Consider the following 144,179-nt stretch of genomic DNA (forward strand, 5'->3'; position numbering starts at 1 on the left):
TATACTGAGTGAAATAAGTCAGAGGGAAAGAGACACGGAATAATCTCACTCATCTATGGGTTTTAAGAAAAATTAAGGACATTATTGTAATAATGGACAGAGATATTAGAGATGAGGGCACAAGGACCAGCTCAAAATATAAAGCTCACCACAAAGAATAGTGAGTTCAGTTAGGGAAATAACTACACTAAAAACAATCATGACTATCTTAATGAGTGAGAGAAGTAAAATGCCTGTCTCATATATAGGCAGGAGTTGGGAAGGTAGGAGGGGGTCTTTGCTGGTGAAAATGTTGCACTGGTGAAGCAGGTGTTCTGTTTATGACTGAAACCCAACTATAATCATGTTTGTAATCATGGTGATTAAATAAAGATTTTATTTTAAAAAAGAAAGATCATTGTTATGCCAGTCAAGCAGCAGAAAGTTGCCCGCCCTGCTGAAGCCACACTTGCTGCATCTATCACTCAAAATCACCATTTTTTACCACCTTTCTATGATTCCATTTGAGTACACCAATCTAACTAAATTTTAAGTACACTGGTCTTTGGGCTGACTAATATCAGTAGGACTTTTTTGTTTCTGTTTTGTTTTGTTTTGGGGTCACACCCGGTGACACTCAAGGGTTACTCTTGATGCTGGGGTCAGAAATAGCTCCTGGCTTGGGAGACCATCTGGGACATGGGACACCTGGAGATCAAACCGTGGTCTGTCCTAGGTTAGCGCATGCAAGGCAAATGCCCTACCATTTGCACCACTGCTCCGGCCCCTGATATCAGTAGGATTTTTTGGAGCGAGTGCAGGCATCCCTCCTTCTCATTTTCCTTCTTCAGGGCAGCCTGGTAGTTGAAGACATGATCCTAAAAGTCACGGTTTCACTAATTATTTGTTTGGTGCTGTCATCCCTATAGGAACACACCAATGTAACAGAATGGACAGCTCACAAGAGCTTACTAAACCTTCTGCCATTGTATTGATGACTTCATTAGATAAACAATAATTGTCACTAATGTTATTACTACTGTACTTTTTTTCTTTCTTTTTCCTTTTTTATCTTCCCTTTTTTCAATAACTTTGTTTTCACTTAACTGGAAACAAATGTATTATGGTCAATTATGTCACCTATGTGACACATTTTCTTTAAATAAAGTAAAAATATATTATAAGTGCCAAACACAATGGTGCTGAAGGGTCCATTCCTGGTAGCATTCAAGGAGCCACTGGGTGTCTGGAATCAAACTTGCAACTCACATATGCAAAGCATGCACTCCAGCCCTGTGAGTTGTCTTCTAGTTCCTACAGAAACAATCTTAAACTGGATTTTCTGACATTTATGAACACATCCACTGACATAATCTAATATTCTTATAACAAAGTCCTCTTAGGGGATGGAATGGGCCACACCCAATAGAGTGGGGATGGAATGGGCCACACCCAATAGAGTTGAAGTATTGCTCCTGGGTCTGAACTCAGGGATCACTCGCGGCAGTTTCCACATACCTGTGTGAGGTGTCAGGTAATGCCAGTGGGGGTCCCTGAGTGACTTTGTGAAGTGGGACAAAAAAGGCGGCTGCACCAAGACAGGAATCTGCTGCTTTCTCTCTCTTCATCTCTGCCACCTGGTGAAGTGGCTGGGCCTTTTGTTGGCAAGGAAAGCTAACTCAGTCCTAGACCTAACCAAGTCTGCCAGATCCATTACCTTCCCTCAAGAAAATAATTTCAGGAGCAGTGAAGTAAAAACAGGCTTTATTTAGAAATTTTGAGGAAGTGTAAGAGAGTAAGAAAGAGAAAGCAGTTCATGAGAGGAAGGTTTCTCCAAAGGTGAAGAGAATCCGATATGTGCCCCAGAGTTAAAGTAAGAAAGCATGGAAGTCCACATCTCAAGAAGGATGATGAGCATCATGGGCTCAGGCATCATGTACCCAGGCAATACGTGTGGGCAGCACCAACATATGGGCCCAGGGCGTACATGTGAGCATCCCCTTTTTTCCAAGTTGATTTTTATAAGGTTTCTTCCAACCTGCCTCCATGTGGAGCTTTAAAACTAGTTAAGTTTTGGTTGTTAAAGTGGTTTCCAGGGAAAAACATTGGGGTCTTCCTTGATATTCCTTTCCTGGCCTGTGTTCCCTTTTCAGGACTTTTCAGGACTGTGTTATTGTTGGAGCTTCCCTCAATATTGGATTTGGTCTTCCCTGGGCCTGCTGTGGTGCCAGATAAGACTATTAATGACAAAAACTAACTCCTCAAAACCCTGCCTCTTGGTTTTATTACATCTCAAGGATTCATTTCCCGTTGAGGGCTTCCCTTCCTGTCTACTTCATGGGGATTAAACCCAGGTTAGCCACATGCAAGGCCTTACTATGTACTATCTCTCTAGTAAAAATTCATCATCTTAAATGTTTTCAATTTAGGGGCCGGCGAGGTGGCGCTAGAGGTAAGGTGTCTGCCTTGCAAGCGCTAGCCAAGGAAAGGACCGCGGTTCTATCCCCCGGCATCCCATATGGTACCCCCAAGCCAGGGGCGATTTCTGAGCGCTTAGCCAGGAGTAACCCCTGAGCATCAAACGGGTGTGGCCCGAAAAACGAAAAAAAAAATGTTTTCAATTTAAACGAAGATTCTTAATTTCATCTATTGACTTAGATGGAATGAAGTCAATATGCTAAGTATGACTTAGCACCAAATAAACTGCAAATAAAATATAAAAGTTGTTTAAGAAAACAATATGTTCATGAGAGAAATAATGGAAAATGAAACCTTTCATTTTCTCTGTAGATTGCAGCAGGTCATTATTTGATGTTGTGAAATAAAACATAACATTTCTGAAGTGAGAACATTTATCCCATACAACACATTTACACATCAAGTCAACAGAACTGCATGATAGTTTTCTTCTAGTGTGTTGCCTCATACTAATTTGCAAGATATTGATACAGATTATAAATAGGGGACTTTAATGCTTATATTTATCCAGGTTTTGTGATTAAAAAACATATGGAAGGTCAGAGAAATGGCTAAAAGGACTGAAAGTAGGAGCCCTAGGTTGAATCTCTGCAAAGCATTGTCCCCCTAACACTGCCAAAACTTGTGTGGTCACACACACACACACACACACACACACACATGTAGTAGGTAGGACAATTGGTGCAGGGTGACTTTACAACATTTTCAATATTCAGGAGATCAAACCTTAATATTCACTTTTCCAGTACTGAATTAAGTAAGCAAGAGTTTACATAGTGTGCTATGTTATATATACATATAGAAATGAATAGCGAAGGACTAAGGAGAAAGCTCAATAGACTGAAGTACATGATTTTCATGAAAGAAGCCTGAGTTCAATCCTTGGCAACTCATGGTCCCTGAGCATTGCCAGAAGTAGCCTCTAAGTGCTTCCAAGTATGATCCAAAACAAAACAAAATGAGAGAAGTATAATGCCTGTCACGAATACAGGCAGGGGTGGGGGATAAGGGGGGGCATTGGTGGTGGGAATGTTGCACTGTAGAAGGGGGGATATTCTACTTATGACTGAAACCCAACTACAAACTTGCTTGTAATGATGGTGCTTAAATAAAGATTTGTATATTTTTAAAAAAAACCATAAAAAATTATTTCATGAATTCTCAAATATAAACATTCATTTATTCCTCCTCTTCTTCCTTCTCCTTATGTTATCTCTCTCAGTCTTGGTCTCCATATTCAGAGTAACTTACCATCCATAATTTCTGTTCATAATTATTAAGCATATTCACAAAATTTTACTGTAAACTATTCATTTAAGTTACATTTTTGTTTTGCCTTGCCTTAAAACTGGAGACAAATGTTATTAGATTGTATTTATCCTGTGATTTGAATCTTGTGATAGTTACACATGATGCTTTCTATAATTTTAGCTAGTGGTCTTCAACTACCAGTTCATAGTGGGACTGTGTAGAAAACTACTGGTCTACTACATGGGTCCCAACTGCCAGTCTGTGGGACAATATATAGGGCAGGTGGTGTTCTATAGATATAAAAAGTTTGAAAATGCTATTATAGATCATTTGTTTTCACTTTACATCATATTTTATTTAGTGATATCCCCTAACATTTTATCTATTTTATTCATTGATCATTCAGGTTGTCCCTCAGTTTTTTCTCTTCCAAAAAATGTCCCTTTATGTGTTCTGTACATGTGACATCTTGAGTGAGTGTTACTCTGTGGTGAATTTAGGAGTGGGATTACTGAGCTTCTATTAACTTTACTATCACTGGTTTCTAGCACATTAGTACCAAAGATGATTTTTTATTTTGAACCCTGATTTACAAAGTTGTTTTCCAGACATGCGTGTCTATTTTTCTATATCCTTACCAACACTTTTATTTTTATAAATACAGGAAAATTTTTGAGCTACAAATACTCAGAAGTAAAATGTCAGTTTTGCATTGAACGCAGGTGTTTTTAAATTAGTTATAAATGTACAGCTACAGTTCTGAGTTCCCTTGAGCTTAATAGACATCAATTTATTAGGTTCTGAAAACTTGAAAATTATGATTTTTTCAAATTTCCAAAATATTATTTTTCGGGTAAGCCATTTTAGTTATGCTTTAAAAGTTACATTTTACTCAATTACTAATATTCTATTGTTCTTGCTTTATTTCCCATAGCTTACCATGTAAAAGAGCATTCACTATGAAATTAAGAGGGAAACTTTTCTTTTTTTTTCTTTTTTTTTTTTTGGTTTTTGGGCCACACCTTGTGGTGCTCAGGGGTTACTTCTGGCTGTCTGCTCAGAAATAGCTCCTGGCAGTCACGGGGGACCATATGGGACACCGGGATTCGAACCAACCACCTTTGGTCCTGGATCGGCTGCTTGCAAGGCAAACGCCGCTGTGCTATCTCTCCGGGCCCGGAGGGAAACTTTTCAATACATCGTTTTCATGCTTCAAATATTTCTGATCCTCTATATGTACTATTATATTTTAATTAGTTCTCAAGTTTGCTTGGATTTGTTTTTTTTGGGGGGGATTTTAGGGGGTTACTTTAATAATAATCAAGTTAGTCTTACAAAAATTTAAATGAACTCATCATTGCAACAGGATCTGTGGTTTTGTTTTGTTTTGGGTTAAAGGAAATGTCATTTAGCTTTAGGCATATGTCTTCATAAAATTACCCTACACAGTTGGGACATTTAGTGAAAATTCCCTGATCCTATCTCCATATAATTAAATATGCTAATTCTAATTCATACATGTCATGATAAAGTGATCAACAAACATTACATAGGCTCTCACTAAGTATAAGAGAAAACTTAAAACTTGACTATTCATAAATCTTAAGTTTATATTTTATTACTACATTAAATCCTTATACTACCCAACATCAATTCCTATTGTCAGATTAAGCACCTCTAACTGTTCAGCACCTTTCTCTTCTCCTTTGCTTACCATCAAATTTTTCAGAAGTTGAAAGTTGTTCTTATTATTTATTGTAATTTTACTGTTATTTATAATTATTAATTATAAATCAATATAATTTATATAATATTGTGCTTTATTGTTACCAGTTGTTTTGTTTTATACCAGTTAGTTTGATTTGGTTTTATGGAACACATATGAATGAAGCTATCTACATATTGTCTTTCAATTTCTTACATTGTTCACTAAATATAATAATCTCAAATTCCATCAGGGCCGGAGCCATGGTGCAGCAGTAGGGCAATTGCCTTGCATGTAGCTGATCCAGGAAGGACCGCGGTTCAATCCCCTGGTGTCCCATAGGGTCCCCAAGCCAGGAGCGATTTCTGAGCACATATCCAAGAGTAACCCCTGAGCGTCACAGGGTGTGGGCCAAAAGGCAAAAGCCAAAAGAAAAACTCAAAGTCCATGCATTTTTATCCCAAAAAGCATGATTTCAACTTTACTCTTGGCAGCATTGCATTCTATTAAGTAATTTAAACTATAGATTCTTTATCAATTAACTATTGACGAGTAAAAGTATAGAATTTGTGTTTGGCTATTGTTAATCATGTAGTCATACCATGAACATGGAGGGCCCGTATGTTTCTTTTTTAATGAATGCTTTTATAACTTTTGGCTAAACCTAGGAGACTTGAAAGTGCTTGTAACCCCCTTTTCAGAGCCTCATACCCAGCTATAGGCTCCACCTGATAAACAATGTTCCTGCATATGACCCCACATCAGATTCTCATGTTCTTGCTTGTGACACCTCATTTTAGAGCTTTGTGTACCGGCTTGTGTGTCACTACATCAGAGTCCAGTTGCCATGCTTGTTTGACCCAACCTCAGAGTACCTTGTACCTATTTGCTGGGTCTTGTGAAATTTTTCTTTTATCTTTAAGGACCCTCCATAACATTTTTCCATAAAGGTTATACTAATTTACATTTTCATGAACATTGGACCAGTTTCTCTTTCTCCACATTCTTACAAAACTTGTTATTGACCTTTTTATGGGAATGGTACCATGAGGTACTCAAAAGAATCTTGAGGATTCTGCCAGATGCACTGGTCAGGAGGGCTATCAGTTTAATATGTGGGTTTAAGGCTGTGGTGTTGCTTAGGCCCTGTGGCACTGAAGACCAGTGGTCTGGTATCTCCTGGGACACATCCAGTGATGCTTGGATGGCCATGTAGTACATGCCTTAATTGCTGCACTATTGCCCCAGCCCTCAAAGTAAATTTAAAATCAAAACGTATATTTGATCCTGTCATGGGAAGCTCAATAACCTATCTAAAACAATCTCAGCTTTTTACAAAATGCAAGAGTAAATTAAACAAATTTGATAAGTATATGCCTTTCTGTTCCTAAGACTTTAAAAGGCTCCTTGTTGGGTCATGGAAGAAATCATTAAGTCTGGCAAACCCAAAAGCAAGTACTGCTTCAGAAAATAATTGCAAATCTCTAGATGTTTTTCAGAATTCTGAGAGCACCATTGTACACAAGTGATTTTTTGATGTGTGGAAATATCACCTCATAAAATGGCTGTATAGCCCCTAAAACGTTCACTTAATGCTATCTGAAAGATTTGAATGAAGAAATTATAAGCAAAAAATTTTATAATTATGATTAGATCTCTCTGTCTCTCTAGCTATCTTTGTTGTTCTTTCTTTACCTCTCTTTCTTCAAAAATAAGGAAAAGATGAAAGCAAACATTTAACTCAAAATACTATGTGCTTTCACTCCGGCATGGTTTGATTTCAGGACCGAGACTATTGTGTGGTGCTTATCTTATTGCTGTAGTGCCCACTGGATATTTTATTTGATATTTCTTTCTGTATTGTTGCAGTGTTTCAATTACCTATTTCCTGTCCTCTCTCAAACTGAGGTTGAAAGCCTCTAGAAGGACTCTGTCCATTTTCAGCTTATTTGAGTTTTTACCCCATTCTAATGCTTTTCTTTCCTTCAAACAAAACCACATAACTGGAACTATCTAGCTCTGCCTCTCAAATAGAGGAGGAAACAAGGGAAGGTACCAGAGCCAAACAGATATATGATCACTAATAGTAAGTTAGACACAGAGGGGACCACTTACTCTAGCAGCCTGGGGGATGAGGGTGGGGGATATGGGTGGCAGGAAGGGAACAGGGTTGGAGGGAGGACAAATTTGGTGATGGTAATTCCCCTGATTCAATGATAATATAAGCCAATATGGTCAAAATAAAAATTAATATAATATAAATATAATATAAAAATTCAATGATTCAATGATAATATAAGCCAATATGGTCAAAATAAAAATTAATATAATATAAATATAATATAAAAATATAATGATAAGCCAATATGGTCAAAATAAAAATTAAAAAAAATACTATGTGCTTTCAAAGTACCACTAATCAAAGAGAGCAAAAGAGTCTTTAGTGCTTAATTTATATTTATTAAGTTTTTCAAAATGAATGGATTTAAAGTCGGATTTTAATGTGAAATTAAAGCAAATATATTTGTGTTGTAAATACATCTACAAAGTAATTAAATTTTGAAGATGTAAAGGGAAATTGCTGCTGTTTTATAGTAACACACATTTATAGTCCAATAAAATTAATAAAATGCAGTACATATACAAATACGTGTACAAATATAGCATTCATTATACAATGATTAAAACAGTAAAAGATTCTTACTACGTTTTTGGATCTATAGAATTCAGTATTTCTAAATGATTAAAATATCTAGTCTATATCCAGGAAATGAAAATACATTGTGAAAAGTGGCATCATTATTCCAAAATTTCAATTGCTAATTTTCTCTTCTTACCACAGCAGAATTGTACAGAATTATATTTCAATTTAACATTGTTGTTATTGGTGAAGAAGCATTACATGAAATATCAAATAGGTAGACATTTCAATGGGAAAGTTGGAAAAAACCAAGCCATCATAAATTCCAGCAATTGGACATTGTAAGATTTATCTAGTAAATCACAGGTACCTTTCAGTAACAAATGACTTGTCACACAAATTTTGAAATCAAATGATACCACTAGTATAATGTGATATACAACACTAATTAAAAGACATTGTTTATGTATTATATAGTTATTGGTTTACTCTAAGACCAATTACCAAAAACAACATGCACTGAATTTACCAACTTGAAATTTCACAACTCAGAGGTCAAAAGCAGCAACTTCAAACCATAGTCTTCAGCGGTCCATGATATAAAATACTACAATCATAAACTCAACAATACATGCAACAACTGACCCTGGGTTATAAAATAAGTGATCTGATCACACGGTTTAGAAAAATCATAGGAAGAACTATCACATAACACAAGAGAGCCTGTACTTGGCTATATTTTTCTAGAAAAGGCAAAAGCAAATACAGACAGTGGAAAGTGGAACTTTGTTACAAGAACCCCTTTTGTGTGAATAAGTGCCAATTTCCAACTGTTACACGTGCATCTCAATTTCAATCAAAAATCTGAAAACTCAGTGCATCATAAGTATAGGATTTTTAACTTTGGGTCTTTTGGGAACCATAAAACAGCTCTTACAAATCCAAATACCAGTCAAAGTGCAAAAATTGTCCTTCAGAACATATCCTTTGGTAGATTATAGTCACAAATAGCATGGAGTTAATACAAATAAACTAACATTTATAAAAAGAAGCTTAAAAGCTCTGATTATCTCATATCACTCTTTGGATTTGTGTTTTTCTTCATTGCATCAGTTATCCAAAATATACCTGGAACTGTTCTACAATGTTCCCTGAAAACCATGACTTAGAAACCACTAACACTTCCTTCACCTGGGACCAATGGAAAGTCTGATGACTTCTTGCAAAAATGGGACAGTCTGGACAAATTAGAGCTCCTCTGGCCAAAAGAGATTTTTTGAATGCCATGGGCAGCATAGGATCAGTCTGACTCCAATGAAACATGTATACTCATAACAGTTTAAAGAAATATTCATCCATACAAACTCATCAACACATCCAAATGATTCTTAATTTTAAGTCTATTTATTCTCCTTTTATTCCACTGAAATTGCTTTTCTTGTTTCTCAGAGCGGCATCTAGAAAATAATGAAAAAAAATGACATTAAAACTCAAGTGACTTTTTAAAACACCCTACTGTTCTCAGATACTACTCCCATATGCGTGTTTGGGGGCCAATTTTTGGAAGTGGTTAGGGAACAAGCAGTGTGCTTTGAGAGAAAACCTGGAACTCCCTAATAAAATAAATAATAATAAAATAACAAATATTTAAAATTAATAAAAAGCATTTCCTCCACTCCTTAAAATTTCTTCATAAATAGCTTTTAACATAAAAACAATGTGTAGAGTCAGAGCTATAGTAAAGAATTTATACCTTGCCTTGCAGAGTCCTACCTCAGTTTAATCCCCAACACTGAGGTAGGTCTCCATGGTCCTCCAAGTCTCACCAGGGGTGATACATGAGCACAGTGCCAGAAGTAAGCTTTGAGCACAACTTAGTGTGCCTCCCCAGAATCTAAAATATATTGCCATTCTGTTCTGAAGAGGTATATAAATCGAGCAGTGACAAATTATGGGTATATTATCTACACAGTTATAAGTTAGCAATCTTGGGAAGAGAGGACAAGCTGAGTCCCTGCCCTACCAAAGTCACACCTGCTACAACCATCACCCACAATCACTGCTTTGCCTATTTCCCTACTCCTCTAAGGCTTTCTGTAAGACACCAATCACATCAAGGCCCCAGTTATCCGGTATTTGGACTGATATCTTGAGGACTTTATTTGGAACGAAATTGGGCACCCTCCCCTCACTTTCTCAGCTGGCAGCCAAAAAGTTGCCCTACAAAAATCCACAGAATAATTATTGGAATTCCTGGATTGCGTGGTCACATTCACAGCCACATGAAAACTACAGGTTTTGTATAACATGGCAATCCCCATAGGAACACACCCGTTTAGATGCCAATGTGGATCTAATGCCACATAACGTTCAGAAACAAATGAACAGAATGGCCAACTAGTAACAAAAGCTTACTTGATCTTTTGACAATGACTTAATGACTTAATTGCAAGATACAATCATTTCCACAAATTTGCTTTTTGCTGTACGTTTTTTCCTTTCTCTTCCTTTTATCCCTTTTTCCCTTTTTTTTTGTGGTTTTTGGGTCACACCCGGCAGTGCTCAGGGGTTACTCCTGGCTCCGTGCTCAGAAATTGCTCCTGGCAGGCACGGGGGACCACATGGGACGCCGGGATTTGAACCGATGACCTCCTGCATGAAAGGCAAACGCCTTATCTCCATGCTATCTCTCCGGCCCTTTTTTCCTTTATTTTTAATGGCTTTACTCCCACTTACCTGGAAACAAATGCATTATGATCAACTATGTCAACTATGTGACAGATGCTCTTTAAATAAAGTAAATTAAATTAAAACTATGTATTGTATTGCTATGACTTTTAACACTAAATGTGAGAGTTTAAAAGGTCTATCCTTTATAAATTTCAGGGTGATATCTTTCAATTGCTTTTTAATATTTAAGTCATTATTCTACTACATATTTATTAAAGGCATCTAATTTAAAACTGACATGACTTCACTGGAAGACAAATAAAATGAACAATTTAGGCCTCTTACAACAGATTTCCTAAATATGATATGAAGTATGTTGGGTCCATATAGAAAATGGTATATTTGAACACTCCCAATGGTGATGCAAAAATCATATTTGAAATGTGTACTGCTGATTAAAAATAAAATTACCAGAAATAAATAATATTATTTTCCCAAAATAAAGTGTCTGTAAGATAAAAAAATGTAAAGCCCATTAACTGCCTAAATCAGTGGTTGCTTTGCAATGCACTTTTCAAAGGATAATAATATGCCCTAGATCTGCTGTGATTAGTTATAGTAATGGAACCATTTCAAATTAAAACTAATCAAATATGTAATTGTACATGTCCTGCATTACAGTTAGCTAAAATTTAATGTAATTAAATTTGTCTTGAATTAAGTACATCTGGCTGTCTATTTAAAATAATGACAACAGAAGCTATGGAAAATCTAGCATGTATCTCCCTAATGCTGAATACAAATGTCAGTATTTATAGACTCTATATCAATGCAAATGGTGCTTTTACTGATGAGGCCTGGAGGCTTCTGCACAAGAAAGGCCATTATTTTATAATATATACATAGAATTGTTAGTTCATTTCTTTATTGAATTTTTTCATTGATTCGTAGAAATTATTTAAAAGTTCTGTGGAAAGATTCTTTGGAGTCAAAGACTGAGTTGCATGCCAAGCATGCTCAAGGCCTAGGATTTGATACTTGACACTATGGCTTCCCATACACTATTGGGTGCAGTCATAGGAGTCGCTAAATCCACAATAAAAGCCCCTCAAAAATAATGTACAGGGGGTCGGAGTGATGGTGCAGCGGTAGGGCGTTTGCTTTGTTCGTGGCTGACCCAGGACAGACCATGGTTTGAATCCTCCCTGGCATTCCATATGGTACTCCAAGCAGGTGCAATTTCTGAGTTCATATCCAGGAGTAACCCCTGAGCATCACCCGGTGTGGCCCAAAATTATATATATATAATATATAATTATATATAAAGGGGGCAGAGCTGTGGTGCAGCGGTAGGGCATTTGGGACTTGCTGCGGTTCGATCCCCGGAATCCCATAAGGTCCCCGGAGCCAGGAGCGATTTCTGAGCACAGAGCCAGGAGTCAACCCTGAGTGTCACAGGATGTGGCTCAAAAAGCAAAAAAAAAAAAAAAGTAATGTATAAAATTTGTCTTAAGCAGCTGGTTGAACATACATTTTAATTGATGCATGTCATGCTCTCATTAAACATTTAAATTAACTAATGTCGGCAGAAAGCTGACGAGATTCATTTTTTAATTTACTCCTCAACATAGAAGCTGAAGTCATTTAATTTGACAGAAAATGTTTTTATTACAACTACTTGATTTTTGAAAGTGTTTGAAATGTTACTATCGTCGATTTATATTTTATTCCAAAGACATACAATTTTAAAGTTGTAAAGTGTCAAATGCACATGTCCTACATTTCTTTGATCTGTCTGATACTTTTCTAATTTTTAGTGAGTTTCTTCCCTGTATGAACAATAAACTTTTAACTATTTAAAGTCATGAAAATACTCCCCTGAGTTTGAGTTTAGAATATTTATTATTCCAAATTTTATTAGGTCTATAATGAAAAAATTATAATTTTATGTATGAAGAAATATGAAGGGGTTAATATCTATTTGTTTTTGGTTTGGAGGCCAAACACAGTGATGTTCGTGGATTACTCCTGTATTTATGTTCAGGGATCACTCTTGGTGGACTAGGAGGATATGGGGTGCCAGGTATCAAATCAGGTTGACCTGCTGTCCTATCCCTTCAGCCCATCAGTTCATTTCTTATTTTACATTACTATCCAGTTAGGCCAGAAGTATTTGTTAAAACCATTTCTTTCCTCATCAGTTACCTTGACATCTTGAATGAACACTATTAATTATGTGTATTGATTATGTATATGTGTACCTATTTCTATTTTATTTCTTTTTTTCTGTTTTTGGGCCACACTCATCTGTGCTCAGGACTTACTTCAACCTCTGAACTCAGGGATCATTTCTGGTGGTGCTGAGGGTGGAGGGTGGTGAGGGTGCTGAGAGTGCTGAAGTGGTGCTATGGGATGTCAGGAATTAAACCCAGGTCAGTGACTTCAAGGCAAACACCCTAATACTGTACTATGGCTCCAGCCCCTGTTTAGTTCTATTTCTGATTGCTCTAGTTTTCATTCTCTGAGATGGGCTTGGGTCACACCTGACAGTGTTCAGAGATTTTTTTTTGCTCTATGCTCAGGAATCACTCCTGGTGGGACTCAGAAGCTCATATATGATTCCTCGGATCAAAATAGGGTTGGCCGTTTGCAAAACAAGTGCTTTAACTACTGTACTATCCTCCTGACCCCTGATAGCTCGAATTATATACATCTATGTCAAAGTCACATTGGATTCAATACTAGAGATTTAAAGTAGACATTAAAACAGGCATGCATATCCTCCAAATACAGAAATCTTTGGTTGTTATCTATTGTTCATTTTTATGGAGATGGCCACATTTCCTGTTGGCTGTCTAAATGATTTTAGGTATTAAACCTAGAGCTTCACACCCACAATTTTATGTGCGCTACCATATGAGCCACATCACCAACTCTATACTAGACTCTTTGTTTTTCCATTTATATTTTATTACTGCTTAAGGGGGAAATATAGAATGATATAAATGTTATTTTATTTTAAAAAACTTATTATAGTTTATGTTTACAATAATGGTCACATTTTGGTATTGATGTACAAAGTATTGCACACAGATGTCCCTGAAGTATTCAGGACTCCCCATCCCTATGTTACTTCCAGTCTAACATTCATTACCTCAACATCCTTCTAGTATTTACAATTTTCCCCTCAACCTCTTTCTCACAATATGCCACTCAGAGGGTCTGTATTCCAGTATATAAGGCTCATTATTGATATTGCCCATACACTTGATTTCTCTATATAACACTGTTGAGTAAGACAATGCCATATTTGTCCTACCTCTGCCTTATTTTACTCAATATTATACCCTTAATATTCATGCAAGTTGCCATGAATTGCATGTACTTTTTTTGTAAGGTATTCTTTTGGGTTTATAGCACAATCTCTTTACCCATTCATCTGTTGTATATTTTGGTTTTTTTAACACCATCTGCATTTTAATACAAGTGTCTTAATTTTTACTCCAAAAGGACATGATGAGATTATATTTTTATAATTTGATAATAGTATTCGCTCAATTTGTGAAAATGAAATTCTTAACATTGTGATTTCTAATCCTTTAGCATGGTACATGTGTCACTTTCTTAGGACATCTTAAATGTTTGTTGCTAATGTATCTAATTATAGTGTATTTTGTATTATGACTTTGTATTCTATGGTCTCAACAATTCTCTATGATTAAAAACAGGATCATCATCCTGTGTGTAGATACCTAAGAGTTTTATGTGCATACTTACATATGCTAAGCATGATAATGTTTTCTTTTGATTTTCTCAACTCCTTTTTGTGCATGGTGCCTGATACATAACTTAGGGCTATGCACATGAGGTTTACCATTGAATTATTACACAGTTGGCCCTGTCAAATTTTTTTAGAGAAGGATTTGCATGATTTTTTATTTAATTATTTTTAAAATTATTTATTTAAACATCATAGTTACAAGTTTGTTCATAATAGAGGTGCTTTTTTCACAGATAACAACGTTTTTCATGATTGATTTTTAGTCATGAAATGTACAATACCCTTCACCATTTTCTCAAATTTTTAAAGCTATTTTCTCTTCAGTTACAGAACTGGCAAAGACTTTCAGTATAATAGTGAATAGGTGAGATTTAATATGCTTGACATGATCTCAATCTTATTTATTACTTTGCCATCAATGATGACATTTGAAGTAGTGTCTTTCTGTTGACTTGTTTATAGTGCTGAGGACCAAACCCTGGCTCTCATAGATATGAGGCATGTAGTCTATCATTGAACCATATTCTAGAAACTAATCAAATATTATTGAACTGTCTTATAACTTTAATGGTGACCCATATTTAGAGTATTTAATCAAGGATTGATTAAATTTGTGAGGTTCCTAGGAGACCCAATATTTTGTTGCATCCTAACACCCTAAAATTTTCATTCAGGTTACAAATAAAATTTAGGATTCCAATAAATGAGTTCTGGTCTATTAGATTCCTTCAAACACAGTGAATGGGCTTGGAGATGTGCTCAGTCATAGAGCATCCACATTGCAGACAGAAAGCCAAAAACTTAATCCCTGACAAATGCTTGAGTGTGATCCCTGTGACACTCTCCCATTTAATGATTACCAAAAAAGTTGTGATTACATCAGTTTTGAGGAGTAGTAGAGCTATATAACCAAACCACAGAGTCAACAACACTGAAAATATGAGATTCAAAGTACAAACACAAAATTTCAAATGTGCCTGTTGAGTGGGCACACTGGTGATGAGTGTGGTCTCATATTATTATTTATAGCATTGTTATAGTACCACTGAGATATCATTATTTGTATTATTGTTGGCCAAAGAAAAATAAACTTTTAAAATATAAAACAATAAAAAAGATATGCCTGTCAAGGTGGCAGGCTGGTTAAGGGAGTTGGAAAAATTCAGGAAATACTGATGAAGGGAAGTTGGCACTGGTGATGAGATTGGTGCCAGAATATTATAACTTTGTAAACCATGGTTCTTAAAAAATTAACTAAAATAATAATCTGTATTTTTAAAAAAAGTATGTGATGTGATCTCTGGTGCACCACTAATGTGTGTAAGAACCACAATTAAAGTGTGTGACCATGCCACCTCCAGTATGGCAAAAAAACACTAACAAGGAAAGGGGGAAACAAAATAAAATAAAAATACAATGTTCCATCCCCTGAAGCCAGATAAAAGTCAAACACAGTCCATCTGGTGGTCCAGGTCTAAAGATTAGATGCTCAGGCCTGGCAGTATTAGGAATAGGAAGGGCCATGGAAGAAACTCAGGGACTTGTACATGACAGGCAGCTGCTCACTTCAGGCACATTCTCAGCACATTCTCAGCACTGGCTGCCTTTTCATAAAGAGCTCTGTTTCCCTGAGGATTATGGAATTTACAAGGTATATATATATATATATATATATATATATATATATATATATATATATATATATACTCATACATTGTGACCTAAGGGTTAGTTTAACAGTAGGTGAGTACCTATTGCTTCATTAAATTTTTATATATAAAGCTTAGGTAATGACATAGGGTACATGGGTATTAGGTGTAAGGAACTAATACTAAAGAACTAACTTACCTTTATAAAATGTGCTGGTAAAACACTCTAGAATAGTAAGGTTGGCACCTTAAATGTGTAGTATCAATAATTTATTCTGCTTTCTATTACAAAACACAACAGTATCTTTCAAATCTATTAACTTGGTTTTAAAAAGTTTAAGGTGTTTAAAATTAGGGGTGGATATAGTGTTAAAATTAAGCATTTTCCTAGTACATACCACCCTGGTTTGGTCCCTGACATGGCATAGGATACCCTCTAAGCCAGGGGTCTCAAACTCGTGGCCTGTGGGCTGCAAACGGCCCTCCGTACAACATGTTGTGGCCCTGCCCTAGAGGAATTTTGTTTTGTTTTGTTTTAGTTGTTTGGGTCACACACCCCAATGTTCAAGGCTTACTACTGACTTTGCACTCAAGGACCACCCCGACTTTGCCTCCTGTGGCCCCCAGGTAAATTGAGTTTGAGTCTAAGCTATGCCAGGATGATCCCTGAGCAAAGAGCCAGGAGGAATCCCTAAGCACAGAGAAGTGTGGTCCTCATTCCCCTGAAAATACAGGGGCAGATATCTCAAAGGGATGCAAAGCATGCAAGGCTTAGAATTCCACCAGCTTCTACACCCCTACCCAAGGACCTCAGGCCCTGGAGATATCAATGGAGTACCACTGAGCCAGAGCAGCATCACATTGCCAACCCTAGCAATGGCTAACCCAGGGCCTCCCTGAACATCATTTGTGAGATTCATTCATAAAGATATCTTTATTTCGGGTCAGGATACAGCTCAGTGGTAGAATATATGCTTCATGTGTTCATCTCCAACACCAAAAAGATTGTTCATAAATTGAAAACTACTAACAAGTAAAATCCTGACTACTATAAATATTCTTGAAGCTATTTCTTGGTGCAGAAAAGTTTCTACTCAAAACCAATTGCATATTTTATCCCCCCCACCAATTGCATATTTGGTGGAACTAAGAACTCTAATCCTTAAGTCTGTTCCTGTTATACCTGGAAATTTGCCATTCTGAATACTATAACACATATTAAAATCTGCAAACTGTTCCGTGGGATCAGCTATTCTTTTATTCTGTTTAGATTCTTCACCAACCTAAATGATAAGCATATTAGTCATCAACACTGGTAATATATGAAAGTTAAAATATATTTATTCTCCTGTACCTCAAAATCTTACAATGCTACTACATGTATTCAAAGACCTCTATGATATTGTGCTTAAATCACTTGAGTAACACTACAAGGGACTTAGGCTATTGCAAAAACTGTTATTATTTTAGCTATCCATCACTAATTTCCACCCTTATATATACACTCTTTACCTTTAGGTCAGAGTACACAGTTTTTTTTTTAAAAAAAAAAACATTACCAGTGTGAAGATAGAAGTATTTCATAAAAAATACCTTCCTTCCCTAATTATGAAAACTTTCTTAGTTTTAGTTTTTATTTATTTAAATTCAGTGTTTACAAGGTTATTTATAATACAATATGGATATTCCTCAAAAAAATGAAACTAGAAATTGAGCTTCCATCTGACCCAGCAATACTACTTTTAAGAATAAACCTCAAGAACCAAAAAATGCAATGTAGAAAAGCCCTCTAAATTCCTATGTTCCTCACAGTGCTACTCACAATATCTAGAATCTGGAAACAACCCAAGGGTGAATTTACTATGGTATATCTACACATTGTACTCTGCAGCTGTAAGCAAAACTGAAATAATGAAATTTACTTATACATAGATGGATATGGACGGTATTATGCTGAGCAAAATTATGGAAGCTTTATTCAATCTTTCTCCATACACTATCATCTTCCTGCTTGCAATTCTCTATAATTCAAGTGTTTATTTGGCAGAACCATGTTTGCAGGGCCGGAATGATAGCACAGTGAGTGGAGCATTTGCCTTGCATACAGCCAATCCTTTTCATTCACCAGCATCCCATATGGTCTTCCAAGCCTGCCAGGAGCGATTTCTCAACACAGAGCCAGGAGTAAACCCTGAACGCCACCAGTTTGCTTCCCCACTCAAAAAAAAAAAAAAAAAGAACCATCTTTGCAATCAGTGCTGTATGAAGTGAGATGCATAGGGATCAAATGAGAAGACAAAAAAAAGCTGGAATGTTTATTTTTAGGCCCTTCTTTGTTATTCTTGATTTATATAATCAGTGATTTAATGTGAATGCAAGAGGATGCATTGTGGCTTGAGTTCTGTGGCACTAGGGACTAAACATGTCACCCAAGTCATGCTCAGGATCCTCCAGACAGATCATGCTTGTGATGCTCAGAAGACATTGGAAAGCTCCTTCCATCACTGTACCATCTATCTGGACTGTAAATGTTCTGCTATGTTGCAAAGTAACCAATCATGGGCCCTGGTATGAGATGAATTAATGAATGACTCATGATCAAATGTCATCTGATCACATCCACTACAATGGTGCACGTATCTGCTGAAATGTCTGGATCAAGGTGAACTAGAAAAAGGAACATGCAGTATCAGAGCATTTCATTCTTTTAAAGCCGAGTTCGCTCACCAAAAGTTAATATTCTTTTCAGTGAACTACAAAGGCATGGCAAAGTCAATGAAAATGGAAAATGAAGCATCATTAAGAGACATGTTGCTTCTACTTCTCAAGACTATGCTGCAAATGAAACAGAGCACCTAATTAGAAATCCAAGGGCCCCAGGCAGTGGTCATCACAAGCACTGAGAATGAACACATCTACCAGTGATCCCAAAATCTTCATGGAAAAGCTAGTTCTAACTAACCAGGAGGTCTTCCAAGCCTCTCTTGCTGCAATCTACTAGGGTTTTATATTTGCCTGAAGACTGCAGGATGTTTTGAAAAATTTCATTGCAAACTTGATTACAAACCCACTTGCATAATTGCATGCTCTGAAACACTTGAAACTCACTCTTTCGGGTTCAATGGTAAATATGGGAGCTGCAGGCACTTTACATGGGAAAAAACATGGAGCAGTTTGTGATGGAAAATACAATGCAGAACATGTGTTTATTTAACTGAAGAATTCACTTCCTTTTTATTTGAAAGAACAGAATTACAGCATGAATGACAAAGAAAATTATAGTGCACAACTATTTTATGTTACGAGTTGTCAGTACAAATCCAAACCGAAAAAAGAAGCATTAAAGTAAATTGTTAACACAGATATTTGTAACATGCTCTCATGAAAAATTTATTTGCGTGCTGTATACAAAAGGCAATGGCCCTGAACAAAATTTACTAATGTTCCCAAAAGAATTTATAGAGACTTTTTATAACTTTGCACTGGTAAAAATAATGGGCACAAAAATTCTGGGTCCACCAAGAAAACATATAAATCATAATGTGTTTTACATAGTCTTAATAATTTCTTAGATTTAACTTGACTTATTAATAAACTAGACTATCCAAGGCACACGGGTTACATTTGCTACAAAATAGAGAAGATAAAGTTATTTTCAAGTCCCAAAGTATTTTGAGAATCACAATGTCATATTGATATAATTTCATACATTTCACAGCACAATCTTCTATACATTAACTATATGGTTTTCTTGCAGTTTGCTGCAACTTGGTGGAAACTGGAAGGTAATATGTTAAATACATGTTTGTAAAAAGGAGAATAGCAAATACTAAATGATCTCACCCATAAAATAGAAATAAATAAAATAAGGGGATAGATAATGATCAATGAAAAATCATCTCTGAGGTTCTGCCTACTGAACTGAGTCAGCTCAGGGAATCAGGACCAGAAGAAACCAGAAGATACCTAGGGATAGTGATGATCAAAGTGATGGCATTTTGGTGGATGTGGTGCAGTGACATTTTACATCTAGAATATTAATATTAACAATCATGGTGTCTCAACAACACAATCATTAGGATCATTCCTCAGAAAGCTATGAATTGAGCTTCCATATTATCCAACCATTTCACTTCTTGGAATATAATCCAAGGCCTCCAAAACAGAATGCACAATAGTCACCTGCATTCCTTCTTTCATGGTGACATTCACAACAGCAAACATCTAAAATGAATGAATAAAGAAACGACAGTACACCTACACTATGGAATATTTCTAGGCTGTTAAAAAACTGAAGTCATGCAATTTGCGACTACATGTATGGATCTAGAGAGTATCATGTTCAGAGAACTTCGTCAGAGGAAGAGAGACAGAGAAGATTGATTTATTTCATATGTGGGATATAAAGAAACATAGTTGTGGAATAAAAAATGCTCAGTGGTAATAGAAATGAAGAGCATGAGAAGTGGTTTTCAGTAAGAAGCTTGCCACTGGGAGGTGAATGCAGGGGCCACTACAATAATGGTGGAGGGAAGTGATCACTCTGGAGGATGACAGGGTGCTGGAAAGTGGAAAAGTGATTGGCATGATACCCTAACAGCAAACCACAGTGCTTAAAAAGGGAAAATGGAAGGAAAAAATGCCTGCCATAACTTTGTAATTTACAGTGATTCTATTAAAAATTAAAGTATTGAAATATAAATATTTACTTTTTGAATTAGAATAACAATGCTTTTTAAAGTGGTAGAAAGCAAATTAAAATATGATGCCAATTATATGTATAGCCAAAGAAGTTATTCCTAAAATAAATTCTTCCTCAACTGGGCTGAATATATGAGAAGATGTATTGCTAGAAAATGGACTGAGGAGAAGGCAGGAGAAAGCTGGAACACATAGTAACTTAATCAGAAGTGGAAAGGCATTGCCAACGTAGGTCTTAAAAAAGGGACAATTTTCCTTCCCTTGATACTGAATTGATAAAGAGAAGATTAAAAAAAGTTAATTTTAGCACTGGTGAAGGATTATATATATATATATTAAAAATCAAAAAAAAATAAAAGAACAGATAAGGTCTCCCAATTCTTACCACAGGCTGTGTTCTTTACACTGACTGTATAGAAAGAGGAGGTACAGTAAATGCACCCCATATACACCTCAACACCTCAACACAAGCCCTTTGACTGGTCTGTATTGTGAATTGGGGGACAAAAAAAGAAAAATATATAAAAAAGTTAATTCCCTTATCCCAGGGAATTATTGGACTAGAAATGAGAACTACTCTGTATTCTACATTGCCATCCCCAATGATTAAAGCATTCAACAGAGTTGCATATTTCTTTACTTTCTGACACCTAAATTACACAGAGACTCTGAAATCTTTACTATTTCTTAACCAGGCCTTTACAGAAAGCCTCGTTGGTGACTATTTTAACCTCAACCAACTTCCCTTGACTTTTGACTCACATCTGAACAACTTTTTGTGTGTGTGTGGTTTTTGGGTCACCCCGGCATGCTCAGGGTTTACTCCTGGCTCCAGGCTCAGAAATTGCTCCTGGCAGGCACGGAGGACCATATGGGATGCTGGGATTTGAACCGATGACCTCCTGCATGAAAGGCAAACGCCTTACCTCCATGCTATCTCTCCAGCCCCTGAACAACTTTTTATCCCCTCTTGTCCTCCAAATTAACAAAGAAAATGAAAATTCTTTTTATTATTGGTGTAAATCAGAGTGTCTTAAAATTTGAAAAGCAGAGAGTATTCAAAGTTCCCAAGATACTTGAAAAAAATCTACAGAGCCAAATTTCTACTAAGACAACTGACATGGCCAGAGAGATCTATAGTGGTTGGGGTGCATGCCTTACTATATTGCCTGATCCCAGTTCAGTCCCTGGTTCCACATGGCTGCTAGGCATTGCTGAGTGCTGTTCTGGAGACTTCTGTGTAGCACCTCATTCCTGCCCTTACATTGGCTAAGAATCACTAAGACTGTCAATCTGGGTCCCCTGAGCACTTCTGGGAGAACCCCACAAAAAATATTAATTTCTCTTTTTATTCACATTCTCTTACAAGTGGCACTGACTCTAGATTGAAAGAAGAAACAAATAAGAATCCAACTGTCTTCTTAGAAAACTGAAAAACTATTTTTTGAAAACCATTTTTAATGTCATGCTTCTCATCATAATCTTGGTTTTGAAGTCCTTGAATTTGATTTAGTTTGTCAGTGAGTTTCTGAGATACTAGGTAAGTTAGTTTTTGAGCCACACCCAAAGATGACCAGAAGGTGCTCTTAGCTCCATGTTCAGGGATCACTCCTAGCAGTGCTCAGAGAACCATGAAATGCTGCACAGAAAATATATGCTCCGGCCTGTTGAGCTATCTCTCCACCCTGAAAAAATGTAAAATTTAATAGAAATGTTATTTATATAAATTACAATTGATATATATTTGGGGGGCACACTCGGTGACGCTCAGGAGTTACTCCTGGTGATGTGCTCAGAAATCGCTCCTGGCTTAGGGAACCATATGGGACGCCGGGGATCGAACCAAGGTCCGTCCTGGGTCAGCCACGTGCAAGGCAAATGCCCTCCTACTGTGCTATCACTCAGGCCCCTACAATTGGTATGTTAATATTTCAAAAACAAACTTTATATTTCTTGTGTTATAATTTATAAACCCTGTATTATAATTTATAATGTACTAAGTAACATAAGAGACCTCTTTGGGGGATTTCTCAATAATTTGGGGGGGCACACTTGGCAGAGCTCAGGGATTACTCCTTGCTCTGAGTTCAGAAATCACTTCTGGCAGTCTCAAAGGACCATATGGCATGCCAGGGATCAAACCTGGGTCAGCCACATGCAAGACAAATGCCCTACCTGTTGTGTTATCACTCCAAACTCTCTCAATAATTTTTAACAATGCAAAATATTCTTGGACTAAAATGCCTAAGCACTGCCAATCTAAGTAATTAACTCTGTATAAATCACTTAACAGCTCTGAACTTGTTCTCTCAACAATAGTTGGCATAATAAAGCCTACCCTTGCATTAATACTATGAGTATTAAATGTGAAAGTTTTGTACTTATAAGCTGTCATACAAATATGTAGGATCATTGTATTATTAGAGAGAGAATATTCGGTAACTTTAAACTTTTTTTAATACTGAGGTAAGTAACTCTATATACATAATATAATATGAGGAAAAGAGATAGTCAATGATCTCTCCTATAGCTCCCGTCCCATCAACATTAGAACTTCATTAGGAAGCAGTCTACTATGTCCCACTTTCTAAACCAGACGACTTCATAATTTTAAGATTTATACTGAACAGCCAAAATTATTCTCTAAGAAGTCACTAGGGTCCTAACAATATCACAAATGATTCCTTGTATTAAAACATTTTTGGAGGGCCTGAGCAATAGTGCAGAGGTAAAGCTTTTGCCCTGCATGCGACTGACCCAGGACGGACCTGGGTTCATTCCCTAGTGTCCCATATGGTCCCCCATATCAGGAGAGATTTCTGAGAACACAGACAGGAGTAACCCCTGAGCATCAGCGGGTGTAGCCCCAAAACAAAAAAAAGTAAAAACATTTTTGGAAACAATGCCTGTTTTTATTACAAAATTGTTTTCATTATAATGGCAATCATTTTTTCATTGACCTGTCAGAAACACAGCTGTGGTGAGGCAAATCCCATGTTTGTCTTTAATGCATGCTATTTTGGTTCTGTGGCTGTTTTATTGAAAAAAAATAGATAGAAAGGAGCTTGGTAATTGTTGAAGTCTTTTTCTTTATAAAAAGAAGAGAAAAATTAAAGTTACCAAAGTGTCAAGATCTAATGGAAAGAAGGTATCTTAAAGGAGACTATGAAGAAATGGTAGTGATCACATCTTATTAGAATAAAGGAGTTGTTTTCATAAACTTGTCAGTGTCAAATCTATGTATGATGGCTATCATATATATTTATGGATGTCTCACAAGCAGTGTTTAGGGGCCTGGAGGCTATTCAAAGTGATGCTTGGCCAATGGGGCTAGAAGGTTCAGTGACTTTCAAGTCAGGGACACTGTTGAGATCAAGGAGTGCTGGGGTTGACAAAGCTGCTGTGGTACAATTAACATAGTTGAAAGCTCAAGAGGCCATGCAGAAGACTGAACTTGGGTCATTGTCCATTCAACGGATGTACTCCTAACCTCTAAGCTCTCTCTGGCCCTAGAAATCTTTTTTGTTGCTGTTATTTTGATCAACAATCATCAGTACCCTGTTAATTACTCCTTGCCTGGTGCTACCAGATATCTGCTGTCAGGGCTCAGAGAACAAAATGTGCTACCATGGATTTAACCCACATCAGCTATGAACAAGAAAATAATCCTGACTGCTATACCTCTCCAGCTCCATCCTAGAAAACATATTTTTATACTATGGCTACAATGGCACTTGATTTATGGCATTATTTTTAGCAAATTTATTAGTTACATGATTTTAGAGTTTATTAGAATTATTTCCCAGGGCCCGGAGAGATAGCACAGCGGTGTTTGCCTTGCAAGCAGTCAATCCAGGACCAAAGGTGGTTGGTTCGAATCCCGTTGTCCCATATGGTCCCCCATGCCTGCCAGGAGCTATTTCTGAGCAGACAGCCAGGAGTAACCCCTGAGCATCACTGGGTGTGGCCCAAAAACCAAAAAAAAAAAAGAATTATTTCCCAGAATAATCCATATAGGCTATTCTAGAAGACTTTAGAACTTAGAAAAATGTAAGTTTCAAAGAAGTCAAATTAAAAAAAAATTTCGAGTAGATACATATCAGGATAATTTTTTGGATCCTAGTTGTTTTCAATGGAGTTGTAGAACTCCATCCAAACTTTCTATACTTAAAAAGTAGTTTGGAGCTAACTGTGAAGATTGAAAAATGCTTTCTTTTATCCTAAAGGAACCTACTTTATTTTTATTGTATGTCTCTGCTCTAAAATACTGAATTTCTAATTTTATTAAACTTCATTTAATTGTAATAGGGTTTGTGCTTTAAAAGCCAGTGAAATATATTCCACAGATGTTGTGAAATCATTTTTAAAGTGTAACATTCCTTTACCATATTTCTAATCTGAGAGACCACAGCTTAAAAAATTAGTTCTCCCTTGTTTATACTACTATGGGATTTTGGGGGGTTCATTTCACACCTCTATATATGTTTAATCATCACCACTCCCACCACCAAAATTCTAGGCCATCTCACCAAACCCCCCAAAAGACCCCTTTACACATTTTTTCCCCTTTGCCTCTTATGAGTTGAAGAGTTAATTTAGTTATTTCTTGCCAGTCATCAGCTTTACTTTTCATGTTCCACATGAGTGAAAACATCTGTCATTATCTCCCTTCCTGACTAATTTCACTTTGCATAATTACCTCAAACTTAATACATTAACCTGATATTTGACCCACTTTTGTCTCTAGTTTCCTCACATACCTCAATTGAAAACCCATTAATGAAGTTCTAGTCAAAATAAAATTGGTAAATACATAGAGACCTGGAGTGACTAATTGTATCATCAACTTCATTAGTAGTTCTAAGTGTAGTTCCCACAAGTTCTCCTTAAAGGAAGATGTGCTTATTGAATGTTCTTTACAGAGATGTATTTTAAACCTTCTAGCTGTGGAATATCCTGATGGATTTAAGGATAGGGAACAAAGACTAATCCTATCTGCCTCATCCATTTATTAGTACCAACTACCAGCAGTGGTTTTAGTGATTTATTTAAATATGTTATCACTAACCAGTGGGGACTTGTCTTCATTGTTGCCATCATCAGATGGGTAGACACAGTGGCTGGGCGATTCCTCAGCCCCTTCCGGAATTTGTGGACGTAGTGAAATTGCAGTCAAGACTATAAGAAAATCATGGAGGGTGGCAGTTACATAACTGAATGCTGAATAATTAATTACAAGGGGAGAAGAGAAACTAGTAATCTAGGCTTAACATTCAACCGATTAAGATTTTTCTATAATAAAAACTTAGTTATATCATATTTCTTTAAAATACAAGTATTTTAGAAAGGACCTGCAATGTCACATACTTTTCTGTTCAAAGATGTTTCCAAGTTGGTTTTGTGAGATTTCTTTAAAGTATGTGTTAAAGAACATTCTAGAGACATATTCCTCCTTACAGAAAATTATGTCTTCCAGAAATTCTTCCTAGGGTTTTTTATTGGTTCTACCCCAATAGCATTTACAACAAGCTGATGTCTTAGCTCTATTCTTATGCAAGACCAGGTGTTATATGTCATGCCTCATAAGAGCCTTGCACATAAGAGGTGCTTATTTCTTCCATAAAATACTGAATTCTCAGAAATTATGCTTGTTGATGTAGGGAGAAAATAAACAAGATCTCATCTTGACCACCTTCTACTATTCCTGGAACCTTGGGAAAGTCACTTCACTTCCTCTAATTGGTTTTTTTCATCTGTCAAAGGCAGGGCTACTTGGTTGTCTCATGACAGCTCTGGGTGCAGGTACCTAGATATCCCATGGAAGTGAACCTCCCATTAAAGGGTTTACTAAAAATATATCCTATCTGGTATCACCTGTCTCTCTTTAGTTAAAAAACATTTTTTAAATTAAAAGACACATGACATTTAAGTAGTGGGACCTTTGGTTGGTCTATCTCCATGAAAGTCTAAGATGCAGATGAGGGAAACGTTTGAGGAATCCTGACAGGTATTTCTCCAACATCTACATTTCCCCATCCTAACACATCCATTTAATTTTAATTGCTTTTGAATTTTCTTCTTCTAACCTGTGACTTTCATAAGGGTGGTCACTGATGCATCTCAGTTAAGTTGTACAATCACTGAGCTTTAAACCATTAGGCTGGGTTATTTATATTTGTTAAAACCTTGTTTGAAATAAATTGAACTGACACAATTTGTGTAATAAAAAAACTGATGGTCAAGTGATATCATTATATCACGACGTCTCCACCCCTCATTCATTAAACCTGTAGTGAATGTGGTGTGCAATCCTTAAAGCTAACATATATGTTTTTCACCACATCACATGGAGAAAACCTTCGGAAACCTAAATATACCTCAGAAGAAATCACATGGAGAATTTCTTAAACAACAGTCAATTGGGTCTCACTCTGAGTTTCTGATTTGGAAGGCCTGAAATGAAGCCAGAGAATTTTTCTTCCTCTTATGTTCCTGGGTGAAGCTAACTTAATTGTTCCAGGGACCACACTTTGACCACCCCTGTTCTGCAGCATTCCTCCTAAAACCTTGCATGTTAAACACAAGTGCCCATAAAAATTTTTGCCTTTATTCTTCACTAGACAAACGTAAGAGTTGTGCAGATTTTTCCAATTTAACAACAGGAGGACAAATTGGCCCCATTTCCAGTCCTAGACTTACATGACCATCCAACATACCTTTACTTGCTTGTGCTTTAAGTGAGGCAATGGCCTCACCGACCTCTGCCAGAGTGCTGCTGTGCACTGATTTGATTTCCTCGGAGCCTCCCATCGCTCCAAGTTGATTTCTGAAATAGCAAATATATCAAAGTGAGCTTTTGTAGAGTCTACAAAGAAACCACAGTGTAAAATAGTCCTTCTTTGACTGATAGCATGGACTCGAAACCAGCTTTGACACACCATGGGATCAGAACTATTTAAGTCAAAAAGCTTAAATCCTAAGCTCCACGCTAGCATGGTCTCTATACATTTTATTTAATTTTTATTTAACCACCACAAATTATAGTTACAAAATATTGGTGATTCAATTTCAGATGTGTAGTATCCAACACCAATCCATTCTCCAGTGCCCACTACCCTCCACTAATGATCTGTCTCCTTCCTACCCCAAAGCTATTTCTGTGGTAGACACACTTCCTCTCAGTGATTATACTAGTGTTCCCTTCCTTAACTTATCGTCCCCACATCTGTATGGTTATTACATGCAGACAAAATAACTTTTCTGGGGCTGGTGCTGGTAGAACCTTTTCCTTGCACATGACTAAGCCAGATTTGCTCACTGGCACCCCAATAGGTCTCTGGAGCCTGCAGGAGGGATGCCCTAAGTGCAGAGCTAGAAGTACAGCCCTTAGAACTGGTGAGTATATCATTCAAAAAATCCTAGTCCCCTGTTGACTCTAGACAAGCATGTTTGTTAAAATCTCTAGTGCATATTGTATATTTGAGGTTTGCAAATGATATGTCTTCAGTGTTCTCAGCATTTCACAAATGCTAACAACTAGTGAAGGTGCAGGTAGCTTATAATTTGCTTGAGTGTGGTGAACAATTCACATATGTTGTGGTTGGAGAGAGGGCTTCAAGGGCTATAGTTTATGCTTTCCATGCTGGAAGCTCATATTGAATCCCTAATACTTTATGGTCCCAAAAGTCCCCAGAGCACTATATCAGATGTAGACCCTATCACCAATATGCATGACTTTAGAAACAGAACAAAATTCTGATGTTCTCAAACTTCGAACCTTCTGATAAGTTGTCTCTACATGACAATAAAACATAAATTTTATCAGTGTCAGTAGCTACTACCAAGTCAGAAACCAGAAAATGACCTCCATACTCTATGACAAAAGACTGAGTATTCTGAACTCTGAGTAACAGATTTCCTGTAACTTTGCATTGTTTTTGTCAAGCTCCAGAAGTACCAACGTAATTTATCCTTGATTCCTGCTATCCTGAAAAAATAAGGTACAGCAGTGAATGGGGATTTTAGTAAGTCAACCATCATACTGTTGCCTGGAATTATCTGTACCAAGGTTTTGAGATCAGTGTGGGAACTTTTTCTGCATCTACACTAGTGTTCTTTGGAAACTCTGCCTTTTAGGATTCTTAGAGGCATAATCCAATGACCACATCTTCAAACTAGAGACCGTTGCTCTCATTGTGGGGTGGGAAGAGTAGGGAAATATTTATAATTGAGTTTTAAAATTAGTCTAACTCTCCTTATAAACTCTCTCTGCTGGTAAAAAAAAAATTCCTTCCTTAAAGGAAGGAAGTAAAAGAAACTGATGAAATGAACCAAGTAGAACTGATGAACTTTGATTTACATCAGGAAGGATGGAGGCATTACAATGAAGAAACATACAAAGATGATGAGCATCATTCCAGGGGTGGTGTTCAGTGTCAGACCTCTAAATAGAGCCAGTGAGTTACACACACTGCTGGCATTTTATTTTCAGTAGTGAATGATTAAAGGACTATCTGATATACCCATTACTTGCAATGGTTTGTTTTCAAATTCAACTATAGTAGTGTTTTAAAAGTTAAATGAATAAACTCAAATATGAAAGCTCAAAAATACAATAAAATTAGCATAAGCCACTGTATTATTTTTAACATCAAGGTAAATGGCATAGTTATTAAGGATGACCAAACTTCAAGCAGAAATAAGGAGAGTACTAAGAATATCATGTGCTTTGGGAATTTATTGGGTTATTACTCTTATGGCAGGTAGATTTTCATCTGAGATGTCTTAAATGCATAGCATCATGTTACCTAAAGAAAACAAAAGATTTATGGGAATTATATTTCTTCTTTTACATAAGGCCACACCTGACAAAACTCAAATGAGTAGTGCTCTGGGGTCAGCATAGCCACATCTGGTAGGGCTGGGGGAGCCATCAGGGATATATCTGATAGTGTTCAAGAGGGTCATACAGTGCCAGGGATCTTGCACCTACTAAACATTTTCTCTAACCCCCTACAGGAAAGATACTTCTTAAAGTGTAGTTTTGTGGGGACCTCACGAAGGACTCTATGACAGATAAATGCACCAGATTTGCCAGTATGATCCCTGGTGTCACTCTTACATGCTGAGGTTAGTCCCTAAATTCTGCAGTCAAATATCCCCAGCACTGCAACAGAGCACAACATCCAGGTGGGTGCCTGTATGTGTCTGTCTGTGTACATATGTGTGAGTACCACAGCTCCAAAGAAACAAGAAAGCACTGTAAGCAGGAGTGTAAATTTTGTGTATAGATATGGAAACATGACATTGACTCTATTTAGCACTATGACCAGAATGGACATGAGCTTCAACACTAAAGTCTGCTCTCAGTATGTACCCTAGACCCTTGTGCAAGCATGCCAACTCAGCATGTATGTGGCCCCTGGTTAATGCCCAAAGAAACAGCAAACAGAAGGAGGGGGATGATTACTCACTCGTCTTTTTCCTGAAAAAACAGCTGCTCCTGTTCTGTCAGTAGACAAGACAGTGGGTTTTTGACTGTGAAAGAAACACAGAGCTTATATCAGCAGCAATTTTCTTCGTTGAAGACCAATTAAAACCATGTAATCTCACTATTCACAAACTTGAATCCACCACAAGGAAGGCCCGTCTCAACCATCTTCATCAAGCATTAAATACTGGAGGTCCTAAGCAGAGCTGCCTCTGCGAAAGGACTTGGAATGAAGAGTTTGATCTATTACTTCCCCACTGCATCTCTAGCAGTGGAGTTTATTTTCTAGTGTAAAATTCGTTCTCCCCAGAGATTTAAACAATTCCACCCAAATCCTGGTCTTCTGCTAATTAGCTTAACAAATCCTCTGATTCTTTTTTTTTATAATATAATTTTTATTTTGATCATAGTGGTTTACATGTTGACAATAATATTTTAGTTAAATATTTACATAACATCAGGGAGGATTCCCATCACCAAATTGTCTTCCCTTCACCTCCGTTTTTGTCCTATCTCCCATATCCACTTCCCTCACCCCCAGGGCTGCTAGAATATGTGGTCCCCTATGTACCTATCCTACCACATAGTAGTCTTGCATCTGATTGGTCTAGGTGTCTCCCTAATTTCCCCCTCTAACTGGGAGGTAGGCCTAGCTAGTTAAGTTTGTGTGGTTTGGTCTGAAGAAGAGAAAAGTAGTAAACTGGGGTAAAAGTCTAATACTCCAAAAGTGGGCAGAGTCCTTCTAGAGGTTCTCATCATCGATTTGGGGGGCGATGGAGAAAAAAGAAAATGAAACATTCCATCACAGAGAGATCCAAATCAAGACAACAATGAGATACCACCTTACACCAGTGAGGATGGCTCACATCAAAAATACTGAGAACAATCTTTGTTGGCGGGGATGCGGTATGAAGGGACCTCTCATCCATTGCTGGTGGGAATGCCCCCTTGTCCAACACCTATGAAGAACAGTCTGGAGAGTGCTCAAAGAACTCAGAATTGAGCTCCCATTTGACCCGGCAATTGCACTCCTAGGTATATACCCCCAAGTGGGAAAAACATTCATCCCAAAATACGTGTGCACCCCACTATTTATCGCAGCACTCAGTATAATAGCCAAATCTTGGAACAAATCCTCTGATTCTTAAGAGAAGAAAGTAAATGTCACCGACATTCCGTGTAAAACTTATTATGAAATGTGACTCAATGAGCAGTCACTGTGCTTCTTATTCCAAACCATGCAAACTTTAATGTACCTGTCAAGACTTCCTGGTGCTTCAACAAAACACTTCTCAATTCTTTTAACCATGTCAGCTTCACATCTATATTCGGAGCCTACACATTAAAAAAGGAAGCAAATGTTAGAGAGAAGAGGGCATGTCTCCATGAAAAGATGTATTATAATTAGAAAAAGGTATATTATAGAACAAATCCAAGTGTTTATATAAAACATAATCCATATCCTTATCTACTGTGACTAAGGAGTATCATTTTGATTCTTAGAACTTCTTTTTTATTAATTTTTATTGTGGCCGAAGTGAATTACAAATCTTTCACAGTAATATTTAAGGTATATAGTGACAATGAATCAGGGGCATTCTCACCACCAGTGTTGTCCTCCCTCCACCTCTGTTCTCAGCATACATCCCATATCTCCCTCCTTTAACCCCCCCCCAGAATACTAGTGTAACTGGTCCCCACTTGCACAGCTTGTTGTAGATTGGATATAGATTCTGTATTCCTTTACTTTGGGTTTGATGTTCAGGTCTGATCATTTGATTCTTAGAACTTCTATTGAGCAGATAGTCATCAGTCAAAATCTTTATGAAATGTCTTTTGAATAAGAATTTCCAGAGAATAAATGTGAAATGTATTCTATTGCTTTTTTTCTTTAAAGAGGGTTATTTTAACCCTCTAATTATATCTTTTAAGATATAAATGCTTTTGAGTGAAATAAAAAACGGTCAAACCTAAATACCTAAACCGAAGTCAACAACAATGTAATCAAAAGTCTCAAAATATAACAAGGGACCTGTTACACTAGCAGTTCGAAGGGCTAAGGGTGGATATATGGGATGCGTGCTGGGAACTATGGTGGAGGGAAGTCAACACTGGTGATGAAAATGGACCTAATTCACTGTCAATATGAGCTGAAATACAATTGTAAAAGACTTGTAATTTACATTGGTCTCAATAAAAATTAATATATATATGCTTAGAATTAGAGCTTGGATACAGAGTAGGGTATTTATCTTGCACATGGCTGTTACAGGTTATATCATCAGGACCCCTCATATGGTTCTCCCAGCCCACCAGTAGTAATCCCTAATCACAGAGCCAGGAGAAATTTCTGAGAATTAACAGTTTTGACCCAATACCCCTCCAAAATATAAGTGCACGTGGCTTTATAGTGCCAATGACAAAAGGTAAACCTAAATGGACTAAAGACCTAGATATTGACCTAAATCCATAAATTGCATAGAGAAAAGCATAGGTAGAACTCTGTGACATTGAAACTAGAGACATCTTTAAGGATAAAATACTACTGACCAAGCAAGTAGAAGCAAAGATAAATTTCTGTCTCTCAAAGAAGATGTTGACCAGAATATGAAAACATCACAGACAGATCACAGATTGGGAGAAATTATTTTCCCACCATGCATCTGACAAAAATTTAATAACCAAGATATATAAAGCACTGGTAGAATTATATATATACATATATATAAGAAAAACATCCAACTCTATCAAAAAATTAGAAGAGATGAACATAAACTTCCTCAAAGAAAAAAAATACAAATGGCAAAAAATATGTGAAAAAATTATGTCCATCACTAATCAGGGAAACAAATTAAAACAGTAATGAGATAGACTGGCACACATCAAAAAATAAAACAAGCAATGTTGACAAGGATATAAGGGAAAAGGGACCCTTATTCACTGCTAGTGGGAATGTCAAGTGGCCCTGCATTTTTGAAAGACAGTTCATTAATCAAAAAACTAGGAATTGAACTTTCATATGGCCACTCCTAGGGATATACTCCTAAGAGCACAAAAAGCACAGTACAGAAAAGACATTTGCACTCCTATGTTTACTCTAGCACATTACATAATAGCAAAATATGAAAACAACCCAAATTTTCACAGAGAGATAAATGGATAAAGAAACTATGGAACATGCACACAATGCAGTACTATTCAGTTGCAAAAAATGCATGTAATTTGCTACAATGTGGATGAATCTGGAGAGGACCATGAGAGGACCATGTTGAGTGAAATCAGTGAGAGGAAAAGGAACATACTCAGAATGATTTCTCTCATATGTGGGACATAAAGAAACTTCATTGAAGAACATCAAATGCCCAGTGACAATGGAAAAAAAAGAGCAAGAGAACTGGTCTTCAGTAGGACGCTTGCCACTGATGAAAGGATAATGTAGATAATGGAACAGTAAGACAATGAGTGAGGAAAAAAGTGACTAGATCAGAGGCAGGCTGAGGGTCAGGGGGAAAATTGGGGACATTGGTGGAGAGACTGGTTCTGAAACAATGTATGACTAAAACTCAATCATAAATATCTTTTATCTTTGAAATTCACAATGGTTCAGTTAAAATTAGATGAAAATCATATAACTGATTTTATCTGCAATTTTGATAAAATTAATCAAGTAGTACTGCTCCTTGAAAAGACAATCTATTCGAAGTAATCTCAATAAATTGTGTCTGCCAGAAAGTTTCCTTATCCAGTGTTAAATCTAAATCAAACCATGAAAAATTATTTTATGAATTATAATGATCTGGTGCACAATTAAAGAAAAATACGCTCTGTTGAGTTCTTTCAGCAGATGAGAACACATTCACCTGGCACAAGTCAGAATATACTTATTTAAAATGACAGCATTATCCTGAAATGTCATATTTCTCTCCCCTTTTCTGAAATGCAATGGGACTTACTGTGTATCTGGCCAGGGTTCTAATCATTTTTTTGGAACAACAATCATATCTGAACTGTCAGATATCCCAAATCATATAACTAGGCATTATCTGAATGTGTACACAAGAGAACTCAGAATTAATATAAAAGTCCTAACACTTGCAACTTGATAGGAAAAAGGAAAGGCCTGCCAAACTCTTGGCTTTCAGCTAAAGTCATTAAGTTTCTTAGTATAAACTTTGGAAACTTAGAATCCTAGAAAGCATTACAGACATCTCAAAGTAATGATAATGTGTGGTAGTCCCCCCCCCAAAAAAAGATTTATGTTATATCACAATGGAAACTGATGAAAAACATTAATGTCATATGTATTAAGTAGACAGAAATTTCTGTCTTGTAATCAAAAATAATTTCCATTACAAAAGTCAATTGATACTGATCTGTCAGCCTCCCTAGATGAAAATTCAAAGTTTTAGCAATATATTGCAAGTATAGTCCCTAATATAATTTGAAATAACGAACCTGGACGATGTAAATTTCTTCCTTCCCACCACACCATATTTCAAATTTGCGGGTGTCGCCTTTTACATATTCAGTGATTCCAATTTCATCCAGCTGCAACAAAGAAGTTGAGATTTTTAGTAAACATTGTTTTGAAAATGATCTTATAAATACTTTGATGATGTTTTAAATTCAATGGAACTTCTCACAGAAACAGAATATATATTTAATATATATTTTATTCCAATAATAAGAAATGGTAAATAAATCATGGTTCATAACATTTATGGTTTATATTTTGAGCAACTTCATTAGCTTACACTATTCTTCTTCCTTCTTTTTCCTTTATAATTCCTGCACCAATTACCTAAGGGACAATCTCACTCTCTAGCCCATTTAGGAGTCCACCAAATGAAGTTCAATGAGGTGATATTAATAGTAGTACTAGTGAGATTCCCAAAAATCAAGGGAAATTTTGCTTTGGGGCCACATCAGCAAGCTCAGCGGTTAATCCTGACTCTGAGCTCAGAAATCACTCCTAGCAGGCTCAGGGAATGATATGCTATGCCAGGGGTCGAACCCAGGTGAGCCACATGCAAGGCAAACACTCCAGCCACCTGAAATAGTTTTTATCTTTATTGTATTTATATACCTTATCATTATAGATTAAATAAAATATAATACATATACTGGAAATTTAACAGTATAGAAAATATTAATATTCTTCATTTAATTTTTTCACTTACAAATATCTAAAGGAATAAAATTAATTTGCAATGTGTGAACTGTATATATGTTCTCAAATCACAAAATATAGAAATTTAATTGAAAATCTTTTACTATGTCTGCCCCCAAAAAAAAGCCTAGGCCCTGATGGACTCACTAATGAATTCTTTCAAACCTTTCAAAAGGAACTACTACCAATCCTGGCCAGGCTCTTTCTTGGAATTGAAAAAACAGGAACATTTCCAAACAGCTTTTATGAATCAACATCACCTTGATACCAAAACCAGACAGAGATGCTGCCAAAAAAGAAAATTATAGAACAATATCCCTGATGAACAAAAATGCAAAGATCCTCAAAAAAATCCTGGCAAATAAGACCCAATGCCTCATCAAGAAGGTCATTCAGTAAGATCCAGTAGGTTTCATTCCAGGAATGCAAGAATGGTTTAACATTCATAAATCTATCAACAAAATACACAATGTCAACGACAAGAAACATAAAAATCACATGATCATATCAACAGATGCAGAGAAAGCATTTGATAAGGTCCAACACCCATTCTTGATATTAAAAAAAACTCTCAGCAAGATGGGAATGAAAGGAACCCTTCTCACTATAGTTAAGGTCATCTACCACATGCTAATGTTAAATATTATTCTCAATGGAGGAAAAACTAAAAGCCTTCCCTCTAATTTCTTGTACAAAACAAGTCTGTCCTCTCTTACCACTCCTATTCAACATAGTCCTTAAAGTACTACAGCAATTAGGCAATCCAAATGGATTAAAGACCTTGATATCAGACCTGAAACCATAAGGTATATAGAACAACATGTAGGTAAAGCACCCCATAACATTGAGACTAAAGGCATCTTTAGGAGGAAACAGGATTCTCCAAACAAGTTAAAGAAGAGATAAACAGATGAAACTATATTAAGCTTAGAAGCTTCTGCACCTCAAGGAAAATAGTGCTCACGCTAAAAAACCCACCCCACAGATTGGGATAAACTATTCATCCAGGGCCCAGAGAGATAGCACAGCTGTGTTTGCCTTGCAAGCAGCCGATCCAGGACCAAAGGTTCGAATCCCGGTGTCCCATATGGTCCCCCGTGCCTGCCAGGAGCTATTTCTGAGCAGACAGCCAGGAGTAACTCCTGAGCACAGTTGGGTGTGGCCCAAACCCCCCACCAAAAAAAAACAACTATTCATCCAATACCCATGAGATAAGGAGCTAAGATCAAAGCTATACAAGGTGATGACAGAATTTTACAAGAAAAATACATCTAACCCCTTCAAAAACTGGGGAGAAAAATAAACAATTTCTCAAAGAAGAAATACAAATGGCCAAAAGGCACATGAAAAAAAATGCTCCACATCACTAATCATCAAGGAGATGGAAGTCAAAACAAATATTAGGTACCATCTCACACCACAGAGACTTGCACACATCAAAAAGAAAAAGAACAATCTGTACTGGTGGGGATGTGAAGAGAAAGGAACTCTCATTCACTGCTGGTGGCAGTGATATACCCTAGGAACACAAAAATACAATTCAAAAATCCCTTCCTCATATCTATATTTATTGCAGTGCTATTTACTATAGCCAGACTCTGGAAACAACCAAGATGCCCTTCAACAGATGAATGACTAAAAAACCATGGTACATATATACAATGGAATATTATGCAGCCATCAGAAGAGATGAAATCATGAAATTTACCTGTACATGGATGTACATGGAATCTATTATGCTGAGTGAAATAAGTCAGAGTGAGAAAGATAGACACAGAATAGTCTCATTCATCTATGGGTTTTAAGAAAAATAAAAGACATTAATTTAATAATGCCCAGAGACAATAGAGATGAGGGCTGGAAGGTATGAAGATATGAAGGTCATCACAAAGAGTGGTTAGTGAAGTTTAAAAAATAACTACACTGACAAATATCATAACAATGTGAATGAATGAGGAGAGAAAAAGCCTGTCTCTAATACAGGTGGGGAGGGAAGGAAATGTGGGGCATTGGTGATGGGATTGTTGCACCGGTGAAGGGGGTGTTCTTTACATGACTGAAACCCAACTACAATCATATTTGTAATCAAGGTGCTTAAATAAAAAATAAAGAAATGTACATTAAGATAAAATAAAGAATGGTGAGTACAATTAGATAAATAACTACACTGACAACTATGGTGACAATGTCAGTGAGTGAGAGGAGTAGAATGCCTGTCTCGAATACAGGCGAGAGGTAAGAAGGGAGATTGGGGGCATTGGTGAGGGGAATGTTGCACTGGTGAAGGAGGATGTTCTTTATATGACTGAAACCCAAATACAATCATGTATACAACAAGGTGCTTAAATAAAGATATTTAAAAAAAGAAACTTCTGGTTCAGAATAGTGCAAAGATCATTAGAAAGTATGCCATTGATCAGTAACAACACCTGGACAGGATGAAGTTAAGCCAATAGTCTTTGAAAGTGAGAGAAAAGCTCATTAGCTATAGAGAGAATCTGCACTGATCCTCTCCCAAAAAAAGGGAAGATTCTGAAGCCTACATAACACACTGAGTAGTAGGTCTAGCAGTCATTTATCCATGGATTCTTATAAAAAGTATAAAAGTAAGTAAATAAAGCTGAACTTCTATATTCTTCAGTAAGCAGCATTGCTTTTCTGTTAGTAATTCCATCCCTATTCTTCCATAGATGACTGACTAATCTCTTTGATTAGGGAAACTGCCAGGCATTATTGGAAAACAAAAGGAAAACAGATTGATTTCCAATCTCCCTTCAAATGCCACATATTATTTATTTGCTGTGTCTAGTAAGTCAACATCCCATCTGTCTACCTTCCATTAAAATGTGTCTTGCATGTAGCCCACCTCTGTTTCCATGGTAACCATTGAATTCTCATAGCTTTAGTAACTCCTTCAAGTCCCTCCTTATTCTGAGGCACTCTAGAAGTACTCTGTTGATGTGCTCATTATTATGACACACACACCCCCAAAAAAGAAAACTTCAGAGGAGATAGCTCAAGTGGTAGGGTACATACATAATATGTTCAAGGCCACCAATTCTTTCTCTGGCACCACAGACACCCTTGACCACTGCCAGTGAAGGTGGTCCTTATATAAAAAAATTTTAAAAAATGCATCATAAATCAGAAATGCTACCTACCATAGTCTTAACTAAAAAGTGAACCCAATAGATTTGAGTTAAATATGCCCAGGGAGAGAAGGTACTTCCCAATCACTAGGGAAAAGAGCTGGAAGCTAGTTTGCTAGCTGATGTGAATGACAAGTTCATGTACATCTTGTTAATTTTTCAATATTTTTGGTGGAGAGGGATTTGTGTCACACCCAGAGGTCCTCAAGACTTACTCCTGGTATTGTGTTCTGGGTTTATTCCTGGTGAACTTAGATGAATATATGGGGTTTGGGGTATCAAAACCAGTTCAACCATGTGCAAGGTAAGTCCCCTAGCCACTGTACTATCTCTACAGCCTCTCGATCAATGTTTATTATAGAAATGCAGCACCTTTGAAATAAGCAATAATTGGAGGTCAGTTCCAAATAGCTAATGAGCAACTGGGCACTTATAGTGGAAACTATGAGAATAAGAGTTATTCTAGGGCCCGGAGAGATAGCACAGCGGCGTTTGCCTTGCAAGCAGCTGATTCAGGATCAAAGGTGGTTGGTTCGAATCCCGGTGTCCCATATGGTCCCCCATGCCTGCCAAGAGCTATTTCTGAGCAGACAGCCAGGAGTAACCCCTGAGCACCACCAGGTGTGACCCAAAAACCAAAAAAAAAGAGCTATTCTAACACTGTAATGAGTTCAGAAATAAAGCACTGCACTTGTACTCAACACACCAGATTGGACTTAATTAAAGACTCAATGATTCAAAATCAAAAGATATTACATATGATTCTCAGAGTGCCACCAAGAGTGATCCCTGAGTACTGCTCCCATTCCAACATCAAACGAAAAAAGGAAGCAAGAAATTTTAACAACAGAAAACATAGCTGCTGACCAGGCAGGAAAATTCATAAGTAAGACTTGCTTATCTGGGATCTTTCTAACCTAACACTTCAAGTTCTTCTTGATTACTCCTTCTGAACTCAGTTCAGTTTACTCAGTTCAGTTTACTCCTCAGTTCCCTAATATACTGACAATAACAACTAGGACAAAACATGCTCCTGAAATATGACAGAGACTAATCAGGGATTCTACAATCTCAATTCTCTATTAACAAATGACTCTATGTGAACCTTTTGAACCTTCATAGATAAAATCAGTTGGGGGATGATACAACAGCATTTGCCAATTCCAGACTCATGTAACCTGAAATTTTGTCTTGTCAAAAGTCAAAATCCTTTGGGGAGTATCATTGTATGACCTTTAACTTCCTCCAATGAAATTGCTCTCATTTTAGCACTAAATATTAGGACAGAAAGATTACTGAGGCTCTGCAAGAGAGGAGAGTAATTTTAACAGACAAGACAGGTATGAAATGGGTTCAACTCTAGATAACCCTGAATACTCAGGAAAAGAAGTAAGGAATGGAAAAAGGAGATGCCAAAATTAGGTGAAGATACGTTCAATTCAAAAGTTATCCATTGGGGGGCTAGAGCCATAGTGTAGGAGGAAGGGCTTTAGCCTTGCACCCTGCCTACCAAAATTTAATCCCCAGCATCCCAGATGCCTCTCCCCAAAGCCTGTCAAGAATAATTTCTGAATTCAGAGCCAGGAGTAACCCCTCAGCTCTACCAGGTGTGGCCCAACAAAAAATGTTATCCCTTTTTGTTGTGTTTGCTTCTCTGAAAACCACACCCATTGGTGCTCAGGGATTACTCCTGGCTCTGTACTCAGTATCATTTCTGAGTGTGCCATAAAACAGCCAGTGACTGTTGTAAAATAGTCAGCATTTAAAATATGCAATGCAATAGTCTTAAACCCTGTATTATTTCTCAAACTTGACGTGTCATCCCTTTTTATATTGCTTCAAAGAAAAGAAAGAAAATCCTTTCCCTTTGTCTTTTCTCTGTGACAAAAGCTCTTTGTTGCCAATGCTATGCACTCCACCTAGTACCAGTGGTCAGGTATTGCTTCCTAAGGATGCCTGATTGACAATGGCACCCCACAATGCAAAATTTGTCTGCAGGGCGCCAGAGAGTTCCCTAGGAGACTGTCAAGGATTGGAGTAAGAGAGCAGAAATAGAAAAGGATAAAACTCTTCCCTTCCTTCTCATTGCAGAGAAATTTTACCCCAAATCTATGTAAGCATCCTATTTAAACAAAGGGATGTGTAGCCAAAGCAAAATCATCAGTAATTTCAGCTGAAATGGCAAACACATAGAGAGCAAATACTATAGCAGCACTACACAGTTTAATGGACTTACATTCAAACTGTTCTTAAAACTGTAGGAAGGTAATCGACAGGCACCGTCTCCACCGTCAACACGCTTTTTACAAAACACAATGGCTTTTTCATACAAGAAAAGGTGTCGCTGCATAGGCTTGAATCTAGCAAACTCCTTCATTTTGGTGGCCCCCTTCCGGTGTCCAGCCCAAACGCTGAATGCATTTTGTGCGATCATCTTGCCAAGGTCATTTATGTTTCCCTGAAATGGAAAATGAACACTCATTGGAACGAAGCATAGCTACATTCAGAAGGTAGCCATCATTATGGTGATGAAACTGCTTCACTTGGACCTGAAGAGTCGCATACACTGTTTAAAATTCCATTCATAAAGAACAGGAGGTGATAATGGTAAGTGCATATATGAGGAAGCAAATACTGAAGAGGCTTCACTTTGATGCAGACTGTGAATTAATAAAGGAAGAAAAACTGGCAAGCAACAACAAAACAAACGCCTCCACTTTTGTGAAACTACAGTGGTTACTGGAATAAAAGGAGAGGTTATTGAGAGTAATAGGAAAAGGGCCTCTTTGGTGGCAGATGGCACGAGAATCGAAGGGTTCAAGGAAGAAACGGTCATCAAGTCTCCCTTATAGAGGTATGAAGCCTGTACCCCTAAAACTCCATAGTATTATGAATCAATAAAAATTCTTCATCAGGCCATTTTCCACTAAAACCTGGCATGTGTCATACTGTATAAAATTACCTTTAGGAGTGGAAGATTTAAGGCTCCTTCTTATAGCAGACTGTGTTAATCCATGAAAAAGCATTGAATTTAGGATAACTCATCCCATCTCTTCCTCAATCCTGATTGGTGCATGAAATCTACCAGTCCCGTGTGTCTCCACCAGGTGAAGCTAACTCTAAAGAGTTGATTTTTTTCACCTGTTCTATATCTCTCCTAGACTAGGACAAGCAGCAATTCTGAGACAATTAATCTCCATAGAAGACCCAAATATTTCTTCTATCAAGACCTAAACTTGTTAGACTGTTGGGACAAGAGGAATATCACAAACCCATTTGACTGCTGATCTAAAGCCAATTCTCCACTTAGCATTATTAGGAATACTGCTGACATTTACTTGTCCATTAATCTACCTTTCAAAGTTGGTTCCAAGAGAGAAAGAAAGGAATGTTAAAGAGCTTATCCACTAAAAAAGGAAATAATCATTGCAATTTACTTACCTTGTAGCCATTTATTGCAATCTGATGCATAGAGTCATTGACTGACTTCAGCAGATCCAGCATTGTGTCAAGTGCCTCCTTTAACTCATTGGTTCCAAGACAGTCTTTGCTATATTTTAATAGCTCCTGGAAACAGAAATATGGAATTAAATGTAATATTGGACAGATATTAATAGCTAAAGAAGATGAAAAACCTTTGGCTAGCATGCTTTCAAAGAGGAAACCAAAGATAATCTCTTCTTTGAGTAATGTTCTTCATATGCTATTTGTCACATTATTACTATATTTAATTGCAATGTCAAATTTGAGGAAAATGGAATAATGATGAAACAGAAAACAAGGGGCATTCAATGTTTTTAGAACTGAAGAAAATAGCTATTAGGACATACTATATATTAGGTATTAACGTTATTGCACTTATTTTGATCCTCTACATAAGACATTTTGTTTTGTTCGTTATGCACATACCTAGAACATGGTAATAATTTTAAATATGCTATATTGCATTAATACCAAATAAAATTGTATTAACTCTTTCACTGTACATGATATAAGTGCCACTTGATTTTTTTATTGAGAAGACTCATGAAATACAGATTCAAACTTCTAATCAATTTTTAAAATTCTGTTTAATAGCAAAAGTTCCTCAGTAGACATTACACACAGACTAGTGTAAGTTGTAAGGGCAAATAACTAACTAAAAAGGGTTTCATAACAGAATAGATACCCAATCTACAACAAGCTGTAAAGTAGAAACCAGATACACTAGTATTCTGGGGGGTAAAGGAGGGAGATATGGGATACATGCTGGGAACAGGGGTGGAAGGAGGACAACACTGGTGGTGGGAATGCCTCTCATTCATTGTCACTATGTACCATAAATAATTCTGTGAAAGATTTGTAATGCACTTTGGTCACAATAAAAATTTTAAAAAAAGGGCTTCATAGGTTCTTAGTTTTATATGTCTCTCTTTTTTTGGCATGTGTAACACCATAGGGAAGAGTATGGCATTCATTCCCTTGCTACATCTAGTTTTTGCAAGTTTATCTAAGCATTTATCATGTATCTAAGAGAGTAACTTTTCAACCACTTTCCACACCTGAATCAGAGAAGTCAAAAAATAGAGAAAGTTTATTACAATTACCTTCAGTAGTAACTGATACTTAGTGATTCTCTGCACTGGTTTGAGCAAATAGGAATCCAGACGAAGTCTGTGTTTTAATTTCTTTTGGCATTCCTGTCATTAAAATTTAATTAACAATAAATTTAAATTGTCAAGTACCTGTGAAAATGCTAAATATTCATTGACTACACTCAATAAATTCAAAATTCTTATATCATTGTTTCGTTCGTTGGTTTCGTTTTGGGGCCACATTTGTTGATGTTCAGGGGTTACTCCTGGCCATGTGCTCAGAAATCGCCCCTGGCTTGGGGGACCATATGAGATGCTGGGGGATTGAACTACGGTTCGTCCTGGGTCAGCCTTGTACAAGGCAAACACCCTACCACTGCACCATTGTTCCAGCCCCAAAATTCTTATATGTTAAAGGAAAATTTACCAGAAAAAATACTGTTGCATATAGTTTCCTAATTAAGGAGATAGGATAATAGAAAAAGCTGTAAGTAAATATGATTGCAGAGAAAATTCTAAAATTTCAAACATGAAAAATACTTACTTGTATATTCACAATGATACAGAATTTTTATAAGATAAGGATGCAGTAAATGACCAAAGGCAAAAATGAAAAAAAGCTTTTCTATTAAAGAATTATACAAGACAATTTTTAACTACTCAGATCCATAGGTAAGGATCAAAAGAGAAATAGGTTGCCTGAATATAAATCACCCTGCATTTGAGAAGAGTTGTTTTCTCATATCACAAGAAAAATAGAGCTTTTGTCAACTAGTGCTATATTTTATCTCATTGTTGTTTGATTCACCACAACTATATATATATATATATATATATATATATATATAGGACATGACTGGAAAAATTGTTGGATCCATAATTACGTCAAGATGGATCTGCTTAGGATTAAATGTATGTATGTGTATATATATCATGGAAAATAAAAAGGAAGTGAGAGACGATATATTTGTGAAAAATAAAGGCCTCTCCTCTCAATACGAATAAAATTCAACATGTGTTCAAATTCAGATCACGAAATGATAAGAATATTTATTTAGTTTTTTTTTTTACTGATGAAGATAAAATTCATAGAAAATACCATTCAATGTACTTATAGAGGATTTTTATAACTCTTACAATTTGAAGAGTTTGCGATAGAAAAGAAGCATAGACTAGAATAGACTGCAATAAAATAGAATAGAATAGGGAACTAAGCAAATGAAAAAGAAAGTTGGAAGGAAAACAAATTAGAAAGAAAAGCAGTCAACTTATATTATACTGCACCATAGGATTTGTTTGTGTATAGATACTACATACATTGAATACTTTAGCACTCCCTCAATGTGATTACATAGAACTACATTGGATGATATGGAAGGGAAATGATATGTATTGTATTATCATAGTGGAGTTGGTGATAGGAGCAGGGAAAATGAAACTGAGCAAAAGATTCCCTTTTTTATAGTGATAAATACCTGGCTAAGCATATTACTTGGAGATAGAGAGTATGGAAAGTAGCTAAAGTTTTCGACTTTAAGGAGTATGTTTGTGCATGTGTGTGTATTTTTGGGAAAGTCAAATTTTTCTTTGTATCTATCCATCTATAGAACTTATTTACTTAGAGTATAAAGTAAATTTATAAATAAGAAATAGTCCTGGATCTTTCAGAAAGAGGATACCAATACCTGCATAATTACTATACCTGAAAAAAGGCACATTCTGAAAACTTCTTCCAAACTGCTTCTGATTTGGGTTTATTCTGACAATATTTTGCATACATCTTAAAATCGTCTTTCTGTGATAAACAAAAAATTCAAATGTATTATTAAATTTCATGTGTATGTTTAATAAAAAAACACTAGACAAAATGATTGTGGCTAAGTATTCTAAAGAACGTGGCCTAAAGAGCTTGTAACATAGTTGAGAGTTATGGTGTTGAGAAAAGCCTTCTCTAGCTGACCTATAAATTAGACCAATTTTTTCATATCTGTGAGTTAATAGGGTACCAAATCTTATGTCCTTTCAATACTACTAGTCTCTCAGTTCCCTGATGAATGAATTGGTAGCTAACTTTCAAGGACTTTGGCCCATCACTCACACAGCATCATAGCTCCATAACCACACGTGACATCTATCAAAGATAATCACTTCACCTAGAATAATCTTTGACTCACATGATGTGCTACCCTTTAACATTCATATAATGAGATAGCTCTTCTTTAAGTCCTCCTTTATACCTCTCATCTATGTAAAATAACCTCTTCTTGAGTACTTTATAAATTTCTAATATAGCTCAACTCACACAGTTAAGTCACTCTTGAGCTTGATATCTATTTGCATTGTCTATCATGGCACTTGGCATACAAGTACGTGTTCTATAGATTATGTTAAATGAACAAACATAGCATTTATAAAACCACTGCTGGCTGGGAAGAACTCTGCTAATCTCATTAGAAATACTGAAAAATGAACAGGTTATGGATCATGCCTCAGAGACTTCATCTAGTTGAAGAGCTTTCGTATTACATAGTAGATTTACTTAGTAAATGTAAAATTCCCAATGAGTAACACAGACATTATGCACTGCAGGAGTCCAAACAAAAGGTGCCCTATGGCTTAGGGAACTAGTGAAGAAGTTGGCCAGAGTTTAAATGTGTTGACAGTTATGTTGAGAAAGGTAATGACCCACAATTCTTTTTAACCTTATTATTTTCTTACTCCATAAACACTTTCTAGAGTAAGAAGTTTTCAATAACGAATCCAATTTACTCTCAAATTAAGTCTAAATGGGTATTTCGGGAAGAATTAGAGGTAGAAAACATTCTAAGAGGAAAAGACTTTGATGGAGGGGAATGGGATTACACAATCTGAGTAGTGAGTTGTACTAACAAGTCATTGTATAGAGAGAGATGAGTCCCCTGAATGATGTCATGGAATATAAAAGCATAAGAAGCTCTCTCTCCTTTGCAAATTTGAGTTTACTGTAGATATAGTAGAGAAAAATTTGGAAAATCTTCTTTTCTGTTCATTTATTTAAATTTTTAAATTTAAAAATATTTAAAACATTCTGATATATGAAGTTATTCATAGTTGAGTTTCAGACAATATTTCAGCACCAATCCCACTACCAGTGTCATTTTCCTTCACCAATGTTTCCAGGCATCTTTGAAGCTAAAATTAACTAAGCCAAAAATGTTTGTGTGACGATTATCCCACTCTCACAATTTCATAATCAGAAGGGTCCCTAGAATCCTGTGTTCACCTTAAGGGTCAGTGCCCTCAAGTTGAGCCACTGAGACATTCAATATTATAGAATTCAATGGCTATTGCATTGATTTCTGTAACAAAAACTAGGTATAGCATTGACTACTTGCTAGAATGAGAGTCTTTTACACCAAACATAAAAACATATAAAACATTCCCACCTTTTCTCCAAATCTATTCTTTTAAAAACAAGTTTTTATTTTTGTGGCTAATATGACATATTTTAAATAATACTTTAACTAACCCTTTCCAGGAAACAGGGTCCCACTCTTTCTGGAGCATTCGCGCAGCTTTCCAGACTGCTCATGAAAATGCTGTGAAAATTTCAGAGAAATAAATATGACATGATTTAATATGAATCCAATAAATTGGTGAGTAATTCCTTAAGTAGTATCAGAAAAAAAGAAATCTTATCTTTTCAATTACATACTTGTTGTGGAATTCATATATTTCTGCCATATTTCCAAAGAGAACATCCTTTTTGTTTCTCAAGGCAGGTGGCATAAGACCAAACATTTCTGGATTATCCATCTCCGATCTATAGCCCTAAAGAAAACACATTTATTTATTTATTTAAAATATTCATACTGGCAGCCAAAACTATGCCTCCTAGATGACATGTCACCATGTCTACATCTGGCAAGCTCCATTGACTCATTGACTGTTCTTGAAGGAGATATAAAATAAGCCGTGAAAAACGATGGGTAAACCGGCTATCTAGCTTAAAGCTGGTACTTTTGAGAGGAGAATAATGGGTCAATTCCCTGCCCTGAAAAATGGCACAGCAGCTATACTCACCACCCACAATCACCATTTTACCCATGGCCCTGCTTCATGACTCCTCTATAGCTCTCTACAGGGACATCAATCTGTCTAAAAACTCCAGTTAAGCTAGTATTTGGGCTGACATCACCAATACCCTTTTTTTTTTTGAGTGAGTGCATGCACTCTTCCCCTGCCTCCTTGTACTTTTGTAAGCCCTGGCAACCAAAATCACACCTCACAAAAGCCACAGTATCATCCACAGTGCTTGGAATTCCTGAACCACATATATGCAGTCACACGACAATTCCAAATCTTTTAATACTGTCATTCCAGTAGGAACACACTAATTTAGATGTCAACTTGTATTTGAATCTCCCTAATATTCAGAAACTAAAGAATTAAGAGAAAGATCAACTAGCAGCAAGAGCTCAGTAAACTTTCTGACAATGACTTAATGACCTTATGGAAAGATGTAATAGCTTTCACAAATTTTCTGTTGCTGTACTCTTTCTCATCTATCTTTTGTTTTCTTTCTCTTTTTCTTTTTTATTTCTTTCTCTATTTTAGTAATTTTCCTCCCACTTACATGAAAACAAGTGTATTATGACCAACTATATAACATATGGTCCTTAAATAGAATAATTTACCTATTTAAAATATACAAGCTAACATTTGATTGGGTCACCAAACATAGAAATAGCAGAATGTAGAGTGGATGAGTGGGCCGAGCTGTTTTTAATGTCAAAATTCAAATTTTTCCATTTCTAATGTCATTCATTTTTGTTTTGTTTTGATTTTTGATTTTTGGGTCACACCCAGCAGTGCTTAGGGTTTACTCCTTGCTCTGCACTCAGAAATCGATCCTGGCAGGCATGGGGGACCATATGTGATGCCCAGGTTCGAACCACCATCCGTCCTGGATTGGCTGTGTGCCAGGCAAACACCCTCCTGCTGTGCTATTTCTCCAGATGCTCAATCATTGTTTTTAAAGAAAACAAAGACAAGGTTTCAACATGTAGAATATTCAACTGAATATTCAATAAGTAGACTAAAGTGATAACTCTTTCAGTTTCAGAATATATTATTGGTTGTATAAAAATAGAAACAAAGAATAAAATTTATTTACAGGTCATTAATCTCTTCTTAAACTGGCAGCAAGTATTTAGGTTACTATATAAATATGACCTTTGTATCAACTGGATATTCTGATAATTTTGGTTCCTTGAATCAAAATCTCTAAAGAACACCCAAGAAATAATTACAACAATCTACTCTATTCCTAAGAGAACAGCTCATTAATTCAGCAATAAATTCCGAATCTATGATTTTTACTTCTGAGAATGACCCAAATGTGAATATATCTTCAAACATAAGAAGAAATACCTGCTGCTGTAAATTGACAATCAAGAAAGGGGAGATTAAAAACAATACTAAGACTTCTTTTTTTAATTTTTCTTTTTTTAATTTAATTTTATTCAATTCAAACCATTGTAATTTACAAAGTCATTCATAGTTGGTTGTCAAAATACGATGAATCAGGGTCAGTTTTACCACCAGCGTCAAACTCCACCAATATTTCCCAACTGCATACCATACAAGCCAACCAACCCCCTGAGCACTTCTTAATCAATGAAGCAAGGTAACATGGGGAAGGAAGAAGGAGAAGAAAAATAATGTTGGAGTCACTTACCAATAAAACAGAAAACAGCTCATGGACATACACCTTCTCTGTCTGTATCAGCTCATGAAGGACATGTCTAAAACAAAAAGACCAGAATTATCAGTTATTTAATTGGTTCAGAACAGTATCACATTTTAATTCTGATCCTTATAGGTTATCAGAGATAACACTTTTAATATATAGAAAATATCAATGATTTTTGTTTTTTCATAAAAAATGTAAAATCAATTCTATAGCTTCTAGAATTGATACTACCCATAATCTCTGAAATATATTTTAGAGAAAGAAAACTTTTACTTGATAAATGATAGCTAAATGATAGATAATTTAATTTAATGATAAATCAAAAGATAAGGTTTAAGAAACTAATGTGATAAAGAACTTTATTTCTAACTCACTATGCTTAAAAATCATTTATTAAAAACTCACAAAATGTGTTCATAAAAATCTGGCAATGTTTTTTCTGTTAACCACAGTTTCTGAGATAAAATTCTTTTTCAAAAAAAGTGACATTTATATTTATACACAATTTTTCACTTTTTCCAATAATGATCTGAAATATTTTAGGATATGCAGCCGATTTATTATACATATATATAATACATCTATCCAATTACAGAACAAAAATAAGTTTCTGAAGTAATTATATTCACTGTTTTTTTAAATGATAGTCAAAGCTATAGTGATCAAAACTTCCTGATACTGGAAAAAAGGTAGGCTTTCAGATCAGTGAATCACAACTCAAAACTTAAAGCAAATATTAATTTTAATTTTAGATAAAAGAGCTAGAAACATGAAGTGGAATAAAGATAGCCTCTTCAGCAAATGATGCTTTAAAACTGGATAAATACATGTAAAAATATTAAAGCTCGATCTGTATCTCACACTTTACAGAAAAATCAATTCAAAGTGGATCAAAGACTTGAGATGGAACCAAAAACTATAAAATACAAACTACAAAGTAGAATGATCCAAGATTTGGACCTCAGAGGCATCTTCAATAATCTGATACCATTGGCAAAAGCAACAAAATCAAACATTAACAAGTGAGACTACATCAAATTAAAGAGTATCTCATGGCAAATGAAACATGTTCTAAAACTAAAAGACAGCTAAATCAATAGGAAAAATATTTTTATTCAACATATCAGATAAAAGCTTGATATCTAGGATTTACATAAAGTACAAAGAATAACAAAAAATTTTAAATTCTTAGCAAAAAAATAGGAAGAAATAAACAGGCCCTTCTTACAGAAAGGCACATGAAAAAATTTTTGGCATTAAAAAACTGTTCAGCATGAAGAAACTGTTCAACATCACTTATATTTAAGAAAATGCAAATCAAGAAATAATGAGATATCATCTCACATTGGTGACACTGGCATGTATCAAAAATAGTAAACAAAATTTGCTGGTGGGGATGTGGAGAAAAAGGAACTCTCATCTACTGCTGGTGGAAATATTGTCTGGTTCAACCCCAATGGTAAATAGTATAAAGTGTCCTCAGTAAAATTAGAATTCAGTTGCCATATGACTCAATAATATCATAGTTGAGTATCTTCTTCCAGGGCTTAAAAATATTCATACAGGGACCGGAGCGGTAAGGTGTTTGCCTTGCACGTGGCTAACACAGGACTGATCCCGGTTCAAATCCCGGTATCCCAAATGGTCCTCCATGCCTGCCAGGAGCAACTTCTGAGTGCAGAGCCAGGAGTAACCCCTGAGCTCCACCGGGTGTGACCCAAAAACCAAAAAAAACAAATATTCATACAAAAGGACACATGCACTCCTATATTCATTGCAGCATTTATTATAATATCTAAGACATTGAATCAACCTAAATGTCCAACTACAGATAAACGAATCATGAAGATGTGGTACATATCACAACGGGATACTGGGCAGCTGCAAGGAATGATAAAATCATGTCATTTGCTGCAACCTGGTTGGAATTGGAAGATATGCGGGGTGAAGTAAGCCAGAAGAAGAAAGACAAACAAAGGATGATCTCACTTATTTATGTTATATATGTTATATAGAACAACTGGATGGGGAAATGTAATGAATAAGGGGAAATGCCTAGATCATCCTTGACCCCCGAGCTTAAGGTGGAGTAGGACAGAGAAGGGAATGAATCGAGGCAGTAAGGAAGAAGATGAGAAAGGGACATATATGGAGGAATGGGGCTTTGGTCCTATCCATGTTGTGAGTGAGTGATATACACAAAAATTCAAAACACAGACTCAACAACACTGTAAACATGAGATCTAAATTGCAACTACCAAACTTTGTAATATGCCTGTCAAGCTGGCAGGTAGGGATTGGTCATGGGGATAGAAGATAAGGAAGAATAGGAACACTGATGATGGAAGTTGATACTAGATGTGGGATTGGTGTTGAAATATTATGTCCCTAAAACTCAATCATTAATAACTTTTAAATCATGGTTCTTTAGCTAAACAAAAACATTTAAAAATAAAAAGATATATTTTCATTCAATGTAATTTCCTATTGGTATTATTAAAAATAATTTTATTGCTCTCTGATATGAGCAATTCATTAGTTTAACTTTAATTTTGATCTTTTTTATTTCTATTTTAACAAATAATATTTAATGGTCTAAAAATACATAAACCCACACAACTTTCTCTAAAATACAGAATTTGAAGGACAGAAATTCTTATATCCAGAATACTTATAGAAATGATGAAAATGGTAAAAAAAGACTAGTATTAACATTAATAAAATAGCATCCTGTCTGTCCATACATCCTTTTGTAGTTTGTGAAACACTCACTTTCACCTCTTCAAAGAAGAGGTGTTAAAGTTTCTGAATAGGTCTAATCTCTTATCCACAATTATTCAATAGAACATATGTGAGTTGGGGTTAAATCTGAGACTTTTGAGATCTAATTGTGCCCTTTTCATTACACCCAGATTTCTATTCTGCGAATTAAAAATCTAAGCCCCATTTGCCTTGAACATCAAATCAAATTTCTTTATCATATACGTTCATGAGCTTAGATTAATAAATAAAATAGATAGTTAATAAAACTTACTGCTTTAAAATTTTCAGATTATTGTCACTGTTCACACTGGGAGGTGGATCAGAATGTCTCTTATCCTGAAAATCATGTACCACTTCAATCTAAAATATAAAAATAAAAGATAACTTAGCATTTGTGGTTGGTATCATTTTTCTTCAGTATAATCCAACGGAAATCAAGTTTTCTCTTGATTTCTAGACCTTGCTATATAGAAAATAGAAAAAATAATCCTATGGTGATGATTTTTTCAGACATAACTTTGATTAGTACAAGTAACAAAATTATTTGAATTATACAAGTGAAGAGGTTTAAGATACTAAACATTTCCTTAAAAACTAAGTATCGTTATTTATTTTGTACTTCAGGGAATAATTCTGAATAAGATAATTTTCCAGGTATCTAAAGTTTAGTAACTGAAGAACCCAAAGAGCTTCTTATCTTTAATAATTGTAATACAAATGTTTCTAAGAACAATACATGATTTTAAAAAGCCCTTTTGTTTTGGTCTTAAAAACACAACCCATTGGTGCTCAGGCCCAGGTTTCAATACTGCTGAACTCAGGGAATCATATAGAGTACTGGGGATCAAATCCCTGTCTACATGCAAGGCAAGTACTTTATCCACTGTGCTAGCTCTCTATCCCTGTCTGCAATATTTTGAATTCTTTAGCCAAGGTTACTTGAAAACATTGATTCTTTTTCTAATGATTCAATGGCATTCTTATGAACATGGATGTTGAGATAAAAATCTAACAAAAAATTGCAGGAATAATAAAATGTGCTGATCTATCTCTTGTTTCTTGAAATGTCTGGAAACTAGGCATGCCTATTTCTATCATGTATTACTTGTTGCTTCCATTGGCCTTCCTATTCTTAATGTTCTAATTTACTTTGTAAACTCCACATGACTTAGCTTGACCTACTAAATCAATAGCAAGAGATTTGGGCTAGCTATTTTTTTCTCAGAAACACTAGGGCTGTTTCGGGCAGTCGCACTGCCAAAGATCCTCACTTCCCAGTGAATGTGCTATTACATTATAACAGCTATAAGATAGAATGAAAGGTAGACCCTACCAAGTGAACAGGTTTCTGCAAAATATGACCTTCTTTTTACAAACAAGTGTGGCAAAAACCAAACACTTAAGGACCAAGCACAGTCCTAGGAGTGAACACATATCATTATAGCTATTCTTCACAGAAATGTCCTAATTATCCCCATTTTACAGATGGGAATACCTGAGGCTTGGAGATGTTTAGCAATAAGGTCAAGATAATCTACTAAATTAGTGATAAAGTAGAGTCTATAATCTACGACTGCTATCATGCATCTTCCTTCTCCGAGTGGATTTTGACTTGTTAAATGTGTTGAATGCTCAAAACATAATCATCATTTAGAAGGTATCATTATGACAAAGTACTGCATATTCTCCTTGTGATATATGTTTACAGCGTTTAATCCAGCTGGTTTGTTAAATGTAAATTTGGAAATTTCATAAGATCAAGTTGGGGGCAGGAAAGATACCACAAAGGTTAAAGCACTTGCCTCACTTACAATTTAATCCCTGACATCACATACAGGACAGCATTGAGCACCTCCAGGGGTGACATCTAAACACATAGCCAGGAATAAGTAGGTCCTGAGCACCATGGTGTGAGTCTACTTCCACAAAGCAGAAAATATAAATGAGTTTTGGATTTGCATGGACTTGAAACTGGGTGCAACAGCTAGGATTCTCACTCGACAATGTATACCTACTAATTCTTTCCCTGGGTATGTGCAAATCAGTCCACATCAAGGACTTTTAAGGTGTATGAGGTTAAACTAGAACTAAAGAATAGATCAAACCATGGAATTGAACATTTAGCCGGTTTTCATCATGAAAGCAGTAACTGTCGCTCTACATTTTGATAACTTGTCATGATATGTCCAAGTAGACCTGTTCATAATTATAAAACAACATTTAGAACACCCACCACATGCTGCTTGTTATTTATTTTCTCTTGACTACAACTCCATCATGAGGTTTTCTACTATTAATCCCCATTGTATTTGTAATGAAACATATCCAACATTAGTCAGTTAAATGATGGAACTGGGATTAAAAATCAGCCTGGCTCTCCAATCTGTTTTCCTATGCTAATATGCCTCTTGGAAAAAATGCTAGAGTCCATTAAATCACTGAGGACACAGAAAAAATACAGGTTTCGAAGTAATGATGCCTGAATGTCACAGAACCTGTGAAGGTCTCTTGTATCAAACAAAATTAAAGGAGGGGTCAGAGAGATAGCGCAACAAGTTGAAGTGCATACTTCGCATGAAGATCTAAATTCAATCTTGGACAATGTGTGGTTTCCTTTGACCATCATTAGGAGTGACCCCCCCCACCCTATGACTAAGCTGAAAGTAGGCCCCTGAGCTGGGTGTGGCTCCATAACCAAAAACTAGGGGCTAAAACCAGGAAATGAATAGATGTCTATTTTGAAGGCCAGTGTATGGACCAGTGGAAGATTTTTGTCCCAGTTTCACACTTGCAGGATTAGAATCACTTATGAGAGAAATGTCCTTTGGTAGAAAGGTACAAACAAAATCTAAATGTATGGATGTGGGGTCAGGGGAGAGAGAAGCTGGAACTTAAGAGTATTCACTCTGCAGAAATTATTCTGAACTTGAGCCAAGTCTTAAGAAACTGTTCCTACATCTGGAAATGTGCCAGTCCTGCAATTAGACACAGTGCGGCAGCAGCTTTTTCTTGGAGATTAAATGGGTTTTCATACACACAATATTGGTTCAGTGAATTAATAGTATGCTTTACATTCCCCTACAAAACATATGCACAAGCCAAGTTTACAACAACAGCAACAATTCCAATTTTGGATTAATTAATGATATTTACTTTTATGTTGCTCTGACTTTGACTCCAAGTCTTCTTCCCTAGTAGAGAAATGTAGAGAAAGATTTTCAAACCAGAATTAAAGTCAACACTTTCAATAAAAATACTTAGAGAGTAAGTAGAATCATTATTCTTCCTTGTATTTGCATTTTAAATCACATTATACCAAACAATTGATCGGTCAAGCTTACTAGATGATTTGAACTTATTTTTTTATTTGCTGTCTAATAGTTTTTTTGCTTTTATTTATTTATTTTATAAAGATGACTTGAACTTCTTTTTGAGGGTGGTTTCTTTCACTCATCAAATCTTCACTTGATTGCCAGGGAAGAAAGCAACTAAGTGTTATTACTCATAGTTATTTGCAGATTAAGATTCATTCTGACACAGACATTTTTAATTATATTGTAGCAAACTAATTAATAGGGTTGGCATTTTTAAAAAAGATCTAAATAGAAATAGTAATCATAACATCTAACATGTATTCAGCAATTGATACATGCCAAGTACTATTCTAAGGACTACACATTATTTTTGTAATATAACAACTCCAGAAGATAGGATTACTTCTATCCCCACTTCATAGATAAGTAATATAAGCAGAGGCATAATTCAAATCTGCAGTCTGCTGTCAGAACATGTTTCTAACCATTACAAAAATTAATACTGAAGCATGTTTAAAATGCTAACTCAAAAAAATCTAACCAGCAAAACTCCATGTTTGTCTTTCTTATTGAAATAAAAAAACATTCACATCTTACAATGTGCACCCCGGTATTAAGCAAAGAGTTGGATGTTCATTGAAAGAAAAGGGTGTAGTCTATCAATTCTATGTTAATATTCTCATTCCCAAGGTTGTTGAAAAGGCAGACATTCATAAGACTCTATGGATTTCTTCTCTCTACTAAGGAATATACTTCCTGTCCTTTATTTCTTGGCAGGAACAATTGCAAAACATATCTGGCAATGTTATGCTCTAACCTTCTCTAGATTTAACACTTCACTTCTATTTATTTTTGTTGCTGTTTTTGGGCCACACCAGCAGCTCTCAGGGGCAACACCTGGCTCTGTGCTCAGAAATCTCTCTTGGCAGGCTCGGGGGACAATATGGAATGCCGGAAATCGAACCCAGGTCCATTCTGGGTTGGCCACGTTCAAGTCAAATGCCCTACAACTCTGCTATTTCTCCAGCCCCACTTCTATTTATTTTTTAAAAAATGTATTTCAGGGGGCAGAAAGATAGCACTGCAATTAAGGTGTTTGTCTTTCACACCATATATGGTCTCCTCAACAGCACTAAAAAAGAATCCTGATATAGAGCAAGTGTAACCTCCCCAAAAATAAATAAAAAGGTACTTCCTATGTGTGTAAAATATTACTTACCTAATCAGATAGATTGTGTAGTGAAAATAACCATACAAAATCAATTTCTCAATAAATATTGATGTTCTCAAAACAATTAAGAAGTACCATCTCATGCCACAGAGATTGATGCACATAACAAAGAATGAGAACAAGCAGTGCTGCCAGGGAGGTGGAGAGAAAGGAACTCTTATTCACTAGTTCAACCATCTAGTCCAACCTTTATGGAAAGCTATATGGAGATTGAGCTCCCATATGATCCAGCTATACCACTCCTAGGGATATACTCTAGGAACACAAAAATACAATACAAAAATCCCTTTCTCCCACCTATATTCATTGCAGCACTATTTACAATAGGCAGACTCTGGAAACAACCAAGATGCCCTTCAACAGATGAATGGCTAAAGAAACTGTGGTACATATACACAATGAAATATTATGCAGCTGTCAGGAGAGATAAAGTCATGAAATTTTCCTACACATGGATGTACATGGAATCTATTATGCTGAGTGAAATAAGTCAGAGGTAGAGAGAAAGATGCAGAAAAGTCTCCCTCATCTATGGGTTTTAAGAAAAATAAAAGACATTTTTGCAATAATGCTCAGAGACAAAAGAGAAAGGAGGGCTAGAAGGTCCAGCTCATGACATGAAGCTCAACACACAGAGTGAAGAGTGCTGTTAGAGAAATAACTACATTGAGAACTATCATAATAATGTGAATGAACAAGGGAAATAGAAAGCCTGTCTAGAATACAGGTGGGGGGAAGAGGGAAATTTGGGACATTGGTTGTAGGAATACTGCACTGGTGAAGGGGGGGTGTTCTTTCCATGACAGAAACTCAACTACAATCATGTTTGTAATCAAGATTTAAAAATTTTACTTATAAAATCCTAAAGTGCAACTTAAATAAATTTATGTTACCAAAAAATGAATACCATCTGAAAAAAAATAAATAAATACTGATGCTCTCCATTTTTAAGAAAAATATGCAGAAAATCAGAATTTATATAGGTAGCTCAGGGATCTCTGCTGATTAACTTTACTAGTTAATATTTGGCTAATTCATTATGGCTGAAAAAAGAACTATATGTAAAAATTATGGGAATTCATTATTTGAAAAGCAAGGTAGTTATGTTTATTCTTTTGACAATGCAAGTATATGCGAAATTATTGAGTTCCTATATTACATATTAAATTTCACGTTTGGTGCCGGGAATATGAAGGTCAATTACATAGTATCTGCTGTTGCAAATTAAACAATCTAAAGAAAGATCAAAAACTGACAAGAAAGGAAGAAGTACTTGGTATCATGTAACATGAATACCTAAGCTAACCAGTTTGGGGGAGAAGCAGGAGAGAAAAACTTACCTAAGGAAAGTGTCTGAGATAGAAAATCTGATGAAGTGTCTTAGAAAAAAAATAAGTGTCTGACATAGAAAATCTCATGGAGCTCTCAAAGGAAAAGAGGAAAGGAACAAGAGTGATATACCAGAGAAAGAACAGTATGTGCTAAGTCCAAAATATCAGTATATACAACTTGGGATAACTGAGAAGGGAAATTTGGGAGTCAGAGAAATTGTTGCAATTATCAAAGCCTGAAAGGTTACTTCAGGATTAGAACAAAGACTCCGTACAGCTACAACCTATAAGCAAACCGGAAGAAGTGATTTTTTTTCGACTGATAAAAAATGGGGAATTAGTGAGAATGGGGAGCTAAGAGCCAAGATGACACAAGTGTGGGCATCATAGTACTAGTCACTGATGTGAGAAACACAGGCAGATAAGCATGTTTGCTGGAGAGAACAGATTAGTCTGGTTTTTTTTTTTTTCTGAAATAAAGCTTCCCCCAGGAAATTCACCTGAGACCACTAGAAGAAAAGAAGGTTTGGACGTTGGCCCTAGATTACAGAAATGAAAAAGCTAAGGAAGGAGAGGAATGAATGGGGGAAAGTAACAAGAGTCAGGCTAGAGGTTACATAGGTGTAAGGGGTAAGGGCAAAGACTTTGAACATACAGGGTACACAGGCGAGGAAATGATATATATGGAAACAACTAAAGTCAACGCTAATATAAGCAGGGGACCCAATCTACAGTATTTAACCCTAAAAATGAACCTTCTAAGGAGTTATGAATAGAACCTGGGAACATTGGCAGAAGGCTGCCAATGGGGTTGGAGTTGGTGCATTGTATGCCTGAAATTCTCTTGCCAGCTTTGTAAAGTAAGGTGGCTAAACAAAAATGAATAAAGGTAAAAAGGCAAAGGTCTAACCTAGAACTATGTATTTAAGAGCTTATACCACATTATACTCGTTATACTCCTTAGAGTGTTCTTTTATAACTTCTCTATGCTGTAATTGTTAATTCAATAAACACATCGTTGATATTCCTAGTTGCTGGACATTGTGTTCAGCAAAGGTTGCTTGGTGGAACAAATTAGCAAAAAAAAAAATATCGACTTGTGGAAAATTAACACATGAAGTTTGGCCAATTTTTACCTATTTAGCTTAGTAAATAAGTCTTAAAGAATCATTTGCAACCGATTGCTCTATACTCTATTACTCACAGAGCAAGGAGGTAAAATGAGCAATGCTTGTAGCATAAAGAAAGCTTGGACTAAATTTATAAGCTATGATAGATAATGGATAAAATAATTTACCCGCCCATGTCACTTATTCACAAAGCTGCCTTCCTCCTCATAAATTCATTAGGCAATCGAAAATTGATGCAAATTCAGACTACTCCCAACAAATCATTTTATTGTAGATGACATGAGTCTCTACAAAGAAAGAAAGCTCGATTCCTTTTAGCATTGCCAATTAATTTTCTTGTTTTCTCTTTCTGAGTGATCAATTGATGAAAGTGATTCCATTTAGAAGGACAATTTACCTTTTTGATATTTATTTTCCAAGGTAAGTAGAATCTGGGGAGCATAATGGAGGATTATTATAAAAAGGGGGAGGGATTTCATTGGAGGCACAATACAAGAATGAATTGTCACTGATTTGAGAGACGAAATTGGTGTCTCAGGCATATGCCTAAAATGTACTGAGAAAGCAAAGAAAATGGTACCTTTTGTAAAAGTTTAGATACTTGTATGAAATAATATCCATCTCCCACTGAAGAAATAATAATGCCATTAAAGAAAAAACTCAGAAGGAAAAGAAAATGGTTTTATCTCCCAGCACTTTCAAGTCAGTATATATAATCGTAGTCCAGGTTTTACAGACAAGGAAACTGAGACTAAAAATGACTTAGATCTCACTGCAGAAAATGAATTCAGATTTCATATCAAGAGAAAGTATAAATTAAAGCAGGAAAAGGACCAATACGACAGGCAAACATAAGATACATTACCATGGTTTGATGTGAAAAATGGTATTCTTGATTTAATCAAAGAACTGCTGGGATCTGGGACCATAGATTGAATGGTCAGTTGTTTTTCTGCCAAATTTTTGACACCTGCCTGTTGATCCTCAAAAATACTTCGAATATTCTCAAGCTTGACTTGTAGAGACTGCATCTGAAGCTAAAGGTTACATCAAAATTATGTGTTATTTTCCCAAATTAAGTTGTTTCAAGTATTGTTACTTTTTCCAGTAAATAAAAATAAATTGAGAGTTCAAAATATAACTAGGTATACATTTATGCAAGTCCAGGAAAAGCATATCAGCACATTATCTTCATCATGAAAACAATCTTAACCAAAACAAATGGAAAATTATTTAGTAGTCCTAGTAAGTCACTGCATAACATGAGTTATCCTTCACTGGTGAAGGAAGAAAGGTACAGTCAGCATAAGAAAGTCAACAATTTAAATGTTATGGAGTCAGTATGTCAGTATGTCAAGGGGGGTTGTCTGCAGGCCATTCTGTAACATGCTTATTGTTAAAAGTTCCTCCCAGTCACTGATAGATGATCATTCTGTACTTCTACATGGTTCGGGATACCAAGAAGTAAGCTTGTTGACTTCTAAAGAATCACATACTAATTGCCATAGAAAAGTTTCTTATTTTCTGGCCCATTCTTAAAGAAGTGCAGTGAAGCTACAAGAATGTAGATACTGACCCAAAGTCACTCAGACATTTTAGCAACAAACACTACAAATGTGCTTATCTGCAATATGGCGAGTCCTTCAAGATAGCTCCAACAGGTGATACTGACTGAACTACCTACTCTACATCTGCTAACACCAACTTTTGCTTGCTTCTCCTGCTAAGAAGGATCAGGTCTTTGCTTTAGCCCTTCACCTTCAAATTGAATAGGAAAGTCAGATCTGTGCCTACAGACCATAGTTAGTCATCCCTAGAATACAAAGGAAAGATGATTGGATTATAATACTCTTGACAAGGGGTTAATATTCACTTGAAAAGCAGTTGTTTTCACAAGGATGCACAAGAAAATCTAAGTGAAGTCTCCTCCTTTGTTATAAAGAGTTTAAAAATAATAAAGTCATGCTGAGTTAAATTAGTCAGAATTAAAGGGCAGATACAGAATGACTGCTCTCATATGTGGGACATATACACAATAAAGTAGCAACAAATATTCAAAGGCAACATAATGGGAGAAACTGACACACACAATTGAGTTTCTGAGGTAACTGATGAGAAGCTTGAGAGGGCAGGGTCTTTGTAGGAGGGAGGTGGGTGCACTAGTGATGATTGTGGTGTTCGAATCATGACCATGAGAAACCTTTATTAATTCATTGTAAAAACAACCCCAAAATACATTTAAAAGAAATATTTTTCAAAAGTACATTAAAATAATGAAGTTGCGTATCCAAAATGAAAGTACCCATCATTATTTAGCAAACCTTTGACTTATTTGAGGCTTAACTTGGCTCTAATATCACTCCTAAACCATAAGCAAAATCATTACAATTTGGGCCCGGAGAGATAGCACAGTGGCGTTTGCCTTGCAAGCAGCCGATCCAGGACTAAAGGTGGTTGGTTCGAATCTCGGTGTTCCATATGGTCCCCCGTGCCTGCCAGGAGCTATTTCTGAGCAGGCAGCCAGGAGTAACCCCTGAGCATCGCTGGGTGTGGCCCAAAAACCAAAAAAAAAATCATTACAATTTGACAAAACCTAACTGTAAAGTTTTAATTCATATGTGACTAAAGCTGCTGTTTATTTGGAACTTAAGAGCTTGCCTTGTCTGTGCCCATCCCTGAACCACATCTAAGTACACTCAGGGATCACTCCTGGGCTCAAACCCAGATTATCACCTCAGCACTGCTATGAGTGGCCCCAAAACGCTTTTGTTTCTTTGAAAGATAAAACCTCTTACCTTGAGTTCAGGGGATAAAATTACATCAAATTCACAGGAAAAGTTTTCAATATTATAACTGAGAAAAGGCAGGGCCGTTTCCAGAAAATTCTTGATGCTCTGGACAGTTTTCTCAGCATCTTCTTTAGACTGAAGCTTGTCCATGTCCTGTTTAGCTAAGAGGCATTCTCCTTCGTCACAGCACTGCCGCGCCTGGGACGAGAAATGGCATGTGTGTGTGTATGTATGTATGTATATATATATATATATATATATATATATATATATATATATATATATATATATACCAAAACACTTCTTTTTTTAAGTTGAACAAAACTTTCTTCCATCAGCCACAAGCCCTATTTAGAGCGATCAGGGCGATCTCCCAGAGAAGAAGACCACACCTAAGGTCATGAATAAGATTATATACAAGGGGGGATATAGGGAGGTTCTAGCTCTTGGTGATCTTTAAAATGATTGGCTGTTGTCTAAGGTACCTTCCTCCAGCCCCCTCATATATACACATGTCTTACGAGTGCTTTTTAGCCCTAGTTTTTCTGAATTAGACTTGCTTTCAGAAATGTTTAAAAGTCAAGATATCTGGGCTTTGCTGCCCTGATATTCTGGGTCAGTGACTCTAGGTCTGAAGCCAGGCATTGATATAATTACAGCGCTCCACAGGTATTTCTGGTACACAGCCAAGTTTAGGAAGCACTGCATTGATTTCATCACAAGGAATTCATTCTGCAGCAGGCGTAGTTGGTCATGCTCTCAATACTAACATGCAATTTACCCCCAAATCAATAACCGAAATATAAAACTCCTAGCAGAAGTGAAAGTGTATTATAAACAAAGAATGATTGCCAAGGACAGAGACCAAGGTTTCCTTGCCAGGGAGACCTACAGACTGAGATGATCAGGTGCAGATCCACGGTCTCAGAGCTTTAGTCTACATTCCACTGCCAGGGATAGATCTTTTCTTTACTGCCTAAACATGAAACGCATCAGACCCACAAACCAAGGAGGAATAATTTCCAATGGCTTTTTAATGGACTATCACCGGAACTATGAAAAAAGGAAAGGTGCTTCAGGCTTCAGAAAAATGTTGCTAAGATTCCTGACAGTGTTTTGCATGCATACATCACCAAAGCAGAGGCTTTCAAGAAGTTCCCAAAATAGAAAGGATGCCATCACAAGCATGACCTCAATATTTAACACAGAGGTCAACATTCTTATAATACTTCAGGCTGGAGAGATATTACAGCAAATAAGGAGCTTGTCTTGCATGTTGTCAACCCAAATTCAAACCCTGGCAATTCATATGGTCCCAGAGGCCCTCCAAAATGATCCTTGATCACAGAGTCAGAGGTAAGTCCTGAGCATTGCTGGGTGTGGCCCCAAAACAAAACAAAAATTAATCATTAAAATACTTGACCTGCTACAAATACTGGTTAATTATATGTTAAGCAAACACAAGCAAATTCAGTCCTCAAGATTTCATACCAATGTAATTCAAATCTCTAGCCAAACCCTAACCATCTATCCATCATGAGCAATCCAAGAAGCAAATTTTCTCTGTTTCCGAAATGCATCATTTATCATAACACTACCTGCTGTATAAGTGAGTGCATTTTGAAGGTCCTGCTGAGCTGGATCCGTTTAGCTTTGATCTCTTTAGCCAAAATATCAGAGAGGTAACGTAGTTCGTTGCATCTCTGGCAGATCAAATCAAGTGCATAATGGTGATTGGCTGCAAGTCTGTGTCCATGTAAGATCACAAAATGGGCCTTTGATAGTACATTCTGATTTTAAGAAAGAAGGAAAATAAGAACTGTATGAGCTCTGCAGAGAAGGGGCAAAGTAAGAAGTAAGTTGAGCAAGGGACCTACCAAGCAGAAAATGTGGTTAGCAGACATCGAAAAGCTTACAGTTATAGTAATTAGCTACATTGATGATGTCATCATAAATGCATAAATTTAGAGTAACAGAAACAGAATATAAGTCAGCCCATCTAAAGAGGGGAAGGAATGTAGAGAAAGTTTGTGTGCCCTGTTATGTACATGAAGAAATGAACCATGAAAAGCAACTGAGGTATGTGCCAAGTGAAAGCTAATGTAGACAGTATGTCAACCTTGGAAAATGCATTTGATTCATCATATATGTGAATACTTTGCCTACCTGAACTGTGTTCCCATATTAAAAGGTATCTTAATGATGTGATTCCATTCAATCCCCCACTGATACATTCATTCTAATGACTGATATAGTAACCCAGACAGTATTTACCAGGTAAAATAAGGAAAACTAAACCAGATCACAGAAGTGATTACCATCCCTAGGCAATTGAAAAATCAAAGTTCAAAATAGGGAATTTATATTTAATGAATAAAGAGTTTCCAATTGTGCGAGAAGAAAAATAGTCTGAAAATGGGTTGCACCACAACAAAAATATACTTAACATTACTGAATTGTGTATACTTCAAACTGGTTAAGATGGCAAAATTTACTTTATGTTTTCGACCAAAATCAAAACTAAAATTTATTTTAAAACCAAACCAACAACAACCAAAAATAGCTCCAAGACAGTTTTTTCTTTCTTTCTTCTATACTATAACATAGTCTTGTAAATTGACCCTCCTCCAAAAATCTACAAACCTAATTCCAGAACCATATCAGAACTGCTGCTTCTCATTTTTTGAGATGGTGCATTTTACCCCTAAATGAACATGTTTGCTTGCTCTTACATACACAAGAAATTGCTCCTTTACAAGACCTTGCTCTTACATACAAGAAATGAGAGACAAATTAGTTTGTTATGTACTAAACCCATCAATTATAAACATACATTAGAAACAGTAGGCTAATGACAGCTAGTTCTTGTGAGAACTCAAAATATGTTACATAGCCCCGGTAGGTACTGTGCAAAGTATGTTATCTCCAACATCTAAATGTATTCTCACAATCACACCTGAGTTTCTTCCAAACAGAGGTATGGAAATGTTAATCCATCTATTCTAAAGTCACACAGTTAATAAAACTAAGTAGATCTCTGTGAAGATTTGTTTGGTTTGAGTTCCAATTTAAAAATGATGGAGAGCTAAGTTTGTTTATTTCCAAGTAACAAACAAAATTTGTTACTGACGATGCTAATATTATTATAATTTTTGTTGGGTTTTGGGAGTGGCACACCTGTGGATGCTGCAGGCCACCCAGGACAACATGAGGAAATGCTTAAGGAGACCCACCAGGTCCACATTCAGTGGTGCTCAGAGGACTTTGTGTTGTCGGAATTAAACCCAGAGTCTGACATATGCAAAGCATGTGCTTTGCTGCATTGAACCACATTTCCCAGCCCAAATAGTATTCTTTTTTTTTTTTTGGTTATTGAGTCACACTCGGTGGAGATCAGGGGTTACTCTTGGCTCTGCACTCAGAAATTGCTACTGGCAGAATTAGGGGACTATATGGGATGCTGGGGATTGAGCTCAGGTCTGTCCCAGGTAGACAGTGCGCAAGGCAAATGCCCTACTGCTGTGCTATCACTCCGGCCCTCAAAGTAGTATTCTTATTCTTGATAACACATGTTTTGAAATTTTTTAAACTGATTCATACTCTTGTTACTATTATTGAGTATAAAGCACTGCACATACACTTAGAGACCTTCTATAATCACAGCACACATATCTAACATATCACCAGATTCACCTCCAGCTCTCTGTGAACAGAAGACAATATATGGAGATATTATTGAATGTATTACAGAGATTGTTGCTAGGTCAGGGTAGTCATAATAAGGGCTTATATGAAAATCATCAAATGTAAGAGTTACTCCTTAAAGATGGTGAATACCCATCTTACCTGAAGAGTGGAATATGATTATATTACCTGAGAAACTTCATCTAAGTTATCCAACTTTTGCATTTTTTGCTTAACTTGAGAGAAAGTTTCTGTTTCTTCTGCCATCTCTATATATTGACTTAACAGAAATTGAACTTCAGTCACAAGCTGAAATTAGAAGGAAAAGATCTTGAAAACATACAATTTAAATATTTTTGCCCTTAATAATTAAACTTTATTGAAAAGGATTATATTACATAAGAATATCAATATGAAAAAAATGCACATATGCAAAATATTTTATTTTCCTAGCAGAAATCAATATAACCTATTCCAATTGAACGTGTGGTACCAATATGTACTCATAATTATTGAAATACCACTATGTGATTGCAAAGGCACATACATATGGTGTGTAGGAAGAACATATATGTGTAAATTTATACATATGTACTCCCTAACTCTGAGGTGAATGGTTGAAGAAATTAAGGACTTTCAGCAGCAATACAAATATTTAGCACTTAGATGTTGATATTTTATTTCATTTCCCAGTAAAAGGAACCAGAATTCCTCAGTCAATAAATACCTGATTTGAGGACTAAAGCAGAGTAAGGAAGAAGATGAGTTTGGTGCACAGAAATCAAAAGAGTAAAAGAGTAAAAAAGAGATTTTTGTTCTGGGGCTACATCAAGCTGCGCTCAGGGCTTACTACTGGCTCTGCCCTCAGGGATTACTCCTGGTGAGGCTCAGGGATGCTATGAAGTGATGAGAATAAGCAGCATGCAAGGCAATGTATTGTACTATACTGTACTATATATACTGTACTACCAGGCATACTATCTGACTCCATAAAACATTTTTCTATATGTAGGGTCTCAACATAGAAATCACTTCCAAATACTAAAATAATTCAGAACAGTACTTATTAACACCTAAAAATGAAGAAGCCATGAACCCAATAAATATATTAATGTGAAAAATTGATCGATTCTTGCTTACAGTAGCCTGAACAGGTTAATGGATATGTATTGTGTGGTGGTGGGGGAGCACTGGAGTTGAAAAATCAGCATTACACAGATATCAGAGTAAAGGTTTACTAGAACCAATGTTCAATAATTGATGCTAAATCATGGGGAGGATTTTATGAGAAGCAAGTTATCTATCTGTATTTAAAATGCTTTCCCCTGGGGAGGGAGATGAGGGCCATTGGTGGTGAGAATGTTGCACTGGTGAAGGGGGCTGTTCTTTTTGTGACTGAAATACAACTACAGGCATGCAAAAAAATAAAAATAAAATGCTCTTCCCAGGGGACCAAAAATATATGTTATATGGTATATTTTTAAAGAGTTGGCAAGGAAGTTGGTACTATTTCCTTTTAAGGCTACTCCACAATATGAAAGGACTTTATACCTAAACCAAATGTAACTGTCAAACAGCTGAGTCTGTGGAAAATTTTTCTGTGTCAAATATGTTTGACTTAGTATAGTGTCAGAACAAATTAGTAAGTCAGGGGCTGGAGCAATAGAACAATGGGTAGGGAGCTTGGCTTGTATGCAGCCAACCTAGGTTTATTCCCTAGCATCCCATATCCTTGCATTACTGAGTGGAGAGACAGGAACAATCCCTAACCACTTTCAGGTACAACCCCCCAAAAACCAGAAATGAATGGGAAGGAAGGAAGGAAGGAAGGAAGGAAGGAAGGAAGGAAGGAAGGAAGGAAGGGAGGGAGGGAGGGAGGGAGGGAGGGAGGGAGGGAGGGAGGGAGGGAAGGACGGAGGGAGGGAGGGAAAGAGGAGGGAGGGAGGGAGTAGAGAGGGAGGGAGGGAAAGAGGAGGGAGGGAGGGAGTAGGGAGGGAGGGAAGGAGGGAAAGAGGAAGGAGGGAGGGAAAGAGGAAGGAGGGAGGGAAGGAGGAGGATGGAAAGGAAGGAGGGAAGGAGGGAAGGAGGAGGGAGGGAGGAGGGAAGGAGGAGGGAGGGAGGAGGGAAGGAGGAGGGAGGGAGGGAGGAAAGACAGAAGGAAGGAGGGAGGGAGGAAAGAAGGAAGGAAGGAGGGAGGGAAGAAGGAAGGAGGGAGGGAGGGAGGGAAGAAGGAAGGAAGGAGGGAGGGAAGAAGGAAGGAAGGAGGGAAGAAGGAAGGAAGGAAAAAGAAAGAAAGAAAGAAAGAAAGAAAGAAAGAAAGAAAGAAAGAAAGAAAGAAAGAAAGAAAGAAAGAAAGAAAGAAAGAAAGAAAGAAAGAAAGAAAGAGAGAGAGAGAGAGAGAGAGAGAGAGAAAGAAAGAAAGAAAGAAAGAAAGAAAGAAAGAAAGAAAGAAAGAAAGAAAGAAAGAAAGAAAGAAAGAAAGAAAGAAAGAAAGAAAGAAAGAAAGAAAGAAAGAAAGAAAGAAAGAAAGAGAAAGAAAGAAAGAAAGAAAGAAAGAAAGAAAGAAAGAAAGAAAGAAAGAAAGAAAGAAAGAAAGAAAGAAAGAAAGAAAGAAAGAGAGAGAGAGAGAGAGAAAGAAAGAAAGAGAGAGAGAGAAAGAAAGAAAGAAAGAAAGAAAGAAAGAAAGAAAGAAAGAAAGAAAGAAAGAAAGAAAGAAAGAAAGAAAGAAAGAAAGAAAGAAAGAAAGAAAGAAAGAAAGAAAGAAAGAAAGAAAGAAAGAAAGAAAGAAAGAAAGAAAGAAAGAAAGAAAGAAAGAAAGAAAGAAAGAAAGAAAGAAAGAAAGAAAGAAAAAAAAACCTGGACATCGTAGTTATTTCTTCCACTCTAAATTCAAGGATCCCTTGGGATTTCCCATTTCTCTTTCCTTCATTGGTAAAATATCTATCTTGTAAGTCTATCTTATATGTCTATATGTATCTTGTAAGCTTCTGACACAATAAAAGAAAAGGTGAAAGGCATGCTTTAACTGACCTCTTGAAAATCTTGCTCGAATTTCCATAGTTGCAGATACTGCTTCATTTTTATCTGGTGTTTATCCCAAAATCCATCAAAAGCAACTTCCATATCATGTACTTGAGTCAACAATCTTAACAAAGAAAAGGCAAATGACCATTTGTTCTGTAACTCGGTAGATACACCTGACATGCACATTAAGCATTTATAGGTGAAGTGAAAGTCTAGGTTGTTTGACACTGATAGAAACCATCATTATTAAATTTCTTTTACACACAAGTTCATCTCTGGTACCCAACTCAGGAAGATTTGTCTGATTCTCAGAAGTCCAGGGAAGCTTCCACACTGAACAGATTACAGTAAGAATAATTTCATTCCCTTTTGAAAGTATGAAATGCAAAGTGGTTAGTTCCAAATGGGAGAAACTCACTTTTTAACAGTTTGCCCGTCTCCATTTCTTGGCTGATGAAGCTCTAGACTTGAGCAAGCAGCTGCAGCTGCTCCGGTTGGAGGCCCTTCCAGACTTCTCAGGAGAAAATTTCCTTCTTTGATGACTGCTGTAATATTGTCCTACAAAGGTACAACAGGATGGATCAGCAGTCAACAGCCTACCATGAAAAACCTGAAGGAAGGGCCCGGAGAGATAGCACAGCGGTGTTTGCCTTGCAAGCAGCCAATCCAGGACCAAAGGTGGTTGGTTCGAATCCCGGTGTCCCATATGGTCCCCCGTGCCTGCCAGGAGCTATTTCTGAGTAGACAGCCAGGAATAACCCCTGAGCATCGCTGGGTGTGGCCCAAAAACCAAAAACCAAAAAGAAAAAAAAAAGAAACACCTGAAGGAAGTCCACTAGAGCAGGCAGAAGAGAAATGGCATTCTCTCTGGCTTTGGCCTTCCTACTTAAAAAAAAATTTGAAATATCTAGTTCTCACAGAATCCAAAGCAAGTGAGATCACAAAGAGAACTTTGAAGACAGAGTTTTATGCTGCAATAACTATCTTTACAAGCTCAAGTACCCCATGCTTTATTTGTAGCCCACTTTTTGTACTGGGTGAAAAATTTAATTTGATTCTATTCTATTTTTCTAACATTTTAATGTGCTATAATAAAGCAGTAGTAGCATTATACAGACTCACACTAGAAAGCCTCCAGTGACAAATACTATTTAATGCATAGTAAGATATAGTTAGTCACCCTCAGGACTCATCTATAACTATTGTTAAAAGCTATCTACCATAAGAACTCTTGCTTCACATTTGCCTTAATTCTCCATGAAGAGTATGTTCCCATTCAGAACATCTCATTATAAAATATATGCTTCATGTATCTATAAGTGATTTCCTTCAGGACACTCAAAAACCCTCCGAACTTTTAAGAAAAATTTGGGTCTATACATATTTTTCTGGGACTAGGTTTCATGATAACACCAGAAATATGAATACCAACATAAATACGAATATTATATTTATTAAGTCGCAACTATGTTCCAAGAACACACTTCATTTTATCCACAGAGCAATCCCTCAAGATATGTATCATCTTCATCACCATCATATTATCATTAACTTCTCTGTGCTTGTAAAAAAAACAAACTCAAAGAAAACTGTGGGCTATAGCTTTTTTAAACTGAACTATACTTCTAGATTATGATTAAAACTTGATCTTTTGAACTTTAAAAGCATCACTTCTAGAGATTATGCTAAATGAAATAAGTCAGGACATGAAATAAAATTACATATTGGTTTCAGTAAAGCCAATTAACTGTCAAAATTTCCCAGGCTTAGTATAATGATGGTGGTTATCAAAAGAAGAAGGAAGGGGGATGTGTACAAGTGTCTTTGGGAGAAGTGGAATGGTCCCAGAACTCTGGTGGGGGATCACTAAAAATATTCACATGCAGGATTGTAGCTATAGTATTATAAAACAATGATGTCAACAAAAATACAACAAATTATTTTTAACAAGTAAAATATATATAATGTTACCTCTACCTAGGCATGGTGCTTTCTCAGTTTATTCTTAAAATGTTTGAAGCTAATAGATAGAAAAGTACTTGGTGATTATCTAAATTGTGGCTCAGAAGAAAGGAAAGGAAGGAGGAAGGAAGGAAGGAAGGAAGGAAGGAAGGAAGGAAGGAAGGAAGGAAGGAAGGAAGGAAGGAAGGAAGGAAGGAAGGAAGGAAGGAAGGAAGGAACGAAGGAAGGAAGGAAGGAAGGAAGGAAGGAAGGAAGGAAGGAAGGAAGGAAGGAAGGAAGGAAGGAAGGAAGGAAGGAAGGAAGGGAGAAAGAAAGAAGGAAGGAAGGGAGAAAGAAAGAAGGAAAGAAAGAAAGAAAGAAAGAAAGAAAGAAAGAAAGAAAGAAAGAAAGAAAGAAAGAAAGAAAGAAAGAAAGAAAGAAAGAAAGAAAGAAAGAAAAGAGAGAGAAAGAGAGTAAGAAATAAATAAAGAAAGAAAGATTAAACAAACAAGAAAGAAAGAAAGAAAGAAAGAAAGAAAGAAAGAAAGAAAGAAAGAAAGAAAGAAAGAAAGAAAGAAAGAAAGAAAGAAAGAAAGAAAGAAAGAAAGAAAGAAAGAAAGAAAGAAAGAAAAGAGAGAAAGCGAGAAAGAAAGAAAAGAGAGTAAGAAAGATAGAAAGATGAAAGAAAGAAGAGAAAGAAAAGAAAGAAAGAAAGAAAGAAAGAAAGAAAGAGGAAGAAAGAAAGAAAGAAAGAAAGAAAGAAAGAAAGAAAGAAAGAAAGAAAGAAAGAAAGAAAGAAAGAGGAAGAAAGAAAGAAAGAAAGAAAGAAAGAAAGAAAGAAAGAAAGAAAGAAAGAAAGAAAGAAAGAAAGAAAGAAAGAAAGAAAGAAAGAAAGAAAGAAAGAAAGAAAGAGAGAGAGAGAGAGAGAGAGAAAGAAAGAAAGAAAGAAAGAAAGAAAGAAAGAAAGAAAGAAAGAAAGAAAGAAAGAAAGAAAGAAAGAAAGAAAGAAAGAAAGAAAGAAAGAAAGAAAGAAAGAAAGAAAGAAAGAAAGAAAGAAAGAAAGAAAGAAAGAAAGAAAGAAAGAAAGAAAGAAAGAAAGAAAGAAAGAAAGAAAGAAAGAAAGAGAAAGATGAACTAACAAAATGATAACTGGTTTCTTCAAAATGACTCAGAAGCATTGCTGGACAAATTTATTGATTCACTTATATGTGTGCAATGGTACAATGGTGGAGAATATGGAGGACAGATAGTACTACAATGAATAGGGTACTTGCCTTGTACACATTCAATCTATAGTAAATACCCAGCATCCTATTTGTTTCCCGTAGCCCCACTAAGAGTGATCCCTGAGCACAGAGCCAGGAGTGATCACCGGGCACTGCCAAGTGTTACCCCTGTCAGAAAAAAAGTAAGTTGTGGTCTGAGAGAAAATACAGGGATTTAGGCACTTGCTTTGACAAATTCCAATCCGATCCCTCATACCACCTCTAGTCCCCTGATCACTGTCAAGAAAAATAAAAGACATTTATTTAAGAAAAATAAAAGACATTATTGTAATAATAACAACCAGAGACAATAGAGATGAAGGCTGGGAGGACCACCCCACGATATGAAGCTTACCACAAAAAGTTGAGAGTTCAGTTAGAGAAATAACTACATTTACAACTACCATGACAATGGTAGTGAGTGAGAGATATAGAATGCCTGTCTTGAATACAGCAGGGGGTGGGGGAGGAGGGAGATGGGGGGCATTGGTGGTGGGAATGTTGCACTGGTAAAATGGGGTGTTCTTTTTATAACTGAAACCCAACTACAAACATGTCTCTAATCACAGTGCTTAAATCAATATATTATAAAAGAAAAAGGGTAAGCCCTGAAAACTAACAGTAAGGTATGCCCCCCAAAAGAGCCAAAAATAAGAACAATTTCCTGAAAGCACTGTTTCTAATGGGGAAACACTTAAATTCAATATATACAGTACATTCTGTATAAAATATTATTTCTTTGAGTAGTTGATAATTTTATTTTAATTTTTAGTTCTTTTTTATTTGTTTTTGTTTTGTTTTTCGGTCCACACCCATTTGATGCTCAGGGGTTACTCCTGGCTAAGCACTCAGAAATTGCCCCTGGCTTGGGGGAACCATATGAGACGCCGGGGGATCGAACCGCGGTCACGATCTTTCCTTGGCTAGCGCTTGCAAGGCAGACAGACACGTTACCTCTAGCGCCACCTCGCCGGCCCCAATTTTTAGTTCTTTTAAAAACTTTTTTGTTGGTACAACTTCTATGATTTACAATACCATTAATAATGGTTTCCCAGGGTCTTAATTTCAGCATCACATATGTCACCAGTGCCCACACCTTCCTCCTCCATTCCCCTCCCAACTTCAACTCCCACTGCTTCAATTTTTTGTAGGTCAAGTTTCCTACTGTATTGCCTTTTGAAATGTTTGTTTTATATTAGGTATTGTGGTTTACAAACTGTTTTCAGCAGCATTTCATACCTGAAATATCACAGGACCAAGCCCAATACCCAAGTGTTTGCTTCCCTCCACCCAGTGTCCCTCACCACAACTTATCAACTTTGGTAAAATTCCTACTAAAGTCAAGTTTCTCAGTGTAAAATATTTTTACATTTGAATAATGTGCTTCATAATCTACATAAGTACAGCTTTTCTTTACCTCCCTATCAATCCAGGTGGAATTGGACACACTGAAGCACTTCTCTAGAAAGTGAAAGAGCAGGGGAAAGGCAGACTTACCTTTAACAGGCGATACTTTTGAGCACGAACTGCGATAATATGTTCTATACCAGGAATGTCATTGGGTAGATCTTTCTCTGCGAGTTCAGTTCCAAACGACTGTAACATCTGAGCTGTTTCTTTCACCGTGAGGGCAAAATTTTCAATAGCCTGCAAAGAGCAAACGGTACTTTTAATTTTTTTGTTTGTTTTTTGTTTTTTTGGGCCACACCCAGCGCTGTTCAGGGGTTACTCCTGGCTGTCTGCTCAGAAATAGCTCCTGGCAGGCACGGGGAACCATATGGGACACCAGGATTCGAACCAACCACCTTTGGTCCTGGATCGGCTGCTTGCAAGGCAAACACCGCTGTGCTATCTCTCCGGGCCCTGGTACTTTTAATTTTATTCTTTTGAAACCAGTGTTTTTATGGAAGAACTGTCAGAGGATCCAACACTGAATTACTGGATGTATATACTTTCAATTAGATGTAACTAAAAACACATAAATGAACTCACCCTCTACTAAAGAAATTTACAGATCTTGGCCATTGGATTTAATCTTCGCATTTGAGACATTAAGAAACTAAACTAAGATAAAGAGTCCTTTTGACTGGCATTTAGTTAAAGGTCTGTAATTATATCTTGCACACCAAGAAAGAGTGATGCTATGCTCTGAGAAATTTGGATTACACCCTTGCAAAACATGATGTTTTCTTTATTGTCCCCAACTCTACAATTATAAAGTTGTTTTTAAACTTTGTTTCTGAAGACATATGAGACTATCAAAGATTATCACTTTGTATGCATTTATTAGTATTTTTTTTTACTAAGGGTGAAAAAGCACAACTAGCTGCAAATATTTTCTTTCAGAGAACACAGAAGACTTGAATTTGTGATTGCAAAGGCTCTGTTGACTTGTACTGTCAGGGAAGGTGTTAGGCAGTTTATTTTGCTGGCAAAATCACTCACAGAAATCAGGACAACATGGAGAGACTATGTAAGCCTTCCATTTAATATGCAGCTCAAGCTATTTGCATTCTGTTCATTGTGATAATATATTTTATATGAATGGATACAACTGCTGAAAGAAGACTATGGATGAGGAAAATATGATTCTGACTTAATTTAATTTTATTATTTCCTTCAGAAGTGTCCCTATATCACATGGACTTAAAGCAAATATCCTTGCACTACAGACTCACACATGTGGGGTTCAAGGCTCTAGTCTAGAGTATTTTAATTTTTTCCTTTTTTAAACCATCACCTTTAAGATTTTCTTTTTTCTTTTTTTAAACTTTATTTTTATTATAAATATTTAATCACCATGATTACAAGTATGTTTGTAGTTGAGTCTCAGTCATAAACAGAATACCCCCCTTCACCAGTGCAACATTCCCACCACCAATGCCCCCTCTTCCCCCATCCCTGCCTGTATTCTCGACAAGCATTTTACTTCTCTCATTCTTTAACATTGTCATGCTAGCTGGTTAATGTAGTTATTTCTCTAACAGCGTTCACCACTCTTTGTGGTGAGCTTCAAATTGTGAGCCGGTCCTTCTGGCCCTTCCATTCCTTGACTCTATTGTATCTGGACCTTAGTACAGTAATGTGTGTAATTTTTCTTAAAATCCACAAATAAGTGAGACTATTTTGTGTCTATCTCTCTCCCTCTGACTTATTTTACTCAACATAACAGATTCTATGTCCATCCATGTATAGGAAAATTTCATGACTTCATCTCTTCTGATGGCTGCATAATATTCCATTGTGTATATGTACCACAGTTTCTTTAGCCATTCATCTGGTGAAGGACATCTTGGTCATTTCGAGTCTGGCTATTGTAAATAGAAGAAATCTGATCCAAACAACAGAGTTGCAAGGGTTGGAGGGAGAGTATTATGGTCTTTGGGAGAGGGCATACATTGATGATGGGAGTGGTGTTGGAAATTTTGTGAATTAGAAACCATTATTAATAGCATGATAAGTCGTAATTTGCAATAAAAATTAAGGAAAATAAAAATGCTAAATCACATAGGTATTTGAAAAGTAGAAGCTTCATAATCCTATCTTTTCCCTAAGAGGAGGTATATTCAAGAACTGGATTTAAAGGCTAACACAACTAAAGGCTCTACAGTAAGAGCAAATGAAACCTACATTTCTGTAGACAATCCATTCTCTGTGGCAGTAGTGTAAGGTGCCTCCAAACTCAGGGGTTAATTGTTTGTCATCAATGAATGTCAGCAAGTCACTAACTGAACTCAGCATAACAACCTATGTAAATAAGCAAGAAAGATATTGTTAAGCTGTTAATTCCCTTCATGACATCACTCCATCAAAATGTACAATTAATTAAAGAAACCATTTAAAACCTGGTTGCCTTTAGTAAATGGTTTTCACATTTTCTCCTGTATGCCCGCCCCTCACCTCCATACACACATTTGTTCTTCTGATCATAAATTTTCATTTAAAAAACATTTATCTATAAAGAAAAATTAATTTTCTAAGACAATCAAAATATTTCAACCTTCTTGATCTAAAATTTTGCACTGTTAATGGTGAATCTCTTAACAGATTCATACCTACTACAAAAGGAGCTTTATGTAGTAAAGTATAATTTATTGGGAAGAACTGATATTTGAAAGATCTCAAAATGTATTAATATTCTATTTCTGACTCAATGTATAAACATATCTTCAACAAACAAATGTTATTCTATACTATCCTGGCTATGAAGTCTTGGAATTTCAAATATATAAAAGACTTACTCATTTTTTACTAAAATTTTAAAAATATAGATTCTATACACATGCATAAATACATAACTATATTATGACATTTTCAAAAGCATGTTTTGTTTTTTGGTATTTTTACAATGTTGAGGATTGAACCTAGATCCTGACACATCTAAGTCATGCACTCTACTATTGAGACATATGTCTAGTCCCTATTTTATTATTTTTAAACATGTTATCAGTACATAAACAAGGGCTTCATGAGCATAAATGAGTCAAAACATTAAAAAATATTCACTCACTGGTAATTTCAGCATGAAATCTTCATGGCTAAATCGAAATCCAATATCCGTGAAAGTCCGTTGAAGAAAATTGGTAGGACGCAGAACCAGAATCAAGTGCAAATTTCCAGGGAAGGAAATCTGTAATGCAAAAGCATAAAAAAAAATCCTCAAAATATGTAAGTGAGCAGAAATTAGAACACATGAGTCATAAGAGCCAAAATTCAACCCCCAGCATTAAAAAGGAAGAAATAAAACAAAATTTAAAGTCATAAAAGCCATAGAAAGGACAAAACATTTGTTTGTTGTTTAGGTTACATCCGGAGCTATTCGGGTTACTCCTGGCTCTGCACTCAGAAATTGCTCCTGGCAGGCTCAGGGGACCAATATGGGATGCCAGGATTTGAATCACTGTCTGTCCTGCATGCATGGCAAACATCCTACCACATGCTATCTCTCCGACCCATAGGACAAAACATTTTAAATGAATATTGATAAACCTAAAAACATGGAAATATAGAAATAAAAGGGACTGTAAGGTGATCACGACATATACTTGCAATGCTTGTTACATGGAATTATCTCACACTAAAGTAAAAACCTAAGTCACAACGGACTGTATATCATTTGATTATTTTCAATTTAAAATGAGTTATGTGTATATAAATAGCATTTATTCTCTGTAAAAAATAGATGTAATTAGGAAAGAGCTACCCTGGATGGAACTAAAAGATAAAAGGAGCTCCTAACTAATGAAACAAAACTTTTCTTTGAAGTCCTACTTTTATTTTCATTCCAGCAACATTCACTGAATATCTTCTTCATGTCCACACCACAAAGTGAATTACTGTCAAGTACTGCTAACATTCCATGTAGAATATAATCTCTTTCCAGCTTTTGAGAAAATGAACCGTCAAATGGTTGAATTCATTGTTATTCTTTGCTCAAGCACATCAGTTGATCAATGAGACAACTGAGTCAGAATCATATACAGAACAACTTCAACTTAGGAAGGTCAAAAAAATCCTTGAAGTTGGGCCAGAGGGATAGTACACCTGATAGGTCACTTGCTTTGAACACAGCAGCCCTAAATAAGAATGCAAAAGACTGAGAAGGGGGTTACTAAACAAGAGTAAAGATGGTATGGTAAGTCCTGCTATTGATAATATTCTTTTTATTAAATATTTACCATATTTACTATGGCATATTTACTATGCCAATTAATTCATCAACATTACTAAAATTCATCCTCATTATAATCCAGTGGTGTATATTTTGGCTTTGTTCTTACAAAAGAGACAGTAACTTGCCATAGCTGACAGAATCTTGGTTTTCTCCTGACTTTTGTTCACTGTATAATCTGACCTGGTAAAAAGTTCCAGTTAGAATACTGGAGATATGGCTCAAAGGACTAGAGTACATTGTTTGCATCTGGGAGCATGGGTTCAGTCTCCAGAACTGTATGGTTCCCTTACTCCCAAAACTAAGTACCACCAGGAGCAACTCCAAGCTCTGAGCTAAAAGAAACCCCTCAGCACAAGATGTGCCCCCAAAATAGAACCCGGAAAATGAAAGTCCTATCAGGGAAGCACACTAGAAATGGAAGGGATCAGTAAGCAATGGGAGATGCTAAAAAGATAGTCAGGATTAAGATAAGGAAAGCTCAAGGTTTGTAACCTGAAGGATGGGGAGACTAGAAGAGGTCTGAAGGAGCAAAACAACACCATCAGATTTGCATGTTGCCTCTGGAAAAGGACTGAATTTAGATCATACTAGCAGATAGAACTAGGAGACTGGAACAAAGTGACACTGGCCAAAATTAGGGAAGGATTTCAGAAGTACAATGTGATGTAGATGTAATGACCAAATGTTTCTAATGAGAAATATAGAAAGTAGGGCACTTGATTTCAAGTTTTCTGGCTTGACTAACTGGATGAATGATACAGCACTCACTGATGTGGCAGACAGAAGAGCAGTAAGTTGTTTAAGGAGGATATGATATTGCTCCCCCATGTTTGGCTGAAAGGGTTGGCAGAACATCCAAGTGATAGCCAACTGACAAATGAATATACATGATATGAGAGAAATAAATTCTGGCTAGAGAGTTAGAACTGGGTGTGATTCATCTCACAATTGAACATTAGGAACTCAAGAGATAAAACAGTGGTAGGGTACTTGCCTTGCACAGGGCCAACCCAGATTCTATTCTGCACAGCCCAGATGGTTCCCTGAGTCATGCCAGTAGTGATCCCTGAGAATAGAGCTAGGAGTAAGCCCTAAGCACAGCTGGGTGTGGGCCAAAAATCAAAAAAAAAAAAAAAAAGGCAAAGATCTATGAGCCTGAAAGATCGCATAGGTTTTTAGGCACTTGCTTTGCATGCGGCAAATTCCAGTTCAATTTCTGCCACTGCTTCTGGTTACTTGACCACCACAAAAACTGATTCCTGAGCACAGAGCCAGTAGTAAGCCCATGGCACTGCCGGGTGTGGCCACAAAACCAAAAATAATAATAGTAGAAGGTTGAGGGGCAGGAAAGATAGCAAAGCAGTAGGGCATTTGCCGTGCATGCAGCCTACCTGGGACAGACCTGGGTTCAATTCTTGGCATCCCATATGGTCCCTAGAGCCTGCCAGAAGCAATTTCTAAGATATCACATTCAAAAACTTATTTTTTTTGGTTTTTGGGCCACACCCGTTTGATGCTCAGGGGTTACTCCTGGCTAAGCGCTCAGAAATTGCCCCTGGCTGGGGGACCAGATGGGATGCCGGGGGATCAAACCATGGTCCTTCCTTGACTAGCACTTGCAAGACAGACACCTTACCTCTAGCGCCACCTCACCAGCCCCTTATATGTTTTCTAAGATGATAAAAGAAACAAGTGACAGTGAAAGTTACAATAACTAGAGTAAAGGGAGGAAAACAGTATGATATCCACAAATAGTCAATAGAAAACAAAATTAAATAAATAAAACTTATTATAAAAAGAGGAGGAAAGAAAACAGTATTATATCCACAAATAAGTCAACAGAGAACAAAATTGAATAAATTAAACTTATTATATAAAGACGGGAATTGGGATGGTTGGCTGTGAAGTAGTCACCTGTGTCCTGGTTTGTCCCTTGATGAGACACTACTTCCTCTCTGCTATATGCACTATTTGCTTGTCTCCCACAAATTCATCCATTGAAACCTAATCCTTATTTTAATGGTTTCAAGAGGTGAGGCCCTCATGAAAAAAAATTAGTGCCCTGATAACTGGGAACTTAGGGAACTCCCTATTACTCACCCACGCATCCCTCTGCCCTTATCTTCTATTTCATTGGCTGCAGTTTTAATCAATTACAGTCTGAAATTTTCACAAAAGAACTCCCAAAATAAGCCATCCATATCAGTGTTCTGAAAAGTGTGATGAAGTCTCGGACTAAATCATCCTTTGGCCCAAAGTACTCTCATCAATCACTTCAGAATATCTCAGTTATTTTTATTACCTGTTTTTTGGGGGGTGGAGAACTGTTGAGCCATACTCAGTGATGTGTGAGGGCAACTCTTACCTCTATAATCAAAGATTATTCCCCCACTTAAAGTTCATGTAGGCATGGTTTTCTGCACCAGCACCAGGAATTGGACTTCTACTGGGGAAGGGCCTAATTCTTCCCTGGCATCTACTTGCTCCAGAGTAGGTTCATATGACAAATTGGCGACTTGGTACCAGCAACAACTTGCTTTCAGGCTAGGGTTCCCTACATTGCCACCTAATGATGAGATGAAATCAAAGAAGTTCCATGTCATCCTGACTTTGACATAGGATCTGTAAAAAAACCAGGATCCCTAACTACAGAAACCTGACCACTATAACTGTGATTGTGAAGAAATTTTACTGGGTCCACAAAGTCTTTGAGGTTAGACAACTTAGTAAACCCAGAGCCTGTAGTTGATCTTATGTTAAGGTGCTTCATGGGGAGAGTCTCCCTGTTTTTAGGCCAAAAGTTTTTCCTTTCTATTTCCTCCATCTTTTGTGTGCCTATGAAAAAACTAATACACATCCCTTTTTCTTGTATTTTCTTTTTTATTTCTTATCTTTTAAATAGGGCATCCTCCTTTTTCATAAAACCTTGGGACATGGATGACTTTGTTTTACCATATATTTCCGCATTTTTTATAAAACTAAGAAAAAGGAATAAAGAAAGGCTGAGGGCTAGGGACCAAGTGGTCTCAGGTGCATTGGTGGGAAAAAATAAGGACAGAACTGAATATCCAAGCCAAAGTCAATATCAGTAGAATCAAGTGACCTAAACTTGAAAAACATAAACTTAAAACGGCCTGTTATACTGGCAAGCCAGGGAGCAAAGGGTGGTGGTATAGGATGTACTCTGGATCCATTGGTAGAGGGAGATTGACACTAGTGGTGGGAATGGCCCTGACTCACTGCATATCTGAAATTCAACTATGAAGGACTCTGTAGATCTCAATTGTTTCAATAAAATTGAAAAAAGAGTGTATGGACATCAAATAGTTTATTATTGTATTATGATATTATTATAATTGTTATATATTTTAATAATATTAATTCTTATTATGGCTTAAATGGCAGAGGGTTGGGCCAGATCTGACAATTCTCAGGGTTTACTCATGACTTTGTACTCCAGTATCTCCCCTGGTGGGGCTTGAGAGAATATAGGGATGCCAGAGATTAAACTTGAGTTGGCCTTATGAAAGGTAGCATACTACCCACTACACATTTCTCTTGCACTTACTATGACTAATTTATAAATTAAACTTCATCATGCATATGGGGATATAGGAAAAAAGTTCATTTTATCCTCAACTCCAGGCATCCACTACAGATCTTGGAGATCTTGAATGAGTGGAAATTGGAATTATTGTATATAATCTATGAGAAATGAATTTCTGTTTTTTTTGAAGCTATGAAGGATTTCTCAAAGGGCTGCATTGCATGCTTCACTTGTAGAAACCCTGGATTCTATTTCTAGCATATAAATCATCCTTTAAGTACCACTAGCAGTGATCCCAAAGCATTGCCAAATATAATGCAACACCCAAAATTTAAAAAAAAATCTATGTTATTTATAACTGACAAAGTCTACAGTATTATTTTGCCTATGTAGACAAAATTAGGAATCTGATCATTGATCTCATTATTCATTAAATGACCTTGCCCTTTCAACACTTAATATAATCAGATTGGGATGAAAATTAGATTCATGAAAGACCAATGTCCTGCCTTATGGTTTTTGAAACTAGTTTCTTACTATAGTAAGAAACTTTGTGGGTACCAGTCCAGAGGTCTGGTAGTCAAATCCAAGCTTCTGAAAAAGCTCTATTTTTGTTTGGTTTTGGCCACACAGAGCAATACTCAGAACTTACTTTTGGCTCTGTGCTCAGATATTAATCCTATTGGTGCCCAGGGGACCATATGGCATGCTGGGGATCGAACTCAAGTCAGGTGCATGCAATGCAAGTGACCTATACAATGTACTATCTCTCCAGATCCAGGAAAAGCTTATTTCAAAGAACAAAGCCAATATGTCTAGAGAACAGGAAGTTATTTTAAAAATTCAACTGCCAAGCTGATTTAAAATTAGATTAAATGCTAACAGTCCATTACTTTAATTTCAATACATTATTTTTGTCTTATAGAGATAATTTACAACTGAAGAAAACCTTCTGGATTACCTAAACCAATTCACTTTGTAAAAAAAAAAAACAGACAAAATAAAGGATCCCTTTTCCATATTATTCCATCTTATAATTAATGTAACTAATGTTTACAAATGTAAACCATCTCAAAGCTTTTTGGAAGTAGGTGAGAAAAATTCCTAAGTAAACAAAATCTACTGAGAAAGAATCTATGATGTATAGCCTACTCACTATTTTGCATGTAGTACATATTTATTTTATGCTAACCATAGTACATACTTATAATAATTTAAAAAATAGTGGTTTTAGGGAGAGGGAGGCTATTACACTAGAGTTAGCATATGGGTGGGGTGAAGGGTCATGAGCACATTGCAGTTGATGGAATGTAGCAATTTTGACATTGATATCATACCTTAACACTTTATAACAAGTTCAAATATAGTAACAATAAAATAAAAAATAAAGCAAATCATAAATGTAAAACCAGAACACAGGGATGAAGGTACCTGCCTTGCATATAGCCAACCCAGCTCTGGCACCACATGGTCCACCAACACCTCCAGGGGTAACTTTCAAGCACAGAATAGACCTAGAGCATTGTGGGATGTGCACTGACCAACCCAGGCCCCCAAAACGTTTTTCTTTTTTTTCTTTTTGGGCCATACCCTGTGATTAGGGGTTACTACTGGCTATGTGCTCAGAAATCGCTCCTGGCTCGGGTTGCCATATGGGACGCCAGGGATCAAAACAAGGTCTATCCTGGATTGGCTACACACAAGGCAAACGCACTACCTCTGTGCTATCGCTCCGACCCCCGGCGGCCTTAACTTTTAAACATATATTAATGGGATAGTTTTCATTAATTTACATTGAATTTCTGGACACGGAGACAAGAAATATTGGGTAAAAAATCTTTCAAGATCTGGATATATAGGCTTAAGGAAAGATCGTGATATGGACTAGTGAGCACTCTGTCCTGTTTTTAGATCTAAACTACTGATTCTGTTTCGATCCTATGCATTTGGAAATTAAGCCTTTTCTTCTCTTCCACATGGGTCAATTACAGTTTTATTACACTTACCTGCCTTTACTCAGTTTATGCTTTTGATTTTTCGTCTTAGTTTCAAATGATATAAAAGGTGCCCAACTTTTGCAAACACTTAAAGCCAAGATACTTTGATTCTTTCATTGATTCTAGGTTAATATAATCTTTTCCTCCATGGCTATGCTCATTGTTATATGCCCTGATAGTGTTGAGGAAATTTCCAAATGCATGAGAACCTTAGTAATACCAATTTGCAGTCTGGAACATTCACCCACCTAAAATAAGTAAAGGGGGTAGATGGGTGCAGGGGAAATGGTGTACGAACAGAAATGAGTATTTGTCAACTGTGCATTAGGTAAAATACTGATATCTATCTTGCCATTCCATAAGATCAAGACTGTCCTACTAGGGGGCTGAAGCAATAGTACAGTGTACAGTGGGTAGGTGCATTTGTCTTGCCTGTGGCAGGCCCAGGTTTGATCCCTGGCATTTTATATGGTCCACTATGGAGAGATTTCTGAGCCCAGAGCCAGTAGTAACCCAGGAGCACTGCCAGGTGTGCCCCTCCCCCCAAAAAAGACTGCCCTAGAAGTTGAAAGGAAGTAAAGTGATATGCATGATGACCCTTCAGTAATAGTATTGAAGATCAGTACATAAAAGGAAAACAAGAAAGAAAAAGGAAGAGGAGGTGGAGGAAGAGCAGGAGGAGAAGGAGGAGGAGGAGGAAAAGAAGAAGAAGAAGAAGAAGAAGAAGAAGAAGAAGAAGAAGAAGAAGAAGAAGAAGAAGAAGAAGAAGAAGAAGAAGGAGGAGGAGGAGGAGGAGGAGGAGGAGAAGAAGAAGAAGAAGGAAGAAGAAGAAGGAAGAAGAAAAGAAGAGAAGAAGAAGAAGAAGAAGGAAGAAGAAGAAAAGAAGAGAAGAAGAAGAAGAAGAAGAAGAAGAAGAAGAAGAAGAAGAAGAAGGAGGAGGAGGAGGAGGAGGAGAAGAAGAAGAAGAAGAAGAAGAAGAAGAAGAAGAAGAAGAAGAAGAAGAAGAAGAAGAAGAAGGAAGAAGAAGAGAAGAAGAAGAAGAAGAAGAAGAAGAAGAAGAAGAAGAAGAAGAAGAAGAAGAAGAAGAAGAAGAAGAAGAAGGAGGAGGAGGAGGAGGAGGAGGAGGAGGAGGAGGAGGAGGAGGAGGAGAAGGAGGTGGAGGAGAAGGAGGAGGAGGAGGAGGAGGAGGAGGAGAAGAAAAGTCTATGGCAAGTGGCAAACTGGGGAGTGAGGGGTGGGATACAGGAGGAAAAATAGGAAAATGTATACTGATGAAAACATGGGTGTTGAAGCATTTTATGACCAAAACTCAACTACTAACAACTTTTTTAATTCTGTATCTCAAGGTGATTTAACTTAAAAAAAGACTGTCCCAGAAGCCAAGATCATTTATTGCTTAATATCTATTGTGTATGTATTTTATATAATATAGCCTATTACACAGGAATGATAGTGAAGCAAAATTATTGTCCACAGACTGTTGAGATTTTGATCAAGCTTGGTTTGAAAAATTCAGCTGCTTCTAAGTCAAGGATTTTATGGTGGATTGTTACTAACTAAATCAGCTATTGCCTCCATTTGATTAAGTAGTTATAACAAACATTGACAGCAGTAAATGTCTAAGGATAATTCTATAATCTATGGGCCCAGAGAATAGTACAGCAGGGTACTGCATTTGCCCTGCACAAGACCAACCTCAGGTTTGATCCCAGAATGTCCCCAAGCACAGCCAGGAGTAACAAAGTCAGGAATACCATACTCAGCAATGCTAAGGAATCACTCCTGGCAATGCTCAAGGGACCATATATGGTACTGGAATGAATCTGAACCAGGATCAGCCACATGCCAGGCAAGCACCTTACAACCTGTACAGTCTCTCCAGCTTTTAACCAAATCATTCTTACATAGAACTTAGCTTCTTATATCATACATTCTCCATTCATTCCTAAAAAATGTTTAGCATTTGCTTGCCACAAAATTTTTGTGGAAAATGCATGAATGAAATTAAAGAAGAAAAAAAAGGGGGAAACTTTTTCATGAATGAAAATTTCATTGTCTGCAAATGTGCATTTACAATGTTCTTCACATAGAGTAATTTTATATTCTTTATAGAGACATTTTACAAGTTTCCTAGAACATAGATTCTATTAATCCAGTAATTACTCTCAAATTTAACAATGATTTGGAAGAATGTGGAACTTCTATGTATTAACTACACAATTACTAAATTGAGTGACACTCAAACATGTGATGTGTCAGATTTTTTAGAAAATTAAAATGTATGCTACAGACCAGGAATATTGTTTCTATGCCTCATGCCCATAAACTCCATCTTTGGATATATTAGTTTTTTTTTTCATTTAAGTCCCATTCACTTATCCTAAATAATAGCTGATGTTGTCTAATTATAGTGAGTCTATAAACTTACATGAATTACAACTTGTCACACCTTCTCTCCAGAGAAAATATATAGAAGCATTGAGCTAAGTAGAAGAGCTTGGGTATAGCTTATGTTCAATTTTATGCTCATTTCACAACTATAGAAGCTGTGCTCAAAATATAGTAACAATTCTCCAGATATGTCCATATCCTTAAATTTAGAAACTGCTTCCTTCTGACAGAAAAGGGTCTTTGTCAAAGTGATTGGGTTCAGAAATTTAAGATAGGATATGATCTTGGATCATTGGCTTGGGTCCCATGTAATTCTAAGGGTCCTTCCTTTTCAGACAGCAAGTCAGAGAAGCAGATGGAGTAAAAGAAGAGTGATGGAGGGCCATGAATGCAGGAATGTGTGCAGCTCTTAAAAGTTGAAAAAGTCAAGGTAACAATTCTCCTCTAAAGCTATTTGAAAGGGTCACATCCCTTTTAATAATTTTCTATTTAGCACAGTGAGATAAATTTTAGATTTCTAATCTTCAAAATAAGCATATATTTCCATTGTTTTGAGTTACTGAGTTATTTGTTACATCTCCAACAATTAACTAATCCCCTAAGATTTTGTGAGGTTAAGTCATTTGTAAAGAACTATTGATTTGATCCTGGCAGAACTCAAATCCAGATTCTCTGAAACTCAGCTGTAAATGAAAACTAGTACAAAAGTCTTATTTTTCTATTTCTTCGTTCCTTCCTCAGGAAGAATGCCAAATGGATAGAAAAAAGTTCAAAAAGAGGAATTTAGAAAAGTATATGAAAGTTGATTCAAGAATCAGGTCTAATGTCAAAAGTCTAAACCCTGATGAAGTAAATGTGTGAAATAGGTGACATGGGAAATTTAATGAAAACACTACATGGATGAGATGGACAATGACAATTGATATTCTTCTGAGATGAGACTAGGGAAACATAGGGGTTGTTGGCAAGCTGCAAAGTGTGTGTGTGTGTGTGTGTGTGTTTGTGTATGTATGTGTGTGTTGGGGTGGAGATGCACTCACTAGGAAGAGCCTAGTGAGTCATGTGGGAAGAAGGCCCAGGTCTGTCAAATCTTTAATATCAAGAAATCAGCCAAACATCCAAATTTCTGGGTGGAACTTTAGATGGGAAGCAAATTCAGAGTATATGAAAACCTGTATTATTGTCAAAGCAGCCCTATTGCTTATAGTTTACAGCCTCTGAGCTTAAACCTTCCTATACCTTAACTTGGGTAAATATCAATATCAATATATGCTTCTCTCTATGTAACCATTGGCTATGAGAATAGAGAGGGCAAAGTGTGCTTGAGAAATTTTAGCCTAAAAGATCCAATAGATTTAAAATTGATTTGCCTATGTTTGCATGTGAGCACACATACAGAGATATGGTGAGAAAAAGGGTTTTCTCCTACTGTGATATTCAGAGAACTAAAATCCTGCAAATGATCCATTTTAAAACTGACATTTAAGTGAACAATCAAATAGCATATCCCAACCCATAAAAGTCTAAGAACCACATATCTTACAGCAAATAGATGTAACTCAAGATCGTTGAGCTTTTTCATTTCAGTTCAGGAATGGAAACTATATTTCAACATTCTTTTATGTGCTGCTTTAGGGATCATTAATCTGTATGGTTATATAAACATGAAAAAGCACAATATCGATTTTTCCACAGCCAACCCTAGATTTTAAAACTATAAATTAAATTTTAGAACTTCTCAGAAAAGCAAAGGATAAGGGCCAGCCGTTTTCTACTTTGGTTTTGTTTTCCTTTTACTTTTTACCTCCCCCTTTTTAAAAAAAAGGGAAAAAAAAACTTATCCCCCATTTATTTGCACCAGTGAAGGGGGGTTATATATTCGATGACTGAAACCTAACTGTGAACATTTTTGTAGCCACGGTGCTCAAATAAAGAATTTATTAAAAAAAAAAAACTTATCCCCAGATAGGAAATAGAAATAGTATTAGGTTTGGCTTCTTGTAGGAATTTTGATTTTTTTTCTAACGTTCAAACTTGACTGCTTGAGGACAGCTCAGGTGAAGGAAAAGAGTTGCCCATCTTCACAGAGCTCAGAACCTCACAGTCCCAGACCAAAAGCCACTTCAGCAAATCTACTATTTTATGTAAATGGGCACCCATTTTGTTTCCTCGCACCTTTTTCTCCTTTCCTCTTACCCCCCACTGCTCAGTTGTGTTGCTTTGCAGCAATAACAGCAGCAAGAATAAAAAGGCATAAACTGTGTGTCTTCCCTACTCAAGTCTGAAAATCACCTTGATTATCCTTTTGGGTGGCAATGCTTACCCACCAGCACATTCTTCTGAGTGATTTAGATTTATTTTTTGTCCCCCAATTCACAATACAGACCAGACAAAGGGCCTGGGTTGAGATGTATATGGGGTGCATTTACTGTACCTCCTCTTACCACAGCCTGTGGTGAGAATTGGGAGGCCTTATTTTTTCTTTTCTTTATATATATATATATATATAATCCTTCACCAGTGCAACATTCCCATGACCAATATGCCAAGTGTCCTTCCTCCCCACCCCACACCGGCCTGTACTCTAGCTAGACAGGCTTTCTACTTCCCTCATTCAGTCACATTTTGTTATGTTCTCAGTGTAATTATTTCTGTGACTGCACTAAACGATCTCTGTGGTGAGCTTCATGTCAGGAGCTGGACCCTCCAGTCCTCTATTTTGTCTCTGAGAATCATTACACAAATGTTTTTCATTTTTCTCAAAACCCATAGATGAGTGTTTATTTCTCTCCCTCTGACTTATTTCACTCAGCATAATAGATTCCATATACATCCATGTATAGGAAAACTTTAATTTTTTAATGTTTAAAAAATTTTTGATAAATATTTGGCTTTTATAAGAGACATAATTCATTAACATAAATTCACATCACAAAAAATTAACCGTATTAAAGTACACAATTCAATATTTTGCCAATGATGTGTAAAAACTCTTCTATCTACTTCCAAAACATTTCCACAACTCCCCAAGTAATAATGTTTAAAAATGTTTAATGTTTAAAATGAGTTTACACCATACAAAACTTTGGTCACTATTCTTCAAAAAAATCTATTTATATTCCTAGAGCTTTTTCATAAAATGTTTTTTTTTAGTTTTTGGGTCACACCCAGGGGCATTCAGGGACTACTTCTGACTCTGAGCTCAGAAAACATTCCTGGCAGGTATGGGGGATTATATGGGTTGCCAGGATTCGAACCACTATCTGTCCTGGATAGGCTGCATGCAATGCAAATACCCTACCATTGTGCTTTCATCTCTCTGGGCCCTCAAAAATCTTTTTTAATAATTGGGGAAAATAAAAGTAGTCACCAGGAAGACACTTGACCTAAATTTATGTATTGAGTCAAGTTTTTCATATTTTCTCTTACTCAGCCTTTATAACTCAACAGCATTGTCCCTATTACCAGTTTTTGTATGCTGAAGCAAGAATAGGGTCTAACTTAACTAAGTTCCTACTTAGTAAGAAGTCTCACACACACACACACACACACACACACACTGTACACACACACACACCTTTGAGTTCTCAACGCAACCTCCTTTCACTTCTGAATATTTTTCAGGACACATACTCAATTCAACCTCAAACCCATGCTCAAACTTGTTGCCCAGCAAGTCAGAATGATGTGCCCTTGACTTCTATCAAATGAAAAAAAAATTAACAGTCAAAAATCGCTGGAAACAATTTAGCCTCTTGGGACCTGCTTGAATGTAAACTATTGGAATTGAATATCCTGTAACTGAATATAATGTTAACATATTGGCATAGGACACAGGAGTTAAGGGGAGTGTCCAAAACTTCTGTGGCCTTCCTCTGTACAAAAAGCACAGAAATGCAAGTAATTCCAAAGATTGTCAAATAACTTGCTAAATGACCTCAGAGGCAGGACAGCCTGGCACCCTCCTTTCTATGATGGTTATTTCTTTTCTTTTAAATTGCTTTATTTAAGCACTGTGGTTACTGTGATTACAAAATTGTTCGTTGTTGAGTTTCAGTCATACAATATCCACCATGCTTCACCAGTGCGCCCTTCTGGCCAATTCCATCCCAACCCCCAATCCCCATCCCCTCCTTGTTCTAGGGCATGCAATTCACTTCTCTATCTCTCTAATCTCTCTCACTTTTTTTCTTTTAGACAAGTGGTTTGCACTATTGTTAAGAAGGGGTGCTTTGTATGTTAGATTCTCTACTTGTCCAGAGTGATCAGTCAGTTCCAATTATCATTGTCTTAGTAGATCCTTCTCTACTTCTCTACTTTAACTACACTCACCACTCTTTGTGGTGAGCTTTCTGCTCTGGGCTGGACCTCCTGACCTTTGTCTCTATTGTCTCTGGGTATTATTACTATACTATCTCTTGTTTTTCTTATATCCCACAAATAAATGAGATAATTCTAGGTCTATCGCTCTTCTTCTGGCTCAGTTCACTCAGCATAATAATCTCTATATCCATTCATGTTGTGGATATTTCTTGCCATATAGTTGTTCTCCTCTATGGCCTCTCACATGGCCACAAATATTTCAATTTCCACCAAGAAACCAGTTAAATCCTCTCTCTAAAGTTTGAATTTGTTAGACCATCATTTCAGATGCTACTGTGCATTGCCTACAAAATCAGACCAACTCCAGAGATTCCTCAAGGTCAAATCATGGTGTCACCAGCAGAGTTTTCTTCAACATTTTCCCTCTGGTGAAGCCCTACCCATGTAATAAAAAATTTGATCTTTTCCTTACAGTTCTGGATGAAGGCTTTTCTGATCAATTCCATTTTATGGTATCTGCTCCTAGGGGGCACTTACAAAGCAATTCATTTAAGAGAATGATAGAAAGAAATAGAAATATATGCTCATACTCAAAGTCTAAACAAATTTCACCTTCTTTATGAGGCCTTTCCCAGGACCTAGAACTTTTGTAATACTTATAAACATATCCTGCCTTTTTTTCAAAACTGATAGTTCTTTTTTTTGGGGGGGGTCACACCCTGCAGCACTCAGGGGTTCCTCCTGGCTCTATGCTCAGGAATTGCTCCTGGAAGGCTCTGGGGACCATATAGGATGCCGGGATTCGAACCATGGATCTTCTGCATGCAAGGCAAACATATTGCCTCCATGCTATCTCTCCAGCCCCTCAAAATTGATAGTTCTTTAAACTCAACAGTTACCCTGAATTTACTTTGTAACCTATATCATACATAGAATACTACTAGATATATTTATTCAATGATTACCTGTGTGCTGTGTTTTCATGTATATTATACACACATAACACAAAGTTCTGCATAAGAACAGATCAGTGCATGTATAGCGAAAGTAGGGAGTTTCTGAAACCTTAAGTTACTTTTGATAAGAAAACACTTGGATCGATTGCATGCAAAAGAGTAGACACACTACAAATTGTTAAAAGTTTAAAGTTATCTCCAAAAACAGAGTCACATGTAAAAGTAAAGACACAATTGTGGCCAAAAAATAAAAGAACTGTATCCACACTTGAAAACTATCATCCCACCTTAAGAATTTTATTAGAGAATCAATCATTTACTCAAGCATTGGCATTCATTGTCCTTCAACAACAAAGTCTTACCAGTTTACCTCCTTACCTTATCTTACTTTTTAATTCCAAATGTCTTTTTTTCCTACGGTTTTGCTTTTCTTATTTCAAGTATGTATGTTGTCTTACCTTTTTGAGAAGCAAGTATATTTTAAATCTTTTGCCTAAAGTTTTTGAAAGAGTGCTTTTTGAAACCTTGTTGATGGTGAGTTAATTATGAAATTAGTGTTATTTCATATTTCTCCATAACCTATCCCAAAGTGCTTTAGAAGTTTTCTGGGAATCTGATGTACTAGTCGATCAATAATGGTGAATTTTTAGTTAAAAAAGTAAAATCTGGGGCCGGCGAGGTGGCGCTAGAGGTAAGGTGTCTGCCTTGCAAGCGCTAGCCAAGGAAAGGACCACGGTTCGATCCCCTGGTGTCCCATATGGTTCCCCCCAAGCCAGGGGCAATTTCTGAGCGCGTAGCCAGGAGTAACCCCTGAGCATCAAACGGGTGTGGCCCGAAAAAAAACAAAAAAAAAAAAAAAAGTAAAATCTATCTGAAACGACAGAGTCCTAAATTTGTCTAAAATGAAAAAAATAGTCACATTTTTAAGTTGTCGGCAGGCTAGTAGTCTGCATTTTTAGGAGGTTGGAGAAGACTGAAGCCAAAAATATTTCCAATCATTTTTAGATTTTACCTTGTATTTCACTTGTCCAGTAACCTCCAAAAAGTGTCGCCTATTTCAAGACTTATGAGCTTGTCTCCAGACCAGCTCATGAGATCACTCAACTTGAGGACAGTGAAAGACGAATCCTTTTGTTAAATACTATTTTGACTCATGATTTCAAGCATGATTCAAAATTTTCTGACATTGTTAAGCAAATACCATGACTAACCATGCGGGCTCAGAAACTTGATCATACTTCAGATTTTTGAAATTTGACTTGATGCCCTGTTTGACTCCCTTACAAGTCTCCTATGTCAACATCCCCACCAGCGCATCCCCGCAGTCCACGCATGCACAAGCCTCCATGCTCCCCATCGGTCCTGCAACACCCCATTCAGCAGTTTGTGCTAGAGCACCGTGCTGCCGCATCCCAGAACTTGGGACCAGGCTTTTCAGGACTGCAGGCAGAGAGAGAGAAAGAGCCCTTACCGCATTCCTTCTGAACCTCATCTTGCTTCTCGGGGGATTTGCTTCTGCCATCTCGCCTACACGCAAGCACTGGCTCCTTTGCCAATTGTCAATGCCACATTGATGAAATGTGAGCTGCGTCTTGGGTAGAATTGAAAAGTGGCAGCCCCAAATCTCTATGAAACAAAGCTGCTGCAGGGGCTGCTTCCATTACCGCTGCTGCCTTGGAGGCTCTGCACAAAAGCCACTATCCCTGATTAGTCAGCTGACAGATCCTTCCCTGCTGCTCATTGTCATTCAGAGCTGAGAAGGCTCCCCAATTACTTAGCTGGATTGAATCTCCAGGATTAGCTGGTGCAGGGCAGCTCGGGAAGATCTGGCCTGTCCTGAGAAGGGAGGAAGGGAAAAGAAAAAGCCTTTCCAAGGGGGCTTGACGGGACTGGCTTTCTCCTCTGCGCAGTTTGATTTTTAAGGTGGAATGGTAAGAATCTTTGTGAAGGTAGTATTGACGGATACCTTTACTCTTGTCCTACCCACGTCTGTAACTGCCCATGGGACTCATTTTTTCAATTCTGTCCCGTTGGGGTTTAAACTTTAAGAAAGGTGAAGCAATTCAAGTAAGTATGCCATCAGGTAATCTAGAAAGAGCAGTGTGTGCAAACTTTCGAAGGTGGCTAAGAGACCCAAGTTAGCATATGTCCCAAAACTGTAACTGCAAAGACACCACAAAAGTCTTGTGTTTCCTCTGCTAAATTTGAAGTATAACCGAACTGCGGTTTCTTTTGGAATTTAAGGTCTTTGAGTTGGATTGTCTATTTCACATGGGGATCATTAAAATATCAAAGACACGCCTACCAGATAGAAATCCTTCCTGAGAGCCAGCTTTTACTCTTAAAACAATTGTAGTCAATATCCAGTATTTTTGTAAAAGTGCACTTGGCTATTAATGCTCCAACATCCTAGATTCTCTGGCCTTCACAACTGAATCAACATCCATAACCTCCTGTATTAATCAGGAGAGAAAGTCACAATTTTAGGGGCCGAATACCTTGTACTCACAAAGTAAGAAATCTATTATTTCCCAGTTATTCTGAGCTGATGGAGAACATTGACCTCATGCTACTTTTACAGGCAACCTCGATTTTTCAGTTCAGAAAGAATTTTTTGTGGCTTCCTCAACTCTCCCCTCTTCGGTGAAAGAGAAGAATCAGACAACACAACTATATCTAGATGAGCCCTATAATGTATAAGTTGGGGGCATGACATACATCTCCCACATTGCCCACTCTGAAATTGAATGTTAGTTTTCCAATCACCAGTCCAGGGACCAATGCCAGGTATAAGAAGGATGAAAGCTATATTTAGAGAGACCATTATCTCTACTTGCTCTTGGGAAGCTGAGGATTGGAGTTCAGTAGGGGTGGATATGTCATTATTGTCATTTTGCAAGTGATCCACTTTCTTACACCGACCCAGAAAGGAACAAGTCCAGAAAGATCTAAACCAAAATGTTTTCTAAATGCTGATTTTTGGATGGTTGAATTATTGACTGTCATTCCAAACTTTCTTCCATACTTCTTCATGTACAATAAGCATGCAATATAACTATTTCTAAGTTTTAAGTTCCCACAGCACTTTGTCTTGCAATAAATTGTATAGGGATCCATAAGTGTCTTCTCATTCATTATACAATCTTTTGCATTAGGTTTTATTTTGGGTGGAGCTATTTTAGTTACTCTCCTCTACCAACTATTCTTCTTACATTTTCAACTCACTGTCCCATCTATTTTTTATTAGTGGTATCACAATTTATAGTACTATTCATGATAGGGGTTTGGGGCTTTTGCCTTCATTAGTATCAAATTAACCTTTACTCCTCATAAATAAGTGTACTTACCGAAATTTTATGGAGAGAGATTTTGAGAGAAGTCCAGGTGTCTAATCTTCGATCAAGAATAATGGTAAAGCGGCAATCATATTCATTCTGCCTGTAAATTTAGAAGAAAATGATTCCTGTAGTAATATCCCATTTTTCTAAGTATAACTTCACTTCTGATTATTTGACTTATGTTTTATCTGTTTTATTTTGGTCCTGGGTCACACCTGCTGGGGTTCAGATACTACTCCAAACAAGTGGGTTGGAGGAATCACATATTATGGAGGTTTAGAGCCATATGCTTCCAGGGATTAAGCCAAGACTTAAAGTCAAACATGTATAATTGCCTTTAAACTCTCACTCCAGCCTCATTTGATGCCTTGACAGAAGACAGGTGTAGATTTGAAAAGCTATTACAGGTGCTACCTTGGCCGCTATCCACCATTTTATATTTTTCCTTTTTTCTTTTGGGTTTTGGGGCCACAGCTGGCAGTGATCAGGCTGTTTTGGAAATTACACTTGAGATGTTCAAGGTAATAGATGTGGTGCCAGGGATCTGAGTCAACCATGCAAATCAAGTGCTTAACCCTGTACTATCTCTCCAGCCCTTCCATTTTCTTTTTCAGTACTAATATCAATCTTTGAATAAGAAAATGATAAAGAGGAAAGCAGAGAAGTTACTAGAATGAATTTGAGGTACGATAATCAAGAGTATAACTCTTAGAGGGCCATTCTTTATGATATCAGGTCTAACTTTTCATGATTATTTATGAAAAGTCAATGTTCCAGCCACTCATTCAGAAAAAGTTAAATGTTTCTCTGTCTTGCCTGTGTCTGTAAAGAAAGCAATTCAATAATTATCAGCACTTTTATTTGGTCTAAAAAGGTCAAATAAGATTCAATGAAGAGGGGCCGGGCGGTGGCGCAAGAGGTAAGGTGCCTGCCTTGCCTGCGCTAGCCTTGGATGGACCACAGTTCGATCCCCCGGCGTCCCATATGGTCCCCCAAGCCAGGAGCAACTTCTGAGCGCATAGCCAGGAGTAACCCCTGAGCGTTACGGGTGTGGCCCAGAAACCAAAAAAATAAATAAAAAAATAAAAAAAAGATTCAATGAAGATTCTGTAATTGTTTCTGGTATTTGATTTTTATTTGTTTCTTTGGGGGCCACACCTGATGGTTCTGAGGATTCTCCTTGCTCTGCACTCAGAAATTACTCCTGGCAGACTCAGGGGACCATATTGGAGATAGAACCTGGGTCAACCACTTATAAGGCAAATACCCAATCCACTGTTCTAAAGTTCCAGTTCCCTGGATTTGATTTTTGTTCATATGAGTCAACACAATTTTATCATCCTAGATGTATGTATGCTTAATCTTCAGACCTAGAAACTGAAAAATCTTTTTCTTCAATATTGACATTGAAATTTGTATGTATGTTTAATCTTCAGGCCTAGAAACTGAAAATTTTTCTTCAATATTGACATTGAAACTAAACAATAAAATTTAGGAAGCTTGAGCCAAAACAATAAGACAGTGGGTAGAATATTTGCCTTGTGTGTGGCCGACCTGGGTTCAATCTCCAGCATCCCATATGGTCCTCTGTGGCCAGCCAGGAATTATTCCTGAATGCAGAGCCAGGAGTATCATCTGAGCATTCACTGGTGTGTCACAACCACTCCCAAAATTTTAGGAAATCTTTAAAATTTTTCCCTTCAAAGTGTTGTTTCCAATGACCTCCAGTATCAAGAAATTCTGCCTAAAATATCTCAATATCACTTTTGAGACTATTTAATAGTCAGCCTCCTTATCTTAATCTTGAAAAACTAGTTATCCTTTTTCTTGGATTGCAATATTCATTTTTAAGCAAAATAAAAGGCTATATATATGATGATCATCCTACCTACATTATTCTTCATGAGGGCAAATACTTCTAGAGTCCCAATTTTATTACATAGATCCTCAGTAGAAGTTTTAGTAATTTCACTGTCAACTTCACTTTATAAATCATGCTTCTTGCCTATCCTGAAGGTGAGTCTTATGATTATTTATAATAATAATAATGATGCTGATTTAATGATGATGACAATGTCAATAAAAATCCATTTTTATAACTACATTCAAATGGGCAGCTGATAGAGTACAAAATATTTTTAAATTAATAAAATACTATACCTTGCAACAGAAGTCAAATATAGCAGAACTTTTACTATCGCTTCATCTGGAATACACGTGAAATTACAATTCTCTGGAAATGTAATGATCCAAGATGTATCCTTTCCCCGGCCACCTAAAATAATATGAATAAATCAATTGAATTATATAACAAGAGTGCAAGGGAGATGATTTTATATCTCTCTATTTTCTAATTATTTATCAACAATGATTTTTACTAAAGAATTTCAGTGATATAGCTTAACACTTCAGAATAGGCATATTTAAATTTAGAAAACGGACAATTAGAGAATGGTTTATGTTCAATGCAGAAGGACAACGAGATCCATATAAACTAAAGTGACACCCATGATTCTAATTAATAACACCAGTATCATCAATTTTATCACCAGTATCATCAATTCTAAAATGAAAAAAAGCAGGACCAAAGAGATAGCACAGCAGTAGGCATTTGCCTTGCATACAGCTGATTTGAACAGATGGTGGTTCGAATCCTAGCATCCCCTATTGTCCCCCCATGCCAGGAGTAACCCCTGAGTGCCAATGTGTGACCCAAAAAACCAAAATAAATAAATAAAATTTTAAAAAGAGTAGAGAGGAAAGGAAGAAGAGAGTAGAGAGAAGGAGGGAAGAGGAAAGAAGGGATTTGGAAAGAATTGGAGAAAAAGAGGGGAGGTGAAGAGTGAAGTGACAAATGAGGAGGAGAGAAGAATCAGAAAAAAAGAGGAGAAGGCAAAAATCAAAAGAAATTTTGGGAGATTACAAGTAATACAGTTGAAAACCAAGTTGTACATCAAAATATATAACAAAGGGTATTGGGATAAATTTGTTTTTGTACCAATGCTATGTCTAAATTAGTTTATTGATGGATGATTAATGATTTGACAGCAAGTAGAAATATGGATATATTTAACCACTTAGAGATATAGTGAAGAAAAAATATATGCTAAAATCTTAGGAAACAATTGCTGTTCTAATGGGTTTGGGGAAGAAATAACATGTGATATCAATATCTCACTAATTCAAAGAAATAAAGACAAATTCTCTGAGGGCTAAAGTTTAGTGCCTCTAACTATGCATAAACCTCTGTGAAGCTTGAGGAATGAGGGATATTAAGGAAGTTACCTAAGTGCTTGGGTGATTCTTACTCACATTTACAATCCCACTTTATAGTCAGCCTAATACCTGGACACAGTGTTAGTGCTCAATAAAACTTTAAGAGAAGGATAGATAGTACAGCATGTATGGCATTTGCCTTGCACATGGTGAACCTAGGTTCAATTTCCAGCATCCCATGTGGTACCCTGAGCCTACCCAGAGTAATTCCTAAAGAAAAAGCAGGGGTAATCCCTGAGCACCCACAGGTGTGACCCCCAAACAAAACAACAGTACTATTTTCATAACAGTACTATTCACAATAACCAAATTATAGACTGACATATAACTAGAAAAAGAAGTTATGATATCTACCCCAGAATATAATATATATACTCTGGAATATTACTCTACCATTCAAAAGATTAAACCCCACATTTGAGACAAATTGATGAATGTCAACATGATCATGATAAGTAAAATAAGTCAGGAAGTTTTGAAAGACAGTTACTGGGTGGTTTCACTTACATGTGAAGTATGAATAACTAAAAATTGCTATTTAGGCAAATCAAAAGTGTTTATATATGATCAATGCTTCCTATCTACATTCTTCTTCATGCAGGAAAATATTTTAGTCCCTCCAGTTCATTTTAATTTCCATGGCAGTAGAACAAAAATTAACTCCTAAACTCTGTGAAAAGTATGGTCGTTACCAGAAGGAAAGGCAGGGGTTTTAGGGAGAAAAAGCAGAGGGTCTTTTTGGTGATGAGATGACAGCAGATTTTGGGATCTGGGAATGGTGGTAATTACACAGAATGGAATGATACAAAACATCTACAATGTTAGGATATTGTAAGTAAGTGGTAAGTGAATTGAATAAAATGTTTAAGTATTTTAGTCTTAAATAGAAATAATTTTTTATCTTTTATTTGGTTTGAGGCCACATCTATTGGTGCTCATGACCTACTCCTAGGGGACTCAGAGGACCATAGGGGGTGCCAGGAATTAAACTTGTCTAGGTTGACTAATGCTGGGGGGATTGAAGGTGTGGAAACTGAGGAGCATTGAGGACCTTGAAAGAGGAGGGTGCGGGGCCGGGCGGTGGCGCAAGAGGTAAGGTGCCTGCCTTGCCTGTGCTAGCCTTGGACGGACCGCGGTTCGATCCCCCGGTGTCCCATATGGTCCCCCAAGCCAGGAGCAACTTCTGAGCGCATAGCCAGGAGTAACCCCTGAGCGTTACCGGGTGTGGCCCAAAAAAAAAAAAAAAAAGAAAAAGAAAGAAAGAGGAGGGTGCTTACATTGGTGATGGATGTGTTGACAGAATTATGTACCGTAATTTCCGGCATATGAGACGACTTTTGAAACAAAAAAAAAAGTCAACCGAAAATAGGGGTCGTGGGCCCGGAGAGATAGCACAGCGGTGTTTGCCTTGCAAGCAGCCGATCCAGGACCAAAGGTGGTTGGTTCGAATCCCGGTGTCCCATATGGTTCCCCGTGCCTGCCAGAAGCTATTTCTGAGCAGACAGCCAGGAGTAACCCCTGAGCACCTCCAGATGTGGCCCAAAAACCAAAAAAAAAAAAAAGAAAGAAAGAAAGAAAGAAAAGAAAAGAAAAGAAAATAGGGGTCGTCTTATATCCCGAAAAATGTTTCAATATGCCACTAAATGAAAATTGTCTGAATATTGTCACAAAACGAAGTTTCCAACTCAATCCTGCACCAATCACTGCAAGGCTGCTCAGACCGCCTCTCTCTCTCTAACTCAGCCAATCCAAGCAGGCTTTTCATGCATGCAAATTAGACAATGTTCTGGACCCGAATCTACACTGTAAAACCCTGCTCAGATTGGCCAGTCAAAGAGGAAGTCTATTACAGTATAACCTTTGAACCTTTGTTTGTTGTGATTGGCTCACTGTGGTACATACAGATACAGCGAATATAGGCCTAAACCTATGTTTTAACTGCAAAATTAGGGGGTCGTCTTATACGCCAGAAAATATGGTATATGTGAAACCATCATTAGCAATATTATAACTGACTGCACCTCAATTCATTTTTTAAAGTTAAAAAAATAAAATCACTGGTTAAAGAAGATGTAATATGTATGTGCATAATGAAAAGCTATTCAGATACAAAAAGAAATGTAACTCTGGATGTATATGAAGAGTATTGTATTGGGTGAAATGAATTATAGGGAGACAGATAGATATAGACTAGACATAGAATGATCACACTCATTTGTGGCATATTTTTTTAAAAAAAGATAGTATGATTATAATACCCCAAAACAATAGAGACAATAAAGAAGAAAAGAAGAAAAATATCTGTCATTTGATGGTGGTTCAACTCCCGGCATCCCATATGGTCCCCCAAGCCAGCCAGGAACAATTTCTGAGCGAAGAGCCAGGAGTAATCCCTGAGCACTGCCAGGTGTAACCCAAAACCCAAAATAAATAATAAATAAATAAATAAATTTTAGGGGCTGGAGAGATAGCATGAAGGTAGGGTGTCTGCCTTGCATGCAGAAGGACGGTGGTTCGAATCCCAGCATTCCATATGGTCCCACGAGCCTGCCAGGAGCGATTTCTGAGCACAGAGCCAGGAGTAACCCCCGAGTGCTGCCGGGTTTGACTCAAAAACCAAAAAAAAAATGTTTTTTTAAATGAGGCAGGTGAGAGGAAGGGAAAAGGAATCTGAGGACAGTGGAGTACTGGTAAATGAATAGGTATTGGAACATGTATGACTAAAACTCAATCATGGACAAAAATTTTAATTAATTTTTTACAAAATTACAAAATTACAAAATTCCAATCAGAAAATGTTTAACATACTTCTCTGAATATTTCACTGAACAAGGAGGCAGAAAAGTGGCAAGGATACAATGCACCTGTAATGCTGGTCTTTTGAATCAAAATTGACCCAAGTTAAATCAAAATATGATAAATCGTCACTATATAATAATCTAGATTTAATGAGCTGAATAAAGATAATCATTTAAAATTATGGCATTTAACCAAGGGTTTTAAAGGAACTCAAAGGAAAAACATAAAACTCTAAAGAAATTTAGCACATCATTAAACAAAAGGTCTCTGTAGATTGGGTATGGGATAGACCTAGTAATATAAGTAACACATGAAATATAATAAAACATATATCTTATAGATAACTGAGACTTGGCAAAAATAAAAGCTGCTTAAGTACTCTAGTTAATAGCATACCAAGTAGCACTCAGTACAAATATACCTTACAATGGAAAGAATGCAGGCTTCTTCTATAGATCTATTATCCACTAATCTATAAACTGCTCCTACCACTGAGCACCTCCAATTGTTTTTACTAGAAGTAGCAAAAAATTATGTGAAAAGGGTAGAATGAATGTTTATCTTCTAAATTGGAGGCTTATTGGAGGCTTAAGCGACTCCCCCATTGGAAACAGTGTTTTCCAAAGAAATGTTATACAGAAGCACTTTGAAAACAACTACAAAAAGCAGATAAGCCAGAAAACTATGGCGAGAGGGCCCAAGGAGGAAAACAAGCCCGGAGGGCAGCTTATTTAGAACCCTGAAAAACACAGCAGGATGCTCACCCTAGGGGAGAATGGGGGTGAAGGGAGGGGAACACGGGGATAATAGTGGAGGGAAGGAGACATTCTAATCAATAGTATGATGCTGGAATTCTGATGCAGAAAACCATACTAGTAAATTTTATAAACATTGCTCAGAATAAAATGGAAAAAAAAGGAAAACAGTGATGAGCTTCAATAAAATCCCTGAATCTCTAGAGTGACTTTACATTGCACATTTAAAACACTTATAAAATAAAACATAAAGGCACATCGCCTCACCAATAATTGGTAATTGCCACTAATTATAACCATCATAGGAGAGGCCAATTAGACTCATCTATAAAATAAATGCTTGTTTAGTTACCTCATCATGGAGGTTATCATTTGATATGAAACAACTACTTACAAAGTATAAGATCCTTTCTTGTACTCTCAACACCTTTCCATGCAAACAAGGCACATACTGGTACATTTTTCTCATCTGCTTAATATAAACCTGCAGGATTAGCTATTTACAGATGAACTTTGAGAACATAATGCTAAATGAAATAAGTCAGTCATAAAGAATAAATACTATGTAATTCCAATTCTGAATTCCCTAAAATAGTCAGTTTTCTAGAGCCAGAAAATAGAACAGCAGTTACCAGAGGCTATGGAGAGGAAGGAATGGGATCATGATTTTTATGGGAATAAAGTTTCAGTACTATAAGAGGAAGAGTTTAATGGTGGCAAAAGTGAATATATTTAATGCCACTTGAGCAGAGCATACATAGAAAATGGTTAAGATGAGATATTGTATGCATGTCTGATGACAATTTTAAAAGCTATCTGTAAACATATATGTGGACACACTTATCTAGAGTTTAGAATGCAAATTTTCTTTTAGAATGTATAAATTAAATCATAAACTTTAATCCAAAAGAGAATCAGAGGCATTTGTAATAAAAATTACACAAAAGTTATTAGAGGTATGAAGAGATATCAGAGAAAACATTTTAGTTCTACTCTCTCATCCAGTCTTTCCCCATAAGAGATGTGCTCCTTTATTCATGTATGTGGAGCTCTAAAAATAGTGCTTCTCATGCCATAGAACCCTGCAATTCTACTTTTGGATATTATCCCCAAGACATAAAAACATTCTGTCAATAGGATATAAGCACACAATTATACATTGCAGCACTTAATGCAATAACTAAATATGGAATCCATTGACAGATGGTTTATGAAGATTTATGGTCTATATACACAATGGAATACTATACAGCTGCAAGGAATGATGAAATCATGCCATTTGCTATCACCAGGATGGAAATGGGAGATAAGTTGAATGAAGAAATCTAGATGAAAAAAGACAAATACAGGGCAATCTCATTTATATATGGTATATAGAATGAGTAACTATAATATAGTAAAGGAGAGAAGTCTAGATTGCACTTTTCTCCAAATCTAAGGGAGAGGGACAGAGAAGGAAAAATCAAGGTGGGAAGGAAGAAAATAAGAAAGGAATAAGAGCCATGGCTTCAGTTATAGTTGTGATGAGCAAGATAGCAAGGTATCCAAAACACAAACTCAACACTTAAAACGAGCTCTAAGATGAAACCACCGATGTTTGTAATGTTTTTGTGGGGGTGGCAGGTGGGGGTAGGGTGGGATTATTGAGTGGCAAAGATTGTGGAGCTAATGGAGGAAAATTGACACTGATCAAGAGATTGGTATTGAAATATTATATGCCTTGAAATCACTGTTTTCAGTAAATAAAATTTATTTAAAAAATAGTGTTTCTCAGGGAGCCAGATTTAGCACAGAAGTAGGGTGTTTGCCTTGCACACGGCCAACCCAGGACTGGTGGTGGTTCAATTCCCAGCGTCCTATGTGGTCCCCCAAGCCAGGATCGCTTTCTGAGCATAGAGCCAGGAGTAAACCCGTAGCACCGCCAGATGGGACCCAAAAAAACAAAAATAAATAAATAAAATATATAGTGTTTCTCAGACTCCACAACAGCCCTGAAAACATGAGATCTAAGCTTCAACCACCAGTTGGTAATGTGCCTGTCAGATGACAAGCAGCAGGTGAGGAAGTGGGAGTAAGGGGTGAAAGATGATGGAATATGGGGGCACAGGTGGAGGAAGCTGACACTGGTGGTAGTATTGGTGTCGCCTAAAACTTAACTATCAATACTTCTGTAAATCCCATTTCTTTAATTAAATGAGAAATTGTTTTAAAAATAGTGGTTTTTAAACCCCACTTACAACAAGGACAGAAGGGACTTAGCTAATATGCCTATATGGTCATCCACACTTGTATATGAAAAAAGAAGTCTACTTACCAGACAGAAAAGCAATGTCATGCATTAGTAAATGACTCATCTCCTGCATATCAAGGAACAGCTCCATTTCTGAAACAAAAGAGAAAGGAAGGAAGAAAAGAAGCATGTTAAAAATACAAACATCTGAGCCGAAGAGATAGCACAGAGGTAAGGTATTTGCCTTGAATGCAGCCGTTCCAAGACAGACATTAGTTTGAATCCTGGCATCCCATATGGTCCCCTGAGCCTGCAAAGAGGGTTTCTTGAGCGCCGCCGGGTGTGAGCCAAAAACAAACAAATAACAACAACAACAAATATAGGGGCAAGAGCTATAGCACAGTGGATCGTGTATTTGCCTTGCACGCAGCCAACCTGGGTTCAATCCCCAGCATCCCAGATGGTCCCCTAACCATGCCAGGAGTGATTTCTGAGCACAGAGTGAGGACTATCCCCTGAGCACTGCAGGTTGTGACCAAAAGAAAAACAATACAAACATAAATACACACAGTTTCTCTATACAGTGAAAAGAAAGCTGAGAATTCCACAGATGTGTGTCTCCAGGCACACAGATGATTTTTTCCTCTTTGCTCCACCTAGTTTCGTAAAAAAAAGAAAGTGATACTCCTGCAATGATCACTAAGTACCAAGCACCAAGGATGTAATCATAAGGAACAAGGCCACAGACATAAAGGATGCTCATTAAGGTCCAATGACCAAGGTTCAAACTCCAAATCATCCAGATTTATTTAAAGTGCACATTGTCATGTAGGGGGAGACTGGCTTTGCAACCGGGCTTCTAATAATTAATTCTAATCATTTAGTTCTAATCATGCCTTCCACTTGGCAAAGCCTACTAGTAATTATAAAAGATTTTTCAAAAACTTTTATCTCCTTGGGTCCTTAAGATATTTCGAAGGAAGTGATAGTTATTCTAAATTCTGTGTCAATAAAAGAGTTCCAGGGAGAAGTCAGTAGAGTGGCATGTGAGTGGTGTCAGATAACTCACAATTCAATCCTAGCTGTTGCAGCTAGTGGTTGTAACTTAGCCTTTCTGAGCTTCAGTTTCTTTGTCTTCAGCTAGGCATAATAATCTTACTTTAGGGAAAGAAAGAGTACGGAGGGTAGGAAACTTGCTTGCACCAAATGACACAAGTTCAATCCTCAGTACCCCATATGATTTCCCAAATCCTGCCAGTAATGTTCACTGAGTCTATAGTCAGGAGTAAGCTCTGAGTAGCACTTGGTATGGTCCCCCCTCAACAAACAAAATACTACTAATAAGAAAATAATAATAAGATGTCAGGTATAATTAGAGGTTTTCAATAAATAAATGATAACATATTAACTCATTTATTATAGAAGGTGGATCATCCATACACAGCTCAGTATGTTTTATTTATCCCAGATCTTTTGGGGGAAGATGAGATTGCAGTGTTCAATGGGTCCATGGGTCTCTCCCTGTGATTCAATGCCAGTGCCCAAGGACGCAGTGCTACCCAGGCCCTAAGGTACCAGGAACTATTTAGACTGTCTGATTTGTGCTCAGGGGTCTCTGTAACTTCACTTGGAAATGATAGGGGGCATATAATATTAGGGATTGAACCCAGGTGTGCTACATATAAAGTATATGCATTTTTTGGGGTTTTGGGCCACACCCGTTTGATGCTCAGGGGTTACTCCTGGCTAAACGCTCAGAAATTGCCCCTGGCTTGGGGGGACCATATGGGATGCCGGGGGATCGAACCGGTCCTTCCTTGGCTAGCGCTTGCAAGGCAGACACCTTACCTCTAGCATCAACTCACCGGCCCCTAAAGTATATGCTTTAACCCTTGTACATTCTCTCTGGTCTCTGCTCCAAATGCTAAATTCTAATTTGTAGTGTTCATTTTTTTTTTTGGATTTTGGGCCATACCCGGTGGTGCTCAGGGGTTACGCCTGGCTGTCTGCTCAGAAATAGCTCCTGGCAGGCACGGGGGACCATATGGGACACCGGGATTCGAACCAACCACCTTTGGTCCTGGATTGGCTGCTTGCAAGGCAAACGCCGCTGTGCTATCTCTCCGGGTCATGTAGTGTTCAATTCTAATGAACTCTGCAGGGGCAAAAACTCAGTCTATGGGAATCTTGCACTGGTGAAAAGGGGGTATTCTGTTTATGACTGAAACCCAACTAAAACATGCTTGTAATCATGGTGCTTAAATAAAGATTTATATAAAAAATGGAAAAAAACTCAGTCTACTATCTATCTTTGGTCCACAGACAAGGATAACATTTTCAAAGAAAATGGGTCAGCTAACTAGGTTATTTAGGGAAGATGGTTATAATGCCTGTGGATAAGGTTCTCTTATTGGTACTTAATTTTTCATATGCTCACTGGACACAAAAGATCTTCAAAAGCCTAGTATGAAATAGTATCAAACTGATGATCCCTTACTCTTAGTCCTTCCCAAATCCTTATGTATAAATGTGGTCTACAAGGGTCAGTCCTCTGATGAGACTTACAGAAACAAGTTGTCAATGCATGAATGGTGAATGTTCTTCGTTATGGGATGACCCACCCCACAATCCTCTCACTGTGAAATAAAAATCAATTAATTAACCAATATATTTTCAAAAGACACTTGCCAATTAAAAATTAGTAATTTGCAGAACCTGAGCAATAGTGCAGCGTAGGGAGTTTGCCTTGCACACAACTGACCCAGGACAGACCTGGGTTTGATCCCTGGCATCCCATATGGTCCCACAAGCCAGGAGCAGAATTTCGGAGCACAAAGCCAGGAGTAACTTCTGAGCATCACTAGGTGTGGACCCCCAAATAAAACAAACAAAAATTAGTCATTTGTTAGAAAACAAGAAATCTGTTTCTAAAAATGATATGTCATTAAAAATGTTCTGGCCTGACACGGGGCCAACACGCAAGTTTACACTCTTGTATTTTCACATCTAGACTACCAAAACACAGTCTCTTTTTTTTTCTAATTTTTGGTGCCATGGATTAAACACATGTGAGACTTGTGCTCAAGTTCTGAGCCACATCCCAAACCCTCACATTTTCAATGTTTTGAGTTTTCTTATGTAAGGACTTTGTTTAGGACACTTAGGAACGTGGATCATTAACATATTTAATCATGGAGATATGGAAGGAGGATGTGAGTGGGAATAATGCAAAGAGGATTAGAATTTTGTTTGCCCGGGAGCCCTGCTAGAATGGTGAAAACCTACAAATGTGTTCTATCATTGACAAGAGAAAGCATTAGACATTAAAACACTTCTCATAACACCTAGATTTCTCCACTGCTCTGATCAGTGACAATTCTCTTCAGATGGATAGATTAATTTTATATTAGACAATAGACCTAGAAATATCTATAACTTGATTTTTCCTGTGCCATTAAGGCTCTTGCATAACTTCAGAAATTATCTCCGCCTACTCAACTTTTTTTCTGACAAATCAGGGCATAAAATCAAAAGACATGATCTAGAAATGGAAGGACTGGGGCCTACTGCTCTCTTAGTTACTGAGTTACTCTGGATTGGGGCACGGGAGAAAGTTATTCTTACCCTGACCTCATTATCCTCATTCACAAGTGAGGGCAATACAGTGTTATCTACCCATTACTTCCAACAGGATCCAAGATGTCAAATTCATAGATAAAGAAAAGTATACTAATGTAGTCTATTGTAAATTGTCTTTCAGAATTGCGATATCAAAAATGCATACACAGGAACAAAAAACTATAAAGGCTAAAAGAAGAAGTAACTACTTACAGAAAGAATGAACTTGTGAACTGGAAATTAGTGAAGGGAGAGGTGGTAACAGCAAAGAGGTCAGATAAATCTTTCAAATGTGGGCTATAAAGCAACAAAATAAAGAAATAACAGATGCCCAGAGGAAACGGAATCTGAGTCTTCAGTAGGAAATTTACCAAGATGTGGGGGTGGGGAAAATAAAGGAGTGGGGAAATGAGGGTATATTATAGGGGGATGGACAGTAGAGGAGGAAAGTGGAATTTCTAGTGAAAGGTGTGGTACAGGAACATTTTGTGTATGAAAACTTATCAACAAACAGTATTGTAAATCTCGGTGCCTAAAAGAACATTTTAAAAAGAGAAAAGGGTCACTGGATTATCATCAAGCAGCTTCAAAAGACAAAATGAGATTGTTGCTGAGAACACAGAACTAGAGGGCCTTGACATTAAAGAAAGTTTGCACTGAGTTATGCTCAACTTTGTAGTGAGCTCTCCTGAATGTCTATACCAATTTCTTTCTGGATTATAAAAGTAAGGACAAACATGCTTTCTATTCCTCTTACTGACCCTTTCAGCTCTCATTTGAGAGCATAAGAAATAATAGGTCTAGATGGGGACTACATTACAACATGTTCCTTGTTGATAAAATTGAGGCTTAAGGAAGTCCATCAAGCAGCCTTCATGTAGAAAGCTCAATTACACACAAATAGAAGACCAGCATTCCCTTTTTCTTCAGCAAGGGCTCATTCGGAAGACAGAAAAGGGCACTGACTGAAGAAGCAAGTCCTTAAAATCCATGATAAGAGTAGCTATTCACTTCACTTCACAAGCTCTACTCAAGAACCATATGCTTGTACAATCAGACACAATCAGGCACAAACTAAAAAGGGGGAAAGAAATTGCTTGCCATTTCCGTGACTGGAGCAGGAAGCCGAGGGAGGGGGAAGCTTTCAGTGCCTTGATCACAGCTTGCAAACGTATTAATATTTATTTCATAATCAATAGTACTCAATTGCACACCCGGAGGTACAAGTTCAGGATTCAAATATGAAGACTCTTAGAACTCCAAAAAGGTGTGGATATTAATAATGTATTTTGAATAGTTCACAGAGCCTCTAGATACATCAGTTTCTCTATTTTGATTGCACCACTTGGATAGAGAACACTTGTCACCTTAAAATAGGATGCCCCTTGGAATGGAAGATTTTTGTCTACAGAACTGAGTTTATCTGAAAGGGGGTTGGTTGGGAGGTTCCCATGGGACACTGTGGACAGAGCAATAGTTTGATGATGGATATGGTATTGGAGCAATGTATGCATAAAAAGTACAATTAGCAGTATTGTAAATCCTGATGCCACAATGAAAAAAATGTAATGAAAAACAAAAGGAAACAAGACATCCCTTATAATTGTTTCATTTTTAATGTAATTTAATTGAAACCAATGTGATTTACAAAGTTTTTCATACTTGGCTTTCAGATATTAATTGTTTCTTTTTAAGATGGATAAGTTGAAGTTGACCACAGATAGATATGTTCAGGGCTTTCTCCTGGCTGTATGTTAAAGGGATCACTTCCGACTGTTCCTCTGGGACTATATTTAATAGCTGGGATTGAACCAGGGTCAGCCACTTTCAAGGCAAGTGCCTTACCCTGTACTATGTCTCCATTTCTCCCTTATCATTTTTAACACTTTACTTAGCATTCTTTTAATTTTAAAGCAAACATTCATTGAACACAAACTGTATGTCAGATAGTAAGTTGTGAATAAGTGTCTGGGTAAAGTTGAAGGCTTATAATCATATCAGTTTGTGAAATATCAGGGTTCCAACATATAGCAGTATGCCCCAACAAGTACACACACACTCATTGCAATTTCTTGGATATGGGCTGCATATGTAGTGTTCCTCAAATATGCCTTTATTGGTTGCTTTGTTTCTTTGGTTGGTTGATTGTTTGGTTGGATGATTGATTAGTTGGTTAGTTGGTTTTTTTCAGAGAGATACAAACTCAGACAAAAATAAAAAGAACAATGCAGATTTCATATAAGCAGTACTATTATAAAAGTTAGAGTTATATGAAGATGAGGAATTATTGTGTGATACATAAAAAGGCCCTTCTCTAACACCAATAGTGTTTGAACGAAGGCCAAGAAAATCTGTGGATAGCAGACTAGAGGTGATAAGTGAGTTTCTGGTTGTAATAAATTATCTTTCCAATTCTACTTGTCCAGGAGTCTATGCCCCATAAGTTAAGTATGTCTCACTCTTCTAAGAAATTTAAATTTGGGTGTATTTATTAATGACTCCTATAGAATAAAATAATGGTTAGAAAGCTAAGTAAATTGATATCTACAAGCACTTTCATTTTATGTAAAGCATTTTTATTCCAAATTATGGATTATCATAGAAATAATTCAAAATCTTGAGATTTATTTAACAATGAGACTTTCTTATGTACACATAACCCCTTCTCTAATATTTTTTTCATATGTAATAGAATATGCATGCTATAACATACTGTGCACAAGTGTCACTTCATCCAAATACTGCAGGGCCATGGAAAATAGATTGGTTTAAACAAGAGTAAACTCCACTATCCTCATGTTTCCTGATAAAAGGCAAAAATGAAGTGTAAATTAAAATTAAGAGAAAAATAAAGGCAAAGTCAGCTAGTAAGATAGGTCTCTTCCTTACTAATTTACCCACCACTGCCACCTTAAGCTATAAGTATCAATTGACAAGCACCTAGAATTTTCCAGACATTCCATAAAACAGTTTGTACGTATTTCTCTTGTCTTATCAACAATCCTACATGTTAGCATCTTCTCCTGACAGATGAGGAAACATTCTTGGTAAGGCTCCTATTCATACTCATTCAAAAATTAATGCTGGTCAAATGCCAGGAACCAGGCACTATTCAGACCTAAATTAGAATCTAGTAGGCAATTAAAGATTTTATGATGTTATTGATTTGGCTCCCTAAGATTCAGTAGGCAATAAATTGTACTATGAAGAATACACTCAATTACCTCAAATGCAAATTAATGTCTAGATAAAACTCCATAACCTTCCCTTTTCCCTAGGAAGAATTTAATCTCAAACAACACCAAGAATGTTTATAAACAATCTTCTGAAAGAAACTCTATTGTATTTACAGCTTGAAGATCTTTTTTTATATAATTACTTTATTTAAGCACCATGGTTACGAAATTGTTCATGATTGAGTTTCAGTCATACAATGTGCATCATCCCTTACCAGTGCACATTTCTAGCCATCAATGTTCCCACTGTCCTCGACCCTTTTCCACCCTCCCCCCGCCTACCTCTGGGGTAGATATTTTACTCCTCCCCTTTTTTGACACTATGATTTGCATTATTTCTATTTCATATCACTTTTTCTTCTTTTAGCACTCTGGACATTTCTTGTTCAAAGTAATCAATTCCAACTATCATTTTCATAGTGGACCAACCAATCACTATCCTAAGTGCATTCACCATTCTTTTTCGCAAGCTTCCTACCTTTCCTACCTTCCTGGTCCTTTTGACACTCATCTTTATAGTCTCTGTGTATTATTACCATATTATTTTAATTTTTTTATATATCACAAATGAATGAGATTATTCTATATATATCCCTCTCTCTGATTTATTTCACTGAGCATAATACTCAACATATCTTTATATATAATATATAATCTCCATATTGATTCATGTATAAGCAAATTCCATTACGTTATTTTTCCTAACAGCTGTGTAGTATTCCATTACATAGATGTACCACAGTTTCTTTAGCAACTCATCTGTTGTTGAGCATCTGGGTTGTTAACAGATTCTGGCTACTGTAAATAATACAACTTGCAATTTTTAACAATAATGCTTTTTCTTCATCTCTTTGAAAGTTCCCAATTGCTTATATGCATGATTTAGATAAAATTAGGTTTTGTTTTGAGTCCTAAATTTTGTCGCAAGGCAGATGGGTTTTTACAAGTGTAATTTTTCCTCTCAGTATGCATATCAGATATACTATACCATCTGTAAACAGTAATAACATAGCATATAGAATAAATTGAATTACTTTCTTGATAAGTGCTAAGCTTTAAAAGGTGGAACAAATAAAAGGGTAATTCTGAAACTTTAACAAAATGAATGCCTATATGACTACAATAGAAAAAATTTACATAGTATTAGTTCTACAATAGTGGTACAATATGAAAGAATCATATAAGTACCGTATTTTCCAGAGTATAAGATGACCCCTACTTTTCCTGTTAATATATAAGATTTAGGCTATATTCACAATATAAGATTATCTCTCTTTTAATGCACACCAAATGGAAATTAAAAAATGTAAGATAAAAAGAGTAGAACCCTCAATGGTTAACAGTATATGTTTAATAAAGCTAGACTCTGGAGTGTCAACAATCATTTCACATTTGTCATTTGTAGTGACTGATTTTTTTAATTGTGAACTACATCAGGGAGAGGGGGCTCCTCCAAGAGCGGCTGGCTGGGGTGTAGTGATTAATAGGACAGCTAGAGGAAGACAGATTGCCTCCTCTGTGTCCCATAAAAGCTGAACAGAGGACTGAGCACCAGAAAGCTGCATACCCGGCAGGTGGGTGAGATGCAGTGCTTGGTAACTCAGCTCCTCTGTGTGCCCTGAAAGATTAATCCGGACAAGCAGAGGACTGAGTGATGATGCCTGGCAGCTGGATGGGATGTGGCAGTAAGGGGGGAGTGCAGATCACTCATCCCCGAAGCTGGAGTAAGTTTCAGCATGCAGTATACCAATGTATAAAATGATCTCCGACTTTTAAAAGTTTTTCATGGGTTAAAAAATCTTATACACCAGAAGATACGGTACATACTAACCAAAGAAAAACAAGACTCGGGAACGGAGAGATAGCACAGCGGCGTTTGCCTTGCAAGCAGCCGATCCAGGACCAAAGGTGGTTGGTTCGAATCCCAGTGTCCCATATGGTCCCCTGTGCCTGCCAGGAGCTATTTCTGAGCAGACAGCCAGGAGTAACCCCTGAGCACCGCTGGGTGTGGCCCAAAAACCAAAAAAAAGAAAAAAAGAAAAACAAGACTCATGTTAAACTCTTCTTTTAAAAACTGTTGCGATCTACACTCCATTTCATTTCAATTTATCAAGTGTTGCCTTTTTTCTTGTTCACTCCTTTCTACAAGGTGTTACTCCATGAAAAAATGCTCCACATCACTAATCATCAGGGAGATGCAAATCAAAACAATGATAAGGTACCTTCTCAGGCCACAGAGACTGGCATACATCACAAAGAACAAGAACAATCAGTGCTGGCGGGGATGTGGAGAGAAAGGAACTCTCATTCTCTGCTGGTGGGAATGCTGTCTAGTCCAGCCTTTGTGAAAAACAATATGGAGATGCCTCAAAAAACTGGAAATTGAGCTCCCCTATGATCCAGCTATACCACTCCTAGGGATACACTCTAGGAACACAAAAATACAATTCAAAAATCCCTTCCTCACACCTATATTCATTGCAGCAATATTTACAATAGCCTGACTCTGGAAACAACCAAGATGCCCTTCAACAGATGAATGGCTAAAGAAACTGTGGTACATATACACAATAGAATATTATGCACCCATCAGGAGAGATGAAGTCATGAAATTTTCCTATATGTGGATGTACATGGAATCTATTATGCTAAGTGAAATAAGTCAGAAGGAGAAAGATGGACACAGAATAGTCTCACTCATCTATGGGTTTTAAGAAAAACTAAAGACATTAATGTAATAATGCCCAGAGACAATAGAGACCAGTACACAATGTGAAGCTCACCACAGAGTGGTGAGTGCAGTTAGGGAAATAACTACACTAACAAGTATCATGACAATCTTAATCAGTGAGAGAAGTGTGAACCAAATACCAAAAAAAAAGAAAGAAATTTGAATTTTACTGATGCAAAATCTCAGGCTCTTGGTCCAAGAAATATGACTGAAGACCACAGCTTCTATTGACTAAAAAGCTCCTCATTTCTGAACTGTGAAGCTTAAAGACATATACCTATATGGGCTTTTAAATTTTAAATTAAGAGCTGTATCACTGAAAATAAGTGGTGGTCTGTGTGTTTTTCTTAAACACATTTCATAAGATTCCAAAGGTAGTTTGTATTCATTCTAACAGTTTCATCAGTTGGAAGAGCTTCCACTTCTTTAGGATTCAAATTTGTACCCTGGTAAGCTCAACTGCTGTGTTTGAGAAAAATAGACTCATAATGTTTTCGGAAAAAGGGGGATACCCTGTAAAGAATTTTATTATATACAATTCTGTGTCTTATTCATAGTCTACATGCTGTAAAATTGTCTCTGGGTTTATGATATGCCTGACATTTCAGAGAGGTTTTCCTGATTAACAGATAGCATTTTTATTTGTTATAATTCTGGCTTTTAAATCTAAGGCTGTATACAAACAAGGGTCTACCACTGAGCCATTTCCTCAACCCACACATAAATTTTTTATATTTTGGAAAACAGACTGTGATTTCCAGGTATTGTTTTTTATTATAAAAATAAAATAATTGAATCACATTTACCAGCATTTTTCTATAAAACTAAGAGGAAAGGAAAAAAGAAAGGCTGGGGGTCAGGGGTCAAATTATCTTGGATGCATTGGCAGGGAAATAAATAAAATCAGAACTAAATATCTAAGCCAAAAATAAATCATAATAGAATCAAGGAACCTAAACTTTAACAATCTAAACTGAAAGGGTCCTGCTATTATAATGGCAGGCCAGGGGGCAAAGGGTGGTGGTATAGGATGCATTTTCGGTCCATTGGTGGAAAGAGTTTGACAATGATCGTGGGAAGAGCCCTACTCATTGTATATCTGAAATTCAACTATGAAGGATTCTGTAGATCACAATTGTTTCAATAAAGTAAAACTTAAAAAAAATAAAATAAAATCATGAGGGATTAGATAGCACATCAGATAAGCCACTTGCCTAGCATGACACAGATCCCCAGTTTAATATTAGTAGTACATATAGCTTCCACCAAAAAGGTCACTCTTGATTACAATAGTCAGTAACCTGAGCATCCCAGGTTTGACCAAAAAAAAAAAACCTAGCTTCATCTCACAATTTTAAATAATTTAAAGTATTTCTTGATCATTAAAATTTTATGTAAGACATGAGAATTTAAGAAGTATTACTTTTGGGGCCAGAGAGATAGCATGGAGGTAGGGCGTTTGCCTTTAATGCAGAAGGACGGTGGTTCGAATCCCAGCATCCCATATGGTCCCCTGTGCCTGCCAGGGGCGATTTCTGAGCATAGAGTCAGGAGTAACCACTGAGCGCTGCCGGGTGTGACAAAAAAAAAAAAAGTAGCACTTTTATGTGAATTATTCTTATTAGCAACCAAAGCAAAAATGAGCAAAAACATGTCTGAACATGACTCTAAAGACAAAATTCTAGTCCCTAACCACTGCAGGGAAGGCCCCACTAGTCAATTCTAAAAATATTAGCTTAGCAACAGGTAAATACTAAAATTGCTTTCTTATTTTTCCTTATAATATCAAGGATTTTTTTAGAACAACCATGTAAAGAACAAGCTATACAAGACAATATGATGACTCGCTGAGTCAGAATTCAGAATATATTATATGTCAGAATATATATATGTTAGATAGATATACATATAAAATTATATATACATATATATCCAAAGGTTGTATGGACTGCTCTGTGTGTTATTTATTCATCTCTTCTTGGGTTCTGAAAATCTAATTTTGCAATACACAGCATCTGCATTGGTAAATTCAATTAAAATGATGTAATTTCATCTATAATGCATCCAGCAGAACACACAACTGAGATGATTCTTCAAATGTGTTAAATACAGAAGCAAACTTGACCCTGTTATTGGAAACTGACAAGGGCAAAATAACCAATAAAATCAGGACTGCTGCTTTTGGCTATGTGAACATTAACCTGGATGGCTACTCAAAGATGCTTCTCAAATCAGCAGATGCCAAGGGCCGGAGAGATAGCTCAGCACTAGGGCATTTGTCTTGCTTGCGGTCGACTCAGGAGGGACCCGATTTGATTCCCAGCATCTTATATGGTCCTCCAGCCTGCCAGGGGCAATTTCTGAGAGCAGAGCCAGGAGTGACCCCTGAGTGCCGCAGGGTGTGGCCCCAAAACCAATCAATAAAGTTAAAAAATGCCCTGCAGATTCCTTACAGCGACCTCAATGCGCCCAGGAGTAGAGCATCACCATTTCAGTTGAAACACAGGAAAGAATATTTCAAGTAAATCCTTGTGGTTTGTCTCATGAACATACTGTGTATTAAACAATTAATGAAATTTCACAAACAGTGGCAAGAAGGGGCTTGACAAGCAGGGGATTCTGTCCTTGAAGGTGATGTTGACTAGTGATAGGTAGATTTGACAGGGCAGCTCATCTCTCTGCTCGAAGTTCCTTAACATCAGTATCCCAGCAATGTCTCTGAGCTTTCTACTTTTCCTAGAAACTTTATGAGAATCACTAGCAATATTTATCAACAAAATCAGGATGTAATTGAAAATTATATGTATATAACTGACTCAGGCTTATCAAATATATATGTAACTTGAATTGAAAAGTTAAGAAGATGCTTTGGCAATGTTACTTTTGGAGGAGGGCAGTGACAACCAGATTTTTAGTTCAAATTTCCATTTTTTTTGCTTTTATTTGTTTTATAATTATCTTTATTTAAACACCGTGATTACAAACATGATTATAGTTGTATGATTACAGTCATGTAAAGAACACCCCCCTTCACCTGTCAAATTTCCATTTCTGGGGGTCAAATGAATGATTCAAAATCTTGGAGCTTATACTCCAGAAGGCTTTGTTTGCATGAGGCTTGAGTTTGATTCCCTGAACAAAGAATAGGCCCTGAGTCCTACAAGGTACATTTACCACACCCACTAAAAAGAATGAAAATAAAAATTTTAATGTATTTAGTAAAAAATTACTAGTGTATAAATACATTGAATTAATAATGGTGGCTTGAAATTATTGGAGCCAGTATTAGGGCCACACATAGACGTGCTCAGGAGTCAATCCTGGCTATATACGTAGGGTCACTCTTGCTCAGGGACCATATGTACAGCATCTTTACTCAAGGCAAGTACCTTAACTTTTGTACTATTTTTCTGATTCTAAAATTATTTTTAAAGGTATTAGTATCCGCATATTTACTTCAGACAAACACTGATCCATTTCTTAGCTGATTGTTAACTAATTGAGTAAGCAGGTGAAACAGAGGAAATTGCCTTGTCTGTATCAAGAAAATACAAAAAGGAAAGATTAAATGCAATTTTATCCGATTATTAAGATATAAGCATTGTGAAAAATATGACTGTCAAAACCATTAGATTCTTCATGCTTTTATTTAAAGTGCAATCCCGCTAACATATAAGCAGGAAGATGCCCTCTCTGTGCTGAAAAACATGGCTGAGTCTATGTGCTCAATGAAAAGAAATTCTTCAAATAACCTGACAAAAAGATTTTATATTCTACATTGAATATGCTCTGTCCTCTTGAACATTGCCCAAAAAGCCCATAATATAGTAATTTGAAAATAAACATCCAGAAGGAAATCATAGTTCAACAGAGGGCCTATGGTCTTAGATTGGTAAAATATGTAGATAGATGTGGATTCTTTCTTGTTCTCAAATCAGTTCTTTAAAGACAGGATGTTTCTTTTGTTTGCTGAAATGTCACAGAAATATTTTTCACAAAGAAGACAGATATCCTAAGATCCTCCCAGATTCACAGAATTGGTCTCCTCGTAGTACCTTTCTCAGCATGCAGAGCTCTAACCTAAGAGCTCTAAAAGCCTGGACACTAAGGAGAAATCCATGTTTCTCTTGCATAGTCCTTTGGTCCTCTTTTCTTTATAAAAGCAGAGACATCATCTACCAAGCTCTTGACCTTCTCCTAATGGAAGAAGCGACTGCAATCTCTTTTTATAAGCCAGAAGACTATAGATTGGGGCAGTATTAACCAAGTGCACACTTAGCTCTAAAAAGCTCCCGAGGATCTCATTTTTTCCTCTGAAAGGAAAGTAATCACAACTCCTTTATTGTGGGGGAAGAGTAGAACCCCTCAATTAAGGAATTTTACCTTGTCTCATTCTGGACTCAACATAATCACTGTGCTCGGTATTAAGCTGAATTATTTTCTTTGCTAAACCACCAGATGTGGCCTCAATTACCCAAGAAAAACATGCAAAGATGGAGGATTCACCCCCACCCCCATTAACTAACTGAAGTGATCAAGATTCTGAAATGGAATAGATGTCTTTTTGCCCATTAGCTAGTTCCTATAGCCACAAGTCCAAACTAAGAGATTTATTTTATCCTTTGGAGAGTAACATTGAGACCAGGAACATTGGTTTTAGCTTATTTGTGGATGGACAACTGTATTCTTTTGCCATTTCTCAAAAATAAGGTATAATTTTATAACAAATGTTCAAAAGGAAATAAAAGATACATCCTTACTGAAAGAAATGAACAAGTACCTATAGCATGAGGCAAGGAAGGAGAAACAAATAATAAAACACAGGTCAGGGAAGTGAGTCAGTGGTAGGGTACACACTTTGTATGTGTGAGGCCCTGGGTTCAATGCCGTAAGCCACAGGGCCCTGGGCACAGCTAGATATAGTCCAATTCAGGAGTAGCACAACAACACATAACAGAAGAAACCAAGAGAAAAGATCAAAATATACATGAGAAAATTGTAGTATAATGAGTGCCAAATTATGATGAGATGGCTACCTTAAATGTTTGCTGGGTCTCCTATAATATTTGATTAAAAACATGGTTTTAGAGCCAAAGAGATAGCACTGTGGACAGGATGCTTACCTGGCATGCAGCCAGGCCAGGTTAGATACCTGCCACCACATATGGTTTCTTGTATAGAAGTGGGGCTACCATTGACTTCTTTTTTGTTTGGTTGGTTTTGGTTTGGGGACCACACCCTGCAGGACTCAGGGTTATTCCTGGCTCTATGCTAAGAAGTTACTGAACTTAAGGATTGAACATGGGTCATCTGTGTGCAAGGCAAATGTCCTACTCACTGAGCTATCATTCTGGCCCCTACCATTGTTTTCTTAATTTACCAAAATTGGTGGCCTACTAATTAACTACTCAGAAAAATAATACAAGTTAGTTTTATTAGAGGCTGGATCTTCTCCTAAAGGAAACTATATAAGAGGTTATGTACTGTATGTCAAAATAGGAATATGTAAATGTTATCCTTTTATTTTTTTGATTGCTTTAGAATCATGCCGAATGATGTTCAGTACTTATTCTGCGATCTATACTCAGAAATCATTCACAGCATGGATAAGGGAACCATATATGGTGTAAGAGATCAAATCTGAGTCAGCCACATGCAAGGCAGGCACCCTACCCACTGTACTATTAGTCTGATCCTAAGTGCTGCCCTGCCCTATTTTGGTTTTGGGTCACAATCAGCAGCACTCAGGAATTACCCCTGGCTTTGCACTCACAAATCGCTTCTGGCAAACTCAGGGGACCATATGATATGCTGGGGATCAAACCCAGGTCCGTCCCGGGTTGGTCATGTGCAAGGCAAATGCTCTACTGCTGTGCTATTGCTCCGTCTCCAGTGCTACTCTTTTAAAAAAGCAAGAGAAACAGTACTGAGGATAATAACCCAGAAATGAAAACAACCCCAAGTTTTCAATGACAAAGTAATGATAAAAAGAAGTTGCAGTATAGGGGCCAGAGTGGGCGCAAGCAGTAGGGTATTTGCCTTGCATGCGCTGACCTAGTATGGACTATGGTACGATCCCCAGGCGTCCCATATGTTGTGCAAGCCAGGAGCAATTTCTGAGTACATAGCCAGGAGTAACCCCTGAGTGTCACTAGGTATGACCCAAAAACAAACATAAAGTTGCAGTATATATACACATATATATGTATATATAGACACACATACGCACACACATATATATATATACTGATGTAATACTATGTAGAAACAAGAAAGGATGAAGTTGTGCAGTTGGTTGCATGTTGGATGGACATGGAGGGTAATGTGTTGTTGAGGGAAGTAGGTCAGAGGGGAACTAGAACTCCCATATGATCCAGCAATACCACTTTTTAATACCTATCTCCCAAACACAAAACATTAACTTGAAAGGATATATGAATATGCTCATCCCTGCACTTAATACAATAGCCAAGATAGGCATACAGTCTCAATGCCCATTTGAAGAAAGGATCAGGTAGTTGAGGTCTATATATACAGTAGTATATATGCAAACCCTAGTAAAGAATAAAAGCATGCAATTTCAGCAATGTGGATAAAACTAAAGGATCTCATGCTGAGTGAAGTCAGTCAGAAAAAAAGGAATAAAGAATGATCTCTCTCATATGCAGGACATAAAGATGCACATTGCAGCAACAGAGGTCCAAAGGCAACACAAAAGGGATGAACTACCCACAAAATTAAGCTGGGGAGCAGGTGAGAAGGTGGGTGAATAAGAGGGAGGGAAGAGAGACAGTACATTGGTGATCGGTGTGGTATCAAAATGATATTCCTATTGCTAATGAAAAGCCATTAGCAATAGTATTGTTGGCAAAAAATAATAAATTGCCATAATGTGAAAAGAAAAAAATCCAGAGAGCTAGTACAGAGGATAGGGTGATTACATTGTATAAGGCAGACCTTGGTTTGACCCCTGGCATTACATATGGCCCCAAGCACTATCATGACTTGTGACACAGAGTCACGGGTAAGCCTTGAGCATCACTGGATGTGTCCCCCTCAAAAAGAGTATAATAGGCAAAGCTACAGCCTAGTTGGCCCAAGTCTGTCCATCTAGACATGTAACATTTTCCTAAAAGACATCTATCAAGAGAGATGATCGACAAAATATCTTGTCCAGTCTGTAAAGATTTTTGCACATTTCTGGTCAGAATGGAATCAAAACAGTGTCCTTCATTTTCTCAATGTAATCCCAGTTATATCTCGCAGGCTTGCACACCAATACTGAATCACAAACACGAAGGAAATCTGATTGATGATATTTGTGGTTTTCTCTTCAGATGTGCTTCTATTTCCTTGGGAGAGCTTATGGATAATTACTTAATTTCTTAAGATATTATCAAGATTTCTAGAATAATTCTCATAAGAGGAATGGAATGTACAGTTATACGTCTAAAACTATGAAAAACTAAAGAGGAATAACTGTGAGCAGTGATGGAGCAAATGCTTTGCAGTAAATGACTCCTAAATATGTTAACTGTAAATGTCTCATGTTTGAGTAAACCTTAATAAATATGACTATGAACAGATATTCCCAAAATTGATCTGCAGACTCACTGTGATTCCTAACAGAATTCCAAATAGCTTTATATGCAGAACATGGTCCTAATATTAAATATGGAAATGTAAGGATCCCAGAGAAATCAACATATCATGAAAAGGCAGAACAAATTTGAAAAAACACTCCAGTTTTGATTTCCAAATTTAGTACAAATCTATAGTAATCAAAACATGTTGTGCCATAATATTGTATCTGTAAGTAATGACAGGCTGACAAATAAGTCTGTGAAATAATATTTACAATCTGGAAATATACCTTTCTGGTCAATAACAAATCAGGATTCCAAGACATTTCAGTGAAGAAAGAATAGTGTATTCAACAAATTTTGCTAGGAACACCTGGCTATTCACATATGCAAAATAATTAAATTATATTTCTAATCACAACATATATAAACCATACCTCAAAATGCATAAGAGATCAAAATTAAGGGCTAAAAACGTAGATAGCACAAGGGGTTAGAAAGCATGTTTTGCAAGTGTGTGGCCCTCATTTTAAACCTGCGCACCACATAGTATCCTGGAGCCAAATGGTGATCTTGGAATCCCTCTGGGTGTTGCAACAAAATTTGACAATAACAAATAATATCTACAATGGAATTTTATTTCTCCATTATTCCCTCTTACTATAAGAATTCTTCTATTGTTTACTTTGATAGAAGTGATTCTAATTTCCTTTTCAGGTTGATAAAAAATGAACTCAGAGTAGACATAATTCAATATTGCCGGCTTACAATTGACAGAATCAGAAGCACATATGTAAATTATGACTTCTGGTTGCTTTGGGGGAGCCAGGATGCAGCTAAAGCATGAGCTTTGCATGTGTAAAGGCCTTTATTTACCACCAGAACTGCCCAAAATCTTTTCAGATAAAAATTGAATGTCTCGGGGCCGGGTAGGTGGCGCTGGAGGTAAGGTGTCTGCCTTGCAAGCGCTAGCCAAGGAACGGACCGCGGTTCGATCCCCCGGCGTCCCATATGGTCCCCCCAAGCCAGGGGCGATTTCTGAGCACATAGCCAGGAGTAACCCCTGAGCGTCAAACGGGTGTGGCCCAAAAACCAAAAAAAAAAAAAATTGAATGTCTCCTTTTCCAACATTTGTTGGTTAACAAACAAGCCACTTGCCTTCATAACAGAAGTCACAACAGCAATATTAAGAATTTAAAAGAAGGGGCCGGGCAGTGGCGCTAGAGGTAAGGTGCCTGCCTTGCCTGCGCTAGCCTTGGACGGACCACGGTTCGATCCCCGGCGTCTCATATGGTCCTCCAAGTGAGGAGCAACTTCTGAACGCATAGTCAGGAGTAACCCCTGATCGTTAACAGGTATGGCCCAAAAACCAAAAAAAAAAAAAAAAAAGAATTTGAAAGAAAATGAGAAATCAAATCTTTCGAAGAAAGTTTCAATATTTTAGACTAAAATATTGACTAAAACAGGTAATTCAATTATTTTACAAGCTTCAAACTTTATTAACACTATAAAATGGTCCTCTCCAATTTTCTATTTATCTTTGATTTTTCCATTAAAATATGATGGCTTGAGGTTGGAATGATAGCATACCTCCTTGCATGCAGTCAATCCAGGACGTACCCGGGTTCAATTCCTGGCATCCCATATGGTCCCCTAAGCCTGCCAGGGCAATTTATGGTGAGTTAAGGCATGTGCTTTGAGTACTGCTAATCTCACCACCATATCAACTCCCTCCACCACTGGCCCCAAAGTGCATCCCAAACCACCACCCTTTGCACTATGGCCTGCCAGTATAACCGGCCCGTTTAAGTTTTGATTGTTAAAGTCTAAGTCCCTTCCCAGGACCTGCGTGACCTAAGGGACCCAGAACCTGTGTGACTTTGGGGGCCCATCTTTCTACGGTTCCATTTTCTTATCAATTAGGTGGTTTGGAGCCAGTCTGATGATGCTCAGGATTTACACCTGCTCTATGCCAAGGGGTCATCCCTTGAGGGACTGGGGGACATTGTTTGGAGCCTGGGTTTGAACCTGGTCCAGCAAGACAAGTGCTTTCACTGTGTCCACTGCTGACTCCACCAGCACATGCTCTCTGGGGCCCCCAAACTCTCCCCTCACCTGGCTTCCCCCCTGCTCCCTCTGGGTGTCCCTCCCTCTAGCATATGAACTTCTCTCTCTCCTCCTTCCACACTACAGCCCTGGGTTCCACATCTTTCTACTCTCAGGGCTCACACCACTTCACCCTTGAATTCCCCAGCCTCTACTTGGGGGTTCTTCTTCCCCGACCTTCTTCCCTCATTTCTGGGGCATCATACCCCTACCCTCAGGCACCCCTGTCCCCATTCGGGGCCAACACTCTTCCCTCCTTCACGGGGACCCAATTATTCCTAAATTCAGACACCCCCTCCCTCTAGCCAGGCCCCATTTCCTCTGCCCTCCCACCCTCCTCATCTCTCCTGGGTCCCACCTCTGTGCCCAGAGTTTAGTACCTCTGGGATCCCCTCCATCTGCCTTGGGTCAGTCCCCTCCACTGAAACTCACTGTTTGCTTTTGTTCTTGCTGTGATATAGCGTGTATTCTGGGGAGTTCTAGGACCTGGGCCCAAACTGGGCGGTGTCCTGGAGGACAAACTTGCTCAAAAGAGCTTCCATGTCCCTGCCATTTGACTGGGACTGAATCAGGGGGCGTGGCGCGTCCCTAGAAACCAGGGTTCTACTGGGGTCCCCTTTGTGACGTGGTGAGCAGACCTCAGAATTCTGGGCTCGGGGCTGCCGCGTGCCTGGCACCCTGGAACTTAATAGCGCCCCCACTCGGCATGAGACCTTCTGCACTGGTTTCCTGAGTGACCAGCGCTAGGGTCCTGCACCAGCAGAACTAAGACCCAGATTCAGGAGTCACCTCTGTGCACGGCCAGGTGTGGCCAAACAAACAAACAAAAACAAAAAATATGATGGCTTGAAGATAGTGAGTTAGTACAGGGGTTAAAGCACATGCTTTGAGTGCTGCCAATCCCGGTTTGAATCCCAGTATCATGGAACCCCAGCACTAGGAGAGAGTCCTCTACACAGAGGCAGGAATAACCCCAAGCACCCAAGGGTGTGGTACCCAAATAACCAAAAACTTATAATGACTTTAAGAAACTCAATGCTTTTTGAGAACGATAGCAGCAAAATCACATCGTAGAGGTCTTCTCCATAAGAAAGTATTAGTGGTAGCTCAGTGTTTCTATATTAAGATGGGACATGACTCATCTAGGGTGTAGTTAAAACCTAACGGACTAGGGCCCAGAGAGATAGCGCAGCGGCATTTGCCTTGCAAGCAGCCGATCCAGGACCAAAGGTGGTTGGTTCGAATCCCGGTGTCCCATATGGTCCCCCGTGCCTGCCAGGAGCTATTTCTGAGTAGACAGACAGGAGTAGCCCCTGAGCACTGCCGGGTGTGGCCCAAAAACCAAAAATAAATAAATAAATAAAAATAAATAAAAAAATAAAATAAAACCTAACAGACCTAAATTCTCTCTTTCTTGTATTCATAAAGAAGGATTCACTAGCATTGAAGTTGGAGCTTCCTTGTGGAAGAGCTTTAAACCAAGAATTTTCTTCACCCGCTCCCCACCAAAACACACACAACACCGGCAGAGATCTGCTGCTGATTGCAGACTGTAAGCTAAGAAATGTGAGTCAGAGTGACCTGCATTAGCAAATCTTCTAGCACAAACATTTGAACAACAAACCAGAGAAATGATGTGTTCTTTTAGAGTACCGCTTCTACTCAGTGATCACCTTCCCTCTTAAAAGCCATTTTGAGAAAGAATCAAAGTCACCAACAAGTCTCCCCTACTGATACAATAAAGCAGTGCCCTCGCCTCTCTCTCAACTCCTAATTAGAAAGGTGATAGACCACAGCACATTTTGGCTCCAACAATTTCTTTCCCAGTGCCCACGCACAGAGGCAAAGAACCAGGAGAGAAGCCATTTATCCCCCTCTCCTGCAGGGATCACACTTCAAAAGCAAGCCAAGACTAGGACACCTGCACACACAAATACCTCCCTCCCAATCAGTTGACATAGCACTTAGCGGTGGTGACTTTTTCAGGTATGCCCAACATGGAATCATGCTTTAACATGGGTAGCATGTTTCATTGGCAGATTAAATCTTCACCCTTGGGGCCAGAGAGGGAAGGCACAAGTAAGGTGTTGGCCTTTCATGTGGCTGACCCTGGTTCAATGCCAGCACAATTGCTAGAGCACTGATCTGAGAGTAGCCCCCAGGTATCTGTCAAGTCCTGCTGGATGTGAGCCAAACCTCTCCCCAAATCTTCACACCTAGGCAAAAGTTGTAGTATTAAAATGAAGGGAGGGAGAATCTGGGGACAACAGTGGAGAGAACTTGACACTGGTCATAGGATTGGTCAGTGTCTGAAATGCAATTATGAATGACAATGGTAAATGCCTATGTGTTTGTCTTCATTCTATTCATTCTATTCTTCTATTCTATTCTGCTGGTGCTTATCTCTCATTGGACTGGAAGCACCTTAAGATTGAAGCTCCTTTTAGAGTGGTCCCTTACCCTACCTTTTCTCCACTCCAGGGTGTGGTCTTTTGGCCTCCCAATAAAGACCTTGGGTCTCAGGGGGAAACTGCTTGTAGTTTAGGTTTTCTACAACTGAGCTTTATGCTTCTTAGGAGCAGAAGGCTTGAGTGTGAAAGTTCCTGCACCTGTTTTTATCTCCATAACTATGTGTGGATTATTTCCATTTAGCGTTTGCTTCTAGACCTGCATTTCCCAAATCCCCTGGGATTGAAGCATGAGGCTTCTGCTTCACCTGTGCCTTTAAAATATGGAAAATGAGGGGAAATACTACTGAGGGATCACATTAAGGTGTGTTTTGTCACAGTCTGACTTAGTCCAGATTCTTCTGTGAAGCTGACCTCTTTCTAGTGCAGTCTACACACACACACACACACACACACACACACACACACACACAAACACAAACACACACCTCCGTTCCTGTTGTATGCACAAACTCTAGAGTAGAGGCGTGACTGAGCATTCATAGGAACCATCAGGCTTAGGATCAAGAACTCCCCCTACCCCCAACACCAAGGGCTCCAGTATGACTTAAAACACTAGCCTGATCTCTTCTACCCTCACTCACCTGGGCTCTAACACTCATTCTACATGGTCCAAATGTATATCCCCAGCCCAGAGGCCTTTCTTGATAGCCAGATTTCTATATGTAACTGAATATCTCAAAGTTAACCGCTCATGAACCTAATCTAATTCCCATAATTTCCCTCCTAAACCTGCAGGCATCTCTGCACCTACTGGTGACAATTCCTGCCACCCAATTGCTTACAGGGGTATCAAACTCAATTTACCTGGGGGCCGCAGGAGGCAAAGTCGGGGTGATCCTTGAGTGCAAAGTCAGTAGTAAGCCTTGAACATTGGGGGGTGTGACCCAAACAACTAAAACAAAACATAACAAAAAAGATTCCTCTAGGTCAGGGCCACAAAATGTTGTACAGAGGGCCGTTTGCGGCCCACAGGCCGCGAGTTTGAGACCCCTGGAACCCCATAGATTCATGCTTGACTCATTCGTTTCTTTCATTTCCCATATCCAAAACCACGGTTAGCAATTCCTTTTGGTTTGTCTTCAAACATATTAAATATCTAACCACCACTACCCACCTCTGTAATTACTTCTCTGATTTATTCCCATCAATAATGGCTTCCTAACTGCTCTTCTCTTTGCCACCACTGGCCTGAGCTCAGGCTTCCTGGCACCCAAAGAACAAGGTACTGTTCACCCATATCCCCTTTGCTCAGAGACTTTCTGTAGTGTCTCACCTACTAGTATTAAAGCCAGAAACATAGTATAAGACATGAGTCATTGGCAAGCAGCAGACCATGAGACGGTCCCCTTAGTACTGCCAGGGGTCTCTCTTGGACATAGAGCCAAACCACATCTTCTAAGTTCTACTGGGTGTAGCCCCAAACAACACTCGCTAACTCTAAGGTTTTCATGCAATGTGAATGTTATTTTTCCATGCAATTAAACCTATATAAAATAGTGGAAATAGACTCTGAAGCTATATGGACTCTTCAGCTTATCTACTCCTATACTGCAGAGAGTCATAGCATATCTCTCACGATTTCTACCTCATTCAACACAGCAGATGGAGTAGTGGAGGCCTGGGAGAGTGTAACAAAAACAACTAGTTAATAGAAATGGTTAAATAAAGAGAAATAAGAATAAACAGCTGATGGAATATATGGAAAATTAGATAAAAAGGCATTAAAATTAGGGGGCAGGACAAACCATGTCAGGTTGAAGTTAGGGACAAACAGCCCTCCTAAGGTCAGCAGCTCTTGAGACAGCATAGTAAGCAACACACTTTGACCAACAGTGATAATGATAGAGATATCTTGAATTGTCAAGGTCGTCATTAAGAATGCAACTACTGGGGTCAGAAAGAAAGCACAGTTGTAGGTCTTTTGCCTTGCAAGTAACTGATCCAGCATGGATGTTGGTTCGAATCCAGCATCCCATACAGTCCCCCAAGCCTGCAAGGAGTAATTTTTGAGCATAGTGCTAGGAGTAACCCCTGAGCGCCACCAGGTGTGACTCCCCCCCCCCCCCCAAAAAAAAAGAATGCAACTATTGTACCTGGAGAGATTCTACAGCAAAACAGACCATTGCCTTGCTTGTTGTTTACCTGGGTTTGATCCCCAACATCCCTTATGGTCCCCTGAACCCCAATATTAGTGATCCCTGAGCAAGAATCAGGAGAAAGCCCTGAGAACTACCTTGCTCCCCCCAAAAAAGAACGTAATGATTTTCTTTCAGGGAATAAAGTGATATACATAGAACCCCTTAATTAACAATAGTGCAAACCACAGTATTAAAAGAGAAAAGAGAAAGAGTGAAGAGGGGATGCCTGCCCCAGAGGTTGTTGTACAATGTATGATTGCAATTCAATCATGAACAACTTTATCTGTAGAAAACTATTATGAGAAACCTTGCTACCACAGTATTTAAATAAAAATAATAATAAATTTAAAAAGAAAATATTTACCAGAAAGGCAGGCCGGGGGAGGGCAAGAAGAAGGCAGGAAGTAACTGTGAACATTGTTGGTGGGAAATGTGCACTGGTGAAGGAATGGGTGTTGGACATTGTATGATTGAACCCCACTCATGATCAATTGCTTAACTGTATTTCTTAAACTAAAAGAAAAGGATGCAATATTTTCCAATCCAGGGGTCAGGCAAGTAAAGTGTTGGTGTTTTTTGAGGAGATCTGTGGAGGGACTGAATTGACCACACCTAACAGTGCTAAGGGTCTCCTTCTGGTTCTTTGCAGAGGAGTGACCCCAGGAAGTTTTGGTAGATGAGCCAGGGTCAATTGAAATAGCTGTGGGCAAGATAAGTCCCTTCCCTCCTGCACCATCTCTTTGACCCAATAAATGGGTTTAAAAAACTTTATATCCAAAAAGTTTAGAGATCTGGAGATGACTCATTATAGCTAGAATACTTGTTTTTAGGGGGCTCTTCCCAGTAGTGCTGGGAATCCCCAAAACTATACCAGGCGGTGCTAAATAGGACAGGATTAGAACTCAGTGAGAGCCATTCCTGCACTCCAACCTTCGGTTTCATGTCCCTGACCCCTGGGACACTTCAAGATTTCTGGAAAAATGAACTTCCCTTGTCATTTACACATCAACTTGAGCTAAAAGCTGACAAACTAAAACTTGCATTGAAGATGAATTCCAGCTTTTCATGAGTTATAAAAGTTATTTTGTATCTGTAGAGCTTGCATTATCTTTCTTACAACAAGTGAAAACTTTTTTCTGTATTTCCTTGTACCGCCCCCATGCTGAATGCATGAGAGGAGCCCTTATTCAAAGCCAAGCCAAGTTCCAAAGGTAATTTTGTAATAAATGGTGGAACAAATGCCTTAACTATCTGCTAACCAAGAAAAAAAATGAGGAGCGAGAAATATAGTCTTGACCTACAAGCAGCAGACCTCAGATCCACAGGCACCATAGGAGTAATCCCTGAGCATAGAGGAAGGAATAAGGCCCAAGTACTAGCAGATGTGACCCCCAACACCCCCTCCCCCCAATAAAACGAAAGAAGATTCACACTCTGGACAAGATCTCGGTACTGAAAGGGAATATAGTGATATGCATGGTAACACTTCACTAACAATAGTGCAAACCACAGTGTCAAAAAGGAAAAAGAGAGAGGGAAGTAAAATGCCTGTTCCAAAGGTATGCTGGAGGAGTGACATGGAAGGAAAACTGGAGAAACTGGGGGAAGAGAAATGTGCACTAGTGAAGGCTTAGGTACATTGTATGACTGAAACTTAATCATGAACAATTTTGTAACCACAGTGCTGAAATAACATAATTATAAAAAATAAATAAGATTCAGGTTACACTGGTGAAGGGGGGGGTGTTCCTTTTTATCACTAAAATCCAAACACAGACATATTTGTAATCATGGTGCTTAAATAAAGATATTAAAATAAATAAATGAAAATTAAAACACATTTTAAAAATAAATAAAAAATAAGATTTAGAAATAAGATACAACTTATAATAAGGCTGCAGCTCTGTGGTAAAGTATACACTTTGCTTACATGAGACCCCGAGCTCCATCTTAACCAACAAGCAAAAATCATCAAATTTATCTCTTCTCAGTTCCACATCAATGGCTGTGAAGGTTGCACAAAAACCAGGTACTCAAAATTGAGTCTCAAACGTGCTCTCTTTCACCTCCAGCTTCTGCTTTTCCTCTTCCACTTTCTGTCTCAGTGGGTCTCTTTTTTCCCTGAGTCTTCTTCAGGTCCTATCAGACCTCAAAATGAGTCACCATGTCAAATCACTTCTACCTTCTTACTTCCTCTCATGCTTCCTCTTTCATCCCCATCCCCAGAACTGACTCCATCCATGCAGTTATTCATGTAGTTTGTTATCTACAAAAGGTAATGTTGACCACTGCACAAGATACTGGGATAGGCACTGAACAATACCAGTAAAACCATCACTCCCTGGGTCCTCTATGTGAATGGGGCTCCTGAGGGGTTCTGCAGTGCTCAATTCATACAACCTCAGGTGGCAGCTTTGCTCTCCCCTCCTGCTTAGAGCACTCCACCAGTTCCACTGCTCTACCACATCAAGTAAAACTCTTTAGTGTTGATGGGAACGTTGCACTGGTGATGGGTGGTGTTCTTTACATGACTGAAACCCAAACAAAATCATGTATGTAATCAAGGTGTTTAAATAAAATATATATTAAAAAAACCCTTTAGTGTGTCTGACAGTGCTGTCTGATTCAGCCCTACTTATTGTTCCAAATCTCTCTCCTGGTCCTTAACCTTTGCATAGTGCAAGCCTTAAAAAAATAAACCTACAAATATTACTCCCTTTCTACTTGTTATGGATCCTGTTTTCTATTCCTGCTCCCCCCATATAGCCATCACACTCCACTCCAGCCCAATCTCCCTGGAAGTCTGATGTAGCACTGAACAATCAATATAGTTTTCTCTTCTCCCTGACATATCCCTTCAGCTTCGCACATAGAGAAACATTTCTTGCCTTCTTTTGGCTTCTCAAAGGCTGATCTTCCTGCACTTGCCTGGGAAAGCAATTTATTTTATTTTAGGTTTTGTGGTGGTGCTCATAACTTATTCCTGGCTGTGTATTCATAAATCACCCTCTGGCTGTATTTGATGGGGGGCCACATATGGTCCTAGGGATTGAACCTAGGTCAGCCATGCGCAAGTCAAGCATTTAAATACCTGTACTAACTCTTCAACCCTAGTTTATTTTACTACCTCACATTATTCCAAAGTCTATAAACACTGTATGTTACAGTGGCCTTTCAGAAAGTGTGGTGCCCTGATTTGAAAATTCATGAATATGTTCAAGTGCAGGAAATCCTTTTCCAATAAAGGAAATCCTTTTTATAAATTATTTTATATCGTCACTGTGAAATTAAAAAGTTCATCACCATTGGTTGTCAGAAATATGATGTTTTCTCCTGTGTTCCTGTAAAAAAAATTAATGAACTAGGACATCGGAACTAACTGCATAGATACAAGTCACTTTTTATTTATTTTTATTGTGGCTAAAGTGAATTACAAATCTTTCAAAGTGATACTTAAAGTACATAGTGACAATGAATGAAGGGCATTGCCACCACCAGTGTTGTCCTCCCTCCTCCTCTGTTCCTGGCATGTATCCCATATCTCCCTTCTTTACCTCCCCCAGAATGCTAGTGTGACTGGTCCCCTACAAGCCACTTTTAGAACTTTCAAACCACTTGGTCCACACAGAGGTAGAGAGTGCTATTAAAAATGCTAAAAGACAAAAAAAATACACATATTTCTATAAAAGCAGAGGAGAGCAATAGTGTCATTCGAAGCAATAAAAATGCTGACCTCTATTTCATAGCACTCTTGGCCTTTTGGGGGGGGTAATAAATCATTCACTTCTTAGTGTGGGACCAAATTAGGAATTGGGAATTTGGGGCCAAATTTGGCATTGCTTAGAGGTTACTCTGGCCTTGATGCTCAGGAGTTACTGACTGTGCTGGGGGATGCATTAGATTGATCCCAAGCCCGGGTCAACCACATGCAAGGCAAGCCCCCTACCCGCTGTCTATCACTCTGGCCCCCACATCCTATTCTTCCATGAAAATCATTTAAACACTCCGGGAGAGGCAGGGACTACATGAAAACAAGACACAGGTATATTTTCGGTAACATCCTTTTGCCTCGTCAAGAAAACCTTTTCAATCACTTAAGATCTGAAAACAATTTTTTAAGTTTTTAATTTAAACAAAGAGCCGTGATTTATAAGTTACTAATAATTGACTTTTAGGCATATAATGTTCTAGCACCAATCCCATTCCAGTGTCAACTTCCCTCATTATGCAGGGCCAGCGAGATAGTACCAAGATAAAACTGCTATTTTACAAATTCCTAACTCCTGATTCCATCCCCCTCAAGCACCACCAGAACTGACCCCTGAGCTCCGCAGGTTATACCGTCAAACATACATACACCCAAAAAATAGACCTGAAAAAGCCTGTCCCCTATCCTTATACACAGTTTTGGTTTTTTTTGTTTTTTTTTTTTGTTTGTTTGTTTTTTTGTCGCACCTGGCAACACTCAGGGGTTATTCCTGACTCTACACTCAGAAATCGCTCCTGGCAGGCTCAGGGGACCTTAGGGGATGCCGCGATTCGAACTACCGTCCGTCTGCTTGATAGCACGGAGGTAGGGCGTTTGCCTTATACATTAATTAAGAACTTATTACCTTGACGCAAATCGTATTGACCAGCTCCCAATCCAAACAAGAAAAGTCGAGATCTGCCCCTGAAAACATTTTGGTTCTAACAACAGGGGTCTCATAGCTTCCTTTTCCGGGAGAGAATTTAAAAAAAGGGAGGCATATTTGAGAGCTGGTTTGGAGGTTCTAGGAGGGGAGCGCAGCTACTCGTATACCCTTGACCGAAGAACGTTCCGTCTCTATTCGGGGAAGGCCGTCCTCTTCGACCTAGCGCGCAGCTTCGGAAGGGACGCACAAGGAGCGGTGTGGGAGGAAGGGGACACCCGCCTAGCCAGCCAGATCAGCCGAATCAACCCTGGCGATCAATGGGGTGACAGACGTCGCAGTCAGATCGCCCTCCATCCAAAAAAAAAAAGGGGGGGCATATTTGAGATGCACGCTCTGGCTACCTAATAGAGGGGAGGGTATGTGGCCCAAGGGGGAAACTGCCACCAAATTACGTCGGGGAGTGCCAAAGCCCCCATTGCAAGGCTAAACCCAAAGTTCAGTAGAAGCTAAGGAAGCTGCGGTTTCCGCTTTATCATCTTACCAGACGGGGCGTAGAAGCCAACAGTCAAACGAAGTCGGGGTGACACCGTGACTTCTCCACGGTCCCTCTGGAACTTAGCACCTCCGAGTGGCACCCACCCCAAGGCGGGGTGGGCAAAGGCACCCGGCGACAGCGCGCACTGCCCTTCCCAAACCGCGAGTGCGACCGGAGGTCTGTCTGCGCTGTTGAACAAAGCTGGTGCTGACTTGGAGACGGAGTTTGGGGCCCGAGCAGCAAAGCTGCGCTCAAGAGCGCAAAAGCCCCATTGGCGGCTATGGCTTGAGCTAGACTAGCGCAGCCGCTGATCTCCGACGTCCAACAAGTGCGGGGACTCAGTTTCCCCCTACTTCGACCCGGATGCGAGTTATTCCAACCCTCCACCCCACTTTGCTTTCCCACCACCTAGGGACGCGCGCCCATCGGGGACTCTGATTTCTACAGAGCCTGGGGAACGTGGGATTGGCAGGTCCCGTCTGGCCTCCTCTCTCTGGAGACCAGACGGGTGAACACCCTGCCACGGTGCCTTCCGAATTTTATCCTGGGTCGCCGGCGCCGCCTCCGAGCAGGCACCAGGATGCTGCCGGAGGCGAAGCAGAAGACTGGGGATCAAAGGGGTGGACCGCGAAGGCAGGCGGGAAGCAAAAGGGTTCGAGCTTGGGGTGCAGGGTTCAAGGCGATGCAGCGTGCGCCCTAGGCGTAAGAGGGCTGCAGAGAGAGTGGCCCAAGCATGGGCTGCGGGGAAAGCAAATCATCGAGCCAGCTTGGAGGCGGCGGCAACTTACCTGTCACCGCGTTCCATTGCTGGAAGACAGGAAGTCTCTGGACCGTGGAGGAATTAGATGCACCAGGTAGACCGAGGAGCAACTCTGAGGGCATCGGGCTGATGGGGACCACCGGCACCAACTTGCCTTCGCTTCCTCGGTGCCAGATTAGACCGGGGTTCCGGCTGTCCCTCCGGGACGGCGCTGAGCTTGTTGCTGGCTCCCTTGGCCCCGAGGTCGAAAGCTTCTCAGCATTCCCGCGCCACCTCCTAAACAGCCACGGAAAAGAGGGTCTGGCGCTCGAAACCCTGGCCCTTGCCCCGGAGTTTGAAGCTCCGAGCGAGAGCTGCCGGCTGGCACACATCGCCGCGGCGCTCCCAGCCCCGTCCAGCTCAGCTCGCTCGAGGCTGAGAGGAGGTGAGAGAGCAGAGACAGGGATGGACTTTAAGTAACCCCAAGAGAATCCCCCCCCCTTCGGAAACGCCCTCTGCCGGGGCCGCGGGGTGCTGGGAAGCGGTTGTCTAGCGTACATGTTGGGAGGAGTCCAACGGGGTTGCGCGCAGCTTCTAGGTCCCTGGCACTGCGCTGGGGAGCTGCATAGAGTGACCACCCCCAGCTCTGTGCCCTCCTATTCGACCCTTTTGCCCTCAACTCAACACCGACTCTCCAGTCTCCGGAGGATGCTAAGCCAGCACCATACCTTCCAGATCCCCCATTTTCACTAGCTTGGGAATCCTGGTAGAGACACTGAGATGCCAGGTCTCAGGGGCTGGAGTACCTTGAGAAGCCTGGGGGTGGAGAGGGGTCCAGGGAGCCCAAGCTAAGGCAAGAAGAGGTGACTTTTGAAGGAAGCTCCGTGGGCAAACCTCCCTTCAAGGTCCCCCTTTCCCAATCTCCTCCCCAAAAGAAGGGCAAAAAGGTGTCTCAGCGACTGGAAAGGAGGGAGCCAGGTGAGCGTGCGCCCTGGGAAGCGGAGAGAGCTTGCTGGAGAAGTCCAGGGTGTCCTCAGCCAGTGCGACAGGGCTAGTGGCAGGACCTTAAGGAGCACCCCCGGAGTTGGTCCCTACTAGTAGTAGGAATCTTGGTGGGGATTGCAAAGACCCTTCTGCTCCTGTACTATCATCTCTCCAGTCGGTCTTTCATCTTGGTCCTTTTCACTCCAAATGGACCTTATCAAAAACACAGGGGAGCCACATTCAGCAGGTGGCGGCCAGGTTCAACCCAACAACCCAACAACCAAGCACCGCGACCCTCAGCAAACATCCACTCTGGCCGCCTCTGATCCACCTCCCTGGCACCAATGGAAGCAAAAATGATTTGTTTTTCTTTCTGGGCTTTACCCGATCTCTGTGTTTACTCATAGCTCTGAGCCCAGAAATTACACCTGGCAGGCTCAGGGGACCAGATGGAATGCCAGGGCTCAAAACCGCATAGCCCAAATGCAAGGTAAATGTACTACCCACTGTGCTATCCCTTTCACCCCATGAAAGCTTTTTTTTTTTTTTCGAAAAATAAATGAATGATTTATTTGAATCATCGGGAAATACAGTTACAAAATTGTTCATGGTTAGGGGCCAGAAAGATTGCACAGCGGAAGGGAGTTTGCCTTGCATGCAGTTTATTTGAACAGAAGGTGGTTTGACTTCTGGTATCCCATATGGTTCCCCGTGCCTGCCAGGAGCGACATCTGGGCAAAGAGCCAAGAGTAACTTCTGAGGACCTCCAGGTGTGACTCAAAAAACAAAAACAAATTGTTCCTGATTGAGTTTCGGTCATACAGTATCCAACACCCATCCTTTCACCTGTGCGCATTCCCTGCCACCAACATCTCCAGTTTTCCTAACCCCTGCATCTGTGGCAGACCACCACTTCCTTCTACTCTTTTTCTTCCTCCTCCTCCTCCTCCTCCCCCTCCTCCTTCTCCTCTTTCTTCTTCTTCTTCTTCTTCTTCTTCTTCTTCTTCTTCTTCTTCTTCTTCTTCTTCTTCTTCTTCTTCTTCTTCTTCTTCTTCTGCTGCTGCTGCTGCTTCTTCTCCTCCTTCTCCTTTTCCTTCCCCTTCGTCCTTCTCCTCTTTCTCATTTTCCTACTGTTTCCTTCTTTTCCTCCTCCTTCATTCTTTCTCTTCCTCCTCCTTTCTTCTTTCTTCTTTTTTTCTCTTTCTTCATCTCTCTTCTATTTTCAATATAATATATTAATATACAAGGAAAGCTTTTGGCACTGGAAAATCTTCTTTTTATATCTAAGAATGAATGCTAACTAGTTCAAAAAGTAGGATTTAGGAACATAAATGCAAACACAAGCACACATGTCTAAATAGTTTGAAGCCTTGATATGTGATCAAGGAGAGGAGCCATCACACACATTTACCCCCATGCAGTGCACAGAATGACACTACTTCTACCTGTGCTATACTTGCTTTTTACTTCAGATTATTTTACAACTTAATTTTGTTACACATAAATAGAGCACCCATGTATATGTATCTATCTATAAAATGTGGCTATATAAAAGGATATTTTTAAAATAATCATGAGTTGGAATGATTTTATTTCATAGAATAATATGAAAAACTATGGCAGCTGGCAAGGGAACAAGATTGTTAATAGTGGGGTTCCTGGAGAGTGAAATTGGGGAGCGCTTGGGTATAGTTACTCTAGCTTCCTGTTTTAGATATTCTTACTATTCCTTTTTCACAATGAATTACCTTAGCTATTTGTGTGTGTGTGCACATGAAAGCACTTCTTTTGCAACTCCATTAATTCATTTAAAAATGCTTTAAAATGTTCTGAAATGCTTCAGTTTAAAAGCATTTAATAGTTGACAATCAAAAGAAATTCTTGTCTGTAAAAGCAGTAGAAAATCAAAAAGGAAAAGGTCAAGAGAGCTGACATAAGAGTTTAAAACATCTCTATAATTAAAAAACATACAGCACTAATGAAAAATTATTTTCCAAGAAATGTGGAGATCCAAAGAACAGTTATCTCCAAGGAACTCAGAATAACCAAAGCAATCATGAAAAGAAAGGATTTGTAGGACCAGACTCCCAATTTAAAATCTTGCCCCTACACTGGGAAACCAATTGCTCTTCCTACATAGGAATAGACCACAAATCTATAGAATGATTACAACAAAGTCTATAAAGCACACCCTTACAACTACAGTCAATTAGTTTTTCACCAAGGTGTAAAATTTCGCCCTTTGATAAAGAAAGAAAATTCTTTTCAAAACAAGTTTTGCAGGGACAATTAGATATCCATATATAAAAGAATGAAGTTGGATTAGTACCTACTAGTACACACAAAACATATTCAATGTAGTTAATTGACATGAAGGTCAGAGTTTATAATATAAAACTTTAGAAAAAACTAGCAAGTTCTTAAATAACCTTGATTTAAGCCATACTTTCTTATAACTCACAATAACAACATGGACTTAAAACTAAACATTTTTAATATAATTTTTATTTTGATTATAGTGGCTTACATATTGTTGAAAATAATATTTTAGGTACATATTTACATAAAATCAGGGGGGATTCCCATCACCAAATTGTCCTCCCGACACCTCCGTTTTTGTCCTACCTCTCATATCCTCTTCCTTCACCCCCAGGGTTGCTAGAATATGTGGTCCCCTCTGTACCTAGCCTACTTCTTAGTAGTCTTGCACCTGTTTGGTCCTGGTGCCTCCCTTATTTCCCCCTCTAACTGGGGGGCAGGACTAGCTAGTTCATGTTACATGGTTTTGTTTGAAGAAGAGAAAAGTAATAAACTGGGGTAAAAGTCTAATACGCCAAAAATAAGCGGAATTCTTCTAGAGGCTCTCATCATCGGTTTGAGAGACGAAGGAGAAAAAGAAGGTGAAACACTCCACCAGTACAAAAAGAAGTGTCAAATATCCAGTGAGGACTCCAACAATAACGATAAGCACCACAAAACACACACACACACACACACAAACACAAAAAACAAAAACGTCATGGTCTTGATATAAGAAACATGGCATAGCACATAAAGAAAGAACAGAAAGGAAGAGAAAAAATAAGTATAACTGGGGACAACAACTTCAATAGTCACACCCAGAGAAATTGACCAGAAATAGATAGGTAAATAAAAATAATAATAATAAATGAAGATAAAATAATATATAAAAAATAAACAATAAAACTAAACATTTTATAAAGTCTTTTGTTGTTCTCCAAAGGACATTCTCAGGGAAACAAAATGACAACACACATAAATGTAGGAGAAAATGTTGGAGCTGGAGAGATATAGCTGAACCTAGCTCTATCCCTGTCACAGCATATAATCACTGAGCACCAGATATGGCTCTCCCTCCAAGATAAGCAAAACAAAATGAGTTGGAGTGCATGCAGGACACCTGGGTTTGATCACAACATCATATAGTCTCCTTGAACACCAAGCCTACCTAAAAATGAAACAGAAAGAAAACCTCCTAAAAGAAAAAGAATTAAAATTGTAACATGTAGGACATTTATACAATTTTTAATATAGTGAAATACTCAAAAGACAGAAAACGTCAATGAAGGGGATAGAAACATAATAGTCTGCCTCATATGTGGGACTTAAAGATACATAGTGAGGGAACAGAGTGATAGTACAGCAAGTAGGGCAATTATCTTGCACACAACCAACCTGGGTTCAGTCCTCAACATACCATATGGTTTCCCAGACACCACCAGGAGTAATTCCTGTATGAAGACTCAGGACTAACCCCTGAGTACTGCTGGGGATGCCCCTCCCCCAAAACACAAACAACAGAAAGATACACAGAGGCTGGGGCTATAGCACAGCAGGTAGGACATTTTTCTTGCATGCAGCTGACCTGGGTTTTATCCTCAGTATCTCATAAGGTGCCCTGAACCTTCCAGGAGTGATTTTGTTTTTTAAACATTTATTTATTTATGTATTTATTTATTTAGGTTTGGGGGCCACACCCTGTGGTGCTCAAGGGTTACTACAGGTTCTGCACTCAGAAATCGCTCCTGGCAGGCTTGGGAAACCATGTGGTATGCTGGAGAATTGAACTTGGGTCTGTCCCGGGTCAGCTGCATGCAAGGCAAATGCTCTACCTGCTTTGCTGTTGCTCCAGCCCCATGCCAGGAGTAATTTCTGAGTGCAGATTTCTGAGCACCTCCGGGTGTGGCCCCAAAACTGAAAAAAAATGTTACACAATGAATTATCAGTAAAGAATCAAAGGCAACATAATGGACTGAACCTCACAATTGAGTTAAGGGGCAAGAAGGACAGAGGGTTGTATTTTGGGGAGAGGGAGACTGGTACACTGGCTTAGTGTCAAAATCATGTATATGAGAAACCAATATTAATAGTATTGAAAACCAAAAGTGAAATAATAATTTTTAAAAGATAGGTTGAGGTAACTCTGAAGAAAAAAACTTGGGAAATATATATATTGACCTTCAGTAATTTAAAAATCCATGGTGTTGGATGATAGTACAAGGGTTAAGGCAATTGGCTTTCATCTAGTTCAAATTTTTGTACCATATATGGTCCTCACAGTATCAGCAGCAGCCATTTCTGAGTATAGAGTCAGGAATAGCTCATGAGCACCAGAAGATGTGACCAAAGCCCAGTTCAAATGAATCAATTCTTGAAAACAATCCCAAGGTATATTTTTCACTCATTCAAATGGCAAAGACAGTTTTTACACTCAACATTGCATATGTGTAAAGTCAAGCCCTTTCACATGCTGCAGGAATGTAAGCTGGTCTTTCTGAAAATCAATTTGGCAATCAATACTAAGAACATTAAATTGTACCTATTCTTTGAGACTGTAAATCTTCCAGGAATTTTCTCCAAGTCAGATAATTTAGCAAGAATTTATATTCAAGAATGTCCTATAAGATTATATATTATAGTTCCAAACTTGAAGCAACCTACAAGTTAAATGATTAATTATGACACAGTCCATAATGTGTAAAAATAGTCTTTTTCTCCCCACATTGTCAGGGATCAAATTCAGGGCATCGTTCATGCTACCATTAAATCACATACCCAGTACCTTGACTACTTATTTTTAATGATATCCCTGGTTGGTAATATAATTCAATGGTAGAGCACATGCTTCACATGTGGTGAGGGTCTGAGTTCAATGCCACACTCCAGCAAAGTAGATAATTCAATAAAACAACATTTTCATGTGGTAATGAAACTGTGTTATATCTTGGCTGTATCAATGCCAATATCTTGGTGGTGATTAAAGGAGAATGAAGCTGAGTCACACCTGGCCGTGCTAGGGGAATATTACTCAATCTGTGGCTCAGGGTAACTTCTGAAAGTGTTAGGAAGTGGGAAAGCAGTGGGAACATGAATCAAACTGGGGTCAGATGCATTAAGACAAGCATGTTAACCACTACTATCTCTCTCCTGCTCTGATTGTGGTTTTATACTATAATTTTGCAACAGGTTGCCAATAAAAAAAGGTAATGGGGGCCAGAGTGATAGGACAGTGGTAGGGCATTTGCCTTGCACGCTGCCTACCCAGGACGGACCCAAGTTCTATTTCCAGCATCCCATATAGTCATCCAAGCCTGCCAGGAGCAACTTCTGAGTGCAGACCTTTGAGTGTCGTCGTATGTGACCAAAAAACAAACATGTTATGGTTATGTGAGAGTTGTCTGTACTATTTTTTAAGAAAAGTTTATCGGGCCCGGAGAGATAGCACAGCGGCGTTTGCCTTGCAAGCAGCCGATCCAGGACCTAAGGTGGTTGGTTCGAATCCCGGTGTCCCATATGGTCCCCCGTGCCTGCCAGGAGCTATTTCTGAGCAGACAGCCAGGAGTAACCCCTGAGCACCGCTGGGTGTGGCCCAAACCCCCCCAAAAAAGAAAAGTTTATCAAGATAATGATCTTGTAATAAATATAGACTCAAAGAAATGAATTAACTTGCTGGAGCACATGCTTTGCTCCAAGGTGACCTGTGTTTTATTCCTAGCACCACACAGGACCCCTAGCACCAGGAACAGCCTCCAAGCATCACTGTTCATGGACCCCAAAAGATAAAAAATAAACAGTGTAGTAGGGGGGGCTCTCAAGCATTATTCAAGGGAGTCAAGGAGCATTCCCAATAATACTCAGCCTATAAGGGCTGGACAATTCAATGCTTTGCAAAACAGTATGGGAGCCACATCCAATTTAGCTGGGTCACATCCAGTGGTTCTCAGGGGCTATGTGGTATCAAAACTCTAACCTGAGACTTTGTGAATTTTAGTCATGTAACACTTAAAGTCTAATTACTGGGATGCAGGATACATCACACCAGATGATACTCACAATTTACTCTTGGCTCTGTACTCATGTGGCAAATGCAACCACATGGTCTAGGAATTTCAGGTACCATTGCTGATATTGTATCTTTAGTGGGGCATGTTTTTGGCTGCCAGGGCTTCCAGAGTACAAGAAAGTGGGAGGAGTGTGCTGGCACTCACTCCAAAAAAGTTTTGGTGATATCAGCACACACACAGGCATACCTGGAGTTTTGGTTAGGTTGATGTCTCTACAGAGAGCCATAAAGAAATAGTGAAGCGGGGTCATTGGTGAGAAAGTGATTGTGGGTGATGGTGCAGCGTGAATGACTTCAGCAGGGCAGGATCTTGACTTGCCCTCCCCTCAAGAAATTGCCAACTTTCAGCCGTGTGGCTGATACAACCATGATTTTTCTCATCTTGGTTTACATCTCTTTTGAGAACAGAGTGAATCTATAAAGCGAGATGAATGTTCCCAACAGTATCATTTTTAAGTGACATTCTTGAAGAATTATTGAGAACATGAGAAAAGGTTCCTCATCTTTCCTTGACTGGATTGTCTTGGCAAGAAGAATATTCAGTATAATATCTACTTTATGCATCTATAAGCATTGGGAAAATGGAAGAAACATTAGGTGGATAAATTGGTGACAGTTAAAGATTGATTGAGGGCTAGAAGAATAATAAAGGGTTTATAGAGCTTTCCTAGTGTGGCCCAAAGCCTCTGGGTTTAAGTTCCTGGTGTTGCATATGGATTCCCTAGCATTGATAGGGGTTCATGCTTCAGCTCAGAGCCTGAAACAATTCTTAAGCACCTCTAAATATAGGCCAAGACCCCTTCATCATGACTGATGTATAGATAGATGACAGTTAGTAGATGAGTGGCAGAGCTTGCCTAATTCTTCTGTGTCATCCATAGGATACATAATTTCAGTCTTCAAAAGTACTTAAATGTTCTGGGAAGATTTACTATATTCCCTGAACCAAACATCTTCTCTTGCTTCCTTTTGTCCTACATCATATATGAGTTTTTATTTGTGCTTACAAGACTGTCAGTTCCATAGGCTCTGAGAGCCTTGAAGTCAGGAGAAATGCCTTATTAGCTATTGTCTTTCAGGGCCTGACAGATGGGTAGTCCTTTGAAATGTGGTTTCATCTACTAAAAACGAAGTCTTCCAAGCTCACTGCAGTCCTTATTTGGAAAAACACAGAGCTCAGGGTTTCTTGGGACAGAAGCCAAATAAAAGCATAGAGGTTTGGGGATGTTGCTCAGTGGTAGAACACTGTGTTTTAAGAAGAAATCCTGGGGCCCGGAGAGATAGCACAGCGGCGTTTGCCTTGCAAGCAGCCGATCCAGGACCAAAGGTGGTCGGTTCGAATCCCGGTGTCCCATATGGTCCCCCGTGCCTGCCAGGAGCTATTTCTGAGCAGACAGCCAGGAGTAACCCCTGAGCACCGCCGGGTGTGGCCCAAAAACAAAAAAAACAAAAACAAGAAGAAATCCTGAAGCACAATCCCCAGCATTGCATCATTAGTTCAAGTTATCACAAGTGTGCAAACCCTGGAACACCCAAACAGAAAATGAGAAAATACTGTCTTCCCCAATTTGTACAAATCTCTCTAAATACACTGAGCATTTGGATCCTGCAAACTTTGGTGACATTGCTAATATGTGGCTTTGTCTTGCAATATAAGTTGCATCTTTGGAGATTTGAGCCTTTCTAATGTTATTTATCATCATAAACAAGATCTAAGGCTAAAATAACTTCATAAAAATTCCTTTCATGGAAGCAAAATGCCTACTATAGAGATGGGTGGCATAGAGGGCCAGAGGGAAACTGAGGAGACTGGTGGCAGGAAATGTGCACTGGTGAAGGGTATTGGGCTCTATCTGGCTAAAACTCAGTCATGAACAACTTTGTAATTGTGTATATCACAGTGATTCAATTAAAATTTTTATTAAAAATTTCTCTCTAATAATGGTGATATAATAAGTATTCTTCACCCCTTCCACCTGAGTCCTTAAATTTTATTTCTTTTAGGTAGAACTGAGGGAATATGAGCAAAGAAATGTTACTTAATTAAGTAAATTAAGTTTCCGAGCAACCAGAATCTCTGAAAAGCTGCAAATGGAAGGGGATCATAAAATTCAATGGACTCCTATTTGCGCCTGATTAGCTTTGATTTCAAGAGGTTCAACAGCATGTAGGAAATCTATTGACATGTGAAAGGATTATAAAAAACCTCATTTACAGAATAAGAATAATAGTAAACTTTCAGTGTGTATAAATTAAATATGCATTATATATTGGACATTAGAAGTATTTAGCTGCATTAGGTGTTTTGCTACAGTTGTCTGCAAATATCTAATAATTTAGCCTGCTTACAACTTCAATAGTTCTTTTTCATTTCTTTTTTAATTTTTTAAATTTATTTAAAGAAAATGCATCACATAGTTGACAATTTATCATAATACATTTGTTTCCAGATAAGTAAAAGCACCCATAATTGGAAAAATGGAAAGAAGTAATAAAATGGAAGGGAAAAGCATAGAAAGAAAAAAAGGAACAGTACAAAGCTCATTTGTGAAAATTGTATCACCAATGAAGTCATTGCAGAAGATTTAGTAAACTCTTATTGTTATATCTCAGTCTGTTAAATTGAGGTGTTACTCTAGAGATGACAGCATAAAACAAATGAAGTTGTCCAGAAATCCAAAGCTATGATACTACAAATTTTCGGGGTATACACTCAGCTGCAGGACCTCCTGGTAAAGGGCCCGGTCCAACAAGGTGACTGCATTTATGAACGTGGTTAAAGCTGTCAGGCTTTTTCAGAAGAAGGAAGATATGGGAGAGGGTGCCCACACTAGCTCCAAAAAAAAAAAAAAAAAAAAAAAAAGCTATCAGTCTAACAACTGTTGTACTTGAAGTTTGGGCAGATCGGTGTTCCCACAGAGAATCTTAGAGGGTCAGTGATGAGGCAGGACCATTGGGAATACTGATTCTAGGTGATGGAGGCAGCCTCCTCCCAAGATGGCGAGCTCTGTACTGTGTGGGCCCGTGTAGCCATAATCTTTCACACCTTGGTTTACATCTCATTCCAGAAGAGTGAGTCTATAGAGGTGGCTTGGTTTGAACATGGTGACTGCTCTAGCCAGTACTTCAATATTTCTAAGGTGAATTTCCCCTGCATACCTGGTGACTTCCTGAGACCTCTGTTCTAGGGAAGGAAAGTAATCCAGGTTGATTCAATCTATGGCCCCTGGCCCCTGGACCACTATAATAGGTTGATTTTTTATGAGGGGGGCGACACTCAGCGGCGTTGATGGGTTACTCCTGGCTGTGTGCTCAGAAATAGCTCCTGGCAGGCTCAGGAGACCATATGGGATGCTGGGGATCGAACCTCTGGTTGATATAGGACCGATATAGATCGGTCCCTTGTCGGCCATGTGAAGGCAAACACTCTCCCTCTGTGCTATTGCTCCAGCCCCATATAATGGATTTAAATTAACTAAACCCAACAACAGGGTTTTCTGAAACCAGTGAAAGGGAGGAAATGACTTCTCAGGATCTCCAGTTAAAGATGAGGTGAGCCTAGCATTGGTAAGAGTCCTGGATTGAGAATAAAGTCAGTGTGATGTGAGAAGTTCCTTGGGTCTTTGAATGTAGCCAGACCTGAAAAAAATTCACATCTGGTTACCCCACCCCAATTTATGCATATTTAAAGTAACATCTTTTTGTTTAATTCTGAATTAGAAGCTTCTTTATATGTCCAGAAAAGTCTGTTAAATACAGAGAGGGACCTTACTAATGTCTTGATTCATCTATCATCCCAATTTGGGGAGGAGGAGACTTCAGAGAAAGTTCAAAGGTTCGGCATGCATGCTTTGGAAGTATGATTCCTGTGTCTCATGGCCCACACCAGATGGTTCGTTGAGCACTGCCAGGTGTGACCCCCACCTCAAAAATATTTTAGGTGCCATTTTGCAAGCTAAAAATTTCTTTCCAAGGAAAACATTTCACAGGCAAATATATTAAGTTTGACTTTTAAGACACGAAGATACCTCAGACTTTGTTCTGTTCTGAAGGTCAAGTACTATTTATTATTTTTTAACTTTATTTTGTTCAAACAAACTAAATGCTTTTAAAAATGCCTAATGAGTCATTGTGGGTTAGAGATGTATTTTAGTGATAGAGCTTTTGCCTATGTGAAGTCCTGGATTTTAACCATGGTACACCACACACACACACACACACACACACAAATATATATAAATATGTAGGTGAAATGGTAGTGGGCAGTCAAAATCCTCCTTCAAAACATGGGACTCCTTTAGAATATGTCA

The 144,179-nt window shown here is 37.9% G+C and overlaps 1 protein-coding gene and 2 pseudogenes across 1 annotated transcript; 1 reads left to right on the forward strand and 2 right to left on the reverse strand.

Moving 5' to 3' along the window:
* Positions 1-9,452: 9,452 nt before the first annotated feature.
* Positions 9,453-92,212, reverse strand: MCF2 (MCF.2 cell line derived transforming sequence). Its single transcript, XM_049767476.1, has 25 exons — positions 91,804-92,212; positions 75,955-76,074; positions 75,075-75,191; positions 72,942-73,091; positions 68,657-68,796; positions 68,245-68,359; positions 65,404-65,523; positions 63,129-63,320; positions 61,537-61,728; positions 59,607-59,778; positions 54,889-54,926; positions 52,007-52,095; positions 48,958-49,024; positions 46,933-47,048; positions 46,747-46,816; positions 44,941-45,033; positions 43,251-43,343; positions 42,106-42,231; positions 40,901-41,122; positions 34,801-34,893; positions 31,602-31,680; positions 30,329-30,392; positions 27,572-27,681; positions 25,924-26,033; positions 9,453-9,511 (listed from the first exon to the last, which is right to left on the reverse strand). The coding sequence occupies exons 1-25, from the start codon at positions 91,852-91,854 to the stop codon at positions 9,500-9,502; spliced, it is 2,751 nt and encodes a 916-aa protein (XP_049623433.1). The 5' UTR covers positions 91,855-92,212; the 3' UTR covers positions 9,453-9,499.
* On the forward strand, positions 21,224-21,364 carry LOC125999838 (uncharacterized; annotated as a pseudogene).
* On the reverse strand, positions 87,413-87,525 carry LOC125999877 (uncharacterized; annotated as a pseudogene).
* Positions 92,213-144,179: the final 51,967 nt, after the last annotated feature.

Source organism: Suncus etruscus, chromosome X (assembly GCF_024139225.1).
Source record: "Suncus etruscus isolate mSunEtr1 chromosome X, mSunEtr1.pri.cur, whole genome shotgun sequence".
Classification (NCBI taxonomy): Eukaryota; Metazoa; Chordata; class Mammalia; order Eulipotyphla; family Soricidae; genus Suncus; species Suncus etruscus.

Excerpts from the sequence above, each read along its gene's own strand:
- MCF2 (XM_049767476.1), bottom strand. The coding sequence starts at position 91,854 with ATGGCAGAAGCAAATCCCCCGAGAAGCAAGATGAGGTTCAGAAGGAAT. Across the intron at positions 76,075-91,803 it reads TGAGGTTCAGAAGGAATGCG|ATTTCCTTCCCTGGAAATTT; the intron begins GTAAGGGCTCTT and ends TTTGCATTACAG. Across the intron at positions 31,681-34,800 it reads AAGAAATTTACATCGTCCAG|GCTCCGAATATAGATGTGAA; the intron begins GTTCGTTATTTC and ends TTTAATGTGTAG.